Source organism: Dendrobates tinctorius, unplaced genomic scaffold (assembly GCF_039654945.1).
Source record: "Dendrobates tinctorius isolate UK_male_01 unplaced genomic scaffold, ASM3965494v1 ptg000111l, whole genome shotgun sequence".
Classification (NCBI taxonomy): domain Eukaryota; kingdom Metazoa; phylum Chordata; class Amphibia; order Anura; family Dendrobatidae; genus Dendrobates; species Dendrobates tinctorius.
Window position 1 is genome coordinate 11,243,214 of NW_027361779.1, and position 144,179 is coordinate 11,387,392.

The 144,179-nt window shown below is 42.9% G+C and overlaps 1 protein-coding gene across 1 annotated transcript; it reads left to right on the top strand.

Moving 5' to 3' along the window:
- Positions 1-7,959: 7,959 nt before the first annotated feature.
- FAXC (failed axon connections homolog, metaxin like GST domain containing) lies at positions 7,960-74,570 on the top strand. The gene is made up of 6 exons (XM_073589517.1): positions 7,960-8,382; positions 45,200-45,335; positions 63,662-63,858; positions 64,044-64,261; positions 67,479-67,595; positions 72,499-74,570. Exons 1-6 carry the CDS (start codon positions 8,120-8,122, stop codon positions 72,786-72,788), a joined length of 1,221 nt encoding a protein of 406 aa, XP_073445618.1. The 5' UTR covers positions 7,960-8,119; the 3' UTR covers positions 72,789-74,570.
- The last annotated feature ends 69,609 nt before the right edge of the window (positions 74,571-144,179 follow it).

A 144,179-nucleotide genomic window follows, 5' to 3' on the forward strand; every position in this document is an offset into this window, starting at 1 on the left:
CATTATGACATCATAATGAGGGGCGGGGCTTGACGCACACACAATTTTTCCCCATTATGTAGATTGGGGCAAAATTGTTTGGTGAATTGGAACGCACGGGGTTAAAATTTCGCCTCACAACATAGCTTAGGACGCTCTCGGGGTCCAGACGTGTGACTGTGCCAAATTTTGTGGCTGTAGCTGCGACGGTGCGGATGCCTATCCCGGACAAACAAACATACACACACACATACATACATACATACATACATACATACACACACACACACATACATACATACATACATACACACATACACACATACATACATACATACACACTTTGAGCTTTATATATTAGATATACACGTCATGGTCGGGAAGTACTTCCTGACCAATGCAGTATATATACGTCATGGCAATTACCTGCTCACAGCAGGCTATGCGTGGGCTGTTTCTGACAGCTGACACCTGGTACTCACTGCTGGGATTGGTGCCAACACCGCTCCCTGCAGTCTAACCAGCTGTGATTGATACCGATCGCAGCATTTAGTAGGCAGGCAAAGGGAGGGAGCCCTCTCTGCCCTCCGATCAGCACACCCTGAGATGTCATCGCGAGGAGCCAATCGTTGCTATGGTGACCCAATGTCATCATGCTATATGGGTCACCAGAGCTAGCAAGCTTGTTATACCATACTCAGAGCATGGTGTATCAAGCATGTGAGTTAGTGCATCACTGATGGTTTATAAAGCAAAGCAATGCTTGTGCATTGCTTCTGATTGATTATAAAGCAAAATCAATCACAGTAAAAAAAGTGAATGAACTATAGAAAGACTAAGTAAAGAAAAAAGTAAAAACGTAAAAAAAAATCCCAGTATAATAAAAAAATTGTACATATAAATATTGTTATGAAAAAAAAAAAGTACACATATTTGGTATTGCCGCGTCCGGAACGACCCAACCTATAAACTGTCACACGACATTAACCTCTTAAGTGAATACCGTAAAAAAAAAAAATGAGGCAAAAAAACGAATCTTTATCATCATACCGCCGAACAAAAAGGGGAATAAAACACGATCAAAAAGACAAATGTAAATAAAAATGGTATTGCTGAAAAAGTCATCTTGATGTGCAAAAAAATAAGCCGCCATACAGCTCCATCAGCAAAAATTAGTTAGGCTGTGTGCACACGATGCAGATTTGCAGCGGATCCGCAGCGGATTTTACCGCGCAGAAACGTTGCATATCCGCATTGTGAAGTACAGTAGCCTTAAAATCAATGGAAAAAAAAAACGCTGTGCAGACGCTGCGGATTTTTCCGCGCGGTTTTCCTGCGGTACAAAATCCACAGCATGTTACTTCTTTTGTGCGGTTTTCCATCTCCCCTGTCACCAAATCCGCAGGGGGTAAGCCGCGATGGAAAACCGCACAAAAACCGCATGAAAAATGGAAGAAATCCGCAGGAAAAATACAGGTCACTTGACCTGCGGATTTCTTCCATTCTGCGCGGAAAAATCCGCAGGGCTAAAATGTCCGTCTGCACTCAGCCTTAGAGCTCTCAGAATAAAGCGATACAAAAATTTTTTTTCTATAAAATTGTTTTTGTGGAAAAGCACCAAAACATCCACAAAAAAAATATCAATATGTTATTGCTGTAATTGTACTGACCCGAAGGAAGAATAAAGCTCCCTTATGAATTTTACCACACGGAACGGAATAAAAGAAAAACACAATTCCTGGTTATTGTTTTTTTTTCCTCACAAAAATTGGAATAGAAACAATCAAAAAATGTCATGTGCCCGAATATGGTACCAATAAAAACACCAATTCGCCCCCAAAAAACAAGCCCTCATATGACTGTGTTGGTCAAAATATGGAAAAATTATATCTCTCAAAATATGGTGATGCAAAAATGTCTTTAGTGTGTGACAGCAGCCAAACCTAAAAACTCGATGGTATCGCTGTAATCGCACTGACACGAAGAATAAAGTGGCCAAATCATTTATACCGCACAAGGATTTAGGAATGGAGGATTTGCTGAATTTCATTTGGAGCCACCAAATGAAATTCAGCAAATCCTCCATTCCTAAATCCAAACGCCCCCCACCTCCCTTCTGAACCCCAGTGTGCCTAAACAACATATAGCGCCCACATTTTTGGCATTTCATCACTACATCTGTAGATAAATTCCCAAAGGGTTATAATTTCCAAAATGGGGTCACTTGAGGGGGGATTCTGCTTTTCTAGTGCTTAGGGGCTCTTTATCTGGAAAATCTGCACTCCAGGAGGCAAATAGTGCTCTGTCCCCACCCGAGTAACTCCGTATGGTAAAGTTGTAATGTACCGCCACATATGGGGTATTTCTACTTTCAGCAGAAATTGTGGGACAAATTCTGGTGACATTTTTACCCATTTCCCAGTGTGAAAATGTAAAACTTGGGGCTAACACAATCTTGGTGGTAAAAATGTACTTTTTTTTCTTCACTGCCCAATGGTATGAAAAATTCTGACACACCTGTGGTGTCAATATAATCACTGCAGCCCTAGATGAATTTATTTAGAGGTTTAATTGGTGAAATGGGGTCACTTATGGGGTGTTGTGCTGTGTTGGCACCTCAAGGACTCTGCCAATGTAACATGACACCCTAAAACAAGTAATATGGTGCTACTTCCTTTCTGAGCCTTGCACTGTGCCTCAAAAGTAGCTTTCGACCACATACTGGGTATCTGTATACTCAGGAGAAATTGCACAACAAATTGCATGGTGCAATTTCTCCTTTTACCCTTATGTAAATGCAAAATTTGGAGCTAAAAAGATTTATTTGGGAAAAATGTGATTTTTTTTTATTTTCACAGCTCTATGTTATAAACTTCTGTGAAGCACCTCTGGGTTCAAGGTGCACAATACACATCAATATAAATTCCCTAAGGGGTCTAGTTTCCAAAATGGTGTCACTTGTTGGGAGTTTCCACTGTTTAGGCACATCAGGGGCTCGCCAAATGTGACATGGCAACCGCTAATTATGCCAGCATATTTTACATTCAAAAAGTCAATTAGCACTCCTTCCCTTCCAAGCCCTGCCATGCGCCCAAATAGTTTTCCTCCACATATCTGCGCACTCAGGAGAAATTGCACAACAAAATGCATGATTCATTTTCTCCTGTTACCCTTGCGAAAGTAAAAAAAAAATAGGTCTAAAGGAAAATTTTTGTGAAAGAAAAGTAAATGTTTATTTTTTCCTTCCACATTCCAAAAATTTCTGTGAAGTATCTGAAGGGTTAATAAACTTCTTGAATGTAGTTTTGAGTATCTTATGGGGTGCAATTTTTAGAATGGTGTCACTTTTGGGTTTTTTTCTTTCATATAGACCCCTTACAGTGATTTCAAATGTGATGTGGTCCCTAAAAAAAATGGTTTTGTAAAAACCCTTATAACTTCCGAACAAAAAAAGTTGTACTGATGGGAAATGTTATTTATTAACTATTTTGTGCAATATGACTCTCTGATTTAAGGGCATAAAAATTAAGTCTGAAAATTTTCTAAATTTTTGCCAAATTTCCGTTTTTTTTCACAAACAAACGCAAGTCATATCGAAAAAAAAAGTTACCACTATCATAAAGTACAATATTTCACTAAAAATGTTCTCAGAATCACCGGGATCTGTTGAAGCGTTCCAGAGTTATTACTTCACAAAGTGACAGTGGTCAGAATTGTAAAAAATGGCCTGGTCATTAAAGGGAATCTGTCACCCCATTTTTGGCCTATGAGATGCGGCCACAGCCATCAGGGGCTTATCTACAGCATTACAGAATGGCCCCGATGTAACCTGAAAGAGAAGTAAAACAAGTTAGATTATACTCACCGGGGGGGAGGTGGTGTTGCGCTGGACCTCTCTGACCTTTCCTATCGCCTGCGCACTGCAGTACTTTACTCTGCCCTCAACAGGGTATGCCTGCGCAGGAGCCGCGGCAGAAGTAAGAAGGAGGATGTCATCGCTAGAAGATGGGAGGCGTCAGACCGGACCGCAACAGCTACCGCCCCCGCCCCCCGGTGAGTATAATCTAACTTGTTTTTCTTCTCTTTCAGGTTACATTGGGGGATTCTGCAATGCTGTAGATAAGCCCCTGATGGCGGTGGCTGCAGCTTATAGGCCGAAAATGGGGTGACAGATTCCCTTTAAGGTGAAAACAGGCTAGGTCTCAAAGCGGTAAATGGAAAGTTGAGTGGAAGGAAAAAGTGTGGTATAAAAAGATGCACAAGCAACCAGGAAAACTGCAGCCTTGAAAGGATTGTTAAGAAAAGGTCATTCAAAAATTTGGGGAGATTTACAAAGAGTGGACTGCTGCTGGAGTCATTGCTTCAAGAGCCACCACACACAGAAGTGTCCAGGACATAGGCTACAAGTGTTGCATTCTTTGAGTTAAGCCTATCATAACCAATAACCAATAGACAACGCCAGAAGCATCTTACCTGGGACAAGGAGAAAAAGGACTGGACTGTTGCTCAGTGGTCCAAGGTGTTGTTTTCAGATGAAAGTAAATTTTGCATTTCATTTGGAAATCAAAGTCCCAGAGTCTGGAGGAAGAGTGGAGAGGCCACAATCCAAAACTGCTTGAGGTCTCGTGTGAAGTTTCCACAATCAGTGATGGTTTGGGGAGCCATATCATCTGCTGGTGTATGTCCACTGTGTTTTATCAAGACCAAAGTCAGCGCAGCCGTTTACCAGAAAATTTTAGAGCACTTAATGCTTCCCTCTGCCGAGAAGCTTTTTGGAGATGGAAATTTCATTCTCCATCAGGATTTGGCACCTGTCCACAATGCCAAAAGTACCAATACCTGGTTTAAAAACAATAGTATCTGTCATGACACAGCTGTCGCGTGACCCGGGCCCAGGAGATTCTTCCCTGTCCCAGGAGATTCTTCCCTGTCCCTAACACTAAGGGGCACCCTAGCTCACCCTGCTCCTTGGTATACATCAGATGGCGAAGATGCTGGGGCCTCCGCCCTTGCCTTATCTCCTAAGGTAGTCCTCCGTCTGTTCTCCTCCCCCACCCAGGGAAGAGGGGGCGCTATTGTGCACCATAGTACACCAACCTGACAAACAAGGCAACACGGACAAGGGTTAACAGAAAACTCCATGTATACAAAATATTCACTCACATGAAACAGAGGAATGCACTGGGGTGTGAAGGTAGGAGAATAAACTAAAACTGAGAAGGATATACATGGGTATACATGCTCCTGAGTTGTATATGCTCCCTATGCCACTTATTTCTAGCCTTAGCACTCTTTAACATCTAAGCTGTGTTTTGTGTGATTGGCAGAGGCTATACCACTGAATTGTTAGGTTATTAGCATGACATAGGTGAATCGTCTTCTGACTTGGTTGTTTATATCGTCATCATCATTTAATAGTAAAAAAATGAAGCTGAATGTGGCATAAATTATCTTTGTTCACTTATTCACACGCAGCTCTGCAGTGAGATCATAACCAATCCAGTACAGCAGAGCTGAACTTTGTCTCATTGCAAACTCATTTTAGTAGTGCTGCTGTACTTCTCCCCACACTGGCTGCCTGTGAAATGGAAGCTGAAACACTATGAGAGGACAACTGCAAATGTGTTTATGCTTGTAATGACACAAAGTTCAACGTGCCGTACTGTGATCCTTATAATCAGGCACAGCTCTGCAGCAGTTTGACAGCCTTCTAAGACGACAACTGTAAATGGAAATGTGCTGGAATAAGAAAAAATTCACTTCTGCTGTACTGAGTTCTGATGTCACTGCAGAGCTGTGTGTGATTATAAGAACAGACTGTCAGTAATTACATGTCTCACCCTACCAAACCCTCTTTTTATTTAAAATAAGCTCTTGAGGAAGATTCTCATGCAGATCAGTGTCTGGCCCATAGATCTCAATAGCTCATTTCCACATAAGTAGAATGTGGATTTCCCTGGAATCACATCAGATCCCAGATATCAAGATATCATTTTATTCAACTATCTAAGACGTGCCTTCCCATATACAGTAGATGGCTTAGAAGGGTAGCTCCTACTGACAGATGCTCTTGAAAAATGAGACACATTGCAGATGCACCCAGAGCCTTACTATTTTTTAATGAAGACTGCTGTTCAGCTGAATGTAATACATGTAACAGAAGACTACAGTGCAACTAAATGTAGTTTCCCTTGTAAAATTGGCATAATTTTATTTTTTAATTATGTGTAAAAGGATGAAAATTTACCATAAGGATACATTTTTCACAAATGACGGATCAACTGACCTCTTAAAGGGGTTGTCAACTACTAGAACAACCCCTTCTTGATCTAAATATTTGGCCTCACTAAAATCCGTTCTAGCGGTGTCGGCATTTGCGGTCCTGGGACTCAAGTGCGGTTATGACATGTGAACCTGCCATCCAATCAACGCTGGTGTCACTCTCGTGAAGAAGCAGTCTGGGCTGCAGCTGATCCCTGACTTCCACTTCATGTTCAATTCGACAGAAGGCAGGGAGAGCGACACCAGCGCTGATTGGGTGCCGGGCTCACGTGTCACAACAACAGCACAGGAGTCCTGGGGAGAGCGAGTGCCGACATTGTAGGAATGGCGCCGACACAGAAGATGAGTGTACACTTTTTTATTATATTTGGGGCCAAGCGTGGGCAATGACAAGGAGTTGTTCAAGTAGTGGACAACTTTTTTAAGGACCAAGCAATTTTTCATTTTCACGCTTTAATTTTTCACTCCCTTTCTTCCAATAGCCTTAACTTTTTTTTTTTTTTAAATTCCCTGCTGACAAAGTCCTATGAGGGATTGTTTGTGTGGGACTAGTTGTACTTTTGAATAGCACAATCGATATTATCATATGATTTACTGGAAGAAGGGAATAAAAAGTTTATTGGCGTTTGCTTTTTGAGTGGAGGCATGATATTTTTATTGATACTATTTTGGAGTCAATACGATGCTTTGATTGCTTTTTTAATGCATTTTTTTGTGGAGTTGCTGCAGCCAAAAACTTGCAGTTTCAAGCATTTTATTTTTTTCTCTTTACAGTTTTTACCTATTAGTTTAATGAATTTGATATTTTGATCAAACTTTTCCGGACATGTTGATAACAAATATGTATGTATTATTATTATTATTTTTTTTTACACTTTCTCATTAACTGTAGAAAATGTCATGATTTGAATTTTTATTTTTTATATATTTTTTTATTTTATTTTTTGCTGCATTTCCTAATGTCCTTAGTGAACTTGAAGCTGTCTAACCGCTTCCATATACAGCACTACCATAGCATTGCTGTATACAGTAAAAATCCCTGTCTTCTATCACGCCCAGCTAGGTGAGGGCAGGTGTTTAGCACCTTTACAAATGTATTTACTTCAAAAATGGATGCCGTGTTCAATACTTATTTCACCTGTTGAGTGTAGAAAAAAGACACGTGAGCTTATCCTTACCTATGTATTGATCTAAATCTGCCATTCGGGTGCCTGCGAAAGTTTGGTTTAGGCCATGTGCACACACTATATATTTGGTGAGTTTTTTACCCCAGTATTTGTAAGCCAAAACCAGGAGTGGAACAATCAGAGGAAAAGCATAATAGAAACATTTGCACCACTTCTGCGTTTTTCACCCACTCCTGGTTTTGGCTTACAAATACGGGGGTAAAAAACTCACCAAATACTGAATGTGTGCACATGGCCTAAGGTGTGTGTTCATGGCTGTTGGAAAGTAGAAAGTGAAGGAACAACTTTAAAAATAAGGTAAATATACAGAATTATAATATGATGGTAGAAGGGCACGTGAAGGACATATATTTCCTGGTGACTATGTCTCATAATAGAGGTCCTATGTGCGGTTTTCTTGTATCCCAGCATGTATACAAGCCTATATATCTGCAGTCACAGCCTCCAGCATTTCCCAGAAGTATCATCAGTGAGGATGGAGCATGACATCACCAGCACACAAAGAGGAAGCTAAAATCAGGCACCAGTGAGGAGGAGGAGGAGGAGGCACATCCCAGCCTACATGCTGCTGCCTCCTCCCTGCCCATCATCATCATCCTCACCCACTGCCTGCTATGTAGCCTCCTTAATGCATCTGTCAGGGTGCAGGGGCAGAGGACAGGCCGCACAGTATGCACTGGGGGGTTGGTCTGGTCTCCTCCAGATCTTGTGTGGTTGATCTGAGCAGGAATCAGAGCTTCTCCCTGTGCTGCTGTGTGGGAGCAGAGGACAACTACTCCTTTTATGGGGACATCGTCGCTTTCCCATTGCAGGATTACGGTGGCGTTATGTCAGGGCTGGGGTCCGACTCCTGGTGGAAGAAAACCCTTTACCTAACTGGAGGAGCCCTGCTGGCAGCTGCTGCTTACCTCCTCCATGAGCTGCTGGCCATCAGGTAAGGCTGCCCATGTACCTGGCATGCAGGAGGACCTGAGGATGCTCTGGCCCACCACTGGTGCTCTGTCCTCTAGTCCTTGGATCCAGCCCACCCTGATACTGCTTATCCCTGGATCCTACAAGGAGCAGCAATCCTCTCCAGAAACAATGAAGCACTTTCATTTCATAGGGTTAATCCCCCAGTCAGGCTCTGGGGACCATGAGCTGCTGGATCTGGACCAGTAAGGTTTGCTGGGGGGTCTAACATACTGGCTTTCTGTACTGGCACCAGGCTGGTGTTGTGCTGCGCCTGCTGTAATAGCATTAGCTGTGGACCCCAGTCATGGAGGAGCAGCTGGGGCTTCCCTGCCCCATTATGTTACATGGTATGTGCTGCCCCTGCTGTAATAGCATTAGCTGTGGACCCCAGTCATGGAGGAGCAGCTGGGGCTTCCCTGCCCCATTATGTTACATGGTATGTGCTGCCCCTGCTGTAATAGCAGTAGCTGTGGACCCCAGTTATGGAGGAGCAGCTGGGGCTTCCCTGCCCCATTATGTTACATGGTTTGTGCTGCCCCTGCTGTAATAGCATTAGCTGTGGACCCCAGTTATGGAGGAGCAGCTGGGGCTTCCCTGCCCCATTATGTTACATGGTATGTGCTGCCCCTGCTGTAATAGCATTAGCTGTGGACCCCAGTCATGGAGGAGCAGCTGGGGCTTCCCTGCCCCATTATGTTACATGGTATGTGCTGTCCCTTGCTGTAATAGCATTAGCTGTGGACCCCAGTCATGGAGGAGCAGCTGGGGCTTCCCTGCCCCATTATGTTACATGGTAGTAACCATAATGTCACTACTAGTGTGAGAAATACCTCGGATTGCAGTACACAGCTATGTATATAGCCAAGCACAAAGGTGCTGCCATGGATTAGTGTAAGACAGGAGAAATGACCATCCATAAATGTCATGTAGCTGCAGTGTCCTCTCCTGCTAAGCTAATGCTATAATTATTTGCTAAACCCATAATATTACATGGGAGGATTGCAGAATGACAATAATGTGTAGGAATTGGTGGCGAGGGCATTCTTATCACCTAGGCTTTGTGAGTCAGAGTTCAGATTACAGCAGTCTATACTCTGCTAATAGTCCACTACAGACGGTCAGAAGTCTGCAGACGCCCTGCTGGCGTATTATTGGAGTGGAATAAGAAGCAATGTTTATAAATGGCCTACATTAGATTGCTAGAAGCATGAGGTTTGTATGCAGCCCCCATACATTTTGGGATTTCCCCCAAGTACTATGTTTTTCTCAAATCTTTAAACCTACAGAGAGGTTGATGTGGCCTGCAGTGATTGTGTGTAAGTATGGGGAAATTAGATAGTAAGACTCAGTGGGAATAGTGCTTGGTGCTTGTATGGAAGGCTTGGAAGTAGCAATACATGCTATTTGTCAGGATAGAGAACATGGCCCAGAAGTAATTGTACTAGTCTCGCTGTCAGCTGTCAACACTGATTAGTTATGGACAGCAGGCAAATGGGATGAAAGTGATGACCAGACTGGCACACATTCTAGCTGCAAATAACTGATGCAGGTATTGGCAATGAATTGTTCTTCTGACTTCAGGCAATGTGACGCTATCTATCCATATCTATCTATCTTTCTATCTATCTATCTATCCATATCTATCTATCTATCTATCTATCCCATATCTATCTATCTCATATCTATCTATCTACCTATCTATCTATCCATCTATCTATCCCATATCTATCTATCCATATCTATCTATCTATCTATCCCATATCTATCTATGTATCTATCTATCTATCCCATATCTATCTATCTATCTATCTATCTATCCATCTATCCATCTATCTATCTATCCTATATCTATCTATCTATCTATCTATCTATCTATCTATCTATCTATCATCTATCTATCCCATATCTATCTATCTATCTATCTATCTATCCATCTATCCATCTATCTATCTATCCTATATCTATCTATCTATCTATCCGATATCTATCTATCCCATATCTATCTATCTATTATCTATCACATATCTATCTATCATCTATCTATTATCTATCTATCTATCTATCTATCTATCTATCCCATATCTATCTATCTATTATCTATCTACCTATCTCATATCTATCTATCTATCATCTATCTATCACATATCTATCTATCTATCCCATATCTATCTATCTATCTATCTATCTATCTATCCCATATGTATCTATCTATCTATCTATCATCTATCTATCTATCCCATATCTATCTATCTATCTATCTATCTATCCTATATCTATCTATTATCTAGCTATCCGATATCTATCTATCCCATATCTATCCTATATCTATCTATCCTATATCTATCTATCTATCCGATATCTACAGTATCTATCTATCTATCTATCTATCTATCCTATATCTATCTATTATCTATCTATCTATCCCATATCTATCTATTATCTATTTATTTATCTATCCCATATCTATCTATCTATCTATCTATCTATCTATCTATCTATCTATCTCTCCATATCTATCTATCTATCTATCTATCTATCCCATATCTATCTATTATCTATTTACTGTATCTATCTATCTATCTATCTATCCCATATCTATCTATTATCTATTTACTGTATCTATCTATCTATCTATCTATCTATCTATCTATCTATCTATCTATCTATCTATCTATCTATCTATCTATCTCCCATATCTATCTATCTATCTATCTATCCCATATCTATCTATTATCTATTTACTGTATCTATCTATCTATTCATTACCAATCCATCCACCATAACAAGTGATGTCAATAACAACAGTTGATGTAAATTATTTTGATTACCTCTTGAGGATGGAACCAGTCGTAGGGTGGGATATGTAAGGCAGCAAGTGGAAAGTCAGGTCTTGATGTTGATATGTTGGAAGCAGAAGAAAATGGAATAAGAATCTAAGCTGCTTTGACGAGGGGCACATTTTGATTACTGGGTCAGAACATCTCAAGCACAGCAGGCCTAGAGGGTTGTTCCCAGCTGTGGTCAGTACCTACAAAAAGGAAATACCCAAACTACAGGAATGGTTCAGCAATGGTATGAGGAATGTGACAAAGATCTGAGTCTGTTGACTTGACCTTCAATTTCTCCAGATGTCTATTGCCAAGCATCAGTAAGACATGCTAGGGAAATAAGTCATGAGGGCCCTAACTCACCAACTAGCAGGATAAAGTTTCTGCAGTAGGATTTTACTGCAAGATACCACAGGACAGAATCAGAAATCTTACAAAGTCCATGCCTAAACTTGATAGCGCTGTTTTTGTGGCATAAGAGGTGCCCCTGTCTGCAGTCGCCCAAGGATAGAAGGACTGAAGTTCTAAAATCGTCATGCATTGCCTATTACTCATCTGGGGGTAATGAAGCCATGACCAGTCACCATTGCAATTACAACTGCCCTCTGAAAAGGCGCTGGTGGCTTTAATTTAATAACGGAGATCATGTTGACGGTATCCAGTTCAGCTTTCTAGTATTTCCATTGTCAGTACAAGAAAACACAATATTTCTTCATTTTTTAATTATTGAACCATTGTTGAAAAATGATATTTAACAAGTGACCTGTGTTTTCCAATGCTTGATTTCTTCACTTCTTGAAGGAAACCTCTCGATGACTGATAGGCCGTGTGGACACGTAAGCGTTTTTTTTCACTTTTTTTAGGCGTTTTTGCCGGCAAAAAATGCTTAAATGCTTAGAAGAAGCATCCCATTCATTTTAATGAATTCTGCACTTTTTGTGCATATTGATGCGTTTTTTTCCGCGAGAAAACGCATCGCGGTAAAAAACGCAGCATGCTCATTAATTTCGCGGAAAAATCTGCATTTCTAACTATATTTATATTCTGTGAGACTGGGCATGCTCCGGAAAAAAACGCATAAAAAAACGCGCGTTTCCTGGGAAGGAGTCCGGTTTTTAGTCAGGAATTTTCTGCATACTTGGGTACATAGCCATAGACATTTACAAGAGTTTATATTACTAAACAGATTCTGAATAGTGATGAGATATGAAATAATAATAATAATAAAAATACCATTACCTTATGCCATTTTTCTTTCAGCCACATTTTATGATGTTTGTTACATTGCTGGTATTCTGTTGGTTCCAGGACCTTGGCAGAACTTGATTATCCCATTAATTATTCCCTATATAAAAACAGAATGAACGTTCTTGAAAAAGTGGTTTCCAGTGAAAACAGTTGAGGTCTCATTATCCTGGATCCACCAACATGGGTGATATTGGCAGGCAAAGGAAAGTTAGATTAGAAGCGATAGCTGTCATTAGCAGGAGGATAGGAGTCAGGATGAGAGGCCAGGATGGGTTAAAAAGCAAATGCATAGCAAGACTCAATCGGACAGTTGGAACTGAAGTTGGAAACCAACTTGGGTCACAACTAGTGATGAGTGAACCCATGGATGTTCGAGTTCAACAGGTTCTGTCAGACTTTTTAAAAAGCCCGGTTTGGGCCCCGAACTTGACCCCGGATACCGAACCCTATATGAGTCAATGGGGACCTGAACTTCAGGGCTGTAAAATGGTTGGAGTAAGCACTAGGGGTTGCCAAAGGAAGAAAAATGGGTGTAACAGCAGGACAAGTGCCCTGCAAACAAATATGGACAGGAAAATGACTTAAAGGGATTCTGTTACCATAGCAATCATGGTAAAATAGGAAGTAAATGAATAACATAAATATTTTAACAGTGCCCTCACAGAGACTGAGGCTAGCTACCGCTAGTCAGGTAAAAATTTCACCCACAGAGCATGGGGCACAGTACCCCCACAGAAGCAGCTTACAAATTTCACCCACACCGACAGCGTCAAAATGTGAGCTACAAGAGTGTACGTTACAAATGCCACCTATGAAAAGTTGGTAGTATGATCTTGGATTGAGCTAGCGGTCCACCGCAAGGCTTGCTACAGCAGTCCAGTTCAAAATTTCACCGACAGAGCATGTTTTCACATTTCCCCCACAGAAGCTGATAAGAAATTTCATCCACGGACAATGTTTCCACATTTTCCCCATAGAAGCTACTAACAGATATCACCCACAGAGGATTTTTCCACATTTTCCCCACAGAAGCTACTAACAAATATCACCCACAAAGCATGTTTCCACATTTTCCCCACAGAAGCTACTAACAAATATCACCCACAGAGGATTTTTCCACATTTACCCCACACAAGCTACTAACAAATATCACCCACAGAGGATGTTTCCACATTTACCCCACATAAGCTACTAACAAATATCACCCACAGAGCATGTTTCCACATTTACCCTACAGAAGCTACTAACAAATATCACCCACAGAGCATGTTTCCACATTTTCCCCACAGAAGCTACTAACAAATATCACCCACAGAGGATTTTTCCACATTTACCCCACACAAGCTACTAACAAATATCACCCACAGAGGATGTTTCCACATTTACCCCACATAAGCTACTAACAAATATCACCCACAGAGCATGTTTCCACATTTACCCCACAGAAGCTACTAACAAATATCACCCACAGAGGATTTTTCCATATTTCCCTCACACAAGCTACTAACAAATTTCACCCACAGAGCATATTTCCACATTTACCCCACAGAAGCTACTAACAAATATCACCCACAGAGCATGTTTCTACATTTACCCCACACAAGCTACTAACAAATATCACCCACAGAGGATGTTTCCACATTTTCCTCACAGAAGCTACTAACAAATATCACCCACAAAGCATGTTTCCACATTTTCCCCACAGAAGCTACTAACAAATATCACCCACAGAGGATTTTTCCACATTTATCCCACACAAGCTACTAACAAATATCACCCACAGAGGATGTTTCCACATTTACCCCACATAAGTTACTAACAAATATCACCCACAGAGCATGTTTCCACATTTACCCCACAGAAGCTACTAACAAATATCACCCACAGAGGATGTTTCCACATTTACCCCACATAAGTTACTAACAAATATCACCCACAGAGCATGTTTCCACATTTCCCTCACACAAGCTACTAACAAATTTCACCCACAGAGCATGTTTCCACATTTACCCCACAGAAGCTACTAACAAATATCACCCACAAAGCATGTTTCCACATTTACCCCACACAAGCTACTAACAAATATCACCCACAGAGGATGTTTCCACATTTACCCCACATAAGCTACTAACAAATATCACCCACAGAGCATGTTTCCACATTTCCCTCAGACAAGCTACTAACAAATTTCACCCACAGAGCATGTTTCCACATTTCCCTCACACAAGCTACCAACAAATTTCACCCACAGAGCATGTTTCCACATTTAATCCCACAGAAGCTACTAACAAATATCACCCACAGAGCATGTTTCTACATTTACCCCACACAAGCTACTAACAAATATCACCCACAGAGGATGTTTCCACATTTACGCCACATAAGCTACTAACAAATATCACCCACAGAGCATGTTTCCACATTTCCCCACAGAAGCTACTAACAAATATCACCCACAGAGCATGTTTCCACATTTCCCTCACACAAGCTACTAACAAATATCACCCACAGAGCATGTTTCCATATTTCCCTCACACAAGCTACTAACAAATTTCACCCACAGATCATGTTTCCACATTTACCCCACAGAAGCTACTAACAAATATCACCCACAGAGCATGTTTCTACATTTACCCCACACAAGCTACTAACAAATATCACCCACAGAGGATGTTTCCACATTTACCCCACACAAGCTACTAACAAATATCATCCACAGAGGATGGTTCCACATTTTCCCCACAGAAGCTACTAACAAATATCACCCACAGAGCATGTTTCCACATTTCCCTCACACAAGCTGTTAACAAATTTCACCCACAGAGCATGTTTCCACATTTACCCCACACAAGCTACTAACAAATATCACCCACAGAGGATGTTTCAACATTTACCCCACATAAGCTACTAACAGATATCACCCACAGAGCATGTTTCCACATTTCCCTCACACAAGCTACTAACAAATTTCACCCACAGAGCATGTTTCCACATTTTCCCCACAGAAGCTACTAACAAATATCACCCACAGAGCATGTTTCCACATTTATCCCACACAAGCTACTAAAAAATATCACCCACAGAGGATGTTTCCACATTTACCCCACATAAGCTACTAACAAATATCACCCACAGAGCATGTTTCCACATTTTCCCCACAGAAGCTACTAACAAATAAACAAATATCACCCACAGAGCATGTTTCCACATTTTCCTCACACAAGCTTCTAACAAATTTCACCCACAGAGCATGTTTCCACATTTTCTCCACAGAAGCTACTAACAAATATCACCCACAGAGCATGTTTCCACATTTCCCTCACACAAACTACTAACAAATTTCACCCACAGAGCATGTTTCCACATTTACCCCACACAAGCTACTAACAAATATCACCCACAGAGGATGTTTCCACATTTACCCCACATATGCTACTAACAAATATCACCCACAGAGCATGTTTCCACATGTCCTTCACACAAGCTACTAACAAATTTCACCCACAGAGCATGTTTCCACATTTACCCCACACAAGCTACTAACAAATATCACCCACAGAGGATGTCTCCACATTTACCTCACATAAGCTACTAACAAATATCACCCACAGAGCATGTTTCCACATTTCCCTTACACAAGCTACTAACAAATTTCACCCACAGAGGATGTTTCCACATTTACCCCACAAAAGCTACTAATATTACCCACAGAGCATGTTTCCACATTTACCCCACACAAGCTACTAACAAATATCACCCACACAGGATGTTTCCACATTTACCCCACACAAGCTGCTAACAAATATCACCCACAGAGGATGTTTCCACATTTACCGCACATAAGCTACTAACAAATATCACCCACAGAGCATGTTTTCATATTTTCACCAGAAAAGCGGATTAAAAATTTCACCCACAGAGCATGTTTAGACATTTTCCCAAAGAGAAGCTGATTAAAAAATTCACATGGGTGTCCTCTGAGTATTTTGGCGTGCTCGGAGATTTAGTTTTCGTCGCCGCAGCTGCAAGATTTGCAACTGCTAGACAGGCTGAATACATGTGGGGGTTGCCTGTTTGTTAGGAAATTCCCACATGTATTCAGCCTGTCTAGCAGCCACAAATCATGCAGCTGAGGCAACGAAAACTAAATCTCCGAGCACGCCTAAATACTCGGAGAACACCCATGCATGCTCGCTCATCACTACCTATGACTTGTAGGTACGTCATAAGTAGTAATGAGCGTGTATACTCGTTGCTCGGGTTTTCCCGAGCATGCTCAGGTGTCAGAGTATTTTGGCATGCTCGGAGATTTAGTTTGTGTCGACGCAGCAGCATGATTTGCAGCTGCTGAACAGCTAAATACATGAGAAATGCCTGTTTGTTAGGGAATCCCCACATGTATTCAGCCTGTCCAGCAGCCGCAAATCATGCAGCTGCTTTGATACAAACTAAATCTACGAGCTTGCCAAAATATTCGTAGGACACCCAAGCATGCTTGGAAAAACCCGAGCAACGAGTATACTCGCTCATCACTAGTCATAAGTTGTCTCCCTCTCTTTGATGCGTACTCTGGCTCTGAGCATCTTTTCAGACACATGCCAGCTAATTTGATTATCTGTCATGTGCTCCTAACAGCCGCATGTGTTAACATGTTAAATGCCGCTGTCAATTTCTGACAGTGGCATTTAACATGCACGCCCCAGAATCGCATCACTAACACCACACATTGGTGCTGCTGTCACCTAATTGTGGGGTGCTGTTTTCTCGATTTTTTTCAAAGGAGGAGTAATCAACACTGTTTTTTTTTTGCCTTTTATGGTATTTTTTGTATTTTTTTTTCATTGTTTTTTTCTTTTCTTTTTTTGTGGAACTGACTTAAAACAAGCTAGATTTAATAAAACTAACTATCTAGAACCATGAGAAATAGGTCCAAGTGGAGGAAGAGATGGATAATGGCAGTATAGGTGGAAGAGGAGGTAGCCAACACAGTTGTTTGGAGACACCCAAATAAAATAAATGGCAAATGGACTTGAATAATGGCTGGGGTGGCTATTTGTTTAGTCATCCAAAGGTATGGACAAGTCCTGTGGGATCCACGCTTGGTTCATTTTAAGGAATGTTAGATTACCCATGGGGGATGTAGACAGGTGGATGAGCGTGTGATCACACACCCTGCCTTGTAAAACACATGTTCCGACTTGATACTTGCCACAGGGCAGGCCAACACCTTCAAGGCATAAAGGGCAAGCTCAGGCCTTGTGTGCAATTTGAAGACCCAGAAGTTAAATGTGGCAGACTCATCTGGTAGTACGTGGAGACGTGTGGACAGGTACTCTTCCACCATGTTGTTGTATCTCTGCTTTCTGCTATTGCATACTGTATCAGAAGGTGGTGACAGATGTGGCGTGCGCATAAAGTTTTTCCACATTTCGGCCATGCTAATCCTGCCTTCTGAGATGCTGACGATACCCCAGCTGCGTTGGCGACTTCATCCTTTGCCTCTGCCTTATTCTTCCACTGAGCCCCGCTGTCAAATGGGAAAACCATTAGTAGTTTCTCTACCAGAGTCTGCTTGTATCACGCATTTGCGTCAGGCAAGAGATTTGTGTCAAACCAGCTAGGCTCAGAGCAGTTATGATATTGCTCCCGTTATCGCACACCACCAGGCTGGGCTTGAGGTTCACCGTCACCAACCACTCATCTGTCTCCTGTTTGATACCATGCCACAGCTCCTGCACATAATGGGATTTGTCATCCCCAGCAGATGAGTTTCAGTTCAACCTGCTGTCGTTTCCCCCTGGCTGTGCTGAAGTTGGTGGTGGAGTAGGAGGAAGAAGCAACCTGAATAGATAGACGTCCAGAAATCCTTGGTGGTTGTAGGACACGGGCTACCACCTTTGTGCCTCCGAGCTGCCACCACATTTACCCAATAGAAAAGGGAGATGTTATGTCCCTGGCCATGCTTACTGGTACACGTGTAGAGTCAGTAGGCCGGGCTGGGGGGGATGGTCCCTCTGTATACCACGCAGTGACGCAAAGACAAAAGATGGAGGCAGATTTCGGGTGCAACAGGTCCAGGTTTTTTTTCCCGCCGTCCGACTGATGGCCCTCACGATACACCGCAAATTCTCTTCACGGCCCTCCGTGTCCAGGCCCCGCTACACACACACCGTACTTATCACCAGGGACGTAAATACACGTACCGTCCCTTTTCGCTTAACGACGTTCCTGTCAGCTCGGTCACTGTGGCCGCCTTAGGCCCGTACACCAACAGTAATTTTTCTGGTCAGGTATCGTCTTCAACTCGGTATGTGTTTCCCCGGGGCCTCGTCCGTACTGCGGTACTTCATGTCAGGACCACCCCCCTGACTTCCTTTCTCCTCAGTCCCCTGGTTAGGTTTTTCCTCACAGTGCAGCAACTGACACAGTCTCCTTGTCACTTGAGCTCCCCCTGGGGACTGGAATCTTTTGGAACCCTCCTGTCAAATTCATAGCTTTCCCGGTTCCCTGTAACTCCGCTCCCCCATGACCAACGGTTTCTTAGCCCTAAGCTGATGTCAAGTCCTATGCTCACACTCCTCCCTGCCCTCTAATGTCAATTCCAGGTACTGCATGTCACCTGCACTCTCCTAGCTGTTTCCCTTCTGACATAACTGACATCCTGCCTGACAAGTGCAAACCCCTTTGAAACCTGACCAGTCAGTCCGTCCGTCAGGTCACCTTCCCTACACTCCCCCTTCCTTTGTCTATTGTCGTCCCCGACAATCATCTTCCCCTACCAGATCATTGCCAGCAACCTCCTTCCTCTTTCTGGGTGTCCGTGGTGTCGGGGACCTGACCTGGGACTACTGTCTGCTTCACATCTTCCATCTCTCTGTCTCTCTCTCTTGGTTACCAGTCATGGTCGGCATCCCGGCCTCCCAGACCTTCTCAACTCATAGACCCCTTCGGTCTCACATTTCCTTCGGTCACACAGACCTTCCCTTACCCGGACCTGTTGCATTTTCTCATGCCTAGTATACTTCAAAACAACTTTATACCAGCATGAGTACCCCTTTTTTTTATATATTTTTTTTCTTTCCTATTGCTTTAAAACCATTACACAACAAAAACAATAAAACATAACAGATTTTTTTCCCCCTTCCTTTGACATAGAATCATAGAATCGTAGAGTTGGAAGGGACCTCCTGGGCCATCTGGTCCAACCCCCTGCTCAAAGCAGGATTCGCTAAATCATCCCAGTCAGATGTCTGTCCAGCCTCTGTTTGAAGACTTCCATTGAAGGAGAACTCACCACTTCACGTGGCAGCCTGTTCCACTCATTGATCACTCTAACTGTCAAAAAGTTTTTTCTAATATCTAATCTGTGTCTCCTCCCATTCAGTTTCATCCCATTGCTTCTAGTCTTTCCTTGTGCAAATGAGAATAAAGTTGATCCTTCTACAATGTGACAGCCCTTTAGATATTTGTAGACAGCAATTAAGTCTCCTCTCAGTCTTCTCTTTTGCAAACTAAACATTCCCAAATCCTGCAACCTTTCCTCATAAGACAGGGTTTGCAGACCGGTCACCATTCTGGTCGCTCTTTTCTGAACTTGCTCCAGTTTGTTGATGTCTTTTTTAAAATGTGGTGCCCAAAACTGGACACAATATTCCAGATGAGGTCTGACCAAAGAGGAGTAGAGGGAAATAATGACTTCACGTGATCTAGACTGTATGCTTCTGTTAATACATCCTAGAACTGCATTTGCCTTTTTTGCTGCTGCATCACACTGTTGACTCATATTCAGTCTGTGATCTATTAGTATACCCAAGTCTTTTTCACATGTGCTGTCACTTAGCCCTATTCCTCCCATTCTATATATGCTCTTTTCATTTTTATTGCCCAGATGTAGTACTTTGCATTTCTCCCTGTTAAAAACCATTCTGTTAGTTACTGCCCACTTCTCCAGTTTATTTAAATCTTTTTGAATCCTCTCTCTCTCTTCTCTAGTATTAGCTATCCCTCCTAGCTTTGTGTCATCAGCAAATTTAATCAGTTTACCCTCAATTCCTTCATCTAAATCGTTGATAAAGATGTTGAACAATACAGGGCCCAGGACAGAGCCCTGTGGTACCCCACTTGAGACATTCTTCCAACTGGATGTGCAGCCATTTACGACCACTCTTTGGGTCCGATCACTAAGCCAGCTATGAATCCACCTAACAGTTGCCTTGTCCATTCCATACTTAGTCATTTTTTCAATAAGGATTGTATGAGAGACTTTGTCAAATGCTTTGCTGAAGTCAAGATATACTATATCTACAGCATTTCCTTGATCCACCCAATCAGTGATACCGTCATAGAAGGAAATTAAGTTAGTCTGACATGACTTATTAGTTACAAACCCATGCTGACTCTGTTTGATCACTTCATTCTTATCCAGGTATTGACTTAAATGTTGTTTAATAATTTGTTCAAAGATCTTTCCTGGTATAGAAGTCAGACTCACCGGCCTATAGTTGCCTGGGTCCACCTTCTTCCCCTTTTTGAAGATAGGAACAACATTTGCTCTTCTCCAGTCTTCTGGCACTTCTCCTGTTCTCCAAGAATTTTCAAAGATTATGGAGAGTGGTTCAGAAATTTCTTCTGCTATCTCCTTCAGTACTCTGGGGTGTAATTCATCTGGACCTGGAGACTTGAATTCATTTAGGTTAGCTAAGTGTTTCCTCACTATCTTTCTGTTTATAGATATCCTGGATTCTTCTATTCCCTTAATAGGACAGTGAATAACAGTTGGTGTTACATTTCCTTTCTGAGAGAAAACAGATGCAAAATAGGAATTTAAAAGTTCAGCCTTCTCAACATCCTGTCTTACCATTTCATCATTTTCATCCTGTAAAAATCCTATAGCATCTTTGACTTTTCTTTTACTTTTGACATATCCCCAAAATCCTTTATTATTGCTTTTGACATCTCTTGCAAGCCTCAATTCATTTTCAGCTTTAGCTAATCTGATTTGTGCCCTGCAGATTCTGCAGACAGCATTATATTCTTCTTTAGATATGCCTCCCTCTTTCCATTTTATAAACATTTTTTTCTTCCTTTTTAGCATGTGCTTAAGTTCTGTGTTCACCCATCCTGGTTTCCTTAAATGCTTCCTATTCTTCCCTCTTTTCGGAATTGTTAACAACTGTGCTTTGAGAATTTCATTTTTCAAGATTTCCCATCCTTCCTGGACATTTTTGTCTTTAAGGATATCCAGCCATTGGATCCCTCCAATTATCTTTCTGAATCCCTTAAAATCTGCCTTTCTGAAATCTAACCTTGACGTCTGAGTCTTCACAGGTCTTCCGCCTCTAGTTATCCAAAATTCTAAAATAGCATGGTCGCTACCTCCTAGGGTTCCAGCCACTTTTACCTCCTCAACTATTTCCTCCCTGTTTATAAGGATTAGATCCAAGGTAGCAGTTCCCCTTGTTTTCTCCCCTACCTTTTGGAAGATAAAGTTGTCAGCAAGAGAGGATAAGAATTTCCTTGACCTGTTAGTTTTGCCTGAGAGAGATTCCCAACAAATGTCTGGATAGTTGAAATCTCCCATGACAACTATGTCATATTTTTTGGAGAACTTGGCCATTTGATGCATAAAGAGTTCATCCATATCTTCAGCTTGCACAGGCGGCCTGTAGTAAATGCCTACAATGGTGTCCTTTCCATTGTTCTGTCCTTGTATTCTTACCCAAACAGTTTCCACAGAACTCCCAGTCTCTGAAGCTTCAATCTCTGTGCAGATATACGCGTTTCTAACATACAATGCAACACCCCCTCCTCGTTTATCAAGTCTGTTTCTTGCAAATAAGTTGTATCCTTCTAGTCTTGTATTCCAATCATGTGTATCGTCCCACCAAGTTTCAGTGATTCCAATGACATCATATTTCTTTTCCTGTGTTAGTAGTTCCAATTCTCCTTGTTTGTTGCCCATGCTTTGTGCATTAGTATAGAAGCATTTTAGTTTGTGATTGGTTTCTCTTTCTCCAATATTTTTATTAATTAGATTCTTTCGTCTTTGTTCTTCCTTTCCACTTCTATTAGCAGAGTTCTCAATAGCATTTGTCAGGTGTATGGCTTTTTCTGGTCTTTTGCTTCCCTTCCCATGTTGTTCTAGTTTAAAGCTCTCCTTACAAGTGTAGCAAGGTGACTTCCAAATACATGCTTTCCAGTCTTCGTAAGGTGCACCCCATCTCTAGCAAGTAGTCCATCGTATAAGTAGTTCACTCCGTGATCCAGAAATCCAAATCGTTGCTGACGGCACCATCGACGTAGCCAGTTGTTCACCTGCAGAATCTTATTCCACCTCCTTGGTCCATGGCCATCCACTGGGAGGATGGAAGAGAAGACCACCTGCGCTCCCAGTTCTTTTACTTTCTTGCCTAAGTCTTCAAAGTCTCTGCAGATGGTTTCCAGGTCGTTTCTTGCGGTGTCATTTGTCCCCACATGTAGTAGCAGGAATGGGTAGTCATCTGTAGGTCTGAAGAGTCCTGATATCCTGTCAGACACATCTTTAATTTTTGCACCTGGAAGACAGCACATTTCTCTTGAAGTTATATCCGGTCTGCAGATAGCGGCCTCTGTTCCTCTCAACAGGGAATCCCCCATGACCACCACTCTCCGTTTCTTCTTCACAACATTTTTCTTTCTCCATCCAGGAGGACTCTGAAGGCGTACAAGGTTGCTGTTTGTTGGCAAAGTCTTATCCTGATGTATTTCTTCATCATTTTCCTGCGTGAGAGCCTGGTACTGGTTTCTGAGCAGTATGGGTGCTGACTGCCTCCTGATCCTCCTGCTTCTCTGGGTCACATGTCTCCATTCCTCTGTTTCTTCAGGTGCACTTCGAATTTCTTCTCTTTCTGTAACATGAAGAGATAATTCTGCTCTGTCCAAGAACTCTTCACCTTCCTTAATGGAACACTTCGTTTCTTATTACATCCCCGCTTTGCCAGGCTTAATACAACAAAAACTTCAACTTTTATATTAAACTTTTTTCATTAACATGGACGCAAACTGTCCTTGTAATCTGCACAACGGTGCAACGAAGTCTCAAAAGTTCAAGCCACTTCCTGGTGGCCAGCAGCGAGGGGCCCCACAGCCATGGAGCTCCCAGGATGTAGGGAGTGTCCTATGAGTCTTTGCTACAGGGGCTCGCGGTCCTCTGGTTCGGCGAGCACGGCTACCGCATAATAGCCGCGGGGGCAGTACTCCTTATAGCAGGACACCAAGTCCCCCTCGTGTAGAGCCCGGCCATGGCGAATAGAGGCCACGTTGATATAAACTTTCTGGCCGGTAGTCAGATCACGTATGAACCCATATCCTTTTGGTATATTGGTGTACACGAGCCGTCCCAAGGATCGTGTAGCCGTCTTGCCAGCCTCTCCCTTTGCATGGAGTAGTGTTATGAATGAGTCACCGAGGAGGAAAAAACAAAAAGCAAGCTAAGCCCAGAAAACCGGAGAGGTTGGTAACTAGCGGATTGCTGACCCCTGATCCGAATTTTGGCTCATCTTTCATCGTTTTTAAGAAATCTCAATATGGAAGAGGCCAAGAGCCATTTGGTGAGCTGCACTTCTTGCTACATGTTCACAGACTTACCAGTGGAAAAACCAAACTTCACATGCCACAAATGCAAGCTTGTGTCCCTGTTGGAGGAAAAGTTGCAAAATCTCGAAGAGAGGTTAGCTACGTTGAAGATCATTAAGGAAGGTGAAGAGTTCTTAGACAGAGCAGAATTATCTCTTCATGTTACAGAAAGAGAAGAAATTCGAAGTGCACCTGAAGAAACAGAGGAATGGAGATATGTGACCCAGAGAAGCAGGAGGATCAGGAGGCAGTCAGCACCCATACTTCTCAGGAACCGCCACCAGGCTCTCACGCAGGAAAACGATGAAGAAATACATCAGGATAAGACTTTGCCCACAAACAGCAACCTTGTACGCCTTCAGAGTCCTCCTGGATGGAGAAAGAAAAATGTTGTGAAGAAGAAACGGAGAGTGGTGGTCATGGGGGATTCCCTGTTGAGAGGAACAGAGGCCGCTATCTGCAGACCGGATATAACTTCAAGAGAAATGTGCTGTCTTCCAGGTGCAAAAATTAAAGATGTGTCTGACAGGATATCAGGACTCTTTAGACCTACAGATGACTACCCATTCCTGCTACTACATGTGGGGACAAATGACACCGCAAGAAACGACCTGGAAACCATCTGCAGAGACTTTGAAGACTTAGGCAAGAAAGTGAAAGAACTGGGAGCGCAGGTGGTCTTCTCTTCCATCCTCCCAGTGGATGGCCATGGAACAAGGAGGTGGAATAAGATTCTGCAGGTGAACAACTGGCTACGTCGATGGTGCCGTCAGCAACGATTTGGATTTATGGATCACGGAGTGAATTACCTTTACGATGGACTACTTGCTAGAGATGGGGTGCACCTTACGAAGACTGGAAAGCATGTATTTGGAAGTCGCCTTGCTACACTTGTAAGGAGAGCTTTAAACTAGAACAACATGGGAAGGGAAGCAAAAGACCAGAAAAAGTCATACACCTGACAAATGCTATTGAGAACTAATGCTATTAGAAGTGGAAAGGAAGAACAAAGACAAAATAATCTAATTAAGAAAAATATTGGAGAAAGAGAAACCAATCACAAACTAAAATGTTTCTATACTAATGCACAAAGCATGGGCAACAAACAAGGAGAATTGGAACTACTAACACAGGAAAATAAATATGATTTAATTGGAATCACTGAAACTTGGTGGGACGATACACATGATTGGAATACAAGACTAGAAGGATACAACTTATTTGCAAGAAACAGACTTGATAAACGAGGAGAAGGTGTCGCATTGTATGTTAGAAACGCTTATATCTGCACAGAGATTGAAGCTTCAGAGACTGGGAGTTCTGTGGAAACTGTTTGGGTAAGAATACAAGGACAGAACAATGGAAAGGACACCATTGTAGGCATTTACTACAGGCCGCCTGTGCAAACTGAAGATAGGGATGAACTATTTATGCATCAAATGGCCAAGTTCTCCAAAAAATATGACATAGTTGTCATGGGAGATTTCAACTATCCAGACATTTGTTGGGAATCTCTCTCAGGCAAAACGAACAGGTCAAGGAAATTCTTATCCTCTCTTGCTGACAACTTTATCTTCCAAAAGGTAGGGGAGAAAACAAGGGGAACTGCTACCTTGGATCTAATCCTTATAAACAGGGAGGAAATGGTTGAGGAGGTAAAAGTGGCTGGGACCCTAGGAGGTAGCGACCATGCTATTTTAGAATTTGGATAACTAGAGGAGGAAGACCTGTGAAGACTCAGACGTCAAGGTTAGATTTCAGAAAGGCAGATTTTAATGGATTCAGAAAGAGAATTGGAGGGATCCAATGGCTGGATATCCTTAAAGACAAAAATGTCCAGGAAGGATGGGAAATCTTGAAAAATGAAATTCTCAAAGCACAATTGTTAACAATTCCGAAAAGAGGGAAGAATAGGAAGCATTTAAGGAAGCCAGGATGGATGAACACAGAACTTAAGCACATGCTAAAAAGGAAGAAAAAAATGTTTATAAAATGGAAAGAGGGAGGCATATCTAAAGAAGAATATAATGCTGTCTGCAGAACCTGCAGGGCACAAATCAGATTACTAAAGATGACAATGAATTGAGGCTTGCAAGAGATGTCAAAAGCAATAATAAAGGATTTTGGGGATCTCTCAAAAGTAAAAGAAAAGTCAAAGATGCTATAGGATTTTTACAGGATGAAAATGATGAAATGGTAAGACAGGATGTTGAGAAGGCCGAACTTTTAAATTCCTATTTTGCATCTGTTTTCTCTCAGAAAGGAAATGTAACATCAACTGTTCTTCACTGTCCTATTTAGGTAATAGAAGAATCCAGGATATCTATAAACAGAAAGATAGTGAGGAAACACTTAGCTAACCTAAATGAATTCAAGTCTCCAGGTCCAGATGAATTACACCCCAGAGTACTGAAGGAGATAGCAGAAGAAATTTTTGAGCCCCTCTCCATAATCTTTGAAAATTCTTGGAGAACAGGAGAAGTCCCAGAAGACTGGAGAAGAGCAAATGTTGTTCCTATCTTCAAAAAGGGGAAGAAGGTGGACCCAGGCAACTATAGGCCGGTGAGTCTGACTTCTATACCAGGAAAGATCTTTGAACAAATTATTAAACAACATGTATGTCAGTACCTGGATAAGAATGAAGTGATTAAACAGTCAGCATGGGTTTGTAACTAATAAGTCATGTCAGACTTCTATGACGGAATCACTGATTGGATGGATCAAGGAAATGCTGTAGATATAGTATATCTTGACTTCAGTAAAGCATTTGACAAAGTATCTCATACAATCCTTATTGAAAAAATGACTAAGTATGGAATGGACAAGGCAACTGTTAGGTGGATTCATAACTGGCTTAGTGATCGGACCCAAAGAGTGGTCGTAAATGGCTGCACATCCAGTTGGAAGAATGTCTCAAGTGGGGTACCACAGGGCTCTGTCCTGGGCCCTGTATTGTTCAACATCTTTATCAACGATTTAGATGAAGGAATTGAGGGTAAACTGATTAAATTTGCTGATGACACAAAGCTAGGAGGGATAGCTAATACTAGAGAAGAGAGAGAGAGGATTCAAAAAGATATAAATAAACTGGAGAAGTGGGCAGCAACTAACAGAATGGTTTTTAACAGGGAAAAATGCAAAGTACTACATCTGGGCAATAAAAATGATAAAAGCATATACAGAATGGGAGGAATAGGGCTAAGCAACAGCACATGTGAAAAAGACTTGGGTATACTAATAGATCACAGACTGAATATGAGTCAACAGTGTGATGCAGCAGCAAAAAAGGCAAATGCAATTCTAGGATGTATTAACAGAAGCATACAGTCTAGATCACGTGAAGTCATTATTTCCCTTTACTCCTCTTTGGTCAGACCTCATCTGGAATATTGTGTCCAGTTTTGGGCACCACAGACATCAACAAACTGGAGCAAGTTCAGAAAAGAGCGACCAGAATGGTGACCGGTCTGCAAACCCTGTCTTATGAGGAAAGGTTGCAGGATTTGGAAATGTTTAGTTTGCAAAAGAGAAGACTGAGAGGAGACTTAATAGCTGTCTACAAATATCTAAAGGACTGTCACATTGTAGAAGGATCAACTTTATTCTCATTTGCACAAGGAAAGACTAGAAGCAATGGGATGAAACTGAATGGGAGGAGACACAGATTAGATATTAGAAAAAACTTTTTGACAGTTAGAGTGATTAATGAGTGGAACAAGCTGCCACGAGAAGTGGTGAGTTCTCCTTCAATGGAAGTCTTCAAACAGAGGCTGGACAGACATCTGACTGGGATGATTTAGCGAATCCTGCTTTGAGCAGGGGGTTGGACCAGATGGCCCAGGAGGTCCCTTCCAACTCTACGATTCCGATTCTATACAACTAGCAGTATCCGTGGAGCGTGCCTACGGTGATCCTAGATGCCTCGTCACAGCCGGAGAACTAAATAAGCCTAAAGAAAGAAAGGGAAAATCTAAACTGCCCCAGAGCAGACCCCAAAGCAATAGACAGCCCCCAACATGTATTGTCGGTGAAACAAGATGAAAAGACAGACACAGGTAGAAATATAGGCTGAGCAAACGATGGGGCCCTCGCTAACTAGAAAGGACAGGAAAGCAAAGCTGCTGTCTGCAATCACGCAAAAAGCCCTGCCAAAAAGAATGTCCAACATGTCTGATAGAAAAAGGCCCTGAAGTCGCTAGACTTCAAATCAGTATATCAGCGCTCAGGTATATTCTGAAGACAGAGCAAAAGAGATCAACAGATCAGAGACAAAATGGGGATTCAGCCCAGTCCCAGCCAGGGCTGGCTGAACACAAAAACTAAGTAAACCAGACAAAAACTCATATGAACAATAGCAGAGAAAACTTAGCTTTAGGAAGGCAGGAACCCAACTGGAAACCAGGAGCCAGAGTCAGGAATAATCACCAGCAAGAAACTATGGAGTCGGCTGCCTTAAATCCAATCAGAAACTCCTGATGTCCAATCGCAGTCCTCCTCCTCAGGTGGCCGGTCTCTGCCATTTAGATCAGCTTCATTACCTCCCTTCACCAACAGAGGGAGTCCAGATAGAGAACTCACTACTCCTCTGTCAGCACAGCCAGCTCCATAACCCTCACCAGAAGCCAGAGGCAAACCCGAAAATGAGCTCACAACAGAGCAGGTTCCATACTTCCTGCTCACTGGCCTTCTTCTTCTTCGCAACTTCTGTGACCCAAACCGAGGGTCCGGTGTAAGCCCGGAAGTCCAGTGGGCGGGATTTAGCCGGGGGTGAAAACAGGGCAGAGGCGGCGGATGATGTCAGCAACCCAGCAGCCGCTGTGGCCGGGTGGCGGATAGGGGCAGTCAGGTTTTCCAAAGGTTGGGCCACAGGGCCTGACAAATAGGCCACAGCCAGTTCCAATACTGCCGCAGCCGCAGGGTGAACTGCATCCGGAGCTTCAGCCAAAGCCGGCATAACCGGAGTAATGGCCAGTTTCGGGGAGAATGTCACCACTTGCAGGGGGAACGCAACAGCGTCTTCTGGAGACAGGCTCCGCATCGGCGACATCGGGCATGGCGTCACCGGGTGGGGTGGCTCAGGGCTAGGAGTGGAGACCCCACTCAGCTCCGCATAGACAGTGGGGGTTTTCTTGGCCAGACTGTCGGGATCACAGGAGGCCGCGTGCTGCGGTTGAGTGGTGGGGGTCGCTTGCGGAGCCGCTGGTAGGGCTGGGGGAACTCTCACCTTCCCCGGCGCCGCAGTCTCCGTCACATCTTTCCGCGGCTGCTCCTGCAGTCTCCGCTCTTCACTCCACCGTCCGGTGGGGCTGGCCTCCATGCTCAGAGTTTCCCAGGAGAGGCTCTCTGCTGGTATCTTTGGCGGCCGCTCCCGTGGGATCCGCCATGGCTCCGCTCCTCCACCCGAGATCAGACTGGCTGCTCATGACTCCGAGGTATAGATTTTCTGGCGAAGCTCGACCTCCCGCCGCCATCGCCACTACAGGCGGCCGATGCCTCGACAACCGCAGCCAATGTTTTCCTCGGTGCCACTCCCTCTGCTGGGTGGGGCGACGGCAGGCCTTTCCACCCACCTGCCAGGGTCCAGTATGTGGGAGTGTTGGCCTCCTGGTACATATCGCTGTCCCCAGGGGTACATAGGAGGGGGTCCCAGTCCATTTAGAATGACTGCAAACATCCGGACCTCTCCTCTGCGCTGAAGCAGCACCTCCATCTTGCTCCAAACCTGGTACCGCCCTGGATCCTCTGCTGGCAACGCATACGCCACAGCGCTCCCAATTTGTAATCCACAGGTTGGTAATTTGTAATCCACAGGTGTTTATAATCCAAACAGTGCAGTCCAAGTCCGTTTCCATTCCTCAGAGGCAGGCCTGCCGCAGAAGATATTGTATTAGCGGCGTTGATCCTGACGACCACGCCAAATGTAGAGTCGGTAGGCCGGGCTGGGGGGGTGGTCCCTCTGTATACCACGCAGTGACGCACAGACAAAAGATGGAGGCAGATTTCGGGTGCAACAGGTCCAAGTTTATTTCCCGCCGTCCGACTGACGGCCCTCATGATACACCGCAAATTCTCTTCACGGCCCTCCGTGTCAAGGCCCCTCTACACACACACCGTACTTATCACCAGGGATGTAAATACACGCACCGTCCCTTTTCGCTTAGTGACGTTCCTGTCAGCTCCGTCACTGTGGCCGCCTTAGGCCCGTACACCAACAGTAATTTTTCTGGTCAGGTATCGTCTTCAACTCGGTATGTGTTTCCCCGGGGCCTCGTCTGTACTGCGGTACTTCATGTCAAGACCACCCCCCTGAATTCCTTTCTCCTCAGTCCCCTGGTTAGGTTTTTCCTCACAGTGCAGCAACTGTCACAGTCTCCTCGTCAGTTGAGCTACCCCTGGGGACTGGAATCTTCTGGAACCCTCCTGTCAAATTTATAGCTTTCCCGGTTCCCTGTAACTCCGCCCCCGTGACCAACGGTTTCTTAGCCCTAAGCTGATGTAAAGTCCTATGCTCATACTCCTCCCTGCCCTCTAATGTCAATTCCAGGTACTGCACGTCACCTACACTTTCCTAGCTGTTTTCCCTTCTGTCATAACTGACATCCTGCCTGACAAGTGCAAACCCCTTTGAAACCTGACCAGTCAGTCCGTCCGTTAGGTCACCTTCCCTACACATGTATCAGTGGTTATGTGTACCTTGTCACTGATTGCACTGTGCAGTACAAGCCTTATTTATTCTGCAGCATGTTGGTGCAGGGCAGGGATGGCCCACCTTTAAAATTACGGCTAGGAACAACGTACTGCAGGACAGCCACCGCCATGTGGGGTCTAGGGCCTCATCATCCCCTGTATCATATTCCACTGACTCCTCAACCCTGCCCTACTTGCCGGTCTGCACATGGCAGAAATATGCTGCAGTTGGCATCTGAGTTTCCTCATCATTTGACTTGTCCTGCAATGGTCCACTGACTGTGAACACTAATCCTCCCACGTACCCATCCTCCAACATAACAAGTGGTTGGGTATCAGCGTACTCAGTTTCTTTTACTTCTGGGACAGGTCCAGGGGGTGAAGTGGAAGCCGGATGACCATGGTCCTCTGGTGCCAACTGTTCACTTTCTGCAGTGGACCCGGTAGAAAATAATGCCACGGAACTGGAGCCACTCTCAGCCATCCAATCTAACATCTTTTCAAAACTTTGTGGCCTCACCATTCATGCAGAAGTATTCGGGCCTACGAAAGGATGCATAATGTTCTGTCGTCTCTGTGCCCCAGATGAAGGTGTTTTATATGGGCACGTAGCAGTTACAAAACGACAACGTTCTATCCATGCAACAGCCATCCCACCATCAGCAGTTACACCTGCATCACCACGTCCACATCCCCTATTTGATGTTCTCATTTTTGGAAGTTGGTTTTTCTAAATTTTTCTGGTAAAGAGATGGGGGAAGAGTAGATTTAATTATTTGCATCATTACTATAAAACACATAGCAGCCTTAAAAATTATTTATTTGGCCTACAATATGACTGATGCCAATTATTTATTTGCCACACTACAAGAAAAGAGCTGTACATAAAAATTATTTCCTTGGGATATAAATTGTAACAAGATGGATGATGCCAATTATTTACAGTCATATGTTAAAAAGTTTGGGCACCCCTATTAATGTTAACCTTTTTTCTTTATAACAATTTTGTTTTTTGCCACAGCTATTTCAGTTTCATATATCTAATAACTGATGGACTCAGTTATATTTCTGGATTCAAATGAGGTTTATTGTACTAACAGAAAATGTGCAATCTGCATTTAAACAAAATTTGACCGGTGCAAAAGTATGGGCACCCTTATCATTTTCTTGATTTGAACACTCCTAACTACTTTTTACTGACTTCCTGAAGCACTAAATTGGTTTTGTAGCCTCATTGAGCTTTGAACTTCATAGCCAGGTGTATGAAATCATGAGAAAAGGTATTTAAGGTGGCCACTTGCAAGTAGTTCTCCTATTTGATTCTCCTATGAAGAGTGGCATCATGGGCTCCTCAAAACAACTCTCAAATGATCTGAAAACAAAGATTATTCAACATAGCTTTTCAGGGGAAGGATACAAAAAGTTGTCTCAGAGATTTAACCTGTCAGTTTCCACTGTGAGGGACATAGTAAGGAAATGGAAGAACACAGGTACAGTTCTTGTTAAGCCCAGAAGTGGCAGGCCAAGAAAAATATCAGAAAGGCAGAGAAGAAGAATGGTGAGAACAGTCAAGGACAATCCACAGACCACCTCCAAAGACCTGCAGCATCATCTTGCTTCAGATGGTGTCACTGTGCATCGGTCAACAATACAGCGCACTTTGCACAAGGAGAAGCTGTATGGGAGAGTGATGTGAAAGAAGCCGTTTCTGCAAGCACGCCACAAACAGAGTCGCCTGAGGTATGCAAAAGCACATTTGGACAAGCCAGTTACATTTTGGAAGAAGGTCCTGTGGACTGATGAAACAAAGATTGAGTTGTTTGGTCATACAAAAAGGCGTTATGCATGGAGGCTAAAAAACACAGCATTCCAAGAAAAGCACTTGCTACCCACAGTAAAATTTGGTGAAGGTTCCATCATGCTTTGGGGCTGTGTGGCCAATGCCGGCACCGGGAATCTTGTTAAAGTTGAGGGTCGCATGGATTTAACTCAGTATAAGCAGATTCTTGACAATAATGTGCAAGAATCAGTGACGAAGTTGAAGTTACGCAGGGGATGGATATTTCAGAAAGACAATGATCCAAAACACCGCTCCAAATCTACTCAGGCATTCATGCAGAGGAACAATTACAATGTTCTGGAATGGCCATCCCAGTCCCCAGACCTGAATATCATTGAACATCTGTGGGATGATTTGAAGCGGGCTGTCCATGCTCGGCGACCATCAAACTTAACTGAACTGGAATTGTTTTGTAAACAGGAATGGTCACAAATACCTTCATCCAGGATCCAGGAACTCAGTAATAGCTACAGGAAGCGACTAGAGGCTGTTATTTTTGCAAAAGGAGGATCTATGAAATATTAATGTCACTTTTATGTTGAGGTGCCCATACTTTTGCACCGGTCAAATTTTGTTTAAATGCAGATTGCACATTTTCTGTTAGTACAATAAACCTCATTTGAATCCAGAAATATAACTGAGTCCATCAGTTATTAGATATATGAAACTGAAATAGCTGTTGCAAAAACCAAAATTGTTATAAAGACAAAAGGTTAACATTAATAGGGGTGCCCAAACTTTAACATATGACTGTATTTGCCACACTACTAGAAAAGACAGCAGTATAGAAAAAAATATTTGTTTGGCCTACAAATGGCAACAAGATGGCTGATTCCAATGATTTATTTGCAACACTACTAGAAAACACACAGCAGTCCAGAACAATTATTTATTTGGCCTATAAATGGCAATGATTATGGATGATGCCAATTTATCTCCCAGACTACTAGAAAACACACACCAATTTAGGAAAACTATTTCTTTGGCCTATAAATGACAATGAGATGGCTGATGCCCATTATTTATTTGCCACACTACTAGAAAAGACAGCAGTACAGAAAAAATATTTGTTTGGCCTGCAAGTGGCAAAGAGATGGCTGATGTCAATTATTTATTTGCAACACTACTAGAAAACACACACCAGTTTATAAAAATTATTTATTTGGCCTAGAAATGGCAATGAGATGATTGATGCCAATTATTTATTTCCCAGACTGCTATAAAGCACACACCTGTTCAGGAAAATTATTTCTTTGGCTTAGAAATGGCAACAAAATGGTTGCTGCCAATTATGTATATGCCACAGTACTAGAAAAGTCAGCGGTAAAGAAAATATATTTCTTTGGCCTATAAATTACAACGAGATGGTTGATGGCAATTATTTATTTCCCAGACCTCTATAAAACACACACCTGTTTAGGAAAATTATTTCTTTGGCTTAGAAATTTCAACAAGATGGTTGCTACCAGTTATATATTGGCCACACTACTTGAAAAAACAGTGGTACAGAAAAATTATTTGTTTGGACTGTAAATTGCAACGAGATGGCTGATACCAATTATTTATTTTCCACACTAATAGAAAACAGATAGCGTTCCTGAAAAATATTTAATTTGCCTATAAATGTCAATGAGTTGGCTGATGCCAATTATTTATTTCCCAGAGTACTAGAAAACACATATCAGTGTATAATATTTTTTATTTGGCCTAGAAATGGCAATGAGATGGCTGATGCCAATTATTTATTTCCCAGACTACTATAACGCACACACCGGCTTAGGAAAATTATTTTCTTTAGCCTAGAAATGGCAACAAGATGGCTGATGCCACTTATTTATTTGCAACACTACTATAAAACACAGCAGTCCTGGAAAATTATTTCTTTGGCTTAGAAATGACAAAAAGATGATGCCAATTATTTATTTCCAAGACTACTAGAAAACACACAGCAGCTTAAAGGCACAGTACTCCCACAGGCTAGAGGGGCAGAGTACACACAGCGGCTTAAAGGCATGGTACTCCCACAAGCAAGAGAGGGCAGAATACTCCCACAGACGGAGGATGTAGACTACACATAGCACCTTTTGGCACAGTACTCCCACTGGCGGGGTTGCAGAGTACACATAGTGGCTTAAACGAACAGTACTCCCACAGATGGTGGTGGTGCAAACTGCACATAGTGGCTTAAAGGAACAGTACGCCCACACAGGCAGTGGGGTGCAGAGTATGTGAGCAGGTTGCGTGATGCAGTGATGGCCAGGAGACAGAGCAAGGGTTAATGCTTTTAATTAACAAAGGTATAGTCCAGGCAGGAAGTTTAAAAGATTAACCCTCAACTGGTGAGGTGGGGTTTGCCACACCCCAGGGAATTTTTGTTCGGCTGCCATTCATTGAAAAATGCTGGCATGAGGATACGTGTTTCACTAGCTTCCATCCAGTTTCTTGTCAACAGGATGTCGTCAAGGCCTCTCTCTTCTGGCCACGCAAAACAGAGCTAGCTGTCGCTAAGTGCTGTCTTGGCCTTGCTGAACCCCACATCACCACTCATGTAATTCTTTTTTACACATTTTCAAATTTTTAAAACGTCTTTATTTTTAAACAAATTTATGGTGTTTTCAATTTTCATGTTAATACTTATATTCACTTGTTTTTGAAAAATTTTTGTGATTTTTATTTACATTATCCTAAAAGTCATGTTTCATAATGCCCTCGGATTGAATCATCAAAGTATTACATTTTCCGATACTTGTGGGTGTAAAAAATTTGTTATATTCATGTGTAATCAATCGGCAATAAGAAAACGATTAAAACAAACGTGATCTTTGCATTTTCTGTAAAAATAAGAGATTTCTAAACACTGGAGTATGGGAAACCCCACTTCACCCGTTGAGGGTTAATGGGAGAAAACAGATCGTTTGGAGGAGAGGATATACTGAGTTAAAGTAACAACGAACGTGGCAAAAGTATAGTTCAGTAAGGGGTAACTTATCCTGTCAGGTGGTCCTCAGGCATTAGGAACCACGTAGTAAACGATGGCGCCGGCAACAACTGGCGCGGGGTTGCCCAAGTGAAGTCCTGTAGATGATGAAACAGGTCCCAGCGGCAGCGGTTAGTCTCTGATATCTTCCACCGAATCCTCAGTCCATAGACTGATGTGACAGAAGGGGTACAGGCCACCGCATCATCTGAGCCCAACGTGGCTTGGTAAACATACACTGGGGGGGTCAAGACAGAGTTCACGGTCACTCACCCGGTCTCTATTAGGCGGCATGTACGCAGTACTAACGAGCCCAAAGCGTTTGGCAATTTGTTCTGCGGGGACCAATTGGCACATGTCTCGTATATGCTCACAGTCTCTGTGGATGCCAGCGGGGATGCTCGGGCTCGGTCCTGCACTGCTACGGCCCCCAAGGTACTGAGCATCCGCTTCTCCCTGCTGCGCGCTGTCTGTTCCTGCCAAGTCTGCCTGCTTCCACATGCTAAGTCTCCAGCCCCTTAGCCACACCCCCTACTTCCCGAGGCAAAGGTCGGTCCTGACCCCGTTTGCCTGTGCTTGCTTACTGAACCCGTGTCTATTTATCCCCTTTTCCCTTTTCCCTTCCCGACTCAGTGTTCCCCTTTCATGTATTGATGCCCTGATTTTGACTTGGCTTGGACCCTGACTTGATTTGTCTCTTGTCTTTGGCATATCTGCTCCTGACCGGTACTGACCCATTTGGCTTGTTTGTGACGCTGTGTTTGCTTATTCCTTTTGTACTGTGCTACAGTCTTATATCGACCCAGTTTGTTTGACTACTCTGCTACCACCTGGTAGTAGCCTCCCGCTGCATTGCAGGTCTGGCCTTGCTGTGTGCAGTCCTCCCTCCACTCTATTGCCATCTAGTGGAGCTTGCATTTACGTGCATTGCAGTGGCTTGACAGCGGGTCAGAGAATTCTTCCTCATCATAGTGGGAAGCTGCAGCAGGAACTGGTTCGGGAGTAACTTGAGCTATCTCTGGTTGATCAGGGTCTCGTGACCAGGAAGGATGTAGGAAGAACCCTCAGTTCCGATCCGAGGTTTCACCCGATACGGGGTCTTTTCCCACCTATACTCCAACTTGCCTCGAGGTCGTTTGTCTCGGACTAACATGCGGTCTCCAGCATCAAGAGCTGTCACTCGCAGAGGAGTTGTCTCTGGATGTTCAAGCTCTTGGAACTTGGTCTGTACAAGGTGGTGTAAAGTTTGCAACTGGTGTCTATGTTCACGGACCCAGGTAGACTCCCTACATCCGTGTGTAGTACTCCTTGGGATCCAATTCTAGCTCAGTGATCTCTCGTCCTGGTCGGCCAAACAGTAGGGTGTACGGGGTGTACCCCGTGGTGCGATATACTCGATTGTTGTACACCCAAATTAGTTCAGCCACAAACTCAGGCCGAAGAACTTTTCGGTCTTCCTCTAACAACCTCAGCATCTGGATTAAGGTTCGATTGAACCATTCACAGGCCCCATTCCCTTGAGGATGGTAAGGCGTCATCTGAGATTTCTCAATCTGATACATGTGATACAGTTCTTCCATCACTCATCCTTGGAATCTTGCTCCTTGATCTGAGTGGATTCTCTTCGGGCATCCATACACTTGAATGAAGTCCCTGCAAATGGCCTGTGCTTCTCAGCAGTCTGATCCTGAGTTGGAATCACCACAGCGGTGAAGTGGTCAGTCATCACCAGACAGTGTTCGTATCCAAGATGAGCAGGGCCTATGGTCAAGTAATCTATCATCAACACCTCTAGAGGAGCAGAAGTCATGATGGTTTGCGTAGGAGCTCTCTGTTCCAGAGGCTTAGCGAACTCACAGCTTCTAAACTGCTGACAGGCTTCTTCTACCGCTGCTCTTAGTCGAGGATGATAAACTAACTTCTGTAACCACTGGAATGTCTTCTCCGGGCCAAAGTGGAACCTCTTTCGTGAGCCTCCATGGCCACCTTGTGGAGCAATGTTTCGGGATGCACCTCTTGCCAGGTAATTCCCAGTTCTCGGTTCAACTGGAACTTCTGATACAATAAACCGTCTTTTTTGTAGCCTTTCCCACTGTCGAAGGATTTTCAGCATTCCCCAGGACAGAGCATCTCTCTCTCTTTGGTTGGGAAGTTGTTTTAGAGTCACCCACTGCCTCACCTGAGCAAGTTCCCCATCTTCCTGTTGAAGCCAGACTGTTGTGAACACTTTTGACCTGGCTTCAGAGTTTGGGCTCCCTCTGGTGGTTGCTGCTGGTAATGGAGATGGTCTGGCTGACAGAAGTCAATCACCTGAGGAGGATGATTGGAGGTCAGTTGTTACAGACTGGAGAGATCTAAGTAAGCAACCTTCCCTCAGTTGTTGCTGGTGATTTGGTTTTCTTCCTGAGCATTTTGGAAGTCTGCATGCCACCTGCTTTGTCCTGCATCTTTCCAGTAAGTTATTTGTCTGCTTGAATCTTTTTGCATTTGATCCATTTTTCGCTTTTCTCTGATTTCTGCTTTGCTGGTGTGAGTTCAGCCTTGTTCCCTGCTTGGACCTGTGCTGGACTCTGTTCCATATGCCACAGCTCATGTCAGTCTTTTCAGTATTTCTAATCCCCTGTTATATCAGTATCTTTTGTTTTGCGTCCTGTTCACACCAGATTTCTGATTTAGGGGGGGAGAGGTCGTATGGCCTCAGTATTTTTGCATATCAGACGTGTTGGATTTTTTCTTAGGGTTTTTTGTGTGATTGCAGACAGTATCCTTTCCTGTCCTGTTCTATCTAGACAGTTTGGGCCCCATCATTTGCTTACTCTATTTTCTGCCTGTGTTTTGTGCCTCCTCTTGTCTCACCAACAATATATGTTCGGGGGCTATCTATTCCTTTGGGGTTCTACTCTGGGGCAGTTTAGCTTACTCCTTTCTCTCTTTAGGCTTAGTTAATTCTTTGGCTGTACCAAGGCGTCTAGGGCATCGTAGGTACCTCCCACGGTTAATTCTAGTTGTGTTGTCAGTTTAGGGGTCTGCAATTCGCTAAGTTACCAACCTCTCTGGTTATCTGGTTGCCAAGCCTATTCCCCTGCTATCCTCCTTGGTTACCTAAACATAACACCAGACCCACTCGTCATGACGTTGCCCCAGGGTGCATTCTCTGGGCGCCTTCCTGATCTGTGTCTGCATGGCTTCCACTGTCCAGGGATCTCCTCAGCCTCCAACTCTTTTTCCTGGTTGGGTCCAGAATGCTCATGTGTTTCTCTGGATAGAGGGTAGGCATGTGTGTTTTCAGCTCCTCTCCAATAAACGACAGTTCCAAACCGGTGCAGGGCAGGCATCCACAGTCCGGTCCTTCCTCCTACAAGTGCACACAGAGGCTTAAAGGCACAGTACTCTCACAGGCAGGGTTGCATAGTACACACATTGGCTTTTGGCACAGTACTCCCACAGATACAGTGCCTTGCGCAAGTATTGCGCTCCCTGGAACTTTTCAACCTTTTCCCACATATGCTTCAAACATAAAGATACCAAATGTAAATTTTTGGTGAACAATCAACAACAAGTGGGACACAATTGTGAAGCTGAACGAAATTTACTGGTTATTTTAAATTTTTGTGGAAATTCAAAACTGAAAAGTGGGGCGTGCAATATTATTCAACCCCTTTAACTTAATACTTTGTTGCGCCACCTTTTGCTGTGATTGCAGCTGCAAGTCACTTGGGGTATGTCTCTGTCAGTTTTGTACATCGAGAGACTGAAATTCTTGCCCATTCTTCCTTGGCAAACAGCTCGAGCTCAGTGAGGTTTGATGGAGATCGTTTGTGAACAGCAGTTTTCAGCTCTTTCCACAGATTCACGATTGGATTCAGGTCTGGACTTTGACTTGGCCATTCTAACACCTGGATACATTCATTTGTGAACCATTCCATTGTAGATTTTGCTTATGTTTGAGATCATTGTCTTGTTGGAAGACAAATCTCCATCCCAGTCTCAGATCTTTTGCAGACTCCAACAGGTTTTCTTCAAGAATGGTCCTGTATTTGTCTCCATCCATCTTCCCATCAATTTTAACCATCTTCACTGTCCCTGCTGAAGAAAAGCAGGCCCAAACCATGATGTTGCCACCACCATGTTTGACAGTGGGGATGGTGTTTTCAGGGTGATGAGCTGTGTTGCCTTTACGCCAAACATATTGTTCGGCATTGTTGCCAAAAAGTTCAATTTTGCTTTCATCTGACCCGAGCACCTTCTTCCACATGTTTGGTGTGTCTCCCAGGTGGCTTGTTGCAAACTTTAAACAATACTCCTTCCATTTCAATATGATCGCTTGCACAGTGCTCCTTGGGATGTTTAAAGTTTTGGAAATCATTTTGATAACAAATCCAGCTTTAAACTTCTCCACAATGTTATCACGGACGTGCCTTTTGTGTTCCTTGGTCTTCATGATGCTCTCTGTGCTTCAAACAGAACCCTGAGACTATCACAGAGCAGGTACATTTATACGGAGACTTGATTACACAGAGGTGGATTATATTTATCATCATTAGTCATTTAGGACAACATTGGTTCATTCAGAGATCCACAATGAACTTCTGGAGTGAGTTTGCTGCACTGAAAGTAAAGGGGCTGAATAATATTGCACGCCCCACTTTTCAGTTTTTGAATTTCCACAAAAATTTAAAATAAGCAATAAATTTCATTCAGCTTCACATTTGTGTCCCACTTGTTGTTGATTCTTCACTAAAAATTTACATATGGTATCTTTATGTTTGAAGCATGATATGTGGGAAAAGGTTGAAAAGTTCCAGAGAACCTAATACTTTTGCAAGGCACTGTATAGGTTGCAGAGTACATACAGTGGCTTTTTGGCACAGTACTCCCACTGGTATGGGTTGCAGAGTGCACAGTCAGAATCTGTCCCTCACTCCAGCTGCATTCTCTCCTTACACTAATGAGAGCATACTGGCAGCGTCACTCGTGATCTGAATTTTATGACATGGCTGTGATGGTTCCGGAAGTGCCCACAGTCTAAAAGTATTTAAATTGGCTGCAGCCTTTCAACAAGTTTTAATAGACTGGCGAACCCAAACATGAAACCAGACGTACAGTAAAAAGTCCTCGTTCGGTACAAACCCCAAACTTTACCGTTTGTGTTCGCTGATCCCTAGTCACAACATATTTGAAGAATTCATAAAACATAATTACAAGCTAGAACTTGGGTGAAAATCATTGGAATCACTTATGGGGTTAAATGTGTTAATTTTACACAGCTAACTTTGAAGGAGATGAGGAGAGAAGTACTTTGCATCTATATGCTGTTTGATGTGACATTGGACATTTTTTGATACAAGGTCCACATTGCCACACTGAACTAATCCAAAGGGCCACACATTTTTTTGAAGGGATAGTGACATGAATAAATCATCAGAACCACCATCAGTACATTAATACATCACTGGAACCAAATTTTGAGTATTTGAGAAGGATTTGGAGAGTTTCTGCTCCAAAAAAATCAATGTGAACATGCTAACTTAAACTGAGTTCAAGCCTTGACAATTTTTAAGTTTTAGCATGGACATGAAACGCATTATGGATTGCTACAAGTGTACAAGATCAGAACCACTGTCAGCACATGAATGAAGCATCAGAACCACTCTTAGTAGATAAGTGCAGCACCAGAACTACCATCAGTACATGAATGGAACGCCAAAACTACTGTCAGTACATGAATTCAACACTAGAACCACCATTAGTACATGACTGCAGCAAAAGAAACACCATCAAAACATGAATGCAGTGCCAGAAATACTGTCAGTACATGACTGTAGTGAAAGAACCTCCATAAGTATATGAATGCAGCGCCAAGCTTAGTAAAGTGATCAATTGTAATGTCAGGTCAGCCCCATATACATTTGCATGAACATACACTACCGTTCAAAAAGTTTGGAGTCACCCAGACAATTTTGTGATTTTCCATGAAAACTCATACTTTTATTAATCAAATGAGTTGCAAAATAAATTTAAAATCTAGTCCAGACATTTACAATGTTCGAAAAAATTTTTTTTATGTGAAATAATAATTTTCTCCTTCAAACTTTGCTTTCATCAAAGAATGCTTCCTTTGCAGCAATTACAACTTTGCAGACCTTTGGCATTCTAGCAGTTAATTTGCTGAGGTAATCTGGATAAATTTCACCTCATGCTCCCAGAAGCCCCTCCCACAAGTTGGTTTGGCTTGATGGGACTTTTTGCATACCATAAGGTCAAGCTGCTTCCACAACAGCTCAATGCGGTTGAGATCTGGTGACTGCGCTGGCCACTGCATTACAGATAGAACACCTGCTGCCTGCTTCTTCCCTAAATAGTTCTTGCATAATTTGGAGGTGTGCATTGGGTCATTGTCCTGTTATATGATTGGCTCCAATCAAGCGCTGTCCACAGGGTATGGCATGGTGTTGCAAAATGGAGTGATAGCCTTCCTTATTGAAAATCCCTTTTACTTTGTACAAATGTCCCACTTTACTAGCACCAAAGCAAACCCAGACCATCACATTACCTCCACCATGCTTGACAGATGGCGTCAGGCACTCTTCCAGCATCTTTTCAGTTGTTCTGCGTTACACAAATGTTCTTCTGTGTGATCCAAACACCTCAAACTTGGATTCGTCTGTCCATTACACTTGTGAAAATAACAGTGTCTGTGTTTTTGTGCCCATATTAATCTTTTTCTTTTATTAGCTTGTCTCAGATAGGGCTTTTTCTTTGCCACTTTGCCCAGCATCCCGGAGTGACCTCTTCACTGTAGACGTTGACACTGGCATTTTGCGTGCACTATTTAATAAAGCTGCCAGTTGAAGACCTGTGAGGCGTCAATTTCTCAAACTACAGACTCTAGTGTACTTGTCTTGTTGTGCATTGGGGCCTCCCACTTCTCTTTCTATTCTGGTTAGAGTCTGTTTGTGCTCTCTTATGAAGGGAGTAGTACACACCGTTGTAGGAAATCTTCAGTTTATTGGCAATTTCTTGCATGGAATAGTCTTCATTTATAAGAATAAGAATAGACTGTCGAGTTTCACATGAAAGTTCTTTTTTTCTGGGCATTTTGAGAGTTTAATGGAACCAACAAATGTAATGCTCCAGATTCTTAACTAGCTCAAAGGAAGGTCAGGTTTATAGTGTCTCTAATCAGCCAAACTTTTCGGCTGTGCTAACATACTTGCATAAGGGTTTTCAAGGGTATTCTAACCATCCATTAGCCTTCTTATACAGTTAGCAAACACAAAGTAAGATAAGAACAATGGAGATTATAATGGTTGTTGGAAATGGGCTTCTATACACCTATGAAGATATTGCATTACAAACCAGACGTTTGCAGCTAGAATAGTCATTTACCACATTTACAATGTATAGAGTGTATTTCTGAATCATTTAATGTTAGCTTCATTGGACAAAAGTATGCTTTTCTTTCAAAAATAAGAAAATTTCTAAGTGACCCTAAACTTTTGAACGGTAGTGTACATTTCACAGTGCATCCTCACAGTATCGGACTGGGGTGCCAAGGGCCCACAAGTAACCAACTCCAGGGCTCCACTTTTCAACTACATGCAAGACTGACATTATCCTCAATCACAAAATTATATAACAATGAACTGCATAGATTGTTAAATGACTAAGATGCTACCTTTGGCTGTACATAATGATTAAAGTAAAATGTTCCAACAACAGCTTATATAAGAGGGTGGTGGTCCACTCTTGCCCAAGGGCCCACCGGAGGATTCTTCTGTCCTATGGACCAGTCCAAGCCTGCGTCTTCAGCAATGGTAAGGAGATGCTGGGAGTTGTTAACAGCCATGCTCAGACTGCGGACCATACAGGAACCACAGCACTGATGAGACGTAGTCAGTATCACAAAAAACATTTACATCCAGATACCTTATAAGTAACACCTTCTTTAATTGGGGTCGTTCCCATCTCTTTTGTCTCCATGTACCACAGATGCCATGATGAGATTTCATGCCCTGAGCTTCTCACTCTAGACTTGCCTCATTGCTGTCTTAAGCAGCACATCCCAACATGGCGCCCTTAAAAAAGCAACAATTTACGCCTCCATAAATAAAAATATGTCCCATGGTCTGGATCCCACCCACCATGCTCCCCTCTATAATACCCCCACACAATCTTCCCCTTTACAAAATACCCCCCCACACACTGCATCTGAAAGAAGAAAATACATTTGAATATGGGAAGAACGAGCCAACGCATCCCGGGCAGCAAAGATGGCCGCATGTTGTGCAGTCCTGACCTAAAAGATCAGCCCTCACAGTCATGCCTACAATAGTATGTTACTGTGCAAACATTTGAGCTTCTCTGCTCTTTTTCTTTTTAAAACAAAGCCATAACACCTATGCGGGATCCGAGTAGTGACAGACACCATTAACTTAAATAAGGATCCAATGGGTTCTGATTTTTTATTATAGCACTGTTGGAGCAGCAGGCATATAAAAATACTAGAAAGCCCAGCATACAGATAATCCCTTTTTAACAGGTGGCCCAATTTTGGCTTCTCCAACTCCAGTTGATACATTCTACCAATAGTTGTTATTTTGGAGAAAACCATGAGCCTGATTCATCATTTGTGTTTTTGTCTTATGCTTTTCATTGCCATGTTCGGGCCAAACTCTTCCAAATGGCACATGTGCTTCATGAATTTTGTGCAAAAAATATATATATTTTTTTCTTTAACTCGTTTTGCAAATTCTTAGCTAAAAAAACTCACATTTCATAAAAAAAGTTGCATTATGTAAATCAGTAAAAACATCAGGAAAAAGCTACATTGACCAAAAAATCTGAAAACTACATAACAAGTTAACTTTACAAAAAGGAACAAATCGTTTAATGTATTTGTTGCAAATCAAAACGTCACTGATGCAGAGGTAGGAGAAAAAAAAATGGAGTAAATGCAACAATATAGTAATGAGAAAGTATGGCATCTCACTGGCACGTCATTTCTTCCTTAGACGATTTTTATCAAGTTAAGAAGTATAACTTCCACACACTGGGGTCTGCTCAGCGGGGTGGGATGAGAGTGACACCACCGTTTGTCTAATTCATGATGACCTGTAGTGTACCTTACACTAGAAACCTTACTCCAGTACCTGACTAGAGTAAGATTTGTGGCGAGCCACACAAAGGCGCATGCCACGTTTTAGTCAAGCCAGATTCTTGAATCAAGCACCTCTGGCTCCAGCACGCCCACAGATGATAATTCAGTCCCACCTGCAGGCACCATGTTATAAAGCAGATTGAGATATAGTTTTGTGAGAACAGATGCACTATAACCTGTGTTACCATCATTTAAACTTCTGTTTGCCCAAGTGCATTGAGCACGGCAGAACATTCCTCAGAAAATCATTAGTAACCTCATTGATAGCATGCCATGGTGTGTAAGTGCGTGTATTTCTGCATGTGGTGCTCATACGCGATACTAAAAATTTTGTTTCCTTTTTAACATTCTTTGCATATCAATAACATGTCTATCGATCCTGTGACTTCCTTAAGTCCATATATTTTTCTTCTTTGTTTAATTTATATGTATGTATGTTTTCAGGAAAGAGCAAGAAATTGATTCCAAAGATGCTATTATATTACACCAGTTTTCACGGCCAAACAACGGTGTACCTAGTTTATCTCCATTCTGCCTGAAAATGGAAACTTACCTTAGAATGGCTGACTTACCATATCAGGTAAACCACATAATATTATACTCTATATTGCGTGCTAGTCAATTTTTGGAAATGAAAACCCTTTGTCCAATGGGTGCCTCGCAATGCAAATACTGGTTGTTTATTTGTTTCTAAGAATGTCAGGGGCCCTTATTGCCCAGACCTAATAGTGCCACCTGCCTATTAGGCCAGAGGCATGGCCTAAAAATCTGACAAGGATAGACAATAATGCTTTAGTAATAGTAAGGCACTCTTCACACATCCTGATGTTTTCGGGAATGGAAAAAGCAGTACCGGTGCTATCAGGGTCTGTTATTCCATGTGTATAATCCATGTGGCGTCCGTGTGCAGTCTGTGTGCACCATCCATGTGACACATACTGGAATAAAATGCTGAATAGAAATGACAAATGTTTAGGCGTTAGATGTGCAAAAATATAGATACAGATCGATATGATAGAGATAGATAGATAGATAAATAGATATGGGATAGATAGACAGATAGATAGATAGATAGATATGAGATAGATAGATAGATAGATAGATGGATAAATAGATAGATAGATAGATAAATAGATATGGGATAGATAGATAGACAGATAGATAGATAGATATGGTATAGATAGATATGGGATAGATAGATATGGTATAGATAGATGGATAAATGGATAGATAGATGATAGATAGAGATATATAGATAGATAGACAGATATCCGTTAGATATATAATTAGTGCCGTATGCATGTAGATTACTGTACTTGTAATTAGCTAATAAATGGAAAAATGAAGTGGGATCCTCCCCTATTATTCATAACAAGCCAAGGTATAGCAGACAGCTCTGGGCTCATATTATCTGGCTGGAAAGGGCCCTGGTTATTGAGCCCTTCCCACTGTTCCCAGCCTAAAAATACAAGCCTGCAGCTGATGCATCTATTAGATGGGCCAATTCTGGCGCTTTGTCCGGCTTTTCCTGATTTCCGTGGTGCAGTGGCAATCAGGGAAACGGTAGTTGACATTGATGACAGCTTCAATTTGTCAACAATGACAGCTGCCATCAACCCCTGGGGTTAGTAATAGAGAGGTGTCTATCAGGTGAAAAATAAAGAACAAAAAATATTACACAGATATATACACATTATTATGTAAAAACAAATGTAAACAAAAAAAGTACACATATTTGGTATTGCTGCATCTGGAACAACCCAGTCTATAAGACTGTCAAGCCAGTTAGCCACTACCGTGAACACTGTAAAACAAAAAAAAGGCAAAAAACTATAATTTTTCATCATACTGTTGGAAAAAAAGTGGAATAAATGGCAAAACAATTATTTTTCTATTAAATTGTTTTTATTGTGTGGAAGTGGCAAAACATAAAAAATACATAAATATTGCATTGCTGTAAATCAGGGGTAGGGAACCTCAGGCCCCAGGGCCATTTACGGCCCTCGATGACCTTTTATCAGGCCCCTGAGCAGATTCTCAGAGACCACATTCTTGGGCAGGGAGCTGTATTTTGATTGCCACAAGCTCATTAATTTTTTCTTGCTCTGTTAGCACACACACTCACTGAACATTGAAGGGCATGCAATGAAAGGTTAAGTCACGAAACCAGTGCCAGTGTCAGGATGTACTTTGTGGGCGGAGTTTGTACGGCACCCCCAAGGATGGTATAAATATCCAAATGGCCCTTGGCAGAAAAAAGATTCCCCACCCCTGCTGTAAATGTACTATCCCGAAGAATAAAGTTATCTTATCACTTTTACCACATGGTGAACGGCATAAAGAAAACCCACAAAAAATTCCTGAGTTGCTGGTTTTTGTTCAAAGCGATCAAAAAATGTCATGTACCCAAAAATGGTACCAATAAATACGCCAACTTGTTCCGCAAAAAAACAAGCCCTCACGTGAATGTCAACAGAAATATAAAAAAATTATAGTTCTGGGTTGCAGAGTGTGCATTAATGAGAAAAAAATGAGCTTTTGTGAATTTACCAAATGGCTGCAATGTAACAAAGAGTGAAATTTTTTTTAAAGGGATCTGAATACTTTCCATACCCACTGCATATATATATATATATATACTGTATATATATATATATATATATATATATATATATATATATACTTGAGGGAAATGAATATGTATGTAATAGGATGAATACTCATTTCTCTTTACGTATCGGCACACGTGACCACCGGCAGCAGCAGGAAGGCTTAGGCTGACACTGTGCTTGCTAGAGAGCAATGAATACTCAGTGCTTTGCGCGCACACAGTCCCGGCACGCAGAGCATTGAATATTCTGGAAGCTGCCCTTCGGCTTGCAAGCAGCGCATGACGTCTCTGCCATGCGCTGCTTACAAGCATTAAGCAGCTGCTGGCATCGGAGCAGGACGTTGCGAGGGAGCGCCGAGAGGGTAAGTGTAATGGTTTGTTTGTTTAATGTTTTCTGATGAGGCCATGCATACCAGAATGGGGGCTGGGGTCAGTCATACCAAGATAAAGAAAGGATGGGACCAATCATACCAGGACCGGGATGGGGGCCCATCACACCAAGATGCCATTAAAGAGAAATGAATATTCATTGCAGTGAATATTCATTTCTCTTTAGCAGCAGGCACAGGAGTTAGCCGCAGAAGCCGGCTCCTGCCTCTGTGACCCACTGCTACACCGAAACCACTCCCCCACCTCCCCACCACAGCCAGAGCTGGTGCATCCGGATTATAAGATAACAACTCACAGGCCCAGGCAATATGGCTCCACGTAGCCTCCTACATACAATATGAGCAACCACATAGCTGCCTACCTGGCGCTCGAGTGTGACACATCGCTGATCGGGTTGACAGATTACTGGGAGGGGCTGGTGAGGATCCAGCGGTCATGGTGTACATTGGCACAAATGACAAAGTTAGAGGTAGGTGGAAAGTCCTTAAAGATGATTTCAGGGAATTAGGCTGTAAGCTTAAAGCAAGGACCTCCAAGGTGGTATTTTCGGAAATTCTTCCTGAACCACGTGCCACGCCAGAGAGGCAACGGGACATTAGGGAGGTTAATAAGTGGCTCAGGAATTGGTGAAGGAAGGAGGGGTTTGGGTTCCTGGAGAACTGGGCCGACTTCTCAGTTGGCTACAGGTTCTACGCTAGGAACGGGCTGCACCTCAATGGGGAGGGTGCAGCTGTGCTGGGGGAGAAAATGGCTAGAAGGTTGGAGGAGTGTTTAAACTAGGGAATGGGGGGAGGGTATTCCTTTTATAGGAGGGGAAGACAGTGCAGATAGAGACCTGGGCACAAATAATGAAATTGGGGGTGGGGGTGGCATGGGGGGTGGGGTTAGAACAGTTAATAATTTAAGAAAGAATAGAGGTACAGAGAGATACATACAGTTGTGGCCAAAAGTATTGACACCCCTGCAATTCTGTCAGATAATACTCAGTTTCTTCCTGAAAATGATTGCAAACACAAATTCTTTGGTATTATTATCTTCATTTAATTTGTCTTAAATAAAAAACACAAAAGAGAATGAAGCAAAAAGAAAAACATTAATCATTTCACACAAAACTCCAAAAATGGGCCAGACAAAAGTATTGGCACCCTCAGCCTAATACTTGGTTGCACAACCTTTAGCCAAAATAACTGCGACCAACTGCTTCTGGTAACCATCAATGAGTTTCTTACAATGCTCTGCTGGAATTTTAGACCATTCTTCTTTGGCAAACTGCTCCAGGTCCCTGATATTTGAATGGTGCCTTCTCCAAACTGCCATTTTTAGATCTCTCCACAGGTGTTCTATGGGATGCAGGTCTGGACTCATTGCTGGCCACCTTAGAAGTCTCCAGTGCTTTCTCTCAAACCATTTTCTAGTGCTTTTTGAAGTGTGTTTTGGGTCATTGTCCTGCTGGAAGACCCATGACCTCTGAGGGAGACCCAGCTTTCTCACACTGGGCCCTACATTATGCTGCAAAATTTGTTGGTAGTCTTCAGACTTCATAATGCCATGCAAATGGTTAAGCAGTCCAGTGCCAGAGGCAGCAAAGCAACCCCAAAACATCAGGGAACCTCCGCCATGTTTGACTGTAGGGACCGTGTTCTTTTCTTTGATTGCCTCTTTTTTCTCCTGTAAACTCTATGTTGATGCCTTTGCCCAAAAAGCTCTACTTTTGTCTCATCTGACCAGAGAACATTCTTCCAAAACGTTTTTGGCTTTTTCAGTTAAATTTTGGCAAACTCCAGCCTGGCTTTTTTATGTCTCGGGGTAAGAAGTGGGGTCTTCCTGGGTCTCCTACCATACAGTCCCTTTTCATTCAGACGCCGACGGATAGTACGGGTTGACACTGTTGTATCCTCGGACTGCAGGGCAGCTTGAACTTGTTTGGATGTTAGTCGAGGTTCTTTATCCAACATCCGCACAATCTTGCGTTGAAATCTCTTGTCGATTTTTCTTTTCCGTCCACATCTAGGGAGGTTAGCCACAGTGCCATGGGCTTTAAACTTCTTGATGACACTGCGCACGGTAGACACAGACACATTCAGGTCTTTGGAGATGGAGTTGTAGCCTTGAGATTGCTCATGCTTCCTCACAATTTGGTTTCTCAAGTCCTCAGACAGTTCTTTGGTCTTCTTTCTTTTCTCCATGCTCAATGTGGTACACACAAGGACACAGGACAGAGGTTGAGTAAACTTTAATCCATGTCAACTGGCTGCAAGTGTGATTTATTTATTGCCAACACCTGTTAGGTGCCACAGGTAAGTTACAGGTGCTGTTAATTACACAAATTAGAGAAGCACCATATGATTTTTTGAACAGTGCCAATACTTTTGTCCACCCTCTTTTTTATGTTTGGTGTGGAATTATATCCAATTTGGCTTTAGGACAATTCTTTTTGTGTTTTTTGATTTAAGACAAATTAAATGAAGATAATAATACCAAAGAATTTGTGTTTGCAATCATTTTCAGGAAGAAACTGAGTTTTATCTGACAGAATTGCAGGGGTGTCAATACTTTTGGTCACAACTGTATACGCCACCATATGGCCTCCTATATACATTATGAGATGAGCCCCCATATGGCATCCTATATACAATATGAGCCCGCACATAGTCTCCTATACACACTATGAGCCTCCATGTACTTCCCTATATACAGTATGAGCCTGCACATAGCATTCTGTATACAATATGAGCCTGCACATATCCTCCTACTGATAGGTTCCCTTTAATTTCCACGGCACTTTACAGATGTTATCCTCACTGTCCCCATTGGGGCTAGCAGTATGTCTTTGAATTGTGACACGAAACCCATTCAAAAACAGGGAGAACATACACATTTTTTGCAGATGTTGTTCTTTGGTTGGCATTTGAACCCAGGACACAAGTGCTGTAAGGCTGCAGTGCTAACCACTGAGCCTCCATGCTGTCCTATTGTTGGTTTGTATATGTAAATACAATCACTTTTGAAATATACAGTTTGTTAAAAATTGCAGTTGTTCTTGAAAGTGTAACAATTTTCTTTTGCCTAGAGATCGTTGTGTAGTCGACCGATCACCGCTGTTGTCTAGCTTCTAAGCGCTCGGCTGAGGCTGACCGGGATTAAAAGCTACCAGTATGCTCCAGTAATCCCAGTCCGCTTCAAATCATTGATTACAAGCTCATTGGAAAAGAGTTTGTAAGCACTGTGCATGTTTGGCCTAGTAGTGGTAGTTGGTCTCTTAGGCAATGAACTGTAAAAATAAAAGTGTTAACGAAACACTCCAATCAAAGTTTTTATCCTCTTAATATATTGCAGTCATATTATGTAGCACTGTGTACTTACAATTGCTCATTTTGTCTTTCTGCCCAGTTAACTCTTCTCTTTTCTCTACTCTATGTAGAAACAGGAAGTCTCTTGTCCCTGCAGAAATCATTCCCTTAGGCTAGTTTCACACTAGCGTTTATGAGTGCAGCGACGGCCTGCGCACGGCCGCCACTAAGCCCCGCCCCTGCCGCGCCCCGCCGGTAGCTCCGCCCACCGGCGCATGACGCTGCATGCGCCCTGCGTCCAATATCTTTATCACAGGGGGCACAGGCCGTGCGCAGTATGCGTTTGGCGGCGCATGCGTCCTTTTGACGGTGCGCCGACCTGCGCCAAACGCAACCTGCTGCAGTTTGGTTGCGTCGGCGCACCGTCAAAAAGGCGCATGCGCCGCCAAACGCATACTGCGCCCGGCCTGCGCCCCCTGTGATAAAGATAGGGGACGCAGGGCGCATGCAGCGTCATGCGCCGGTGGGCGGAGCTACTGGCGGGGGCGTGGCAGGGGCGGGGCTTATCGGCAGCCGTGCGCAGGCCGTCGCTGCGCTCATAAACGCTAGTGTGAAACTAGCCTTATTCAGCTGCTCCGTCTCCACCCTGCCATAGACTTTTGCAGTGACTCATGACTCATACAGGGAAAATTGATCTCCTGTTTCTACAGTTTAGAAGGAATCAGCTAGTCAGTTTTTAATCACGTGATGTCATAGAACTAATGGAAAAGAAAAGAAATAACTGGGTAGAAGGGCAAAATAACTAATTGTAGGTGCACAGTTCTATATAATGATGACTGCAGTATATTAAGAGGGTGAACATTTTGATTGGAATGCTTCTTTATTATCTTGAAAGAGTTGAAAATATTTGCAAATTTTAATAAATAATAAATTGCACGAGTGATTATTTTTATAAGAACTATGCGACAATACCCATCTGTGAAGACTTCTGTACAGTTTATGGCTCTTTAACAGTCACTAGCCTTTTTCGTGGCTCCCAAATGGGAATAAGTCGTGTACAGTGCAGTATTTAATTAGACAAATGAATATTAAGTAGAAATGAAACAATGCTGAGTTCTATGAGGGAAGCCATAGATGGTGTCCCAATTTTGCATACTTATTAATAAACCCTCTACAGAACCAGGAAGACACTAAAGATAGCAGGGGAACACAGACATCTTTAAGTTAGCACTGGCATCCTGACTGCATAATGTCCTCAGATCAGATAAATCTCTGAAAACAGATCCAAAGGAGCAACTAATGGACTTTCCAAATTATCAGCGGCCATGAATAATAAATGAAGTAATGTTATAGAGCGTGAGATTACTGTGGTTATGTGGGAGTTAGGGAATCTATGAAAAACGTTATATCAATATGACTGAATGCCAAGCTTTTACAGCAGGGTTTTGCCTGCATATAATATACTGTATGGTGTAATGAAATTATAAATTCTCCTCATTTGATAGGGTCATCAATATAAATATTTGTCAACCTAAGGCCAGGTTCACATGACCATTAAAAATCATTCAGAGTTTCATCCAGAAAAGTGGGGCTTCTGCAGCTTTACTTTATATGGCATTCACATTTTTTTCTCTACATCCATAGACTTGAATGTCTGGAGTAAAATTATGCATGTTGCAATTTCTTTTTACACAGATTCGGTCAGTGAAAAATAACGTTCATCTGCACAGCCCCATTGAATAATATTGGTCCAAGTGTGATGCTTTTTTTTATGGATAGCATTGGGACCGAAAGTAAAGTTAGTGTGCTCGAGTCCTTAAATGGGTTGTCCAGTTTGGACAATCTACTTTGGCTTGTGTATTACGTATTATGTGTATTTATTTCATTTTTCCTTCTATTTTTCTATTCAATATTATGTGTCTTTCAAAGGTCATTGGGAGATTTTTTTTTCTATATTTATACACTGAACTTTTGTTTTGGCCCCTTTTCATGAGCCAAATCTCAAAGATCTATGACTTTTTCTATGTACACAAAAGGCCTCTTTTCCTCAAATATTGTTCACAAATTTGTCTAAAGGCCCCGTCACACGCTAGCGAGATCGCTGATTTTGTGACGCCACAGCGATCACCAATCAATTAAGATCGCTGTGTGTGACGGGGATCAGCGACCGGCCCCCCCGCCGGGTATCCCTGATCGTGCACTATTGTCCTGGGCTGTTTTTTGGTCGCTGGTCTCCTGCTGGCCAGTGCGCATCGCTGCGTGTAGCAGCGACAGACCAGCGATCAGCGACGCTGGACGCTGGTTTCCAATATAAACATCGGGTATCTAAGAGCCGCGCGGCTCTAAGATACCCGCTGTTTACATTGGAAACCAGCTTGTTCGCTGGTCCTGATCGCTGCAGGGGCTGTCTATGTGACAGATCACCAGCAATCAGACTAACGATGTCCCAGCGATCCCATCCATGTCAGATCGTTGGTGGGATCGCTGGGACATCGTTATGTGTAATGGGCCTTAAATCCGTGGTAGTGAACCCTTCTCCTTTGCCGAGATAATCCTTCCACCCCACAGGTGTGTCATTTCAATATGCTGATTAGACACCATGATTATTGCATGGGTGCCTTAGGGTGGCCACAATAGAAGGCTACTCTAAAATGCAATAATAATAAATAAACCTGATAGAAACTTGCGCTAATTAAATGTGTCTTGGTTAAATAAAGATATCTTATGGAGAAATCTATTACCTTTACTGAAGCTAAAAACTGGCGAGGCAGGGAAAAAGGTCTTCAGAATGCAGGGTGGATTTCCAGGTCCTTTCCCAATGATACTCCCCGACACAGGTATATAAAAAGTTACTGGAGCTAAAGGGTGCTACCTCCTAGCATGCCGCCGTCCCGGCCGGTGACTGGCGCGCAGCCATTGCTTTCTGGCCCCATCAGAGCCCCATAGGGCTTTCTTGCCTGTCATGTGATCTATCACGTGACTGTGACGTCACGCAAGGTCCTTCAGCTTTTTCGGACCTTGCAGGCCTGCTTTTGCAAGCGGCGGCTGGTACTCTTACAGCCTGCCGATATACACCTCCAGCTGCGCGCCAGTCACCGGCCGGGACGGCGGCATGCTAGGAGGTAGCACCCTTTAGCTCCAGTAACTTTTTATATACCTGTGTCGGGGAGTATCATTGGGAAAGGACCTGGAAATCCACCCTGCATTCTGAAGACCTTTTTCCCTGCCTCGCCAGTTTTTAGCTTCAGTAAAGGTAATAGATTTCTTCATAAGATATCTTTATTTAACCAAGACACATTTAATTAGCGCAAGTTTCTATCAGGTTTATTTATTATTATTATTTTATGGAGACAACTTGAGTGGTGTGTTGTCTTATTACTTGCTGCTTTGTGTTCTGTGGGTGTACGCTTTAGCGCCATTGGTATATACATATATTTATTACTCTAAAATGCAGTTTTATCACACAGCACAATGCCACAGATGTCACAGGTTTTAAGGGAACGTGCAATTGGCATGCTGACTGCAGTAGTGTCCACCAGAACTGTTGCCCATGCATTTAATGTTCATTTCTTAACCATAAGCCGTCTCCAAAGGTGTTTCAGAGAATTTGGCAGTACATCCAATTTGAACTTGAATATATCACTATTAATGTGCATTTACATATCCATTTTATTTGGACTGGCCGCTGTTCTTCTGAGCTTAGATGAAGAAGACCCACAGTTTGTTATAATGTCAGAGCATGGACAGTATAGCAGCATGGGTGTGCGAAGTGTGAATGAAACATGCAAAGCACATTTACACATGGCAGTTATCTGCAATAATCAGTAATCTTCATCAAGTAAGTCATGACATGGGGCTGTGTTCCCCAGGATTCCTGCACTTTATTGGTGCATTTGGTGGGCAAATTCCCCATCTGCCTTATGGGGTTTTTGCCTTCCTCTGGAACAACATTAAGCTGCTATGGGTTAAACTTGATGGTTTTATGCATAACTTAAACCCAAAGATCTATGAAATGTCAATGGAAATGCAATATTTTCATGCTATACCTTTAATCACCTGAAATCAACACCATCCACGATATATGTGTGATGGGGGTGCATATTAGCTTCTATGCGTTCAAACAGAGGTGTATCTCGGTTTCCTGGCACCTGGGGCAAGAATTCAGTTTGAACCCCCCACCCCAAGCCCACTGATTTGCACACTTACAGTAGGTAGGGAAAGTATTCAGACCCCTTTACATTTTTCACTCTTTGGTTCATTGCAGCCATTTGGTAAATTCAAAAAAGTTCATTTTTTTCTCACTAATGTACACTCTGCATCCCATATTGACTGAAAAAAACCAGAAATGTAGAAATTTTTGCAAATTTATTAAAAAAGAAAAACTGAAATATCACATGGACATAAGTATTCAGACCCTTTGCTCAGTATTGAGTAGAAGCACCATTTTGAGCTAGTACAGCCATGAGTCTTCTTGGGAATGATGCAACAAGTTTTTCACACCTGGATTTGGGGATCCTCTGCCATTCTTCCTTGCAGATCCTCTCTAGTTCCGTCAGGTTGGATGGTGAACGTTGGTGGACAGCCATTTTCAGGTCACTCCAGAGATGCTCAGTCGGGTTTAGGTTAGGGCACTGGCTGGGCCAGTCAAGAATGGTCACAGAGTTGCTCTGAAGCCACTCATTGTCTTGTCGGAAGGTGAATAGTGATGAGCGAGTATACTCGTTGCTCGAGTTTCCCAGAGCATGCTTGGGTATTCTCCGAGTATTTTGGCATGCTCAGAGATTTAGTTTTTATCGAAGCAGCTGCATGATTTACGGCTGCTAGATAGCCTGAATACATATGGAGATTCCCTAACAAACAGGCATTCCTCACATGTATTCAGCCTGTCCAGCAGCCACAAATCTTGTAGCTGCGTCGACACAAACTATATCTCCGAGCATGCCAGAATACTCAGAGGACACCCGAGCATGCTCGGGAAAACCCAAGCAACGAGTATACTCGCTCGTCACTAAAGGTGAACCTTCAGCCAAGTCTGACGTCCAGAGCACTCTGGAAGAGGTTTTCATTCAGGATATGTCTGTACTTGGCCGCATTCATGTTTTCTTCAATTGCAACCAGTCCTGTCCCGACAGCTGAAAAACAACCCCATAGCATGATGCTGCCACCACCATGTTTCACTGATGGGATTGTATTGGGCAGGGGATCCGTGCCTGGTTTTATCCACACATAACGCTTAGAATTATCACCAAATAGTTCTATCTTGGTCTCATCAGACGAGATAATCTTATTTCTCATAGTCTGGGAGTCCTTCATGTATTTTTTAGCAAACTCTATGCCAGCTTTCATATGTCTGGCACTGAGGAGAGGCTTCAGTCGAGCCATTCTGCCACAAAGGCCCGACTAGTAGAGGTCTGCAGTGATAGTTGACTTTGTGGAACTTTCTCCCATCTCCATACTGCATCTGTGGAGCTCAGCCACAGTGATCTTGGGGATCTATTTACCTCTCATAGCAAGGCTCTTCTCCCACGATTGCTCAGTTTGGCAGGACAGTCAGGTCTAGGAAGACTTCTGGTGGTCCCAAACTTCTTCCATTTAAGGATTATGGAGGCCACTGTGCCCTTGGGAACCTTGAGTACTGCAGAAATTCTTTTGTAACCTTGGCCAGATCTGTACCTTGCCACAATTCTATTTCTGAGCTCCTTGGCCAGTTCATTTGACCTCATGATTCTCATTTGGTCTGACATGCACTGTGAGCTGTGAGGTCTTGTATAGACAGGCGTGTGCCTTTACAAATCAAGTCCTATCAGTTTAATTGAACACAGCTGGACTCCAATGAATGAGTAGAACTATCTCAAGGAGGATCACAAGGAAATGGACAGCATGTGACTTAAAAATGAGTGTCTGAAATGTGATATTTCAGTTTTTCTTTTTTTAATAAATTTGCAAAAATTTCTACATTTCTGTTTTTTTCAGTCAAGATGGGGTGCAGAGTGTAGATTAATGAGAAAAATATGAACTTTTTTGAATTTACCAAATGGCTGCAATGAAACAAAAATTTAAAGGGGTCTGAATACTTTCCGCACCCACTGTAGTCACGTGCCTACGAGATGCTTTCCCTAATTCTCTCAATGTTCAAGGAAAGACTGAGAAATGCAGGAAGAGATGCTCGTTGTCAAGTGACCATAAGTGTGAAAATCGCATATGAGTGAATCGGCCATGTGAAGACTGCTGGAGCCAGCAAGCAGAGCTGAATCGTGACAGTGACAATATTACACGCTGTTAGGATTGGCTGCTGCAGGTATTCATTTTATAATTAAAGGGCTTGTCAAAGTTTGAGATGAAAGTCTGCAGTCACTCAATGTGACTGCAGGCTTCTGACTTATTACAGCGCACTGCATAACTTTAAGATTCTCCCTTGCTGGTAGCAAGAGTGAACCATCATGTGAGCACAAGTATGCCATTTGTATACTTCTGGCCACATTCCAACTAGATGTGTCCAGCCTCGCTCAATACATTATCGTTGAGTGAGGCCGTGCATGTCTAGTTGGTATGTGACCGCATGTATGCAAGTCACACACTTGCAGTTTCATGACCTCCCACTCTCACTGCCAGCACCAGAAAATCCTGACATCGTGCAGTGCGCACTGTAAGAATTCAGAAGTCTGCAGTCACATAGAATGACTGCAGCCTCATCACAGACTTGGACATCCCCTTTAACCCCTTCACTACCAAGCCTGTTTTCACCTTCATGGCCAGGCCAAATTTTACAATTTTGTTAAGTGTTCCAGTAATAACTATGGAACGCTTTAACGGATCCCACTGATTTTGAGACTTTTTATTGTGACATATTGTACTTCATGATAGTGGTAACATTTGTTCATTATGACTTGCATTTGTAAAAAAAACGAAATTTGGCAAAAATTTCACAATTTTCAAACTTTAAATCAGAGAGATATGTCACCCAACATAGATAATGAATAACTTTTCCCACATGTCTGCTTTACATCAGAACAATTTTTGAAACATAATTTTTTTGTTAGGAAGTTATTATGGTTGTAAGGGTCAGAAACCTATATGAGTTGACCAGTGATTCCTCATTTTTCCAGCGAAATCATTTTTTAGGGACCACATTAAATTTGGAGTGACTTTGAGATGCCTATATGACAGAAAATACCCAAAAGTTACACCATTTTAAAAACTGCACCCCTAAAGGTGGTCAAAACCACATTCAAGAAGTTTATTAACACTTCAAGTGCATCACAGGAATTAATGGAATGTGGAAGGAAAAAATGAACATTTAACTTTTTTCACATAAGTTGTACTTTAGACCCAATTTTTTTTTATTTTCACAAAGGTAACAGAAGAAAATGTACCCCAAAATTTGTTAAATTTCTCCTGAACACATGAGGATACCCCATGTGTGGGGGAAAATCAGTGTTTGGACACTCACTCGGAAGGTGAGGCACGACATTTGACTTTTTGAATGTAAAATTTGCTGGAATCATTAGCAGACGCCATGTCGCATTTGGAGAGCCCCTGATGTGCCTAAACAATGGAAACCCCCCCACAAGTGACCCCATTTTGGAATCTAGGTCCCTTAGGAAACTTATCTAGATGTGTGGTGAGCACCTTCGTGCTTCACAGAAGTTTATTACAGTGAGCCGTGAAAATAAATAAATCACATTGCTCCCCCATGAATATTTTTTATCACCAAATTTTGCATTTTCACAAGAATTACAGGAGAAATTGCACCATACAATTTGTTGTGCAATTTTTCCTGAGTACGTCAATACTCAGTACGTGCAAGAAAACTACTGTTTGGGGGCACGACAGGGCTTTGAAGGGAAGGAGCGCCATTTCACTTTTTTAATGTAAAATTTACACACTGATAAATGGGTAAAAATGGCAGAAAAATTTCTCCCACATTTTCTGCTCAATATAGAAATACCCCATAGGTATGTCTACATTGGGTCAAAGTGTTATTTGCCTCCTGGAGCTCAGATTTTCTTACAGTAGTAGGCAGACTCCATATACAGAGCCCCTAATTGCTAGAAGAGCAGAATCCCTTCTCAATTGACATATTTGAAAATTATACCCCTTTGGGAATTTATCAATTTGGCGGCACATGGTGGGATAATTTTTTACAACAATTTGTGCTTAGATTATTTTATTAACCTTTACAGTTAGAGGCCTTGCGAGGATCACTCCAGTCAACAAGGACAAACTCAGTGCCTAATTTTGTTTATTAAGACATACCTGGAAAACAGTCCGCCTCACCCCATTTTTTATCTTTCATATGACAAGTAAATGCTAAGATGATAACTACTTAGAAGTAGCAAAAGAAAGCTGTGCTGATCTGCCTTTGTGAAGAGGGAAGTATTATTGGGACAGATAAAAGCAAAGAGATGTTAATGCATACCTTGGTTGAGGATCGACAGGGAGCTAGGGACCAATGGCAGGATATGTAGTCATGGATCTCGTTTCAGAACTGTCCAACCTAGAGGGTACCAGCAGCAACCACAGCTTCCAGAGTGGAATGAACTTTTGTGTAACCCCAATTCTCCAGCAGATGGGAGAATGTGACCCCTAAATGCATTTGCAGCTTGTTTTACGAGAACTCCATGGACCTAACAACAGTTACTCTGATGTAGTGGACGGGCTGAAGAGGAAATCCAGGCTGCAGCTGATCCCTGGCTTCTTTTTCTTGTTCGATTTGTCTGAAGGCAGCGACAGTAACGCCAGCGCTGTTTGGGTGCCAGTGTCACGTGTCACACCATCACACGATAGTCCCAGGGAGCGCAAGTGCCTATGTGGCGCCCCTGAGGGTTCAGTCGCCACAGAGGTACTGCACCTCCTCCTGAGGTGTGGTACCCCACCATTCAGGTAAGGTGGAGACACCTGACCACACTCCAACACCTGCATCCCACACAACACAGTAGTGTAGCAAAGCAGCCTTTGGTGGCTCCCTGCTTGGAACACGAAGCGTGCTGGGAGGCAGGTGGAGTTTAATTGGCACCAAAAGAGCAGGAAGAGTTTAGGATTTAGTCAGTCTGACAGAGTCAGTGGAAGAGTGAAGATCCCCTGAGTGGGATGGATGAAGGAAGTGCTGCAGCCGACCTCAGTGACCTGGGTCCGCTGGCATAGAAGAGGAACATTGATGGAAAGCCTGACTCTCTCCATAAGAAGGAAGGATTAGTACAGAACGTAAGGAGAGGAGGACTAAGGATTAGGGTTAGAGCAGAACCCTTCCCAAGTTCACAGCGCATGGCCGGGGTCCGGTCCCCGAGGTTGTATGGATACTAATGGTCCTGCGACAGACACCGGAGGAGTAGAAGTTGTCACCACTTTATTCCCACAAAAGACTTGGGGGCACAACAGCAACGTGAGTGAGCCAGGACTAGGTAGTAAGGAGTCCCCGAAGCAGGCTACAGCTGTCTGCCGTACAAGTAGAGTTCTAGAAACATCTGAAAGGAGGAACTCCAGTGTAACTCAGTACTGTGAGTACTTCATTATAGGCGCAAGAAGGGAGACGTTCAGAAAAGGCACATATGTTGGCGGAGTGTTGGAACAGAGTTCTTCATCTTGCCTGAAGGTTGACTGAGCTCCTGGCCAGGAGGACATGGCACGGATGCGGGCACCTGTATGCACAACAGACTGTGAGTAAAGCTTTGGAACTGCATGCCCTGGTGTCCTCCGCTTATTCGTGTGCCAACCCACTCAGCACTGCTACACCTTTGTGCCTAATACTGCACCATCCACATCTCCCCTCACCGTCACTTCATCTACACTGCCCTGGGACTACAGCCCTGCCTGTGGAGGGCTACACCATCATTGCTGCACCACACCATCTGTCCCAGAGGATCTGTCTGCAGCATCGGCTTAACATCTTCATTGCCGAACAGCACAGGTGGCGTCACGAATCATTCACTAATAAACTTTAATCATCATCCGCACACTCAACATTCCCCTTTTACAATGGACGCCCAGGGCCACGGACCGGGTCACCGCTGCCGTGACATCTCCCATTGAAACCAATGGGCCCAGCTCCGAGTACCCCTCGGCCCTGCCACGGCACGGGGAGATCCACCAACACCACTGGATTGGCCCCGGTACGGAAGGTGAGAATAAGCTTTATTATTTTATTGGGGCCAAACATTTTGGCCAAGATCCTAGTATTGGACAATCCCTTTTAACTGACTTACACGTAGTGGGAAGGTATTTGTGTTGTTAGTCACATGATGGAGATTGGTCTTACAATACAATGTGACTGGTAACGGACAACAGTCATTACATCTAAGATTACACTGTTTTCTGTTAAGATAAGTGCTTTTACCTTAGAATGCAGAAACCCAAAAAAAATAGGACTTGGCCCCATGGAGACGTCCGAAGCAGCCAGATTGGGACCCTCCGGTCACTTGACCCCAAGGAGACATTCGTAGAAGGCAGGTTGTGACCATCCAGTCTCCTGGCCCCATGGAGGTCAGAGAAGCCAAGTATGATCAATCAGGTCACCTGACCATGTACCTCAATGGACTATCAGCTTGTCATTACCTCTCTTCTTCTCTGTGGATGCCCACCAAAAGCGGGGTGCCACTTTTGGGGGTAGTCGGCCCTGAAGCCCCGAAGTCACAGATGCTCTAATCCCGGCGAGCCAGCGGATGACTGAGACTCTGTCATTTGCACCATTTTATGTACTTGTTGAGATTGTTCTAAATATTATTGTCTGTTGGTGGTTCAATAAAGTATTGCCACACTGATTTACTCTCACCCTGTGTTGTCTGAGTAGTATTCTGCCCACGGGAAATGAGCGCAGGCTTTCAGTGGGCTGAGCCCTGGTCCATGCTGTGAAAGATAGCCTGGCCAGTGGACGAGAGCACCCACTGACCCTCGTGTTACCAAACATGGGTTGAAAAAATATATACAGTAGGTACATCAAAGATCAACCTTTTTCCACAGGTATATATTCTCTATTCTCTATCACCATTTGTTGTTAGTAAAGTTTCTAGTCTTTTTTTTAAATGGGAAGATAATAGTGAAAACAGCTTTTTTTAAACAATGCTTTTTCTCGATTATCTTGCAGTGTAAATTCCCCTTTTAAAGCTCCATTAACCCATACATGATGTATCTAAGGCTGTCCATACACATTAGATGGCTTTCGGACAAACGATGATGTTTGGCCGACAGTCATCTCAGTCGACACTACCATACATGTTCCGCATGGGAAAGCTGCCATCTGACACGTCGGCTGGTGGCTTATCTCCAGGAAAACAATGCGATCGGCAGTCTATACTTGGACATGCATGATCGACATGTCTCCTGACCATCTGTTGGCAGTTTAACCCTGTCCATACAAATTATACCGCCAATATCGATGGGTTCAGCTGACAGTCTACTGTCTATGGGGGCCTTTTACGAGATCTTTGGAGAAACCTCTGGACAATTCAACCTATTACCCCATTGTTTGTGAATGTTGCTAATGCATATCTTTTATGTACACTTTTTTTATTCTAAACAAATTGTCAAATTCAACCCATGAATCCCTTCTGTATAACAAAGAGGGGGTTACCTAACAATCAGTGCTTGGCTATGGTTTCCTGACATGATACACATTTTTTGCTACACCTATATGCTATGATGGAGTACCCTCAAAGTCACTATATACAGTAGCCCAGCACCCATACTTTGGATTCCAGTATGACACGAAAACCACAGATTCTATTGATTCAATTCTTCACCTCCTTCAATAAAAATCTCAGTCAGAAACATGACAATATGCTTCAATTCGGCTCGATCTTGACTACAATGAGGACACGTCATCTCCTCTCACCTTCATTTTAGGCATTAGCTGTGGAGTCCTGTATATCCCGTGGATTAAAAAAATTGTGATCTCCTCTGCACCACATTGGTATAGACCAATCCTAGAGCCTCCAGTATCTCACCCCAGTCTTTTGGGAAAATAGGGTCGCTCTTCTATACTTTACTAAAAATGAATATAAAAAGAGAATGGAGCATTACTTGGGTTTATGACAGATGTAATCCAAAAAAGTTTCCCTGACTCTTTCACTTGTGATCAGTAGCTCTCTCTCCCAACTTTATCAGCATGCAGGACTGATATATGGTTCCATTGTGAATGGTGCTATTAAGACATTAAGACATGATCATGCTCCAACACAGTCTGTAATGATAAATTCAGGCAAATGGCAGAATTACAAAAGCCTAATTGATGATGTGCTATCAAGAGATTTGTGTTTTTCACTTACAAATGCCTCTCACATGCCTGATCTTATGTTGTAAGTTTACATTGGCACATGTTTTTAGGACCAGGACTTAACTTATGAAAAGTTCAATTTTGGCTATATATTTCCAACTTAGAAATATATGTCATGAATGTCTTAAAATGTGTGAATTCTACCTCATAAGGAAGGTCTAGGAACCCCCCCGTTCTTCACATTGGTACAGATCCCATATTTCCAGATTGCGTATCTCCAGACCACTTTGTGAGGTGGGACAGATGTCTTTCACACATTGATATGCCATACATTTTCATATTGGGAATACCTTTATAATGTTATGAGTCTCTTGTTGAATAAATTAATGCATTTGTTTCCCTTTTAGAACTACTTTGATGGGAAGCTGTCACCTCAGGGGAAAATGCCATGGATAGAATACAACCATACAAGAGTTTCTGGGACTGAGTTTATTATTGACTTTTTAGAGGAAAAACTTGGAGTCAATTTGAACAAAAACCTCAATCCACATGAAAGAGCCGTTTCCAGAGCAGTGACAAAAATGGTTGAAGATCATTTCTATTGGTGAGTCTTTGAGATGCTGTCAGATGAGCATGACTATAAGAGCGGCAAAGGTGCAGTTGCAGTAAGGCATTGGCTCCTGATGGAGCCCAAGATCCGCTCGGCCACATAAGTCACCAGGTTTATAAATGGCACATAGGATGTGGGGGTCTTTTACAGTTTTGCATCAGTTTTTTCTTTTGTTGCAGGACATTAGCCTATTGCCAGTGGGTGGATAATCTACACGAGACTGAGAAAATGATCACCATTCCTGGACCACTTAGTGACTTGTTGAAGTGGATTTTGTGCCACCTGACTAAGGGCATTGTGAAACGTGAAATGTACGGACAGGGTATTGGACGCTTCTCAGAAGAAGAGATTTATAGGTTAATGGAGAAAGATATGAGATCGCTAGCTGGACTTCTGGGTAATATTCTCATAATCTTACATCTTTTTTCCTCCCATCTTGTCTATGTAAGGATTTCAGAATGTACAGTCATTAGTAATTGTATGAAAAGTCCTATAATCAGTTGTTTTTAGGGGCACAATGTACGATAACCGACTGCTATTGATTGCCTGTTCATTTTGATTTCCCTTGTCTCCTTATCTTTTGGGATCAGAGATAAATGGATTTTTTACTAAATCTGTCAGTGGGATTTCTCCCCACAAACTATTTATGTGAAGCTCTTTCACAGACAAATGATGAATTCATCCTCTAAATACATGGCACCTACCTGAACTTATTCAAAAGATTCCTTGTGATATGGACAGGGTAGTTAGAAATGGGATTCTTTCAGCTACAGGAAACCTAGCCTTATTAGATAGACAGCATATGAAAGAGTAGGATGAATCACACTATGACACCTCAGATCACTGCTGTCTATGTTGAATTGCACCTGGTCATTCATTTACTGCTCAGCACTGTGTAATATCACATTTCATTTCATCTTCCATTGAGATGAGCAGTGTTTAAGTGAACATTTAATCCACATATTTGGGCGATTGTGACAATGGTTTTCCCATAGTTTGCAGTTCAGGATATCTTGGCTCTCTGCCCAGGAACGAGTAGGCCTGAAAGACTATCATTAAATATTAAATGCCCTATTAACGTGTGTAGTAGAAGCAACTTTCAGCCATTAGTACTATTTTTTTTGCCATCAGATTTGGTCTATCATTTTACATAATTCTACAGGTTGGGCCATTTATATGGATACACCTAAATAAAATGCGGATGGTTGGTGATATCAACTTCCAGTTTATGGCACATTAGTATATGGGAGGGGGAAAACTTTTCAAGATGGGTGGTGACCATGGCGGCCATTTTGAAGTCGACCATTTTGGATCCAACTTTATAAATGGCCCACCCAGGTCTATCCATATTAATGGGCCATCCTGTATAATCATATCTCTCTATATCTACAAAAGTAGAAACCTTAAAGGGAACCTGTCTCGCAATTCATGCTGCCCACACCACCGGCAGCATGAGTCAGAGCCTGGCTGTGTGCGTACACTAGGAATGTTTTACTCTTCAAAGCATTTTTTTTCTGAAATGCCGACACGTTTAAGATTCTGCCAGGGACCATATGTAGAGAATAGACTAATGTGGTGCTGCTCTGGGTGATTGACAGGTCTCTCGTTGTGGGAGAGACTTGTGTGATTCACCTAGAGTGGTGCTTGGAGTGGTGTCAAACTAGACTTGACTCCATGTATGGTCCCCGGCCATATTTTCTAACAATATAAAACAAAAATAACTGGCTTCACTAGTGCATTGTAAAATGTTTAGTAATAGTTTGAAAAATTAGTAAACAAAAATACTAGTTAATTATTCATCGTTAATTATAATACATTACATGTATATTTTAGGTTAATTGGGCTGAAATTATGACATTGATTGGTGGGGGTTTAAAGAGAACGTGACAACTGATAAAACTGCCCTATCCACAAGAAGTTTGTATTTTCTATACTCACTCATATAGCGCCATTAATTCCACAGCGCTTTACAGGCATTTTCATCACTGTCCCCATTGGGGCTGACAATCTACATTCCTTAAGTTGTGAAACCAGAGGAAACCCACACAAACACGGGGAGAACACACAAACTCCTTGAAGATGTTGTCCTTGGTGGGATTTGAACTTAAGACGCAAGCGCTGCAAAGCAACCACTGAGCCACCCGTGCTGCCTCTATCAGACCCTAGCTGCATGATTACACGCATGTTGGTTTAAAGGGGTTATCAACCTTTGTGCACATTTATTTTTTACTTCCATGCATAGAATAGGGGCTTAAAAATAATTTTTGCAATTGGGTTTTATGAAATATCTTGTACCGTTTACATCCTATATCCTCTGTATTGCATTGTGTATCTCTGGCTGCAGAATGAGATAACAAGATTGGCCATATTATACTTACTTTAGCAGATGTGTTGGGGACATAATTTTGTGGCACTTACTACTATACAGGTATGACAGGTTCTCCTCCTGCTCTTGTTAGTGCATCTCTTCTCACAGACTTCATAGCTCTCCAGTCCGTAAAATGGCTGCTGGTGGAGGAGCAGTGACCAGACTTGTCTATCAATCTTGTCCAATTGAAAGCCTCACAAAAGAAAATAGCTTTTACATTGGAGGAGACTGACGGACAAGTCTGGTTACTGCTCTTCCACCAGCATCCTAATACATTCTATATACTGGCTTTGCTGTGAATAACCCTTTCCTGTATTGATCTCTGAATGACATGTTTAACACAGGAGAGAATTAAATGGTTAAAATGAATCTGAAAGCTGACTTATGCTGCCCGGACTATGTATGGATAAAAGTCTGTGTCATTTTAGCCAGTTATGTCTTACTCTGAAATGCAGCTTGTTTAATGGAAAACGTACTGTACAGCTCAGTTGTCCTATCTGGTGCAGAGGTGTGCACCCAGCTGTCCAATCTGACACTGGGAGGTGCTGAGCTTCCTTCAGGTGTCCCCTGTTGCAAGTGATTACCCAGCTACTTAGATGAGCTGTGAGTTCCAGATCTCTTGTCAACTGTAGCATTTGCCTGGTAGTTCATGTTTGCCTTCTATTCTTGTGCTCTCTTTGTTGATCTATTGCTTCCTAACCTCGGACTTTTCCTCTGATCATCCTTTTGCCTAGCCCTTTTGCTCTGATTCACTGTTTCCCTGGTATTCTGACCTCGGACCATGACCTGACTACACCTTTGTCTTTCCCCCTTTAGTTTGCAACGTGCTATCTTGGCATCTGACCCCGGAACACTTGACTGCCCTGCCTCATGGCGTGTCTAAGAGTAATGACTAGCGTCACACATATATTTAAGAGCCGACCATGGACCATGCTGCTCAGGTGGCTATTCCTAGGTGTCTTCATCCTGCCATGCTCCCCTTGAGTAACTGGTCTCCTTATGTGTGTGTATTGCAAGACATTTGTTACTTAAGGAGAGTGGCGAGGGGACCAGCCTCTTGGACTAGTCATCTGAGACTTGTGGTCCTCAGGAGGCTTTTCAGTGTTTTCTGCGATAAATCAGGAACATACCTTACCGAAATGATGGAGACTCTGATTCATGCTGCTCGTGGTTCAAGGCAGCATGAAATCAGCTATAAGGTTCCCATTAAAGACAAATTCTTAAAGAAATACTTAATTTTCTCTAGGTGATAAAAAGTACCTCATGGGACCAAAATTTTCAAGCTTAGATGCTACTGTTTTTGGACATTTGGCTCAGGCAATGTGGACGTTACCAGGAACAAGACCAGAAAGACTAATAAAAGGTAAATACAAGTGCGGAGAAAAATATGTCAACTGTAATGTTACATTCTGTGAATATGGACAAATGTTACCATGTGTAACCATTATCTCCCAAATATATAGACTATTTATTATCAATGATTAAAAAGGGATATCAAAAGACAAACGTATGCACACACATACTGTATGTATATATATACCTACTTGTAGAGGTTATTAACAGGAAACATGAATAATAGCATATATCTTAGAAGCATGTGTACATATGTGTGTTGGAAGAGATATAGCGAAAGAACCTTTAGTAAAAATGAAATGAGGAACACAGAGAACAAACCGATATGTCGTCAAATTAATATTACAAAATTACATTTCATTTAGACAATAAATATTGTCAGCAAAGGACATGTAAAGGAATTGCAAAGGCCACATATTCTGAAAATATTATCTAAAAAATTCTAGATAGTGCAAGAAAAAACAAATAGAATTGCAAATGCAAATAAGCAAAATGGTATATTGATTTCCATCTAGGGTAGATAATTGCAAAATTAACAATAAAGTCTCATATAGTAATTCCAAATGGATGTCAAAACATGTAAGTGGAGAGCAAAATACTAGCTCATGTCTCAGGAATATACTGTAATTGCCAATAAATGACAAGATCTCATATACCGATTATAAAATGCACTGGATTATAAGTCGCACCCTAAATTTTGAGGACAAAAATAGGGAAAATTTTTTTTTTTAATAAAATGGTGGTACTTCTTATAATCCATGCATCTTATTGCTTATCGGGGATGGTGGCTGCGGTAAAGCAGTGTCCCAGGGTCGCTACTGGAGGAGGCAAGAGTGGAGCGTCGCTGCAGGCTAGGATGAAGGGGTGTTCCCATATGCGTCGCTGCAGGTGTTCGGTTGTGCGGGGGCTCTGCTGACATTTCATGAAAGCCCAGGACTTACATGGTTTACTGTGCAATGGACTCCGGGAAAATGACAATCCCTCTGCCTTTGGATCGTCATGCAGCGGTGTCCCGATCGTTGCCATTGTGAACTGATGACCTAGGAAACTTGCTGATCTTGCCCAGTGCATGATGAGCAAGTTTTTCTGTCAGTGCAGAGTTGATAGTTTCTACAGCATGGGGATGCTTCTGCATGAGGATAGAAAGCGATCAAAAAATGCCCGAAAATGATAATCAAAAAAGTCAACTCGTCCTGCAAAGAAAAAAACATCTCACATTAATCTGTGGGCCAAAATATGTAAAAATGATAGCTCTCAAAATGTGGTGATGCAAAAACTATTTTTTTACAATAAAAAGCGTTATTTAGTGTGTGACCGCTGCCAAACATAAAAACTTGATATAAATCTGGTATCGCTGTAATCGCACTGACCCGAAGAATAAAGTCGCCTAATCACTTATACCGCACGAGGAATGGTGTAAAAAGTAAATAAAACCAATCCTTCACATGCTGTTTATTTTTTGCATTCTGCCTTTAAGGCTCGGCGCACATTTATCCTGCGCTCTGCGCTGAGCGCTTGCACCGCGGTTTCCGTTTAAATCTCTGAAATACATGATTCAGATGGAACCCTCGGCGGAAAATTCCCTATAATGAGGCAGATAGAGGCACTGTGGACGTCATCTGACCTGTGATCCAGTGGTGTCCGTCTTTTTCGCACTGCATAAAGTGCTGTCAGCCACAGTTTTGTGCACTTCTGAAAAGAAGGACACCGCTGAACAGAGGCCAAACAGAGTCCAGAGTAACTCTGCTGCCTCATTATACTGAATAGATCCCTCAGGGGTTTCATCTGAATCATGTCATTCTGAGATTTAGATGGAAAACCCAAATTATGTGTTCAGTGTAGAGCAGCAGATAAATGTGATCCCAAATGTTATGTAAAATGTTCCCAATAAAAGTTTCAACTCAATCCACAAAAAAAGCAAGCCCTAAATCAGGTTCGTCATCTGTTAACCGAAATATAGGGGGTTTCCACGTTACTGGTAGCACAAAGGCTCTGATAAAAGTGAAATGGCTCCTCACCCTCCAAAAGAAATTGAGCAAATTTTCCGCTCCCAAATCCAAATGCCCCTCTCCAATCTGAACCCCACAGTGTACCTAAACCACATATTACTTCCATGTTTGGCATTTCTGAAGCCATGAGAGCCCACCTAACTTACGGGTGCGTGTCTCCAGAAGCACAGGCTGGACATAACGTACTGGTAACTGCAACGTACTGGTTACTACAGCGTACTGGTCACTACAACGGCAGTTTAAAATTTCCACTCGACAACATTCATTTCTGCTTGTTTCTGGAAAATGCCCATGGAATCAAAATTGTCACTATCCCTGTAGATAAATTTCCATCTGAAGTAAATTTTTTGAAAAAAGTTAAATGTTAATTTTTTTCCCCACATAATAAAAATTCCTGTGAAGCACATGAAAGGGTTAATAAACTTTTTGAATGTGGTTTTGAGTACCTTGAGCGGTGCCGCAGCTTTTAGAATGGTGTCACTTTTGGGTATTTTCTATCATATAGACCCCTCAAAGTGACTTCAAATGTGAGGTGGTCCCTAAAAATAAAAAGGTTTTGTAAACTGAGAAATCACTGGTCAACTTTTCAGCTTTTAACCCTTATAACTTCCAAACAAAAAAAAAATTGGTTCCAAAATTGTGCTGATGTAAAGTAGACACATGGGAAATGTTATTTATTAAGTATTTTGTGTGACATATTTCTCTTTGATTTAAGGGCATGAAAATTCAAAGTTGGAAAATTGCGAAATTTTCCACATTTTTGTCAAATTTCCATTTTTTTTCACAAATAAATGCAAGTTATATCAAAGAAATTTTACTGCTAACATGAAGTACAATATGTCACGAGAAAACAATGTCAGAATCACCGGGATCCATGGAAGCATTTCAGAGTTATTACCTCATAAAGGGACAGTGGTCAGAATTGTAAAAATTGGCCCGGTCATTAACATGCAAACCACCCCTGGGGTAAAGGGGTTAAAAATAATTTTGGCCAGAATAAAAGCAGCTGGTTATATGTGTGATCTTGTGTTTGATGGGAACTGTTAATATCGGCATGTAGTGCACACCCTTGCCAGCCGGTCAGTCAAGTGAGACAGCTGCATAGGAATATTTGCAGCTGGGGTTTAAACTGAAAAGAAAAAAGTTTCTGTTTAGAAAAAGTTTCTTTGAAGCAGCACCATAATACTGGCAGGTGCAAGTCTCAGGGTCTCATGCATGTCCTCAATAAATATAGCTCTTCTTAACCATTTGCAATTTCAAAATGCTTGTGATGAACATTTGTCCTTATTTAAAAAAACAAAACAAAACTCACCAGTATATACAGTATAGTATATAGCTGCATCCTGCTAGCTGTCATAAGGTTTCTTGTCCTGAGGAAGGCGTAAGTTACTTAGAAACACACAGACTGAATAAAAACCGTTTTAATATCCCAATGTGAATTTGGATTTTCTTTTATGAACCAGCAGTGCAGATTTTACACTTTTTTTCCTTTATTTCATTGAATAAAGGCATATTTACTTTTTTTTTTTTCCCAGTATATAATGTATCGAACAAGGGGTTAACGCTGGTAAACTGCTTCTCATTGTGTTTTTTTCTTTTATGATGGTGTACTGCCATCTAGTGTCCAATTCTGAAAATACAACACTATTTGTGAAATGAGTATCTGCATAGTAAGGTACATTACAATACTCAGCAAAACATATATATTCATTTCATGGAAAAATAGTGAATGTATATTTTTTGTGTTCTGTCTGCTATCAATTAGAGTAATAAAATGCTCCTTCTCCTGGGCTCCTCTCTCCAGATAAATACTATATGCCTGTAGAAAATAAATCATGATCTGGGGTCATTGATTGGTCGGGGATGTGGGAGACAGATATTATTCTTCATCATAGACTATAACCTATACTTTTATGAAGCACGGCTTTTTTTAGTAAATTGAAAATAAAGCCATGCCAAGAAATTGAGTACAATGGTGACACCGTTATAGGGTGAAGTAACTAGTGTCTCCTTGTAGAAATCAATGCAATTATATAATGTGCAGTTTGTGACAGAGCAGCCAGAAAAGTATACAGTACAGATTGTCTGAGACTTATATATTGATGATCTAAGATCAGACATCAACTTATGTCTCTGACTGCAGGTGGATGTAGCAGTATGCAGAGCCAAAGCAGCAGAGCTCCGTACACTGCGTAGTGTCTATTTCCAGGTACTGCAGCTCAGTTCCTATTGAAGTGAATGAGATCTGAGCTGCAGTACCTGAGAACAACCACTAAACAATGTACGGCACTGTGCTGTTCACGGTCTGTACAATGCATACATCTGATCACAGCTGCAAGAAGCTGACTGGTGGGGTGCCGGGGCAGCAACTTTATCTGTATATAGTTTGTTACTCTGAAAGGCCAATTTTAGAGGAGGAGATATAATTGGTAATTACGACTGTATTCAGTATTCAGAGACAACAAAATTACGGCTTCTTGGCGATGCCGAAACAAGAACCATTGTCTGTAATGAGACTCCATTATTAATTGGTTATGCTAGTCTGGACGCGGCACTAGCTTCAAAATTAAGGATAGATGCCAGCCCATTGGTAGCAGCCTAAAAAAACAGGTCATATAAAAATAAGGCAGGCAGCAAACAAAAATGGGAATCTATCAAAAGTCCAGTGAAATTTTTAATAATCCATATGTGGAACAGGTAAAGTTTCTGCTCTACAGAGCCTCTCCTCTTTCAGCTTGAGAAGTGCTCCATAGAGCCAAAACATTACCTGTTCCACTTGTGGATTATTAAAACTTTCACTGGACTGTTACCTTCCTTCCTTCCCTCCCCTCCATATTATATACATCACAATTTTTCTGTTAAGGCGCTTCTTACATACTCTTATGGTATTATTCTCTCCTCTAGGGGAACTCATCAACCTGGCCATGTACTGTGAAAGAATAAGAAGGAAATTCTGGCCAGAGTGGCACGATGACAACGACAACTCACTATATGAAACCGAAGACAGCGGTGAAGACAGCAAGACACATACTCCCCTGCAAGACTTCAGCTTTTACTCAAGGACAGGGACCTTTGATGATGAGGGGACAGAAAACAGCATTTCTCAGACACCAGATACTGATTTTACAGGACATTCGCTCTTTGACTCGGATTTGGAGATGGATGACTTTACAGATCCTGAGCAATGCAAGTGAAGCACACAGCCTTTTCTGGGGGGTTACCTGGGAGACCCTTGTCCTAACATTAGAGTATCCGTACAGGTTTTGCACACATCATTGGTTTATAAAAGCCTTATATCTGTCAGACAATGCGACTAGAACATACAATTCGCTCGAGATGTTTAACATTAATATTATATGAATATGTGTGTTACTTGTCACAAGATGAAAATGATTCTCAATCTTTGCCTTTAAAACTTGATCATAACTATTCCAAATGTCTTGCTGCCATCGGTGCAGGCATTCAAGTGGATAATCGAGTAAGTGAACTGTTGTGTAGCCAAAAACGTTAATGCGATAGCGTCTAATGAATGTGCGTGCTGTCAGTATGGTGGACCATAGTCTATTGTAGCTTGCACTTTTGTTGCTATTGCCAGAAAGATGAGTTATATGAGTTGCAACAGATACCTTGAATCCAAATGCTGGTTTTATGCACATGTATATCAATGTCATTGTTAGAGGGGCTATCCAGTCATGTGATATTGTTTACCTAAGGATAGGTCAGATTGGTGAGGGTCCGACACCCAGCACCTTCACTGACCAACTGGTAATGACAACCAGATGTAAACTTTGAATGGAACTGAGCTGAACATGTGTAGCTGCTGCTGCAGAGCACTGCAGATCAGCTCTTATTAGAGAGAATAGGTCATCAATATCAGATAGAAACTGTACCTGGCAGCTGCTGCTACAGATTGAATGGAGCTTCGCATCACAGCTCCGTTGATGGATTGGTGGGAATGCCGGGTGTTAGACTACCACAGATCTAATATTGGTGACCTATAGGATAGGATAAGTCATCAGTATCATATGACTGGACAACCCCATTAATTACTAATAATTATTTTTTTAGAAAAACATTACAGAAGACACCTTCTCCCAGTAGTATGATATAAGCCTAGTTGATTCAATACAGATCTTTGTGGGTTCGGGCACCACCTAATGATTGGCATACCTACATTCTGTTCGAGCACCGCCATCCCTTTAAATAGTGCTCTTAGGTGTGGGAACAGAAGGATAGGTGTTGTGCAGAACGTATCTAATTCCCTGACGCTTTAGAACTGCCTCTTCCTAGAGAAATACACTATTCCTCTAGAATTTCTTTGATACGCATAACACATTTGTGTGTTGATGCTGTAATATCATTGTGCGGATGTGCTCCCTGAAACACGCTTTACTGTGCGAATGCATGAACCATGCAGGACCCCAAAAGTTGAAGACCTACACATCACTGCATCAAAAACCAGCAAGGACTGCAGACTACGTGGTTATTTCACAGAGACCTTTCTGATCTGGCTTGTTGGTAGTGGTCATCTTTGAGGAAGTCTGCCATTGTTTGCTAAGAAAAACCTTTCCTCCGTTCCGCCATAACATCAATTTCTTTGCCACCTCAAAATATATTTTGTTCTGCTTACCACTTTCCAATTGAGTCACATCTGTGTAAACCGAGGCACCATATGGGGAAAGAATAGATTTTGTGATGCTCTTGGGGCTTGCCATTGTATAACTGCAGGTCATTGTTGCTTAGAAGGACACACATTATGGAGGTTTAGAATAGTCTACCACGTAGATGGTGTGTGGTCACATATGCGCATTATCTACTGAGAAGAGAACCTTATAGACTTTATATACAACTCTTTATGCAATGGGAATAAGATTGATGAGATTTTTTTAATTTACAAATATTTATTATGCCTGTATCACTTTGTTGGTTTAAAGAAATCGATAGTCCTATATGAATAAAAGATTTATTATTGTTAATATTTACTCATTATTTTACTTAATTTTGGAATGGCGGACCAGCTGAAGTCCTTCTGGTCATCCAGAGGGCCCATCCTTCTCTGTGTGCAGAACATTACATAGTTACATAGGTTAAAAAAAGACCTGGGTCCATCAAGTTCAAACTTTCTCCATCAATTATACATTTTTTGTCACTACATTTTCTATAACCCACAATTATGTTGTCCTGAGGAAAGCATCCAGCCCTTTTTTAAAAGCTGTTAGTGTTGGCCATTACTACCTTATGTGGTCGGCATTCCACATTCTGACTGCTCTAACTGTAAAGAACACTTTCTTATTTAGCTGTCAGAATTGCCTTTCTTCCACATTAACACACCCTGTTAATTTTATTCTAACCTTTGTTTAATATTTCACACACAGGATATATTATATCATCAGTAATATGGTCATACAGTTTTTTTGTGAATCATCCAGTGAGAAATAGACATTAGTGTTAGTTGACTTGTAAGACAGCACAAAATAGGACTGTCATCTGTCAAATCTTTGGAGCCCAGAGTCCAAGCCAACCACCTCCTCTGGCACTGTGGTAGGCCAGTCCAAACCTGCTTTGGCCTTATTAAAGAGTTTATATGTGACAAATCCACCAAATCACAATGGACCACCTTGGTCAGACATGGTGATAGCCACTAAGCTTAGTGCATTATAGGAGATGTCTTTTTCTTCCATTAAGACATATGTTGACATTTGGACTAAATTTGTAGAATCCCTATCTGCTGAACAGATACTAGAGTGGGCGGGATTAAACCTAACAAGCTGGGTAAGAACCAGAAAGTTAGGGACAATGTCAAAATCAGATACAAATACATAAGGACAACGGTACAGAGTAGAAGGTCAATCAGAATCAATGGACAGAAAAGAGTCAGATAACTCAAGGGTCAAACCAGTGAGGAGCACTATCAGGAGGTTAAATAGGAGACAGGTACAAAAAGGATACATACTATCCACAAGTTTTTTAATTCAGCACACCAACAAGGCCCAAACAAGTCAAATAATGAAAATATCAATAGGGCCATAGGATCCCTTAAAACACTAGAACAACCCTTATTAAAAGAAATACGAGACCTATGGGTGGTGGCTACATTAGAGAGATATTTAGCATACAATTGTATGCCAAAAGGCCTTGTGATATATAAACCTCTATCTGTAGATATTGGGGATCCAAACACTATTGGTGAATGGAATGCAATGTTTAAAGATTTCTCTAGACGTACAGTTTCGTTTATTATTGAAAAAAGAAGGACGCAACTATTAGAGACAAAACAATGTATCTCCAGATTATTTGATGAAATCAAACCTTATCAATCACATCCAGATATTGTTCGCCCATTTGCAAATATACGGAAAAGAATACACACGAAAGAGAGAGAAATTATTGTTAAAAAATGGAGGAAGTTTGGCCAAGATGCAATACCTGATTGTGGAAATCATCATTCCCCTAACAGAGAAAGTCAATTTGAAGTATTGGATGAGACGGTGGGAAGTCCTATATCGGCCACAATCTCAGATGAGAGATTCTCTGTCTATCCCACATCTGACACGGAGAATCCCAATCCCACTGTTGAGGTCAGCGTTATTACCACAAATGTTGCCGACCCCACTGATATTCAGGATAATGTTAATACTCCACTACCCGACATATCTACTCCTCTATCTATCTTACCCATTTCAACCCACAATAGGTTTCAAGTATTAGAAGATATGAATATATCTGAACCCAGACAACACGAAAAAAACAAAGTAATCTTCGGTTTTTTCAACTCGGCCAAAAAGATACGGAGGAGGGGTTCTAGGGGGGGCAATTCGCCAAAAAAGCAGAGGAAACGTCAAAAGAAACTAGATATCCAAGAACAGAGGATTTTTAATTTAAGCAAACACAAAATAGATGATAATGAGATATCCCTGCTAAACAAAGGACTAAAATATGCCCCAAGTGTCAAATTTGATAAATTCCAGGCCTTCATTGGGATTAAACTTTTTATGAGACAATTGGCCATTAAGAAACCGTAGAAGCGCTGTTCAGCGCGAAACGGCCGTTGTCCCCACACCCCATTGCCCTCCCTCCAGGTGAAGATGTAATTTTACAAGTTGGACTAATAAAGCATGGATTTTAATCTGGTGAATGCCACCTCTTTCATCTTTTTGGACATTGTACTACTGTTTTTTCTCTGGTGAGCACCCAAAGATTGGGTAATTGCATCTAAGCGGTAACTTTTGATCAGCTGTGTGCATCTATTTCTGACGAGCTAGCAGTTGTTCTTGCTTTCTTGAACTTCATGAGGAAATTAAATAGGCCCCCAGGAGTGGCTATTGGCAGCTGAACTCGATGAGATCGATTTCTGCTCCTGTGATTGGTCAGATTCCACAACTTATAGAGTTGCATTATTTCAGAAACAGAGTGAATAGCAGGGGGCATGCTGGGGTCTTAAAAGATCAGGGGCCCAAGCCCTAAAGTACATGTCTCCCCTCCCACCACTTAAATGAAAATCTATATGTACATACTATAGTTATCGTATTTCACTGTTGTTGTTTAGTCTTATATGAGGACTAAATATTACCAAAATAACTACTGTATAAGGCCCAAATCATACCGATACGAAGTGACCACTACCATCACCACTACATAGTGAATAGATAATATTGCCATTACTACACAACAACACACTGAACTACAATTAACTGTTACGAAATTAGAAAAACACACTATTAAAAAGACCGATATCACCCTCATACAGCGACCATATAGTGGTAAATACCAGTCCTGCCAACCATATAAATGATTAGCGTACCGAGATACAGTATAGTGACTTACAGGTGATGTTCTCTCTGTTTGCGGTTGTTTATTTTTCCAGCTTTCCATCTGGTCCTGACCGACATGACAACTTCTCCAACCAGGACTCATCTGCAGAGTTTATATGAAAGTTATATACTGCTCAAAAAAATAAAGGGAACGTTATTCCATTTGCAACAGGCTGTTTGTGTTCCGACCTACACAAACTCCTCATTCTGCGGCACGGAACAGTGACCCCAATACTTCAAAAATTACAGTCATTGCAGAAAGTGTTGGCAACCTTGAAATTGTACCAGAAAATGAAATATTTCTCCCAGAAAATTATTGCAAATACACGTTTTGTCATATGTTGAAAAAAGAGAGACGGCGCCATCAAAAAATCATACATTGATCTAATGCCGCCAGGCAAAAATATATATAACTGATCATAAGGTTCTTAGTTTAACATTCTGATCAGACTGTATTAAGCCCTCTGCCACATCACGGCAAACCTCGTAGTGGGTCCTACCGCCCTAATGGAGCGGAGCCGTGCGCCAACCACTGCCACAGCAGCAATGCACCAGCAGGGCAGACGGCCTGGTTTCGCCAGACCGCGCCGTCCCACCAGCACAAAACCACAGTAACAATGGCCACCACACTGCACCAACGCCAAAAGAAAGGAGCATTGAAACTCACCTTCCTCAAGCTGGACCCCTTTGTAGTCTCCTGCTAATTAAAATCATCTGCACCAAATGGGAGGAGTGCAGGCCTGAAAAAAGGATCTTTGGAGGTTCTGTCCATTCTCATTTTTCAGCATATTGCATGATTTGTCCTTTTTTGGGGGGCCTCATACAGTCTGATCAGAATATTAAGCTAAGAACCTCATGTTCAGTTATTTATATTTTTGCCTAGCAGCGGCATTAGATCTATGCAGGGGCAGACACTGACAGCTTGGGGCCCCTGTGCAAGAAATGTGTCTGGGTCCCCTTCCTTTTATGGCAACAAAGCTATATTATATATATATATATATATTATAGTATATATAGCCACACACACATGTATAAATATTACATACGGTAGTCTCCTTTATTATGTATATTGCCGTCCCATATACAGTGCCCTCTCTTGTTATGTACAGCACCGCCCCTTATATATTGGATTATATGGAGCCTTGTTTTTTATTACATACCATCCTCTCTAGTTAGCTATATAATGCAATGATGGCTAATGGAGCATGGGAAAGCTTCTTTTCCAATGGAGGAGATGATGGACTGGTAATCTGGTCACCGGCTCCTCCATCAGCAATCATTTTATATCTAACAAGAGAGCGGACTATGTAATAAAAGAGGGCGCTGTGAATAATAAAAATAACAAGAATACACTATGTAAGGACCCGTTGAAGTGCAGGAGCACAAAACGGCCGTAGTCCATACCCAGCACATTGCTCCCGTGCCGATGATTTTTATTCCACAATAAAGTTGTCTATTTTGGAACGGTGAGTGCCATCCTCCATTTCTTCTTTATATACACTATGTAAGAGACAGCACTGTACATAACAGCAGAGGAAGCTATATAATAAGGGACAGCACCACATATAACTAGAGAGGATGGTATGTAATAAAAGGTGTTATACATAAAAGATGAAACAATGTAACTAAGGATGGTCTTATACATAATAAGTGACTACACTGTATACTAAGGGACTGTGTTAAACATAATAAGCGATAATAACATCTTCCTCCACCTCCCCTGTTCCTAAATCCATTATAAATCCCCCTTCCTCCCTTCTCAATCTCCCACACCCCTCATTATCCTCCTCCCTCGCATCCCATTATTGTCCTCTCCCCTACCCCCATCATTGCCTTCTACCATAGAACCCCCATCATTGCCATTTCCACCACCTCTATCATTGCCTTCTCCCCCACCACCATCATTGCCTTTTTCCCACCATCCCCATCATTGTCCATTCCACCACCTCCATCATTACTTTCCCCCCACCCCATCATTGTCCATTCCACCACCTCCATCATTTCCTCCACCACCATGCCATTATTGCCCTTTCCACCACGACCATCATTGTCCGTCCACCACCACCATCATTGCCTTTTCCCCACCTCCCCCATCATTATCCATTCCACCACCTCCATCATTTCCTCCTCCCCCACCACCCCCATTGTTGCCTTTCCACCATGACCATCATTGCCCATTCCACCACCTCCATCATTGTCCTTTCCACCACCTCCATCATTGCCCATTCCACCACCTCCATCATTGCTTTCTCCCCCACCACCCCCATCATTGTCCTTTCCACCAATTTCATCATTGCTTTCTCCCCCACCACCCCCATCATTGCCCATTCCACCACCATCATTTCCTCCTCCCCACCACCCCCATAATTGCCCTTTCTGCTTGACCATCATTGCCCATTCCTCCACCTCCATCATTGTCCTTTACACCACCTCCATCATTGCCCATTCCACCACCTCCATCATTGCTTTCTCCCCCACCACCTCCATCATTGTCCTTTCCACCACCTTCATCATTGCTTTCTCCCCCACCACCCCCATCATTGCCCTCTTCCCCACCACCCCATCATTGCCCTCTCCCCCACCAACCCCATCATTGCCTTCTTCCCCACCACCTCCATCATTGCCTCCTTCCCCACCATCCCCATCATTGTCCTTTCCACTGCCACCATCATTGCCTCCTCCCCCACCACCTCCATCATTACCTCTTCCTCCACCACCCCATTATTGCCCTTTCCACCATGACCATCACTGTCCTTTCCACCACCACCATTGCCTTTTTCCCACCTCCCCATCATTGCCCATTCCACCACCTCCATCATTGCTTTCTCCCCCCACCACCCTATCATTGTCCTTTCCACCACCTCCATCATTGCTTTCTCCCCCACCACCCTCATCATTGCCCATTCCACCACCTCCATCATTGTCCTTTCCACCACCTCCATCATTGTCCTTTCCACCACCTCCATCATTGCTTTCTCCCCCACCACCCTCATCATTGCCCATTTCACCACCTCCATCATTGTCCTTTCCACCACCTCCATCATTGTCCTTTCCACCACCTCCATCATTGCTCATTCCACCACCTCCATCATTGCTTTCTCCCCCACCACCCCCATCATTGCCCTCTCCCCCACCACCCACATCATTGCCCTCTCCTCCACCACCCCCATCATTGCCTTCTTGCCCACCACCTCCATCATTGCACCCTTCCCCACCACCCCCATCATTGTCCTTTCCACTGCCACCATCATTGCCTTCTCCCCCACCACCTCCATCATTTCATCTTCCTCCACCACCCCCATTATTGCCCTTTCCACCACCCCATCATTGTCCTTTTCACCACCTCCATCATTGATTTCTCCCTCACTACCCCCATCAATGCCCTCTCCATCACCCCCATCATTGCCTTTTCACCATCACCCCCATCATTGCCTACTTCCCCTTCATTGCCCTCTTCTACACCTACACACACACAGCACCTCTCACTCCCACAGCCGCAGCATTACCGTCAGCTTCCTCTCTCTGGTACAGCCGTGGCGCTGAATGATGATGTCATCCAGCTGCGGCTGACTGCTGTGAGACAGGAAGCGGGGGCAGGGTACAGGAAGGATCGCTGTATCTCCCCTGCCATTCTTTCTTGTAGGCAGCGGAGCTGCAGGGATCTCTCCCTGTCCACCGCACATGAGGGCAATCTGGCCAGGGGCCCACCGGTGCCTCGGGGCTGGATAAACAAGCCAGATTGCCCTCATTATTAGCCACCCCGCAGGCCCCCCCCGGAGCCTCTGGGCCGCGGTGCAGGCGCACCAGCTACACATATGGTATGTCCGCCCCTGGATCTATGTATGGTTTTTAGAGGTGCTGTCCATTCTCTTTTTTCAGCATATTGTATGTGTTGTTATACACATATTTATTTCCTTTGTGTACATTGGAACAACACAAAAACAGAGAAAAAAAAGGCAAATTGGACATAATTTCACACAAAATCCCAAAATGGGCAGAACAAAATTGTTGACACCCTCAGCTTAATATTTGGCTGCACACTCCTTGGACTACATAACTGCAATCAATCACTTCCAATAATCATCAACAAGCTTCTTACACCTCTCAACTGTCAGTCTGGATCACACTTATCTTGCAAACTGCTCCAAGTCTCTCATATTTGAAGGGTGCCTTCTCCCAACAGCAATTTTAAGATCTCTCCACAGGTGTTCAATGGGATTTAGATCCGGACTCATTCCTGGCCACTTTAAGAACTTTGTTTCCATCCATTTCTGGGTACTTCTGCCCAGTATCAGTGGTATGATCAGACCTAGTTCCTGTACGGTCATACACAGCCATTACACAGTACACAGTAGGGGCACATTTATAAGAATATCTCATCACAGTAACATTTTATTTAAACACATTCAACTGTGGAGCTTATTATTATTCCAAGATCTGTTGATTAAAATTAGCTTTTGCTCCTGTGGAAGCCCCTTTAACCCCTTTACCCCCAAGGGTGGTTTCCATGATAATGACCAGGCCAATTTTTACAATTCTGACCACTGTACATTTATGAGGTAATAACTCTGAAACGCTTCCATGGATCCCGGTGATTCTGACATTGTTTTCTTGTGACATATTGTACTTCATGATAGTGGTAAAATTTCTTTGATATGACTTGCGTTTATTTGTGAAAAAAAACGGAAATCTGGTGAAAATTTTGAAAATTTCGCAATTTTCCAACTTTGAATTTTCATGCCTTTAGATCACAGAGATATGTCACACAAAATACTTAATAAGTAACATTTCCCACATGTTTACTTTACATCAGCACAATTTTGGAACCAAATTTTTTTTTTGTTACTAAGTTATAAGGTTGATAAGTTGACCAGCGATTTCTCATTTTTAAAACACTATTTTTTTAGGGCCCATATCACATTTGAAGTCACTTTGAGGGGTCTATATGATAGAAAATACCAAAAAGTGACACCATTCTAAAAACTGCACCCTGAAGGTGCTCAAAACCACGTTCAAGAAGTTTATTAACCCTTCAGGTGCTTCACAGGAATTTTTGGAATGATTAAAAAAAAATAAAAAAAAATGAACGTTTAACCTTTTTTCACAAAAAATTTACATCAGGTCCAATTTGTTTTATTTTACTAGGGTAACAGGAGAAATTGGACCCCTAAACTTGTACAATTTGTACTGAGTACGCTGATACCCCATATATGCAGGTAAACCACAGTTTGGGCGCACGGCAGAGCTCAGAAGGGAAGGAGCGCCGTTTTACTTTTCAATACAAAATTGGCTGGAATTGTCAGTCAGTATTTCTTTTGCCCATCTATGTATTTCTGAGTCAATTTCATCATTGAGTTTTTAATAACGTCACCAGACATGTCATTTTTTTAAATTCTGCTGACCATCACCATCAGAAACACAAAGAGATCCAGAAAATATAAAATATTTGATTTTTATTAATAAAGAATTAAAATCTAACAATTTAAAAAAGCAGAAATGTCTCACAATGAGAGCCGCCACTAAATAAACATATATTGATTAATATAAATGTACTAGCTGAAGAGCCCGGCGCTGCCCGGGCATAGTAACTAACTACGGTTAGTTATAACAAATTATAATGATTATATCTAAAGCTGAGTGTAAAGCCCCACCCACTCCGCATAGCCACATTCACTATAATATCCCACATCATCCCGTCAGCCAGAGCCACCGGACTACTACCCCTAATATCCCACATCATCCCGTCAGCCAGAGCCACCAGACTACTTCCCCCTATTATCCCACATTGTCCTGTCAGCCAGAGCCACCGGACTACTACCCCTAATATTCCACATCATTCCGTCAGAGCCACCGGACTACTACCCCTAATATCCCACATCATCCCGTAAGCCAGGGCCACCAGCCAACTACCACTAATATCCCACATCATCCCGTCACAGACGCCGGACTATCCCCTCTAATATCCCACATCATCCCGTCAGCCAGAGCCACCGGACTACTACCACTAATATCCAACATCATCCCGTCAGCCAGAGCCACCGGACTACTACCACTAATATCCCACATCATCCCGACAGCCAAAGCTACTGGACTACTACCACTAATATCCCACATCATTCCGTCAGCCAGAGCCACTGGACTACTACCCCTAATATCCCACATATGACGTCTGCCTGCGGTCTGGGCTGCAGCCGGACAACACCCCGAGAAACACTGATACCCTTTACCCCTATACAGGGATCTGGATTTATAGCAGAGCCCAGGAGGTGTTGTCTGAATAGGAGCAATGACCAGAGCAGGACGGTCGCCAGAAAGGTGTTCCAACACAGGACACAAAGGCAATGATATCTGAGACTAAACCAGTCAGGCAGAAATGGTATAACAACGGTAGACAGCAGCAAAGACAGATACCAGGTCAAAGCCAGAGTCATAAACCAGGAGAGTCGCAGAGGTACCGAATCGCTAGACAGAAGCAGAGTCAGAATCCAGGCCGAAGTCAGTGTCATAAACCAGGAGAGTCGCAGAGGTACAGAATCGTTAGGCAGAAGCAGAGTCAGAATCCAGGCCGAAGTCAGTGTCATAAACCAGGAGAGTCGCAGAGGTACAGAATCGTTAGGCAGAAGAAGGGTCAGAAGTCCAGGCAAAAGTCAGAGTCAGTCAACAGTAATTCACACAGTAACACGCAGGGGAACCAAGAATATATCCGGCGGCCTGCAAGAGCAGTCCCAAGGTATTTGAGGGATCAGGTCATCCCTTACAGGCCCGTGGGCTGATGATGTCATCCGGACTGCCCCCAGGACCAGGCTGGATGGTAATGCACCAGCCCCTTCATGACTGACCAAGGAGCGAAGCCTGCGTCCAGCGGACGCCTGCGCAGGAGCCTCATGACTATCGCCGCCATCACTCGGGGTTGAAGCACAACGCCTCCCAGAGACCAAGGCCGAGACTGCAGGCCACGGGTCAGACGGTGATAGGACAGTCCGGCGCCTCCTAGTGGTCGAGGCCGGGACAGCAGGCCCTGAGTCTGACGGTGATGTGATAGTCCGGCGCCTCCTACTGGCCGAGGCCGGGACAGCAGGCCCTGAGTCTGGCGGTGCCGTGACAGTACCCCCCCTCTAAGAGGGGCCTCCGGACCCTCAAAACCCGGTTTGTCAGGGTGGAGGAGGTGAAACCTCCTAATCAACCGCTTTGCACGAATGTCACTAGCGGGGACCCAGGACCTCTCCTCTGGGCCGTAGCCCTTCCAATGCACCAAATATTGTACCGAGTTTCTCACTAGACGGGAATCAAATATGCCCTGGACCTCGTACTCCAAGGAGCCCTTGACCAAAGCTGGAGGAGGAGGGGACCGGACGGGACGAATTGGGGAGCGGTATACCTTGAGGAGGGACTTATGAAAAATGTTAGGAATTTTAAAAGACTGCGGGAGCTTTAACCGAAACGCTACCGGGTTAATTACCTCTAATATTTCATATGGGCCGATGAACCTGGGACCCAGTTTGGCCGACGGTACCTTAAGTTTGATGTTTCTTGTAGAGAGCCAAACCTTGTCACCAACTCCCAGGTGCGGCCCCTGGGATCGTCGTCTATTAGCTGCCGAAGTCTGTCTAATTTGAGCCCCTTTTAAATTAGAGTTTACTTCGGACCAAATAGTCTTTAGACGATGTATATTTTGCTCAACCCCTGGGATTTCCGACATCTTGGCCGAAAATGATCCAAAGCGCGGATGTAGTCCAAGGTTACAGAAGAAGGGGGTGGTTTTGATGGAGTCTTGGTATCTATTATTGAGAGCGAACTCTGCCAATGGCAAATGTTCCACCCAATCTGACTGATGTGCTGAGACATAGCAGCGGAGGTATTGCTCCAGCGTTTGGTTGGCACACTCAGTTTGACCATTCATCTCGGGATGGTATGCCGAGGAAAAGGACAACTCAACACCAATACGTCTACAGAACGCCCTCCAGAACTTCGAGACGAACTGGGTACCCCTGTCGGATACGATATTTGCCGGAACGCCGTGCAAACGTACAACGTGAAGAACAAACAACTTACTTAAGGTTTCAGAGTTGGGTAAGCCGGACAGGGGAACAAAGTGAGACTGTTTACTGAACCTGTCCACCACCACCCAAATACAAGTTTTCCCCTCGGAGGGTGGCAGGTCTGTAATGAAGTCCATGGAGATGTGGGTCCATGGACTTTCAGGGGTGGGCAAGGGCTGAAGCCAGCCGGCAGGACGGTTATGGGGGGACTTGGCGCGGGCACAGACTTCACAAGCTGAGACGTACTCCTTACAGTCCTTGGCCACCGTTGGCCACCAAAAGTTCCTGGTTACCAGCCTAGTGGTATTATTGAGACCAGGGTGGCCTGCCAGGACGGAGTCGTGAGATTCTTTTAACACTCGTAAGCGAAAGGTAGCTGGAACGAATAATTTTTTGGGTGGCGTAGTGTCAGGAGCTTGTTCTGATGACCTACGGATCTCCTCCAGAAGGTCCAGAGATACTGCCGACACGACAATGCCATTAGCCAATATGGGAGCTGGTTCATAGTCCTCGGTGTGTGTGTGACAAAAGCTGCGGGAGAGGGCATCTGCCCTCACATTTTTGGTTCCGGGGCGAAAGGTGATTAAAAAATTGAACCTGGAGAAAAACAAGGCCCACCTGGCCTGCCTAGGGTTTAGTCTTTTAGCCGACTCTAGGTAGGTTAGGTTTTTGTGATCGGTAATAACAGTAACTTTGTGTTTGGCGCCTTCGAGGAAGTGGCGCCATTCCTCGAAGGCCCACTTGATTGCCAATAATTCTCGGTTGCCGATGTCATAGTTTCTCTCCGTGGCAGAGAATTTGCGAGAGAAAAAGGCACATGGACGAAGCTGAGTGAGGGATGCAGTGCCTTGTGAGAGCACTGCTCCCACTCCGACTTCGGAGGCATCTACTTCCACAATAAACGGGTGGTCCAAGTTTGGTTGAATCAACACCGGGTTGGCCACGAAGCACTCTTTTAGTGTAGAAAAAGCCCTGGCTGCCTCAGGATTCCAATTAGTCACGTCCGCCCCTTTCCGGGTAAGGTCCGTGAGTGGCTTGGCAATCTCTGAGAATCCCCTGATGAATTTGCGATAATAATTCGCAAATCCCAAAAATCGCTGTAGTGCTTTCAGCGATTTGGGTTGTACCCAATCCTTAATGGGTTGAATCTTGGCGGGATCCATGCGGAACCCCTTGCCTGAGACCATGTATCCTAAGAACTGCACCTCTTCGGCAAAAAAACCACATTTTTCAAATTTCGCGAACAAAGAGTTTTCGCGGTCTTTGCAGTACTGAACGGACGTGTTGAGCATGTGTCACAGGGTCAGCAGAATAAATCAAAATGTCGTCCAGATATACGACGACATACACCCCACAAATATCTCTGAAAATATAATTGATGAAGTGCTGAAATACTGCAGGAGCGTTACTGAGTCCGAAGAGCATTACCAGGTACTCAAAATGGCCAAGGGGTGTATTAAAGGCCGTTTTCCATTCGTCCCCATCTCTTATGCGGACCAGGTTATATGCCCCCCGGAGGTCAAGCTTAGTAAACCAGCGAGCTCCCAGTAACTGATTAAACAGATCAGGAATGAGTGGCAGCGGGTATTGATTTTTTACGGTTACGGCGTTCAGCTCACGGTAGTCAATGCATGGTCTGAGTCCACCATCTTTTTTCTCTACAAAGAAAAACCCAGCTCCTACAGGTGAGGTGGAAGGTCTAATGAAGCCTTTTCGAAGGCTGTCTGCGATGTATTCCTTCATGGCTACACGCTCAGGACCAGAGAGGTTGAATATTCTCCCCTTAGGGAGACGGGCACCAGGGACCAATTCAATAGGACAATCGTATTCTCTGTGAGGAGGTAGTTTCTCCGACTCCACTATAGAGAAAACATCTTCATAATCCCTAAACGCATAGGGAATAGAAGGTGTTTTAATTTTAATCTGGTTTACTGAAAAAGACATACAGTTACTCTGACACCGTGGACTCCAGCGCACAACGTCACCTATGCGCCAGTCAATAACCGGATTATGTTGGTGCAACCATGGCATGCCTAACACAACTGGATCTGATAAATTGTATATAACAAAAAATGACATTTGTTCGTTATGTAATGTCCCCACTGACATAGAAATTTCGGCAGTAACGAATTCCACGCCTCCTTGGAATATAGATGTACCATTAATCGCAGTAGTCTGAATAGGCGCTTTAAGCCTTGACAGAGGTACACCAAGGCTCTTAGCAAATAAAAAATCCATAAGGTTGCCAGCAGCACCACAATCCACAAAAGCCTTCACACACAGACGTTTCTTAGCAAAAGAAAGGGAAACTGGTAACAACAGTTTGGCCGCATTTGCGGGCAATACCTGACCCCCAGAGCTGTCCAGGGGGTGATGATCCAGGAATGTGGATTTCCAACAGCCAGCATTTTCCTTGAAGCTTCCAGGCTGCAGCATGCTTGAGCCTGAGAGTGACCTTCCAGGCTGTGCAATGTAACAGGTGTTTGGGCCAAGAATCAGCTCAGTCAGGAGGAAGGAAAAAAAAAAGGTGAGGAAAACTGCTTTTATATGTGTTAAGTATAGACACAAAAAGCCATTTTATTTTTTGGGCCGGATATAATATGACGTCTGCCTGTGGTCTGGGCTGCAGCTGGACAACACCCCGAGAAACACTGATACCCTTTACCCCTATACAGGGATCTGGATTTATAGCAGAGCCCAGGAGGTGCTGTCTGAATAGGAGCAATGACCAGAGCAGGACGATCGCCAGAAAGGTGTTCCAACACAGGACACAAAGGCAATGATATCTGAGACTAAACCAGTCAGGCAGAAATGGTATAACAACGGTAGACAGCAGCAAAGACAGATACCAGGTCGAAGCCAGAGTCATAAACCAGGAGAGTCGCAGAGGTAACGAATCGTTAGACAGAAGCAGAGTCAGAATCCAGGCCGAAGTCAGTGTCATAAACCAGGAGAGTCGCAGAGGTACAGAATCGTTAGGCAGAAGCAGAGTCAGAATCCAGGCCGAAGTCAGTGTCATAAACCAGGAGAGTCGCAGAGGTACAGAATCGTTAGGCAGAAGAAGGGTCAGAAGTCCAGGCAAAAGTCAGAGTCAGTCAACAGTAATTCACACAGTAACACGCAGGGGAACCAAGAATATATCCGGCGGCCTGCAAGAGCAGTCCCAAGGTATTTGAGGGATCAGGTCATCCCTTACAGGCCCGTGGGCTGATGATGTCATCCGGACCGCCCCCAGGACCAGGCTGGATGGTAATGCACCAGCCCCTTCATGACTGACCGAGGAGCGAAGCCTGCATCCAGCGGACGCCTGCGCAGGAGCCTCATGACTATCGCCGCCATCACTCGGGGTTGAAGCACAACGCCTCCCAGAGACCAAGGCCGAGACTGCAGGCCACGGGTCAGACGGTGATAGGACAGTCCGGCGCCTCCTAGTGGTCGAGGCCGGGACAGCAGGCCCTGAGTCTGACGGTGATGTGATAGTCCGGCGCCTCCTACTGGCCGAGGCCGGGACAGCAGGCCCTGAGTCTGGCGGTGCCGTGACACCACATCATACAATCAGCCTGGGGTCAGAACAAGAGCACTGAGTGTAACTGTCCTAACTTCCATAACGGAGATCCCTTTAAGAGAGGCCTGGGGTCAGTACCAAAGCGCAGAGTGGATTTGCCTTCACTTCCATACTGGGGATCCGTTTAAGAGAGACTGGGATCAGAACCAGAGTGCTGAGTGGATTTCCCGTGACTTGCATACCAATGATCCCTTTAATAGGACCCTGGAGTCAGAATCAGAGCATTGAGGGATTTGCCCTAAGTTACATACCGGAGATCCCTTTAAGAAAGGCCTGGGGTCAGTACCAAAGCGCATAGTGGATTTGCCCTAACTTCCATACCAATGATCCCTTTAAGAGAGGCCTGGGGTCAGAACCAAAGCGCTGGATGGATTTTCCCTGACTTCCATACCAATGATCCCTTTAAGATGGAAGATGTGCCTACGGGATGGAGGATGTGTGATGGGGATATGGGCAGGGAGGGGGGATTCATTTCTGTCATGTGCTCTCTGCTCCTTTCAGGGGGCAGACAATGGCTGGTAGCTTACGTTCCTGGGGATGCTAGATTTCTCCCACCATGTCAGTGTCAGCTGAGGTGTTGTCAAGAGGGAAAACTTGCTCATAGCAACCAATCACAGCTCAGCTCTGGTGAAATGAGAGATGCTTTGTGATTGGTTGCAAGGAAAACTGTTGCTCATAAGCAACCAATCACAGCTCAGCTTCTTTTGAACAGCTCTGGTAAAATGAAAGATGCTTCGTGATTTTTGGTGATACACACATACATACATTCAGTTTTATATATATAAATAGGTGTAACCAGGTTTATCTATTAATAAACAGGAGTAAAACACATATGCAAGCAATAAATCCCAAATGGCATAAGCAGTCCTCAAATTCTGGATGAGCAAAAAAGACCTAACAGTAAGGGGAGAAAGACATTGCAGCCAAAATATAGGGTATATATGGTATAGACACTTGGAAATCAACAGAGTGGCGACTCCCCACCCCGACGCGAGTTTCACCGCTGGCATCTTCAGGGGGAGTGGCTAGGTGAGGGGCGACGTTCATTATATATGTGTCCGCAAACAATAAACATGAAGGACCAATGACTCATATGGCTCCAATGTCACGTGCGTGACATCTCCGCCGAGTCACGGATGTAAATTTACTTCCTGGACAGCGCCAAGATAAATCCCAAGTGTGGAACGCAAGCGGACATTGGAGCGGCGCTTCCGGAAGCAAGATGGAGACCGGAAGGAGGTGTATGCGCGCTGCTATGGTGAGTATAACGCTGTAATGAACAGCAGAAGTGGATTGCAAACAAGGCAAGTCACTTCCAGGACTGAAGGTAAATTTGAAGTGAATATATACACGTGTCTATGAAGATGATGAGCCCAATATGCCCAAGAAGAGCGAACAGGCTAATAAAATACCGGAAAAGAGCACAGATAAGATCATTTTATTAGATGATCATATGTGCACAAGAAGTGAATTGGGATGCAATATGAAGATTCCTCCAAAGAGAGTGCAGTATTAAAGTGACAGTGCATGAGTAAAAGATTAAAGGGGTTGTAAGAAAAAAATAATAAAAATATATAACAATTTATAAAGTATCCAAAGTGCTAAGGGGGGAGGAATAATATACTGTACCCACCCTAAGAGCCCACCCTAAGAGTAATATGAATACATAAATATTGTGGAAAAGTGCATACAATTCCAAATTAATGTGAAATGACATCTTTGAAATTTTATGAAACGCATAGTATAATTAAATGAGATAAAATCTAAATATATATCCGGCAAAAATTATCTACTTTTAGAAATGGATACATATAAAAAGTCCATAGAAAAATATAACAGCAGTCCATCATTTTGTAAAACAAAATTGATATCCTTTTACTATTTCTAATGAATATGCTTTTTTCCGTAGGTCCTCCCGAAAAGGAGTCAGCCCAATCATCTGGACACCAACGTAAGTGCAGAATAACACTGGGGTTTATCATCTTAGATAAACATAAAGTCCTCCATAATGAAGTCAAAGCAATGAATCACTAATTTAAAGATAAAAACATAACATTAATGCATTAGTATATAGTAAAAACAAATAAAACCCGACAAGTACATGACACTAAAAGAAAAAACATAGAAAAGGGAAAAAAACACCCACCAACCCAAAAAACATGATACCTAATTATAAATATGCTGAAAACCCGAAGTTTTCATTGAGGCTTGAGGGACTAAGAGTACCTAATCGGTATATCCACTTGCTTTCCAGATATGCCAACACCTTCCCCAAATCACCACCACGTGGTCTTAAATCCACTTGGTCGATGCCCTTAATTCTGAGTCCTCCAGGGTTGCAGTTGTGGAACTGCTTAAAATGTCTTGGCGGGGTATTAAGGAGAGTATTATCCTGTATAGAGCTAACTTTCTCAATGTCCCTGATGTGCTCTCTCACCCTGATTTTGAGCTCTCTAGTTGTAAGTCCCACATAGATTTCATTACACAGGCATTCCGCGTGATATATGACACCCTTGGAGGAACATGTTAGGTGTTTCCTAAACTCAAAAATTCTGGATCCATCATAATATTTAAATTGGGTAGTTTTGAACAAGTTCAAACTAGCCTTACACATACAGCAAGGAAAAAAACCTCACCACCTATATTTTTTCTAGAAAAACTTTTTTAGGGTCATAGAGAATATGTACCAGGTAGTCCTTCAGATTGGGTGATCTTCTGGCAACACAGGATGGAGATGCTGGTAAAATCTGTTTTAAAATGGGGTCTACATGTAAAATATGCCACTGTTTTTGTAAGATAGCAATCAATAGGTTCCATTCAGTACAGTATGTAGATATGAAGCGTACTTGTCCTCCTTCATTCCTAGCGGACTTATTAATGCTGCCATATAGAAGTTAATTTCTAGTTGTTTGAAGTGCTCTTCTATAACCTCATCTGATGGTTCTGTTACTGTACCCACGTTGCTGGAATCGGCGTGCTAGATCCACAGATTGATTTTGAAAGTTTGCATTGTCCAAACAGATTCTCCTTATCCTTAAAAACTAACCTATAGGAATGCCCTTTATCATGGATCTAGGAGGAGAAGAGTAAGCTCCTAGGAAGGAGTTGGTTGCTGTTGGAGCGCCCGCCAGGGCTGTGGGGATACTAGGTACCGGGCCGCTTCTTAAAGGGACAGTGTCACAGTGGCGGTGACCCGGTCCGTGGCCCTGGGCGTCTGATAAAAAGGGAAATATTTACAAGGGATGAGAAATAAAGAGGTTTTGTAATGAGTGTTTGTGACGCCACCTGTGGTATCTGATCAGAAGGAACCAGCGCTGCAGTGCAGATCCTCTGGGACTGATGGTGAAGCAGCAGAGTTGGTATAGCTCTCCACAGGCAGAGCTTAGTCCCAGGGCAGATAAAAGATGTTGAGGAAGATGGTGATGTAGTATTTAGCAAAGGATGTAGCAGTGCTGAGAAGGTGTTGCAGAAAGAATTCAAAGGACACAACAGAGTGAAGTTTCCTTTACCTTTTATGGTGCTTTGAAGGTACATTCCAGGGATCAAGTTACAGTAGGTACAGGAGTCGGTCAGCCTGGAAGCACTTTGGGAATCTCTCTATACAGGTGGGTTGTGAGGTCTCCTTTCTAGCGCTATTCTGAAGTACTTGCGGTTGTGAACTCCACTCAAGTTCCTCTTTCTGTCTGTTACATATGTAGAACTCCACTCGCATGACAGGCAGCTGTAGCCTCCATCATGAACCGCTTCCAATGGAGTCTCTGGCTCACACGTGCTGCTGTGTCGTCGAGTATTAGTTGGGAACAGAGAGTTTGCAGCATCTTGTCCTCCAGTTTCTGCTGTGGGACCTTGAGCATCCACATAGCCTCGGACTCCGGTGTCCGGTTGCTGGTGCATAAGCTTGAAGATGAGATCTGCAATAGCTCCGGTCTCCAGCTTCTTTTCCCATGTCCTCTCTTCCCTGTCCACACTCTAACTCTCTTCCTCCCTCCTCCTGACCAGGGAGAGCAGCTCCCCTAAAGTCAGGTTTAGAGCGCCCTCTGCTGGCCTGGAGCAGGAACTGTGTTGTATGTTATACCTGATAAAGAGATCCCTTCACTGCCTCCAGGCATGACATCACTCTACCTTAGGTCACTGTGGCAACCGTACTCCTGGGGGCGCCACACTGTTGACTTATGGAACCCATCTGTATGTATAACACCTGTAGATGAAGCTGAAATCTTGAAGTCCAAAAATTCCAATGTTCTTCCACATTTATATGACAACTTAATATTTTGATCATTAGAATTCACTTTTTTGCATAAGTGTCTCTAATTCGTGTTCTGTACCCTGCCAGATGAAGAAAACATTGTCTATATAACGTATCCAGTTATGTACCTTTTCCATTTCGGGTATAATGTCACCCTAAAAATCTTCCATTCCCAGGCCCCCATGAACAAATTTGCATACAAAGGTGCACTTGATGCCCCCATTGCTGTGCCTTGTTATTTAAAAAAAATCTAGGAATTGAACATGACAACATTATGATTCAAAAGAAACTCCAGTAAAAGCACAATCAGATCACCCAAGGGCTTGTTAATATTATTGGATTTCAAATACCAAATCACTGCCCTTAAGCCATCACAATGTCGATTAGAGGTGTATAAGGAATCGACGTCGGCAGTGACAATGAACATGTCTTTTTCTAAGTGCAATTGGTCTATCTTCTGCAAAGCCATGATGTAAGGCGGGAGATTATTAACTATCAGTTTCAAAAAATAGTCAACTATATCAGCTATGACTTCACATAACCCTCCATTTCGACCAACTCTAGGATGGCCAGGTGGGTCCATCGGATCTTTATGTAGTTTTGGGATGAGATAGAATGTTGGACATTTTTGTGTTAATCTACCTCTTTCAATAGTTCCATAAAAGCATTTGAGCATTTGTTGGAGAGTTCCTGCCACTTTTTTTTTAAACACATCATCTATCGTGAAGGATGGGAACACTTATAATGTAAGTCTTCTAAGAATAAGCCCTTTCTGGAAGTATCGCTTCAAAAATTCATGGTTCCACCATATGCGTGTCCTTTTCCTAAGCAATTCTTTATATTTGTTAATGGTTTCTTGCAATTCCTTAATATTCCCATCTATGCAACCATCACTCCTGTCTTTAAACACATTGTTGAGCTGTGCAAGCCACGTGCAGTCACATGCTCTGAAGTCCTTTAGGAACCTGAGTAGAACTGTGAAAAACCAGGGGTAACTGCGAGAAGCAGAAAACCTAGTTGCATGCTAGATGGAAAAACGATTGCACACAGTAGGTGCAGCCACTTTTAGAGCAAAGAACCAACTCCAAGATAAACGTGAACATACAAGAATACAGAGTATAAAAGTTAAAATAGTAAATTTTTATTAGACAAATATCACAGTGACCACTGACGTAAAAAGTGTGAAAAAGACAAACTATAACCAGCCTGACGCAAATAAGAAGAAACACACCATATCCAGTGACATGTGTGAGTTGTCCTGGGGGCACAGCACCATCCCATAAATTGGAATCTAAATTAAACCAAATGAGCATAAATATAGGGTTGGAGGAGGCTCAAAGCTGGCCAAAAATGCAAGACCCCGACATGCGTTTTGCTTATAGAATACTGTTTTCTTAAGGGTATAATAGTTATGGTGGAAGACAGGACCTTTTTATCTCCATAGAGACCTGTCACTTGGGCCATGATGGACAAATGGAAGAGCTCCTCTGATGCAAGCATGCCGCACCCACCGTGTTCCGTGAATGCGCCCCTGGCCATCAAGCATCACTGCGCATGCGCGAGGGCAAATGAAAGTTCACAGCCCTCAGTCATGTGCTGGAGGCGTGTAGATGCTGGATCACGTGTGGAACAGATGGCAGCGTGATGCACACGCACACTGCAATTCCATCTGGAGGCAGTATAGGTAATTGGTGATCTGGTGGCAGTATAAGTAATTGGTGATATTATTTAAATGACACATCACAGTGTCGGCCTTCAGTTAAATTAAAAGGGGAGTCCTGAGCTGTTTCTCACCTGATCACTTGATTTTAACCATTGATATATCCCAAATACACATGAATACGAGCCTTCTTCTGTTTTGGTCTTTAGAGAAATCATATTTTCTGTCATTTTTCCTTAGTTCATAAGTTTTCCACACAGTGAATAAATAAAGGGCTTACTTCAAATACATCTGCGGTATATCCTACAAAACTCCTTGTGATATATTGCATGTTCATAGAAGAAAACCCTGAACATGAATTGTCTCTTTGAGATCTATGTCTATGATGTCCTTTATATGGGGGTATTTTCTCCTGAAATATATTTTGCATGAGCTTTTAGAATTGCAAAATCCTTGTCCGGCTCAATTCCTGTAGATATGAATGATACATGTGAGTTTATTTTCATCTGCTTATTTATTGAATTTTCAAAGACCAGAGGGGAATATACACTGATCATTAAGCATAAAGATAACTTTCTTCTATATGAAAAAAACATACAGTACATGCTCTGAATTTACAAAAAAAAAAAAATCAGATATAATTTACGAAGGACCGAAACAGACTGTAGATAGGCATACAATGTGGAATATGGACAAGAAAAAAGGAAAATACAATAGTATACTGCCATCTTCTGGAATGTGGTGGAATGACATGTCACATAGCCAAGTATTGTTTAAAGGATTGTCCCATTGACAGCTTGCCCTGCAAAATATCTATTATTCCTTAACCTCTTTTCTCATTTGTTTAATTAGGAAATTCCCTACTGTAATCCTCATACAACTAATCACTATATAGTATTTGTACAGCATTTAGGTGCCTTAGATTCTCTGGGAAATTTCTTGTTGCTTATACACTGACAATCGTGTGCTTTTTAAGCAATGCTATATGCTGCTGTTTTTTCCTTGATACCATGGGATATCTGACCACTTATGACATTCATCTTTAGTGTATTTGAGCAGCGTGTGGTGTGTATCTGTTGAGCACTGCAACATTTTCTAAATTTGCACATAGCATTACACAGAGGATTATTTTCCTTCAGGTGTGCTGATATATATATATATATATATGTATATATGTATATATATATGTCCTGTATTGAGAGTGAATATTATGTTAATAACTTCAGCTTTGTGTCATCTGATTGAGGGCTGTAGCTCTATTGTGGGCTATTGTTTACCTTGTATGTCATTTTATGATTTTTAAAATGTTTTTAATGTTTTTTGTTTTTTTTGTAGTAGTGTAAGATAACAAGCAGGAACGCGGGATGCAGTGACGGGTCGCAGGCAGAGCAGGGGTTAATAGGTTTATATACAGGGGAAATTACTCCACGCCGGGAGATAAAAAAATTAAACGGTATTAAAGGAACAGTACAATAATAACGGTACAAATATATGACAATTTGCGTAAGAGGTATATCAGGAAGTCCTGACTCTGCAACTTCTGCTGCGTACTCAATAGCGCCGACAACGACGGTGCGCTGCGCCTCCTCCTGGAAGTCGCTGTAAATGTTGGTCCGTCTTCTGGTGGCAGTGGTCAGTCTCCGGCACCTTCCAATGCCCCTTGTCCATATATTAAAGTGGCTAATTAAAGGCACGGGCCACAGTCCTGTATGGGCCCAATGTGGCTCCTCAACTATTTCCACTAGTAACGTATGGTCAAAAATGTCAAGGCAACTATCTACTGACCCAGTCAGGGCGCAAGTTATTACATAGTTATTACATAGTTATTAAGGTTGGAGGAAGACTTTAAGTCCATCTAGTTCGACCCATATCCTATCCTAACTTGCCCTAACATGTTGATCCAGAGGAAGGCAAAAAAAACCCATGTGGCAAACAGTAAGCTTCACATTGGCGAAAAAAATTCCTTCCCGACTCCACATACGGCAATCAGACTAGCTTTCTGGATCAACGCAATATCAAGGAAACTAGTGTATATGTGGCGCCCCTGAGGCTCAGTCGCCTCAGAGGTACTGCACCTCCTCCTGAGGTGTGGTGCCCCACCATCCAGGTAAGGTGGAAACTCCTGACCACGCTCCAATGCCTGCACCCCACACCACAAAGTAGTGTAGCAAAGCACCTTCGGCGGCTCCCTGCTTGGAGTATAGCAAAGCACCCATTGGTGGCTCCCTGCTTGGAACACGAAACGTGCTGGGAGGTGGGTGGAGTTAGTTTACATTACAAGGAGCGGGAAGAGTTTGAGTTAGTTGATCAGTAGGTGATTGAGGAGCTAGAGAGATGAAGATCCCTAGAGAGAGGGATAGATGGATGGAAGTGCTGCAGCAGATCCCAGTGATCTGGGTCTGCTGGCACGGGAAAGAGAGAACAAGAGAGCAACATAGACTGAAAGCTTGACTCTCCATAGAAGGAAAGGATTAGTACGGAACGTGAAGAGTAAAAGAGAACAGAGGACGTGGGTGAGAAGAGAACCCTTCCTAGAAGTTCTAAGAGCAAGGCCGGGGCCCGGTCCCCGAGGTTGTACGGATACTAATGGTCCTGCAGCTGACACCGGAGGAATAGAAGTAGTGACCACTTTATTCCCACACAAGACTTGGGGGCACAACAGCAACTGGATAGTGAGCCGGGACTTAGTAGCAAGGAGTCTCCGAAGCAGGCTACAGCTGTCTGCCGTACAAGTAGAGTTCCAGTGTAACTCAGTACTAGGAGTACTTCATCTAAAGGCGCTATAAGAGGAGACGTTCAGAAAGGCACAAGTTGGCGGAGTGTTGGAAAGGAGTATTCCATCTAGCCTGGGGGGTTGACTGAGTCCCAGACCCGGAGGACACGGCACAGAAGCAGGAACCTGTTTGTGCAACAGACTGTGAGTAAAGCTTTGGAACTACATGCCCTGGTGTCCTCCACTTATTCCAGTGTCAACCTGCCCGGCACCGTTACATCACCTGCGCCTGACACTACACCACCTAAGTGTCACCATATCTACTCTGCCCTAGGACAGCAGCCCTACCTGTGGAGGGCTATACCATCCCTGCTGCACCACACCATCTGTCCCAGAGGATCTGTCTGCATCGTCGGCCTAACATCTACATTGCCGAACACCACAGGTGGCGTCACGACTTATTCATTCACACTGAACATTTACCATGGGCGCCCAGGGCCACGGGCTGGGTCACAGCTACCGTGACAACTCCCATTGAGATCCACCGGGCCCGGTACCGAGTACCCCACAGCCCTGGGTGTGAGGGTGTCCCATATATACCATGTAATATTATACTTTCCAAGAAAGGCATCCAGTCCCTTCTTAAATTTTAGTAGGGAATCACTCATTACAACATCACATGGCAGAGAGTTCCATAGTCTCACTGCTCTTACAGTAAAGAATCCGTGTCTGTGATTATGCTTAAACCTTCTTTCCTCCAGACGTAGAGGATGCCCCCTTGTCCCCGTCATAGGTCTAAAGGTACTGTCACACTTAGCGATGTACCAGCGATCCCGACCAGCGATATGACGCGGTCAGGATCGCTGGTACATCGCTAAGTGGTCGCTAGTGAGCTGCCACACAGGCAGATCTCACCAGCGACATCGCTGGGGTCGGGGGTCGCTACTTACCTGTCACACTAGGCAATCCTGCGTCCTCCCGCCCGGCTCCACGCGTCGCTCGCCTTCACAGCAGGAAGCGCCGCAGGAAGCTGACGACGAGAAACAGTCCAGCCTGTTCTTGCGCGATCAGCGATAACCAGCGGGAGAGCGGGTTGTAGGTAAGTATCAGACACAGCGATATCGCTAGCAATATCGCTATAACGTCACTAGTTATAGCGATATTGCTAGCGATATCTTAGTGTGATATGCCCTTAAGAGTAAAAAGATCATTAGAAAGGTCTCTGTATTGTCCCCGCATATATTTATACATTGTAATAAGATCACCCCTAAGCCTTCGATTTTCCAAACTAAATAACCCCAAGTGTAATAACCTGTCTTGTATTGCAGACCCCCCAATTCCCTAATAAGTGTCAGTCTGATACAGTCATATGTTAAAGTTTGGGCACCCCTATTAATGTTAACCTTTTTTCTTTATAACAATTTTGGTTTTTGCAACAGCTATTTTAGTTTCATATATCTAATAACTGATGGACTCAGTTATATTTCTGGATTCAAATGAGGTTTATTGTACTAACAGAAAATGTGCAATCTGCATTTAAACAAAATTTGACCGGTGCAAAAGTATGGGCACCTCAACATAAAAGTGACATTAATATTTTGTAGATCCTCCTTTTGCAAAAATAACAGCCTCTAGTCGCTTCCTGTAGCTATTAATGAGTTCCTGGATCCTGGATGAAGGTATTCGTGACCATTCCTGTTTACAAAACAATTCCAGTTCAGTTAAGTTTGATGGTCGCCGAGCATGGACAGGCCGCTTCAAAGCATCCCACAGATGTTCAATGATATTCAGGTCTGGGGACTGGGATGGCCATTCCAGAACATTGTAATTGTTCCCATGCATGAATGCCTGAGTAGATTTGGAGCGGTGTTTTGGATCATTGTCTTGCTGAAATATCCATCCCCTGCGTAACTTCAACTTCATCACTGATTATTGCACATAATTGTCAAGAATCTGCTGATACTGAGTTGAATCCATGCGACCCTCAACTTTAACAAGATTCCCGGTGCCGGCATTGGCCACACAGCCCCAAAGCATGATGGAACCTCCACCAAATTTTACTGTGGGTAGCAAGTGTTTTTCTTGGAATGCTGTGTTTTTTTAGCCTCCATGCATAACGCCTTTTTGCATGACCAAACAACTCAATCTTTGTTTCATCAGTCCACAGGACCTTCTTCCAAAATGTAACTGGCTTGTCCAAATGTGCTTTTGCATACCTCAGGCGACTCTGTTTGTGGCGTGCTTGCAGAAACGGCTTCTTTCGCATCACTCTCCCATACAGCTTCTCCTTGTGCAAAGTGCGCTGTATTGTTGACCGATGCACAGTGACACCATCTGCAGCAAGATGATGCTGCAGGTCTTTGGAGGTGGTCTGTGGATTGTCCTTGACTGTTCTCACCATTCTTCTTCTCTGCCTTTCTGATATTTTTCTTGGCCTGCCACTTCTGGGCTTAACAAGAACTGTACCTGTGTTCTTCCATTTCCTTACTATGTTCCTCACAGTGGAAACTGACCGGTTAAATCTCTGAGACAACTTTTTCTATCCTTCCCCTGAAAAGCTATGTTGAATAATCTTTGTTTTCAGATCATTTGAGAGCTGTTTTGAGGAGCCCATGATACCACTCTTCATAGGAGAATCAAATAGGAGAACTACTTGCAAGTGGCCACCTTAAATACCTTTTCTCATGATTTGATACACCTGGCTATGAAGTTCAAAGCTCAATGAGGTTACACAACCAATTTAGTGCTTCAGGAAGTCAGTAAAAAGTAGTTAGGAGTGTTCAAATCAAGAAAATGATAAGGGTGCCCATACTTTTGCACCGGTCAAATTTTGTTTAAGTGCAGATTGCACATTTTCTGTTAGTACAATAAACCTCATTTGAATCCAGAAATATAACGGAGTCCATCAGTTATTAGATATATGAAACTGAAATAGCTGTTGCAAAAAACAAAATTGTTATAGAGAAAAAAGGTTAACATTAATAGGGGTGCCCAAACTTTAACATATGACTGTATATAGTCTCTTGCGCAACACGTGTGCGGTACTCACGGTCACATAGGGCACAGCACCTGGTTCTCTGGCAGTCACTGGTCACACACTGTACATCCCGCTCTCCCTGGTCCCCGCTGTTGGTGGCGGGTGATGGCGGACTGCTCCATGTGCACTGCTCTGCACGGCTCCGCACTCTCTGGCTCAGCTTCACACAGCTCTGAACTCTCTGGCTCTGCTTCACACGGCTCGGCACTCTGGCTCGGCCTCATACAGCTTTGCACTCTCTGGCTCGGCTTCACATGGCTCTGCACTCTCTGCACAGCGGTCCCTGTCTCTGTTTCTCTCATCAGGTGCAGCACTTCTTGTCACTGCCCCAAAACTCTCTTGGGAAAAAGGCAGGGCGTGCCGCTCACCTTTCTCCCGGCTGCTCTCAGCGCAGCCCTCTTGCACTCCAGTCTGCTGGCGCCAGGCCCTGCAGCTTTGCGCGTTTTTCCCTTTTATCCTGCTGAAGTTGCACGCTCTTTTCACCTTGCCCCCACCCTCCTGTCACTCCAGGAAGCTCCATATCCCCAAGCTTCCCCCAGACTGCAGGGGAAGCTATGCCTCCCTAATCCTTCCTCCCGGGGACAGAGGATGCAGCCTCTCAAGTTCCGGACCCAGCATGCAGATACCTGTGGTCCAGTCCATCCCCTTACAGTACCAATAAAATATCAGTGTATATCAAGGTGATCCCTGTGTACATGGCATGTTTCTTTTTTCTTTTTTGGTTCATGGTTACTATTAACATGCAACAGGTGGATCCCATTCATTTGGTGGTGCCCTCCTTTCCTCTTGTGTCCCACCACTGAAACAGGACATCATCATGGGGTGGCGTTCCAGTCACTTACTACATTTTCTGTGCCCGCCATTCCATGATGATGACCAGAATCAGTGACAGGGATGGAGGCAGAGAGAACTGACTGCAGCAACACTGCCACACAGCTTCTGTCCTTGCCATCACCACTTTCACTTAAACGAGATGTCATCAAGGGAGCAGCGGTGATAGAAGCAGGGTGAGTGACAGCAGCAACCTCCCCACAGCTTCTGTCACCGCCATGATACAAATCACCATCAGTGGGTGGCACTGCTGTCACTCACCCCACTTCTAGGTGGCTAGGAGAAGATGTGATGGTGGGCAAAGAAAATACTTGGTGACAGTGACAGAAGAAGTGTGGCGGCAGTGATAGAATCTGTGGCGCTGTGGTCACTTTCCTCGACCTCTTTCGCCACAATTGATTTTGGATGCAATCAAGGGACGGAAGGTCACAGAAGCTTTGGTAAGTGACCGTAACGCCAACCCTTCATGATGTCCTGTTTCAGTATGGGTGATAGAAGCTGAAGGAAAGTATCTCTTTTGAAATTCCCTTAGCTGTATGCCGATTACAGAAGGGAATTTTCGAATAAAACAAATGACAAAAGAGGTTAGGGGATAGTAATAAATATTTTGCAGGGCAAGTAGTGTATGGGACAACCCTTTAAACAATACTTGGTTATGTGACATGTCATTCCACCACATTCCAGAAGATGGCAGTATACTATTGTATTTTCCTTTTTTCTTGTCCATATTCCACATTGTATGCCTATCTACAGTCTGTTTCGGTCCTTCGTAAATTTTATCTGATTTTTTTTTTTTTTTTAATTCAGAGCATGTACTGCATGTTTTTTTTCATATAGAAGAAAGTTATCTTTATGCTTAATGATCGGTGTATAGTCCCCTTTGGTCTTTGAAAATTCAATAAATAAGCAGATGAAAATAAACTCACATGTATCATTCATATCTACAGGAATTGAGCCGGACAAGGATTTTGCAATTCTAAAAGCTCATGCAAAATATATTTCAGGAGAAAATACCCCCATATAAAGGACATCATAGACATAGATCTCAAAGAGACAATTCATGTTCAGGGGATTCTTTTATGAACATGCAATATATCACTTTGTTGGATATACCGCAGATGTATTTGAAGTAAGGAAAAATTACAGCAAACATGATTTCTCTGAAGACCAAAACAGAAGAAGGCTCGAATTCATGTGTGTATTTGGGATATATCAATGGTTAAAATCAAGTGATCAGGTGAGAAACAGCTCAGGACTAAGGCACAGAAAGGAGAATAGTTAGGGAAGGCCGGTGCCAGATATGTAAAAACAAAATGGATTACCAAATGAGAAGCAGTAAGAGCTGGAAGCCCTACAAAGGGTTCCCATACATATCTGATGAAAGGCAGAAAGAACGGTGACAGCACATCATCCTCACCCCACTGAAATAAACATACTTGGTCAGACTGGGCATGGATCCCGGGTCTGTATGGGCAGTTTAAAGGGAACCTGTCATCAGGATTTTCCTGCTTAATCCACCATCAGCGCTTCTTCTGCCTCCTCAGCAGTATACTTAGCATGCCTTTTTCCTAGAAACCAGTAAATGAATTTATGTCAGAGTTGTGCGGCATCTCTAGCTCTTCTTCACTAGTCATTGGGGCAGAGCCTGATCATAGAACGCAGAATGATTGACTTGTCACAAACTATTAGACCCCCTCGTGCTCTGCAAATCTTGTTAGTGGCGTTGTAAGGGGCTGCGATGTAATGTCTTTTATGCTTCCCTTCCCTCTGATTGTCTTCCGGTTCTTAATGTTTACAAATGTGTCTTATGATAATTGCCTGCAGTACTGCTACATGTATAACTACTGTATGTATTACCGTGCATTGTTTATGGTATTGCCACATGACTGTGTTACCATATTATAGAAAACTGTAATATATTGTCTTGCATTCCTGTATTATAGTATTGCATATGTTATATGCTTTTTGTACATGTACAGTTAGGGAAAGTTAGTGCATCCTTTCTAGGGACATTAGAGGAGGGCACTCTTAGAACATAGTCACTCCCATAGACCGGGTAGATGTAATTATGTTGTGGACCACTAGATGGGGGTATACTAGTGGGGCCCGATAGGATGTTCATATAGGGTTAAATGTAGGGCATCACGGTGGCTCAGTGGATAGTACTGGAGTCCTGGGTTTGAATCCCACCAAGGACAACATCTGCAAGGAGTTTGTATGTTCTCCCTGTGTTTGTGTGGGTTTCCTCTGGGTCCTCCCACATTCCAAAGACATACTGATAGGGAATTTAGATTGTGAGCCCCATCAGGGACAGTGATGAAAATGTGTGCAAACTGTAAAGAGCTGCGGAATATGTTAGCGCTATATAAAAATAAATATTATTATTAATTGTAGGTTAGTACGGAAGAGCAGTTTAGTCAGACGGGGCTAGGGCGCCTAAGTGTCCACATGGGCTATATGCCCAGGATAGCTCGGCAGCCATGTAACGTTAAGTCGTTATAGCCCACGTTACCCACTTAGTAGTATAGAAAGTATAGAAGGAGGAAGATGTGGCCTCTGATTGCCTGGGCCAATGCTTTAAGGGCAGAAGTTGGCTGGATTAAGTAGATGAAGGGAGTTGGAGCTTCGACGAGATTGGTACTGACGGGCTGGATGCTTTACCAAGGGCCACCAAGCGTAGTGACTGATGAATTTATGAAGGAAGTGAGGTTAGGCCAGGAAAGAATTGGGAAGCAGTCTAGGAAGTGACAGAAAGCAAGGGAAAGATGAGGAAGCAAGCAAATGTAATGATGTACTACTTCAGTCCTGTCCCTCCCTTACAGCTGGTCAATTACATCTCTTAGGACATGATTATAAAAGGCCTGATAGCAGATTTGGTGTGACTTTTCCATGGTGTGATGCCAGTGTGATGGTTGGTGAGCTACAGATGCCACTAAACTATTTCAAAGTAATTTTTGGTAAAAATGATTGACCGGTTTCATTGATAAGGACATACTGTAGTGTCAGGTTGTGGATTATGTTAGAGTTATATGTAGTTATATCACACATCATTATGATCGTGTCGCCCTATGATATCGTATCTAATGAAGTCCTACGGCATCACATTGTGGTCACTGGGCATGATGGTAGGTAGAGTTTATGACACATGCAACCAGCCTCAGCCTGTGTGGTGTCACACTAAACACGTCTGTATTATGTAATTACCCATGGATAGAGGTGAGAGTCCTTGTAGAATCCAAGACAAACATGCCAAATGTACCCCTTCAGTAGTATCCCTTCCCATTTCTTCATAATCTCTGCTACAGTCCTCAAAACACTGACAACAGTTCTCCGAAATCAGTTACAGTGGTGTTGTTACTTTAACGAGGTCCTTTGATTTAGATCAGGGGTCTCAAACTCGGCAAAGTAAATGGGCCGCACATAAAAAAAATGTAAGCTGGCGGGCCACATTTCTTTTAAACTTAATACAGTACAAAATTATTGTAACTTGTACACACGTGGCTCCGCACACGTCGTACATGCACATCTCCACTCCGCACACCTCGTACACGCGCGGCTCCGCTCCGTACACCTCGTACACACGCGGCTCCACTCCGTACACCTCGCACACACACGGCTCCTCTCCGTACACCTTGTACACACACGGCTCCGCTCCATACACCGCATATACACGGCTCCTCTCCGTACACCTCGTACACATGTGGCTCCGCTCCGTACACACACGGCTCCTCTCCATACACTTCATACACATGGCTTCGCTCCGTACACCTCGCACACACACGGCAGCACTCCATACACTTCGTACACACTCAACTCTGCTCCGTCCACCTCGTATACGCACAGCTCTGCTACATCCACCCTGAAAACCCCTCTTGACCCCACACATAAACTTACCCTCATCCAGCACCATGACAACCAGCACAGACAGCAGCGTCATGCATACACTGAGGCCCCTGGTCATGTGACCCCTGACTCCTCCCCCTCCTGTGACCTCATCCCAGGTCTTGTGCACACAGAACAGCCATCGCGGGCTCCTGAATGCACGCCTACCACCTTCTACCTGCCTCAGGGAGTGAGACATATAGTGCACCGTGGGCCACAGATGCCTGCCTCAGGGGCCGCATGCGGCCTGCGGGCTGCGTGTTTGAGACCTCTTATTTAGGGTATCCTCACACTAGCGTATATGCTTTTATGTGAAAGAATCAGGCCAATTATGCTAATGACACTCGGTTTGAATTCTGTCAGAGTCTGATCCAAGGGTCATCTTAATGTCCTGCGATTCTCTCGCATTATGGAATCCCAGCACAGGTGCATAGAAGATGGAGAACTTAATTTCTCCATCTTTTCCATTGTCTCTTTGCACATACATTGGACTGCAAGCGGATGTCATCCGAGTGCAGTCCGATGTTTCACTCGCACCCATAGACTTGTATGGGTGCCCATGGTCTATTTATTAGATGTACCCACAGCATGCTGTGATTTTTTCCACAGACCAAATCAGCATGAGAAAATAACCGCAGATCTGCACTGCCCCATAGTATAACATTGGACTGAGTGCTATCCAATAAATCTTCACATAGCACTCGTCCATGTTATACGCTAGTGTGAGAGTACCCTTAATCCGAGTACCTCCTTTAACTTCCACTACTTTGCTGATTGATGAGTAACTTCTCTTTTCTAATATGTGTCCTTCTGTTCTATTATGCCCCGGCAATAAAAATGCAAAGTTTCCCTTTAGCCAACTGGGCGTATACCACAGAACTTCTGTCAAAGCAGAGAGAAAGCAAATGCCTACAGAGTAGTTCTGTGGTACGTGCCCTGGTGGTTGAAGGGAAAAATTATCATCATGACTCCTGGGGACATAATTTTGGCACAGTAAAAAAGAAAGACTGCTCCACAATCAACAGAACAATTGCAGGAGGTATTCAGTATAAATGGGAAAAATCCAGTGAATGGTACTCGTTACAATGAAGACCAGCCCTCCTCATACGTGACAACCAACAGAGACAACCCATGGGTTCTCCCGGGAGCATAACTAGAAGGTGCAGGACGGACCCCATAGCAAACGTTCTCCTTCTGGCTAGCCTGGCACAAGAAGATTCACGTGAGAATCTTCTACAAGACTACTTATGGTCAGGAGTTGTTGAGCTGCTGATTTGAGGGGAACCTAGGACATACTTGGAGTGAGCAGGATGTTCCTTGCTTGAACCCCTGCAGTGAGCATGGCACCATATCCTTAGTAGAGAGGCATGATACTCTGGTCTCATCTCCAGAAGATTGGTGCTGAGCACTGCACCTCTCCTGTAAGGGTACTTACTCTGCCTGTAGGGACCCTTACCGAGCAGTCTCAGGTTGTTGTACCTTCCATCCCACATCCTTGGGTAGATAGTGCTCTGCTGATCTGAAGTTGAGATGATCGATGAGGAGCACTATGTCTCTCTTGTCAGGGGGCCTGCTATGTCTCTACTTTTTGTGTACCCCTGTACTCCCAGGTCCTATAGCAGTTACTATGACTGATATAGGTATTGTTGTGTCTTTGTATCCTCCAAAACAAGGACAACTACAGTGCTGCTATAACAATGTCATACTTCTATAGGATCAGCAATGGCACGGTGTGAACCCTAGTTAGGGAAAGCAGGTGCACACTTCACAGCTGCCGATACTGCCTAGCGGAGGAGCGGCTCGTTTTGTGTAACGCTGGCCCATGGGTCAAGGTCATGTCTATGCTTGGCTTATGATTAGCTGGGCTGGCAAGACTTTACCTGTGCACCTCATGTTAGCATGGCGAGCCGAATGCTGGGCCGGGGAACTTGGAAGCTCAAGAAATTTGGACGGCTCCTGTCCATGGCCAGACAGCACTGATCTGAACTGTGGACAGGGGTTGTGCTAAGCGATCTGCTCATCTCCACTGCCTATCCTACGCATGAACACAATCCAGCCCATGGCTTCCTGGAAGCCCATTAACAATCACAAGATGTTTTTTGCAAAAGTTTGAGAATATTGTTAATAGACCCAAAATGTAATGGGGGATAATGTCACTAATATATCACAATGTCACTGATATCACTGCAGCCAGGCTTTTCATAGGAAAACTTCCACTGACATAGATATTGTTTTTAATGCTGCGTATCATTATAAAACAATGTGATTGTAAGCAGCACAAAGGGCTGTTATCAATATGGGGATTGTACTTTCTATGTAAGACCTCTGCTGAACACAAGAGGGAGACAACGCTCTGCACAGAGGACTACAAGCGCTCATTAGATCAAAAGCAATTAATATGTCACATCTATAAACCACAGCATAGAAACAAGTATATACCAGCTTATAATTGTTCAAAGCCTTTCCCTGATCAACATATATTGCAAGTCATGTAATAAAATAGAAAAGAGATAATGGTATACATTTCCTTTGAGGAAAACAGTATACAGCATGTAAGGGGGAAATAAAATGTACTACTATAAAGTGTACTACAATAAAATATATTAATAGCAAATTGATAATAAATACTGAAAAAATGACAGGAAAAAATATATGAAATTAACAAGGCATCATGATCACATCTGCATTTTTATATTGCTCCCAGAACTACACTGTGTGCACCAGCTTAGCTTCTGTTCACACAGCAATGATGGTCCTACCATGGAGGCAGCACTTACATGTGGTATGTGGATCCTCATGGGAGCGCAATGATGCTGCAATACTGTACTGCATCTATGGGTACCGTCTGTGTCGGACTGGGGTGCCAAGGGCCCACCAGTAACAATGACTTTGGGGGCCCACTTTTCACCTGTATACAAATATTACTCCACCCTGGTTCACAAATTTACCTATATCTCTAAATAATAATAAACTGGGTAGTTTGCATAATGAATGATGAGATGCTGCTTTTTTCTGAACAGAGTGAATCAAGTGAATTATGACAAGTACTGCCCATACAATAAGGTTGGGGGCCCTTACTTGCACAGGGGCCCACCGGGGGATTCCCCTGTTCCCCTATGGGCCAGTCCGAGCCTGGGTACCCTTACACTTAGTGACGCACCAGCGATCCCGACAACGATGCGACCTGGTAAGGATCGCTGGTACATCGCTACACGGTCGCTAGTAAGCTGCCAAACAGGCAGATCTCTTCAGCGACGCAGCAACGATACGGCGATCCTTATAACGACCTTGGCGATCGTTGAGACCTTGTCACACAGCAGCTATTCTGACGACTCCCACCTGCGTCCCTGAGTTCTGTGTCGCCAATGAGGTCAGTCGTCGGCGTCAAACACAGCGATGCATGCTGGCCAGCTGGATGACAACGATCAAAAAATGGCCCAGGACATTCGAGCACAATGAGCGATATCCAGCGGGGGGGCGGTCGCCACTATGTGTCAGATGTAGCGAGATCGCTGGCGAGGTCGCTGTTGCGTCACAAAATCTGTGACTTTTCAGCAATCTCGCTAACGATCTCGTTATGTGAGACGGGGCCCTATCACTGCATTGCAGGACCTTAGGTATCCATGGTTACGACCACTAGCAACTAGCTAATTGTCACTTTCTCAGTAATCATGGATACCTAAGGTCCTGCAGTGCCCTGCACATGAGGAAAGAGTATATATCAACGAAGAGCCATATCTCAACTATTAAGTGAAAATTAGGGACCAAAAGAGTTTTAGCATAAAAAAGTATAAATTTTATTGCATAATAATTAAAAACAACAGCAGAGCAACAATGCTAAAACAGGCAGTGGTAGACATAAATGGTAGATGATATCTAGAAAAGAATCCAAGTGGAAAGGGCATTACTCCCTCAAAGTACTCAATGATAAATCACATCCATGTAGTGTAAATATAATCTAGAGTGCCTTATTCATGAATCTGCCATATTTTATATAGTAGAGGTAATAGAGAGTATATCTTTTGCCAAAGAATTTATTTTAATAAATTCACTAGAATATTAATTCTCAGCTGAGAAAAAAATAGGACCAATATAGTGTAATGTACATGACGCCGTGAGCAGTAACCACCACACGGAGAATAGATTAAATAGGTTACAAAAAGCTGCACCAAACATATGAGCTCACATAAAGTGGCAAAAGTTACAAATAAATACAAGTAATTGCCACAATGTGAGCCGGCATATTCACGAAGAGCAACATAAACAAACAGTTAGTTGCTCAGCAGAATAAACCACATATTAATGTGAATAAAACTGGGCGCAAATTGAAAAGAAAATGCAAATAATAACCTCAGCAAATATTGGCGCAGATAAGCCCATACAAATGACCAAACTAAGGCCAAAGCAAAGTATTCTCTACTAGGCAGAGAAAAAGACCTATTAATGGCGCGTTGCGCCTTGGCTTCTAAAAGAAGAATATAATGCTGTCTGCAGAACCTGCAGGGCACAAATCAGATTAGCTAAAGCTGAAAATGAATTGAGGCTTGCAAGAGATGTCAAAAGCAATAATAAAGGATTTTGGGGATATGTCAAAAGTAAAAGAAAAGTCAAAGATGCTATAGGATTTTTACAGGATGAAAATGATGAAATGGTAAGACAGGATGTTGAGAAGGCTGAACTTTTAAATTCCTATTTTGCATCTGTTTTCTCTCAGAAAGGAAATGTAACATCAACTGTTATTCACTGTCCTATTAAGGGAATAGAAGAATCCAGGATATCTATAAACAGAAAGATAGTGAGGAAACACTTAGCTAGCCTAAATGAATTCAAGTCTCCAGGTCCAGATGAATTACACCCCAGAGTACTGAAGGAGATAGCAGAAGAAATTTTTGAACCCCTCTCTATAATCTTTGAAAATTCTTGGAGAACAGGAGAAGTGCCAGAAGACTGGAGAAGAGCAAATGTTGTTCCTATCTTCAAAAAGGGGAAGAAGGTGGACCCAGGTAACTATAGGCCGGTGAGTCTGACTTCTATACCAGGAAAGATCTTTGAACAAATTATTAAACAACATGTATGTCAATACCTGGATAAGAATGAAGTGATTAAACAGAGTCAGCATGGGTTTGTAACTATTAAGTCATGTCAGACTAACTTAATTTCCTTCTATGACGGTATCACTGATTGGGTGGATCAAGGAAATGCTGTAGATATAGTATATCTTGACTTCAGCAAAGCATTTGACAAAGTCTCTCATACAATCCTTATTGAAAAAATGATTAAGTATGGAATGGACAAGGCAACTGTTAGGTGGATTCATAACTGGCTTAGTGATCGGACCCAAAGAGTGGTCGTAAATGGCTGCACATCCAGTTGGAAGAATGTCTCAAGTGGGGTACCACAGGGCTCTGTCCTGGGCCCTGTATTGTTCAACATCTTTATCAACGATTTAGATGAAGGAATTGAGGGTAAACTGATTAAATTTGCTGATGACACAAAGCTAGGAGGGATAGCTAATACTAGAGAAGAGAGAGAGAGGATTCAAAAAGATTTAAATAAACTGGAGAAGTGGGCAGCAACTAACAGAATGGTTTTTAACAGGGAGAAATGCAAAGTACTACATCTGGGCAATAAAAATGGAAAAAGCATATATAGAATGGGAGGAATAGGGCTAAGTGACAGCACATGTGAAAAAGACTTGGGTATACTAATAGATCACAGACTGAATATGAGTCAACAGTGTGATGCAGCAGCAAAAAAGGCAAATGCAATTCTAGGATGTATTAACAGAAGCATACAGTCTAGATCACGTGAAGTCATTATTTCCCTCTACTCCTCTTTGGTCAGACCTCATCTGGAATATTGTGTCCAATTTTGGGCACCACATTTTAAAAAAGACATCAACAAACTGGAGCAAGTTCAGAAAAGAGCGACCAGAATGGTGACCGGTCTGCAAACCCTGTCTTATGAGGAAAGGTTGCAGGATTTGGGAATGTTTAGTTTGCAAAAGAGAAGACTGAGAGGAGACTTAATAGCTGTCTACAAATATCTAAAGGGCTGTCACATTGTAGAAGGATCAACTTTATTCTCATTTGCACAAGGAAAGACTAGAAGCAATGGGATGAAACTGAATGGGAGGAGACACAGATTAGATATTAGAAAAAACTTTTTGACAGTTAGAGTGATCAATGAGTGGAACAGGCTGCCACGAGAAGTGGTGAGTTCTCCTTCAATGGAAGTCTTCAAACAGAGGCTGGACAGACATCTGACTGGGATGATTTAGCGAATCCTGCTTTGAGCAGGGGGTTGGACCAGATGGCCCAGGAGGTCCCTTCCAACTCTACAATTCTATGATTCTATGATTCCTCAGGAGGCGTAACTCACACTAGACTTCTGAATGGGGAGTCTTGTGGTCTGGCATTGCGCATGTGCTCAATCGGGATGACACCTGTTGCGCGATGTGGTTTATTGCCTATTGACCCTATATATATCAATTCCGGGGCTAGTGTGAGTTACGCCTCCTGAGGAAGCCAAGGCGCAACGCGCGTAGAGGCGGCAGGCAGTGGCAGCACATAGTCACTTCATGTAAGTGTTACGTTACTCTATTTCTTAATTGTTATCCGGTTCAACTTGCATTAATAGGTCTTTTTCTCTGCCTAGTAGAGAATACTTTGCTTTGGCCTTAGTTTGGTCATTTGTATGGGCTTATCTGCGCCAATATTTGCTGAGGTTATTATTTGCATTTTCTTTTCAATTTGCGCCCAGTTTTATTCACATTAATATGTGGTTTATTCTGCTGAGCAACTAACTGTTTGTTTATGTTGCTCTTCGTGAATATGCCGGCTCACATTGTGGCAATTACTTGTATTTATTTGTAACTTTTGCCACTTTATGTGAGCTCATATGTTTGGTGCAGCTTTTTGTAACCTATTTAATCTATTCTCCGTGTGGTGGTTACTGCTCACGGCGTCATGTACATTACACTATATTGGTCCTATTTTTTTCTCAGCTGAGAATTAATATTCTAGTGAATTTATTAAAATAAATTCTTTGGCAAAAGATATACTCTCTATTACCTCTACTATATAAAATATGGCAGATTCATGAATAAGGCACTCTAGATTATATTTACACTACATGGATGTGATTTATCATTGAGTACTTTGAGGGAGTAATGCCCTTTCCACTTGGATTCTTTTCTAGATATCATCTACCATTTATGTCTACCACTGCCTGTTTTAGCATTGTTGCTCTGCTGTTGTTTTTAATTATTATGCAATAAAATTTATACTTTTTTATGCTAAAACTCTTTTGGTCCCTAATTTTCACTTAATAGTTGAGATATGGCTCTTCGTTGATATATACTGTTTTCTGAGTTATGCTATTACTTATTTCCCATTAACAGGGGATTTTTTTGGTACATGAGGAAAGAGACCTAGTGAAAAACTATACTACATTTTTAATTAGAGGTATTTGGTAATATTATTATTATTACTACACGTACTACATATTGGGATAGGATCTTGGAGATGGGAATACCCCTTTAATGGTAAAAACCTGAGCCACTCATGACAAATTCAATGTATCTGAGAACTTATAGAAATAAACTTCATTCTGAATATCTGATATATAACATCACATCACATCATCATCATCAACATCATCATTCAATTGCAATGTTATGTACTTGTATGGAGCACCTATTACTAGTATTGTTAGCATTGTCTCAATGCTATGATTCTAGAGACATTCTAGAGATAAATGTTAGGTACCTGTTGTTCTACATTGAACAGGATTTGCGTATTTCAGCGATACTATATTTCATGGACATTTAAGACCCAAGGGAATCAGCGTGTTGTACAAACCCAATAATACTAAAATAAGGATTACCGAGTCCATAAACTAAATGGATCTAGTGTCTCTAAACAATATTGGCATTACAGCAAATGGAGACTAACCACAGCCAGGGGAATTAAGCATCTTTTAATGTGCAAGGCAATAGCTAGATAATTAGGCCTATAAATAAAAATAAACAGATCCTCAATGATTAGAGAGGTGTCCTCCAATAATGAAATCTGCATACACTTAGCCACATAAATAGCTTTATTGAAGAATGGATAACACAAGTCCATGTGTTTCGGCATTATCCCAAACATAGCAATGTTGGGCCGAACATAGCTATGGCTGCATGAAATATCAACACCACAAAGTTCATCCCCTCGAATATCCTATTTCGAATATGTATAATTATGATAATTAAAATTTGTGTTTGAATAGCTAGAAACTTGATAACCAACATAAAAACAAAGGAATATTATCTCTGCATCACACCCATGATGAACTGTACCTGTGTTCTTCCATTTCCTTACTATGTTCCTCACAGTGGAAACTGACAGGTTAAATCTCTGAGACAACTTTTTGTATCCTTCCCCTGAAAAGCTATGTTGAATAATCTTTGTTTTCAGATCATTTGAGAGTTGTTTTGAGGAGCCCATGATGCCACTCTTCATAGGAGAATCAAATAGGAGAACTACTTGCACGTGGCCACCTTAATTACCTTTTCTCATGATTTGATACACCTGGCTATGAAGTTCAAAGCTCAATGAGGATACAAAACCAATTTAGTGCTTCAGGAAGTCAGTAAAAAGTAGTTAGGAGTGTTCAAATCAAGAAAATGATAAGGGTGCCCATACTTTTGCACCGGTCAAATTTTGTTTAAATGCAGATTGCACATTTTCTGTTAGTACAATAAACCTCATTTGAATCCAGAAATATAACTGAGTCCATCAGTTATTAGATATATGAAACTGAAATAGCTGTTGCAAAAACCAAAATTGTTATAAAGAAAAAAGGTTAACATTAATAGGGGTGCCCAAACTTTTACATATGACTGTATCTTATTAGCATGATGAAATAGATCCCAAACTGACACCAGGTTCCACAGTACAAACTGTATACATTATTAAGTAGATCTCTTAGGACTGATGAGGCTGGTATACATATTTTGAGCCATATGAGGATGGATGCATATTTTTTTTTAAATTAAAAATGAATATTTAAGGAGTCCAGATAATGACTGTGTGCTCATGAGTTAAAATGTATTCAATTTCCAGGCACCCACTCTGTCTGACAGCTGCAGCTTATACTGAGCAGTGTGAGATCTCAACAGGGAGGAGGGACACTGAGGAGCTGTTAATCAGGCTGGGTGGGAGAAAGTTAAATGTAATCTTTCATAAAGAATTACTCGTGAATTTTCAGTATAAGTACGCCAACCTCATCTGCTATTTAATAGTGAGTATATTATTTATATTGTTATATCTAGAGCCAGATGAGTTTTAAATAAATCCTAAACATAAAATAAATGTTAAGCATAATTTAATCCAAAATATTAATTTCAATCTCCTTTAATAAATTATACCTCATAAAAGGCCATTATGAGAAAATGTTTGGTTACGATAACAGCATAAGTACTTTTACTTAAAGGGGTTTTCCCAAGATCAAACTGTATTTTAATTAATAGACCTTGGAATAAGGTTCCACAATTGGTGCTGAGATTATCTTATAAATGTGTCCCGGTTCTGTACTGTCTAATGGCCGTGCAGGACCATGGTCTCATCATACCACAGGAGAAGCAAAAGAGAGTATACAGATATTACAGCATGTGATACCAGCTCCCGGTGCGAGCACACAGGTATCTAAGGTACACAGCGGGTAACTAAGTGACGCGCGTGCTTAGTTACCCGATATTTACCTTAGATACCAGATACCAGTGTCTGCTTACAGCGCTGGGAGCTCACTGATCGTCGGTCTCCCGCTGCCACACGCAGCGATGTGCGCTGGCCAGCGGGAGACCAACAATCAAAAAATGGCCCAGGATATTGCTGCACGATCAGCGATACCCGGTGGGGGGGCCGGTCGCTGATGTGTGTCACACACAGCGAGATCGCTGTTGAGTCACAAAATCAGCGATCTCGCTGTGTGTGATGGGGCCTTTACTGACAGAGCCAATTTGGTACTTAATGATCAGGCCAATTTTTACAATTCTGACCACTGTCAATTTATGGGGTTATAGCTTTGGAACACTTCAACGGATCCCACTGATTCTGAGAAAGTTTTTTCGTGACATATTGTACTTCATGTTAGTGGTAAAATTTCTTCGATATGACTTGCGTTTATTTATGAAAAAATGGAAATTAGGCAAAAATTTAGAAAATGTAGCAATTTTCGAACTTTCAATTTGTGTACACTTAAATCAGAGAGTGGTGTCATAGAAAATAGTTAATAAATAACATTTCCCACATGTCAGCTTTACATCAACACAATTCTAGAAACATCATTTTTTTGTTAGGATGTTATAAGGGTTAAAAGTTGACCAGCGATTTCTTATTTTTCCAATAAAATTTACAAAACCATTTTTTTAGGGACCACCTCACTTTTGAAGTGAGTTTGGGGGGGTGAATATAACAGAAAATACCTAAAAGGGACACCATTCTAAGGTGTGCAAAACCACATCCAAAAAGTTTATTTACCCTTCAGGTGCTTCACAAAATCTAAAGCAATGTGGACGGAAAAAAATCAGCATTTTACTTTTTTTAACAAAACATTTAATTTGGAACCATTTTTTTTTATTTTCACAAGGGTATCAGGAGAAAATACACCACAAAATTTGTTGTGCAATTTCTCCTGAGCACGCCAATAGCCCGTATGTTGGGGTAAACCACTATTTGGCACAAGGCAGGGCTCAGAAGGGAGGGAGCCCCGTTTGACTTTTTGAACACAAAATTGGCTGGAACCAATGGTGGCGCCATGTCGCGTTTGGAGACTCCCTGATGTACCTAATCAGTGGAAATTCCCAATTCTAACTCCAACCCTAACCCCAACACACTCCTAACCCTAATACCAGCCCTAACCATAACCCAAACCACAACCCTAACCCCAAAACACCCCTAACCCTAATCCCAACTCTAACCATAACCCTAACCACAAACCTAACCCTAACACACCCCTAACCCTAATTCCAACCCTAACTGTAATCCCAACCATAACAACCCTAGCCCAACCCTAACTTTATCCCAATTCTAACTTTAGCCCAACCCTACCCCCAACCCTAACCCTAGCCCCAACTCTAACTTTAGCTCAATCCTAACTTTAGCCCAACACTAACCCTAGCCCCAACCCTAACCCTAGCCCAGCCTTAATCCTAAGTTTAGCCCAACCCTAAGTTTAGCCCAACCCTAACTTTAGCCCATCTTTAACTTTAACCCAACTCTATCACTAATGGAAAAATGGAAATGAATACTTCTTTTATTTTATTATTTTTACCTAACTAAGGGGGTCTGGGGTCTTTTACAGTGATCAAAATGAACAAATAGGGAAAATTTCCTACTGTTGCCGGGTGCATGCGCCCGCCATTTTCTTCCCGTAAGAAGAAGCCGGTGGCCCAGGGGACTTCACGGGGGGTTTAGGGACACTGGAGGTAACAGGGGTGGGATCGGGGGATCCCATTTCTCTCTCCTCTGATGTGCGATCACATCAGAGGAGAGAGAAATTAAATGGGAAATCAGACTTTTTTTGCGGCCGTCGTTATTCCATTAATAACGGCGATCACATCACTTTGGTTGTTAAAAACGATCCGGATCATGTTCTCTGGGGATCTTTGCCCCCTGGAGAAATTCTGACTCTGGGGGGCGCTATATAGTTATTTCTCAGCACCGTTAAAACGTGGCGCTGAGGCATAAGTAAAGAAAAAATCAGCTGCGATTCCATGTTGTCCTGTCTGTATACTCTTTTTTACTTCCACCCCTGCTCCCTGCTCAGGAGATGTGGTATGATCAGAATAGTTTAAACACATAAAATTGTGGAACTTATTATTATTCCAAGATCTAGTGAATAAAATAAACATTGTTTGAGGGACTGTGCCTTTAAAGGGTTGTTCTTAAAAGGGAACTTTACTTTCAACAAACATTGCATAAATCAATAGTACACTGCAATACAATGCATTTTGTAATATATCTGTATCAGACAATTCTGCTTCTTTTTCCACTTATGGGCCAATTCTTCCCCTGCCTCCTAAACTTGTCATAAACTCTGAATAAAATAAATAGCTTAAAACCATATTGCCCAAGCGTATGTGGGCTGCTAGCACAGTGATGTGCTGGATTACACAGCTTATTATACTCTATGGATAGGGGTGGGTAGGGGGAGGCATGAGGAGCAGAGTGAGAAAACAGGCAGAGGGAGACATAGGAAGGTCATGCTGAAAGTCTTTTCCCTCTCTTCAGAGCTGTATTCACACCTATAATGATCAGTTGATCTGTATAATTTCCTGCTGCTGCTTCTTTTTATGTGCAAATGAATGAAGGTATTGTTATTTCTCATGTATACACACATGACAGTTTATTTTGGAAAGCTACCTGAAAGTTCAGATACCCTGTAACTATTGTTTTTAGGATTGCACTAGATGCTGTTTCTTAAGTGATAGTTCAGACAAGCAAAATAGTTGTACTGCTGGCCTAAACTGTGCATACTCTAGTTGATATTATAAAAATTAGCTTTGCCTCTGTAGCATTGGAAGAGCAGTGGGGTTGGCGAGAGGTGGACAAAATTAGGAGCTGTGTGATCCAGAGACCCTGGCTGGCCTCAGTGCCAGTAGCCACCACTCCTATATGACTCATTAGTTCTCCCCAATGGCATTACGTGGAAAGTATATTACAAGCACTGCGGTTTTAGACAGGTGCATATGTACTTTCCCCAAAATAAGTCTTCTATAACTTAACGTCTGACCACTGTAGCAATTTTTTGTTTTTGCTCTTTGTTTTTTTCCTACCCTTCTTCCATTCTTCCAAGAGTCATAACTTTATATTACTTCATTAAAATAGCCATAAGGGGGGTGTTTTCTTGCAGGACGAGAGGACGAGTTGTAGCGTAGAATGGCACCGTTCACATTACCACAAGATGTACTGAAAACAGCAAAATACAAGAGCAGTGAAATGGTGAAAACATCCCACAATTCTATTCTTTTTGTTTTTTTTGTTTTAATGGGAATCAGTGTGCAATAAAAATGACCTGGCAAAGTAATTCCCCACCTGAGTGTATGATTACGATAATGCTGAAATTGGATTTTTATTATATCTTAGCTATTTCAAAAATTCAGAACTTTGTAAAAAAAATATTTGTGTTGCTATTTTATGAAACATAACTTTTTTTATTTTTAGATATGTGAGGGCTTCTTTTTAGCGTGGCAAGCTGTTGTTAAATGCACCACCTGCCATGCATGGTGCAAGCTCAGCTACTGAGCCTTCACGATACACCTGCAAGCTATATATGCCACACAAGTATGGCGGTTATCGGGAGTTATTCAGCTGTGCTAATGTTTGCTTGTTTAACATGTTTTTCTGTAGCTTTTTAGTTTAGATCAATAGCAAAAACTACAGTTAAAAGATACAATAAAATACAAATATAATCAAAATCTAGGCAGATCATTTATACCAGGGTGAGTAAAAAAATGTCTGCCCTCCAGTTCTCTGTGTAAGCTGAAACGTTTTACGTCAATTCATTTGTAACTATGGTGCGAGAAACAATGGCTGCCCCAATTGTGATTTGCACAAAATAAGAGCAGCGTGCAGAGATATGTTTTTTGTGGTCTGAGTCCGATATTTATCGAAGACTTGGTGCACGGTATGGATAAAATGTTTTTGTCATGAAGAAGTGCATATGAATGGATAGAGAAGTTCTAGAAAGGTCACCCAAGTGTCAGCCATGAAGAAGGAACCGGACGCCTGTCCACGTCAAGGCTGATGATGACATGGAGCGTTCAGCCATGAAGAAGGAACTGGACACTTGTCCACGTCAAGGCTGATGATGACATTGAGCGTGCATGTGAGCTGGTTCTGTTGGATATGTGAGGGACACAGGATTAGGTCCCCTGAAAGAAGCCTAAGGCCAGGTTCACACATGCAAGGAATACGGCCGAGTCTTGCATGTTAATACCCGGCGCTGCCGCCGGCACTCGGGAGCGAAGTGTGCGGCTCCACGTATTGCTATGCAGCCACACACTCCGGTTATTAACATGCGAGACTCGGCCGTATTCCTTGCATATGTGAACCCGGCCTTACGAAGATGATGATTCACGTCTATTGAGGAGGTGAAGACAACAGTGCATTGGTGGCTCTCAGCTCAGCCTCAATATTTTATAATAAGGCAATAAGAAAGCTTGTTGAGAAATGGACAAAGTGTATAGAAAAGCGGAGAGATTATGTAGAAAAATGACTTATTTGTCTTTTCTGAAAGTTGATTCAAATATATTCTACTGCCAGAGAACGGATAATTTGTCTCACCCTCGCAGTTCACAATCAATTATTCAGATCTGAAATATTATCTCGTGTTCAAAACTTGGTAACAATGTCACTTTAAAGTGACACCCACAGGTGAAGCAACAAGAATTGCCAACTTGTCTATGTATCCAGAAGGCGAGCTAAAACGGTAGGATTTTAGATCCCACCAGCAGCAGAAGGCTTAAGTAGTGCTAAAGCAAAAGAAAGCAGGGGGAAACAAACACATGTTCTGCCAAGCTTTACCAACACATCCTGCTGCTTCTGCGGCAATGATACAGCAATACAAAATGAGAGCAGGGCTTCAGGATGCAAACTGGGGGGATAATGGATGGTTAGAAGTAGATTACAGTGCTAATGCAGTACCAGGGGGCTGTGCTGCTGTCAGTTAACCATGAATGCAAAGCCTGAATGGTTTACCAAATGCACAAATGCTGTGCTAGGTATTTAATCCCCTTATAACAATTCATTGTTTTCAGCACTAAGAGCAAACTGCAAGTGGTCACAACATCCATCTGCTGCTTAACATGGGTGGGAGGAGAGTACAAAGGTGATCTAACGGAGTGTGACTGGATGAAAAACCTGGGTATGTATACAAACATATAGGCTGTGTGTATGAAGAGCCTACTGGGAAAAGTAATTACTGGCCTACTGCTGGGAAAGAATAACATGAAACCTGCTGCAGCTCTTTCCTCTGATATTGACAAAGTTTAGTATTGAAGGATTAATGTGAAAATTTAGGGAAAAGAATAGGAAGTTTTAGCTTAGATAATATTTCATGTCTTATTAGTTTTAGTTGTAATGTCATATAATTACTCATATCTTCCTGAAGATATTGGTAGATGAAAAAATGGTAGGTAAGAAAATGAAACTGCTCTAGGATTTCATTTATGTTAAAGCTCCTTGTCATTAAAGATGTCATGTAACCAGATTTCACTATACAGTTGTAATTACATTATTACAAAGATTTCTTGGAGCTGGTGAGGTTGGACTACTTACTTTTATTATCCATGTTAGAATGACTGTAAAATTATTTTTTACAGTTTAAACTCAGTCCCTGCACACCTAGCCTGACCAATAGTTCCTCAGTGCACCTCCTCCTTGCTGCTGAATCTTTGCCCACCTAAATTGATTGACAGCTCCTCAGTGAACCTCCTCCTTGCTTCTGAATCTCTGGCCACCTAACCTTATTGACACTTCTTCAATGCACCTCTTCCCTGCTGCTAAATCTCCACTAACCTAACGTGATCGATAGTTCCTCAGTGTGCCTCTTCCCTGCTCCTAAATCTCTGCCCACTTTTCTGGATTAACAGCTGCTCAGTACGCTGCACCTCCTCCTTGTTGGCTAAATCTCTATCCACCTAATCTGATTGACAGTTCCTCAGTGTACCTCCTGCCTGTTGCTAAATCTTTGCCCACCTAACCTGATTGGCAGCCCTTCAGTGCCCCACCTCTCTGCTGCTAAATCTCCACTCACCTAACCTGATTGACATTTCCTCAATGCACCTCTTCCCTGCTGCAAAATGTCTGCCCACATTTCTGGATTGACAGCTGCTCAGTGCACCGCACCTTCTCCTTGCTGGCTAAATCTCCATCCACCTAATCTGATTGACAGTTCCACAGTGTGCCTCCTGCCTGTTGCTAAATCTTTGCCCACCTAAACTTGATTGACAGATCCTCAGTGTGCCTCCACCCTGCTGCTAAATCTTTGCCCACTTAACCTGATTGACAGCTCCTCAGAGCCCCACCTCTCTTCCTAAATCTCCACCCATCTAACCAGATTGACAGCTCCTCAGTGCACCTCTTCCCTGTTGCTAAATCTCCACCCACCAAACCTGATTGACAGCTCCTTGTGCTGCTTCTGAAATTCCACACTTCTTGCAATGCCGTCCTCCTTCTTGCTTTGCATGGAAGATATGTCCCTATGTAAGGGGGTGAAGAGGCGGAAGAACCTAAATGGGGTAACCTCTCTTGCTCCCTGTCAGGAACCACCTGGCCAGGCAGCAGCGTTTCCTGGGGGAAGGTCATCAAACCTGGACCGAACCTTCCATGTGACTGCGGGGGGCGGGGACCTGTTAGAACGGGTTTCGCACTGGAAGCAGAGGAGAGTCAGGGCAGGAAAGTACAGCGTGGCAGAGAGAGAGCTGCACCACTTCCCCAGAGCGAGAGAACCCTCCGGCTGAGGACTGAGACAGACCGACAGCATACGGTGAGTGCCCTTTATGTGAACGCGGACCCGCTAGCCTCCATGACTGGAGAAGACTCCTCTGACAAGTCTGAGACAGACGCTAGTGCCTGCAGACCCAGTGTGCACAGTGACAGACCAGGGCCCCTGAGAGAAGTAGCTGGACTGACCAAGGAGCATGGTATCATTCCTGCTGGAGACACATACTGAGTGTGGACTTGTGACTAAGAGTGGTGAGAGCAGGACCCCCTCTCACCACCCAGCATCCTGCTGTTTACCCCAGAGGCCATTTCTTCTTCCTGGACAGAGACTTGAGAGACTGCATGTACCGCTGTTGACGATGCCAACGTTGGAGAATCAGACCCTTCACTCAAGCCTTCTTCAGATTGATAAGTTTATTCTGCTTCCATTTATTACCTTAAATACCGTATTACCATTTATCTGTTGCAATTTCCCCCCCTGTTGCTTTTCCCTGCGTGGAGTGAATATCCTTGCAAATAAACCCTTTAACTCTTGGTCTGTCTTAGATTCGTGGCGACATCCTCCATACCTGTAGGTCATTACACCTACATCATCCACATGTTCTCCCCGTCATCGTGCTCCTGCACAGGCATACGTCTCTGCTCTGACTAGGTCAGAGTAAAGTACTGTAGTGCGCATGTACCGGTGCTCTTTGACCTTTCCCAGAGCCTGTGCTCTGCAGTTCTTTGCTCTGCATATATATATATATATATATATATATATGTCTTGACCTAAAGAATTCTGAAACAAAATGCCTCTCCATGTATTTGCATTATCAGCAAAATTTTTCCCTGCAAACTGGAGTCTTACATTGAGACCCATTCATAAACACATTCCATAATCTTATATTCAAGGACATACTGTATATGATCAAGAGTAGTGGAACTGGTAAGGAAATGTATTCTTAGAAAAAATGTGTAACTAACAGAATAAAATGAAAATTGCTATAAGCAGGGGTGTACATAGAAATCATGGGGCCTTGTAGTGGAAGCTCTAATTGCCCCCCCCAAAAAAAAATTGTTGGGGTCACAAAACAGCAGATCTCCCAACTTTGTAGCCTTTACAAAATAATTTTTTTTCCTATTGTAGCCCTAGAATTCCATTTCATTGTACCCATAAAGTATGATGACAACAAAAGTGCCACGCAAACACTGTATGAAACCCAACAGTGAATTCTTCCATAGTACCCTCCACACGAACAGTATGATGACCCTACTGTTCCCCACTTCAACTCCCCCAGCAAAGTGACCACAACAAAGTATGATCCCCCAACTGTGACCCCCCCGAAGCCCTCCATGCAATATAATGGGCTTACATACAGTATATTGGCCCCACACCTCACCGCACTGCATAATGGCCCCAACACACACCCCTCCACACAGCGTGATGGACTCCACACAAACCTTCATACTGTATAATTTCTTGCATACAGTATAATGGCTCCCACATAGCCCTCCACAAAGTATAAAGGCTCACATATCGCCCACTAAATATTATAATGACCCACACATAGACGTCCAAATATTATGATGGCCCCCACATAGCCCTCCATAAAGTATAAAGGCTCCCACATAGCCCACCAAATATTATAATGACCCACAGATAGCCCTCCAAATATTATGATGGCCCCCACATAGCCCTCCAAATACTATAATGCACTCCCCATGGTTTTCCATATACCATAATGCACCCCATAGTCCTCAATATAGTTTAATGCACCCCATAATCCTCCATATAGTATAATGTACTCCCCATAGTCCTCCATATAGTATAATGCACTCTCCATACTCCTCTATATAATATAATGCACTCCCCATAGTCCTTCATATACTATAATGCACTTCCCATAGTCCTCCAAATAGTATAATGCACTCCCCATAGTCCTTCATGCAGTATAATGCATTCACCATAGTTCTCCATATACCATAATGCACCCATTAGTCCTCCATATAGCATGATGCACTTCTCATAGTCCTCCATATAGTATAAAGCACCCCACAGTTCTACATATAGTATAAAGCACCCCATCGTCCTCCATATAGTATAATGAACTCCCCATAGTCCAACATACAGTATTATGGCAAAAATAATAAATAATAAATAACAATACTTACCTATCTTCATCGTTTCCCCGTTACTCCGGTCTCTCCAGCCAATGGCCTGAAGTGCCGCACACCTCAGCGCAGCGGGTACCATGTAATGACGTAGTCGCACCTGCTGCGCTGAAACATCAGAAGCTGATGAAGAATGATGGAGGAGGAAGCATATTCTGACGCTCCTTCTTTCATCAATACTTTCAACTGTATCAGCATCCAGGATGCTAGTACAGTTGAATGTGCAATGATGGGCTCCTTAGCAGCCGCGTTGCCTGCCACCATTGGCGGTACTCCACTGACTATTAGCAAGTCTATGGGAGAGAAGAGCTCAAATGTTCACAAGGAAAGTTAAACTCATTTGTATGATCTACTAAAAAAGTTAAAACAATGAATGTAACACAATCCATATATTGCTCTCTTAAATTGCATGTTGGGGTGCCAATGACATTAGCCCATGCTCTTCAAAACTTTTTTCTTAAAGAAGCACTCCCATGATTTTTATTTATCTTAAATCTGTGTATATATGTCTTCAGTGTAATGTGAGTGTGTTAATATACTTACTCACCTACCACTGTTTTCTCCAATATCCAGCGACATTCTGCTCTTCTCAGTGACATCACCCCTCTAAAACTATTCGGGTCACGTTGTGCTCTGTGTGACATGGAAGTAGCTTTTACAATGTAAGACTATGGAGGGTGAGAACGAGGCTCCATAGACTTACATTGTAAAAGAGACTTCCTGCTCACATATACAGCATAGAGTGACCCAGAGATTCTGAAGAGCCATGATGTCACTGAGAAGAACGGAACAGCGCTGGAGAAGGAGGCAGTAGGTGAGTATATTAACTCATTGACAGTACAGTACATACACATATACACAGATTTAGAGAACTAAAAGTCCACAGGAGTGCTTAGTTAAGAGGAGGAGCATCTGTAAACTATAGCTTTAAAACACTCACTAAATGTACACCATCTACTACTGCAGTAATCAACGCATTGAGAGGGATTTAAATTACAGAGCACTCCATATGTGCGCCATATTTTGCGACTTTTTAATGCACAGATTTTTTTTCTGTTTCAGATATGTAATGATGCACAGTTGGCATTTACTATGATTAGAAGCAGAGTATGGGAGTAGAGCAGAATTATGTATCATTACAAAAACTTCTTGAAGTTCTCTTTTCTGCATCTGGGGAGGGAGAGTAGAGCTGACAGTGCCATGAGAGAAGAGCTGCAAAAGGTGTGATCTGCTCTACTCCCCTCCCCTGCTTGTAATCTCAGTAGATGCTAATAGTGAGATCAATGATGAGAGCAGGGCTGTGTGTTATACTTGTCTCACACAGAGAAAGCCTGTTCTAAGCTTTTCTGGGGTTGTGTTCTTTTTTTCTTAATGCTGCCTCCTGCTTTTAATTGGGTAATGTTACACAGGTGAAAAAGTACGTGCCTCCTGCAAAGAATCTTTGCTAACACCTACTTGGTTAAAGGGGAAATTGGCATAGAAACTTAAAAAGCTAATATCTTTGCAATGAGGACGAGAAATTAAAAAATAAAAATTATGTTTTATTCAGCTCTGCAACCACTGTTCCATGGCGTGACCACTTGGACATACTCAAACTGGAGCAAGGTCTTTTTTTTAGATATACTACAGATTGCATTAAGAATTAATGGAAAATAAAAAACTATTTTTATATATTAGTGGAAACTTCACTTGCCGATATCTTTTTTGTAGTGACGCTTTATAGAGATATCCTACTTCTGCAAAACATGTTTTGTTCTAAATTAATTCATGCAGATATTGCTACTGTTTTATACATTAATTAGGGGAAATACAAACATGGCTGTGGTGGAAATCCTCGGAGTGCCTGAACAAAGAGCGCAGAAGCCTTTTGTTATAGCATGAAACAAACTTTGCAAACACGATACTGAAGAAAAGCAACGCTCCCAGCGGGAGGCATATATTTGTACAGCTACTGATTAATATGTTTGTAAGCAACACATTACATACTGTATGGCCGACGCTACTGGGCTTTTTAGCTGAATTGTGGCATCACTAGAAACATTATTAACCTGCTGTTTATCTGCCTTAGTTTGGGATTAAGGGTTAATTGAACATACCAATGAAGAGACTGTCAGTATATAATCTTGCTATCAGACTAGGAATCTTCTAGCTTGATACCCTAGGTCCATTAGCAAGTACAATCAAAAGACCTCTTTTACACGTCCTTATATTTCTGGTACTGGAAAAACCGGTATTGGAGATATCCGTGTCCGTGTGTCTGTGTGTGTACTACGTGGGGCACACGTGTGGCAACCATGTGCCACCCGTGTGCCGCATCAGTACCACACGGACAGCCACCGGGGAAGAAGCGCTACTGTAAGTGCAGGCCCGGCGACTGGTGCTGAAGCCAACTGTATTCATTCTCCCCCTGCTCTGCCGGCGAGCAGAGGAGAATGATGAGCGTTATATTAAATTCTGAACGACAGCAGGTGGGGGCTGTGGAATACCCCGATCATCCGCACCTACTGTCACTGTTATTAGCGGCACCAGGTGTTGGATGATGGGAGTAAATGTCCCAAAAGCCCCCCCTGCTGTCGTTTGGACTTTAATATAGCACTCATCATTCTCCTCTGCTCGCTGGCAGAGCAGGTTTGAATGACAGCCGACTTCAGCACCTGCCGCCAGGGAACAGTCCTTACTGTAGCGCTTCTTCCTCGGCGGCAGTCCGTGCACACGGAGGACATCAATGTGTATTCTCTGTGTGCATGTGTGCAGGATGTTTTGCCGTCCATAATGATGGCAAAAAACAGTCATGTCCATGTGTTTTGCCCACGAACACACGGTCCGTGGAAACACACTGACATGTGCATAGACCTATTCATTTGAATGGGCCAACGTGTGAACGTGTCTCTGGTACGTACATGTGAAAGGGGCCAAAAGTAGAGTGGGACCTAGAATGATTTAACAATTGCCACCATCCAATGGATAGGTGGTAATTACTGTAGACTGAAATACTGTACCCCTATTGGCTCTTCTGCTGAAAACTGCCTATCTAGCGCCACCTATAGGTACTTACCATATAAGTCAATGTCTATCCCTTTAGGGAGCCTTAAAATATAACTGGAGATGTCAGCCAAATCAGAGACCCATAAGTAGACAGCAGTTTCAGAGTTCTTGTGCCTTATTAGCACAGGGTACTTGTTGGCTGGGCGAGATGCATTTGATACTGCTCTTAGGGTTACTGGTTTTTCTTGAGAACATACAGCTGACATTCAGGCTATGCACTCCTTGGAAAAAGATTGCAAATTATCTCTCCTTTAGAAGTATGGAAAAGGCTTCTATTCATTGCATGCACTGGCTGGATTCCTGCAAGTAAAAACTGTGCTGAGTTTTATGCTTAAAAACCAATCTTTCTTTTCACTGCTCAAAAAGTTTATCACCCAAGATATGAGAAGGAAATCTCTTCACTAATTGCATCACATTTCTATATAACCAAGTTTTCACGCATAGGGTTCTTGACTGTTTGGGGCATTTTTCATTGCATCTCAGCCCCAACATCATGCTGCTGTCAGATTACATAGCAAAACCTGCAGACAGATTCCCTTTAAGTGCAATAGTAAATAGACTGCATAGAAAGTCTTTCATTTTAGGCATTTTGTATTGAGTTTTAGCTTTGTGGAATTCTTTTCAAAATAAATCATCTTTTGGATACGGTGTTTTAATTCAGGTACTTTTCCTACAGCATTGTCTACAGGACACAAAAGAAACTCTAGAAAAAAATACATCTTTTAAAAGGGAAACTGTCATCCCCAAAATATAAATTAAACGAAGCACATTGTCACATAGGGGATTTAGCCATATAATAATTTGTACCTTTAGTGTAGTACTTGTTGCTTTTACCACCAAAAATACATTTTTACTGTTCCACCTCCTGAAAGAGCATGCCTCGCTGCCTCATTGATTGACAGCTGTCCCTCACCTTCATATGCAGCGATTACTACACTAAAGGTATGTGTTTTATAGGGGCTAAGTACCCTATGGTATATGACCTTGTGCTTATTTTAATTTGTGTTTTGGGGGTGACAATGACGACTGAGCAGAGAGTCACATGTGCTAGTATTTTTTTGTGATACCATCTCAATAGACAACACTGTCAAATTGATATGAGATCTAATCTAGCCTGTTACCCTGAGTAAAATCACTATATGTCTTAAGCTAGTTTCACACTAGCGTATGGAGCAGCTGCGGAGGGATGTGGACTTCCTTCCGTGAAGCTCTGCTCCCTGCCTCGCCTTCTCCTTGAAGCTTCGCCTACGTTGGCATGCGGCCTGCATACCCCATCTTTAGCATTGGGTACACAGGCCATGCTGCTGTATGCGGATGCCTCCGCATGCGTCGTTTTGATGGTGCAGCGACCTGCTCAGAATGCAAAGTGTAGCAGGAATTTTTCATTTTTTCAAGGAAATTTACAAATTTATTTTTTTGAGGAACTTATCCAGGTTTGAAGTGACTTTGAGGATAATATATATTAGAAAACCCCAAAAGTGATACCATTTTAAAAACAGCACCCGCTTACATATTGAAAACTGCAGTCAGGTAGTTTATTAACCCTTCAGGTGATTTTCAGGAATTAATAAAAAGTGGCACGACAGAAATGAAAATGTGTATTTTTACCACGTAAATGCCGCTACCTTCTGAATAGGTTGCAACAGCCGTCAGACTCTAAGGCCACTATTTGGTCGTGAACTGCCATGGCAAACATCAGGACCACACAATCATGATCTCAGGGTGCCGATGGGGATAAAGAAGAAGCCCCCACACTCTGTTAACATTTTATATCATCTAGTCACTATTGACAGCAGCATCTAAGGGGTTAAACAGATTTGGACGGTGCAAACACTGATCGAGGCTGATGCAGCAAGTTGTCAGCTATAGTGTACAACCGACAGCTGCTGGATAGTCCCCTGTATGAGGAGGCTATTCTCTTTTATCACAGGTCAGTTAAAAGACGTATTGGCTTTAAGGGGTTAATTATTCTGCACATTTTAACAGTCTCTTTTTCGGTCATTCATAATACAGTATAATCTCTGCACTCAATTCCCCTAGCATATCAATGCATGTCATTAACTTCATATGACATTTTAACATGGGACAGTTGCATTAATTAACCCCTATTGCAAAATAGGTTTATTAGCAAAGTGGACAAACTTTCTACTATTTGCCATAGCTGAATGAGACAAAAACAATTTAAATAGTTCAACATAGCTAATATAACAAGTGATAATGTGGATACATACCATTCTCGAAAAATCAGGGTGCTCAAGTAGGGTACCAACCCATAATCCAATGTAAAAAGGACTTAGTACTCCAAATAGTAATAAAGAAAAAGTATTAATAGTAGCAATCCTAAATGATGCATTGTGACATTTTAGACTTATAGCATAGACCTTCATCAGATATACTAGAATAAAGACAAAAATGACATAATGAACTTTTATGTGAACAGTAATAAAATAATATCACCCTCAAAAAGTGGTTTCTCAAAATTCAACAAAAGTAAATGAAACTTTTAATGACTGCTGCATTTTCAGAATTCTAACCCTTAGTAAATCACCCTTTATGACGTGCTGCAAAATAGTACATGGTCACATACCAGCTTCTGGCAGAGTTCCTGAGGTATCTTCGACAATTCTTTGTGGCCCATATCCTCCAGTTATAATATCCTTGGGTTGTTAAGAATGGTCCAAAAAGTTAAGAGAAGAGATTCTTGCCTTGCACACACATGGAAAAAGATATAAAAAGAAATCAAAGGTGCTGAATGTCTCTAGAGTTACAATGGGAAGCATAGTTCACAAGTTAAAAATTATAGATAAACTGGCAAAAAAACTACCTGTACATTGGCAGAAAGAGTAATCTATCATGGGCTTCCACTAGAACACGGGAAGAACGTACAAACTCCTTGCAGATATTTCCCTTGGTCGGATTTGAACCCAGGACCACTATGCTGAAAATCTACAGTGCTAACTACTGAGCCACCATGCGCTCCCTACCCTTTTGTCTGAAAAACAAATTATATTTTTGTAGGTGGCCCAGTGGGTCCATACCAATAATCAGCAAGCACTGAGTGCCATCATATAGTGCTTAGGTGAGAATATCTGCATAATACAGCCTTCTGATCATAAGAGAAAAACCTTTTGCATACAGTTGTTGTCCCATGGCATAGGCTCATTATGAGTACTATATTGCAGATTGGTGCAAAGCAGGTCTATAATATGGCCATGCGAGTGAGCGCTAAGGTTACATGTAGACGCACATAACATGGCTCACTGTGAGAATTGCATAGTTAATGCCCAAAACAGAAGTGTAACCTAGAAAATTCCCCTATTCATCATTCTGTATGTGGCAAGGCAGATGAGGCGCCTTCTATGAACAATGTCCATTGTAAAGACGAATGAGGAGAGGAAAGTGGTAACTGTTCTGTCACATTTTTGACTCAGAAACTGTCACTTAATAAATAAACCCTAAATACAGTAATACAACCCCCGCTTGATATGGATCTAGATTGCTGCCACCGACTTGCTGGTTAATTTGCTGCTGAAGAGTAGATTCTTTACTTTCTTCAGTTTCAGAAATCCCTAATACCTTGGCCAAAGTGTGACAGACCTAATGTGATAACTCATACATAACACTGAATCTCTGCTCTCTCTTGTAATTGTACTTGATGGATCAGGTGCATTAACCTGGTGGAAAGGTGACAGCTGGTATTCTGGAGCTCCTGGAAGTTACTTCCAGAAATAGCCATGATGTTATTCATTAAAGTCATTTCACTATGAACTGCAGCAATTTAGGTATAATACGTGCCAGTGGCACATATGGCATGGCTCAGTGATAAACGCTAATTAAATGCTGTGCCACATGTGCGGCATCAATTGTTTTAAATCTCTCCATATAACAATGGATAAATAGAAAAGCAATACACTGACGTGTTATACTTGTCCTGCACATATCTCCATTCCTGACAACTGTAAGGGCTCATGCCCACTTGCGATGAAATTGGACAAATTCAAACCAATAAAAATCGGACCAATGTTAATCTATGATTGTGTGCTCATCTGCGTTTTTTTTTCCAGCTGAGATCGGATCACGATCGGGCTGGAAAAAAATCGTGCCATGCTGCGATTGTAATCAGAAAACGGATCGCATCCCGCAATAGAAGTCAATGCGTGCAATAAAAAATCGCACAGCACTCGCACCATGGGAGTGCTGTGTGATTTTTACGCACCGGTGTCCTTTGAAAAGCGGCAATTCATATGCGGCTACTATAAAAACACACTGACAGGTTACAATAGAAAAGATGTGTTACATATAGAATAGGTGTGTATATATATATATATATATATGTAAGTGATACACATATATATATGTCTTTATATCTCATAGACAGATAGATAGATTAGCCGTTAATTCATTTGTCGGCTTCTGTAAAATCAGTGCAGGAGCCGACAGGATAGAAGACATGGTTTGCATACAGTAAATCCATGCAGAATAGTTATATATATATATATATATATATATATATATATATCAGTGAGCAATATAATTAGTATAGTGTGTGCGCACATTATGGGACATGTGTATATTTAATAAAATAATCTTTTCGGAGAAAAAAATGACGTGGGCTCCCGCGCAATTTTCCAAGCCAGATAGGGAAAGCCAATAACTGGGGGTGGATATTCATAGCCTAGGAAGGGACCATGGTTATTGACCCTCCCCTGGCTACAAATGTCTGCCCCCCAGCCACCCCAGAAATGGCGCATCTCTAAGATGCGCCAATTCCGTCACTTATCCTCTCTCTTTCCACTGCCCTGTAGCGGTGGCATATGGGGTAATAGTTGGGGGTTGATGCCACCTTTGTATTGTAAGGTGACATCAAGCCCTGCTTAGTAATGGATAGGTATCAATAAGACACCTATCCATTACTAATCCTATAGTTAGTAAAGGGAATAAATAAACACACAGCCAGAATAAAGTATTTTAATGAAATCGAACACAACACAGTTTCCCATCTTTATTGTTCTGCTAATCCATGCAATGCACTCATTTTCCTGTAATAAATAAAAAATAACAAACCAACAATATACCATACCTGTCCAGCATTCAGTCCCACGTTGTAATCCATATCTGGGCCATATACAGTTTACAACCAGGACGGTGCCATGATGCGACCACCCCGGCTGTAAACAATTGGTGAATGAATGAGATGCTGCTGGCGCAGCATCAGTGACTAATGGTGATATCACTGATGCTGCGCTGCCTCACAGCCTGACCCGCGCTGAGCTCTTGAGCGTGGAAAAATGCCAGTTCATTCTTCCATGCTCCAGAGTTCAGCGCGGGTCAGGCCGGCAGGGAGGGTAGACTCATTGACTACAGCGCATCTATCTATCTATCTATCTATCTATCTATCTGTCTATCTGTCTGTCTATCTGATATACACTCACTGGCCACTTTATTAGGTACACCTGTCCAACTGTGTGTTAAGACTTAATTTCTAATCAGCCAATCACATGGCGGCAACTCAGTGCATTTAGGCATGTAGACATGGTCAAGACAATCTCCTGCAGTTCAAACCGAGCATCAGTATGGGGAAGAAAGGTGATTTGAGTGCCTTTGAATGTGGCATGATTGTTGGTGCCAGAAGGGCTGGTCTGAGTATTTCAGAAACTGCTGATCTACTGGGATTTTCACGCACAACCATCTCTAGGGTTTACAGAGAATGGTCCGAAAAAGAAAAAAAATCCAGTGAGCGGCAGTTCTGTGGCCGGAAATGCCTTGTTGATGCCAGAGGTCAGAGGAGAATGGGCAGACTGGTTCGAGCTGATAGAAAGGCAACAGTGACTCAAATTGCCACCCGTTACAACCAAGGTAGGCAGAAGAGCATCTCTGAACGCACAGTGCGTCGAACTTTGAGGCAGATGGGCTACAGCAGCAGAAGACCACACTGGGTACCACTCCTCTCAGCTAAGAACAGGAAACTGAGGCTACAATTTGCACAAGCTCATCGAAATTGGACAGTAGAAGATTGGAAAAACGTTGCCTGGTCTGATGAGTCTCGATTTCTGCTGCGACATTCGGATGGTAGGGTCAGAATTTGGCGTAAACAACATGAAAGCATGGATCCATCCTGCCTTGTATCAACGGTTCAGGCTGGTGGTGGTGGTGTCATGGTGTGGGGAATTTTTTCTTGGCACTCTTTGGGCCCCTTGGTACCAATTGAGCATCGTTGCAACGCCACAGCCTACCTGAGTATTGTTGCTGACCATGTCCATCCCTTTATGACCACAATGTACCCAACATCTGATGGCTACTTTCAGCAGGATAATGCGCCATGTCATAAAGCTCGAATCATCTCAGATTGGTTTCTTGAACATGACAATGAGTTCACTGTACTCAAATGGCCTCCTCAGTCACCAGATCTCAATCCTATAGAGCATCTTTGGGATGTGGTGGAACGGGAGATTCGCATCAGGGATGTGCAGCCGACAAATCTGCGCCAACTGTGTGATGCCATCATGTCAATATGGTCCAAAATCTCTGAGGAATGCTTCCAGCACCTTGTTGAATCTCTGCCACGAAGAATTGAGGCAGTTCTGAAGGCAAAAGGGGGTCCAACCCCTTACTAGCATGGTGTACCTAATAAAGTGGCCAGTGAGTGTATATGTATATGTTTTGTTGAATATTTTGTTTTAAAACGATGTGTAAATGACAGAGAACTGCTGTATGTAAAAGCTAATGTTAAAATCACATTACAGTCTGATAGCAATCGCACTGCATTCTGATGTTGATTGGATGCTAGGTGTGAAAAGTCGGATTGTACTCTCAAAAAAACACACGTGAAACTCGCATGACAATTGCATTACACTCATCAACTCTCCTGCATCAAAATTGGACCGATTTTTAAATTGCTAGTGTGTCTCCAGCCTAAGGCCATGTGCACACATCGAGTATTTGGTGAGTTTTTTACCCCAGTATTTGTAAGCCAAAACCAGGAGTGGAACAATCAGAGGAAAAGCATAATAGAAACATTTTCTCCACTTCTGCATTTTTCACCCACTCCTGGTTTTGGCTTACAATTACTGGGTGTGTGCTTGTGGCCTAAGACTACTTTTCTCTGGACAAGCCTCCCTATTTCTTTTCACAAAAACATTTTCCATACTTTTTAAAAAAAAATCTACATAATTTGAAAAACTCACTTGAACTAAGATATATCTATGTATATAATTGCCTTAAATTGTCTGTCATCCACTTCCATCTGGATGTCCCCGAATCCCACAATCCACCGCGCCGACCGGAAGTACGCCGACCACCATATTGAAATACCCCAGTGATGGGTATTCCAATATGGCACCCGCTGGTGGTTCCAGGACCACCAGCGGGACACTGCCGGGACCCCCCCACCGCCGTCGGACCCCCCGCCGCTGCCGGACCCCCCGCCGCTGCCTGCCCACCCACCTCCGTCACGCCGGCAGCAAAGACCGTGGCTTGCGGCCTGTGCACAGTGTGACTTCGGAAATCAGAGTCTCATCATCTGGAAAATGCTTGCCCTTCAAAAATAACTTAATTGTTGGAAAGAGGTGGAAGTCAGATGGTGAAAGGTCGGGTGAATAATGGGGATTCGGTAGAATTTCACAGGACTATGCTTCCATTTGGGCAACATGTAAGTTGTGAACTGGTGCATTGTCTTGGAGAAGGCGGATACCTTTGGTGAGGATGTCACGTCTCTTGGTTTTGATAGCCTCCTGCAATTTCCGCAGTACTGATACATAGAATGCACCAATGATCATGGTGCCTTTTGCTAGAAAATCCATCAATACTACTCCGTGCTGGTCTCAAAATACTGTGAGCATGACCTTGCCTGCCGAGTGTTGGGCATGTGCCTTTTTTGGAGGTGGTGAGTCATGATGCTTCCATTGTATCTACTGGACTTTAGTCTCAGGATCTTAATGATGGACCCAGCTTTCATCCTGTGTGATCAATCTATTGAAAAAGTCCTCCTGGTCTCCATGGCACATCGTCAATAGAGTCTGAGAGCATTCGACTCATTTCTGCTTCTGGAAAGGTGTGAGCAGCCAGGGAACCCAGCAAGCGGATACGTTATGCTTGTGAAGATGGTCTTGGATGATTTTTTCCACGGACCCCACACTAATCTTGACATTTTGGGCTAGGTAGCGATTTTTCAAAATGACGACATCCACTTGCAGGATGGCGTGTTCATCAATAGCAGAGTGGGGTCGCCCTGGAATTGGAGCTGTTTGCACCAAAGTCTGACCACATTTGAACTGACGATGCAGTTCTTGACTACGTCATATGATGGGGAATCATCACCATAAACCTCTTTCATCTCATCGAACGTCTCCTTTGGTGTGCAGCCTTTCAAGTAAATTAACTTAATGACTGCTCTTTATTCAACTGGGTCCATTATCAAACCTCACACCACTTCAGCACCTGTAAAGTCAGGACTGTTATCAGTTCTGAGTTGCAAATTGGCACGTAACCTAAAGAGACATATCATTACATGTGCAGTTTCAGCATCCTGTGATAAATAGAAGTGGGTTAGAGGAAATCTTTAATGCACGCCCCTCGTACATTGTTTTCATGGCCTCTGATAGCATTTTATTGCAATGTTGCAGTGGCCAAGAAAACCTAATTTGACATTTTGATTTTTTTTGTTGCGCTGTTTACTGATAGGATTATTTTATTTTATATTTTGATAGATTGGACTTTTGCAAACCCAGAGATACCAAATATGTGTACTTTTTATTTTTTTACTTGTTTTACGTTAAATGGGGCGAACATGAGGTGATTTGAACTTGTGTTTTTTATTTTATTCATATGTTTTAAAACTTTTATTTCTTACTTTTTCTTGTATTTGTTAGTCCCTTTAGCAGACTTGAAGCTGCTATTTTCTGATCGCTTGTACTATACATAGCAGTGCACCAACACTACTATGTACGGCTAAAACTACAATCTCCTATGAGCTCCAACTAAATTCTGGCTTTCACAGGATGATTGTATCATCATAACAAGCACAGAGGTCTTCAGCAGACCTCCGGCTATCATGGCAATCCATCAGCGCCCCACGATTTCGCCAATGGAAGCGTGGAATGACATGCTCCCTTCAGGTGCATGTTAAATGCCACGGTCAGAGATTGACAGCAGCCACATTAAGCTGAGATATGGTCTCGAGCCACATCCAGCACCTCATCAATAGTGCCACACAGAGTCCCCTATTACCATTATAACAGCCGAAGACGCACTGAAAGCTTATACTGCCCTCTCTTATAGGCAGCATACTTACATCGAGGGGTTTCAACTTTTCTCAGCATTCTCACATCAACAATATGTACAATTGCAACCAGTTTTAAGCACCCACTCTATCAGGCAGTATCATCCCATCTCCAGCTTACCATATCTCTACCTCTTCCCTTGCCATGGGCCAATATATACACATTCAGATCTGCTCTGCTGTTTCAGGGCTACTCACAAAAGTCACTATCTGCAGAACTTTTCTTTATAGCTGTCTGCTAGATCTGGTGATAATCCACCAAGCTGGCAGACAGCGGTGAACCACACATCATGGACCCATGAGGCACATATGGCTCTCAAGCCACAAGTTAGCGAGCTCTGGTGAAGTGGCTGTTCTTTAGCCCAGATCAAATTTTCTTCAGCTGTAGTTGCAGCACCCAACAACAGTGACTATACAGTGAGAACAGCTTTAGAGTTAGAGCTGAGACCCCAATGAATTGCTAGAACTAAGGGACAGAAGCATTCAGCTGAGTGATGTTCTACTCCATCTATGATTGGGTCAACTTGGCTCACTTTGTTAGCTGAAGACTGGCATGGTTGATCACCTCTGCCCCTTTCACCTGGATGGTCAAAACTCACCATGACATATCATAAGTTTTGGGAAAAAAAATATTTTTAAAACTCATTATTTTTTTATTATTATTATACATTTTTATAGCGCCATTTATTCCATGGCGCTTTACATGTGAAAAGTGGCGACTATAGACAAGTACAATAAACATGAGCAAAACAAGGCACACACAAGTACAGAAGGAGAGAGGACCCTGCCCGCAAGGGCTCACAGTCTGCAGAGGATGGGCGAGGATACACAAGGAGAGGGTAGAGCTGGCCGTGGGGCGGTTCAGTAGACTGAAGATCACTGCAGGTTGTAGGCTTGTCGGAAGAAGTGGGTCTTCAGGTTCTTTTTGAAGGTTTCCATGGTAGCCAAGAGTCTGATGTGTTGGGGTAGAGAGTTCCAGAGTATGGGGGAAGCACAGGAGAAGTCTTGTATGCGGTTGTGGGAAGAAGAGATAAGAGGGGAGTAGAGGAGGAGATCTTGAAAGGATCGAAGATTGCATGTAGTTAAGTAGTGGGAGACCATATCATAGATGTATGGAGGAGACAGGTTGTGGATGGCTTTGTTTGTCATAGTTATGGTTTTGAACTGGAGCCTCTGGATTATAGGAAGCCAATAAAGGGCTTGGCATAGGGGAGAGGCTGGGGAATAACAGGGAGACATGTGGATTAGTCAGGCAGCAGAGTGTAGGATGGATTGGAGTGGTGCCAGAGTGCTAGAGGGGAGGCCAGAGAGTAGGAGGTTGCAGTAGTCGAGGCAGGAGATTATAAGGGTATGCACCAGTGTTTTTGTGGTTTCATGGTCAAGGAATGCACAGATCCAGGAAATATTTTTGAGTTTCAGACGGCAGAAGGAGGCAAGGGCTTGGATATGTGGCTTGAATGAGAGGGCAGAGTCGAGGATCACCCCAAGGCACCGAGCATGCGGGAATGGGGAAAGTGAGCAGCCATTGACATTGATGGATAGGTCTGGTGGAGGGGTAGAGTGAGATGGGGGAAAAATGATGAATTCTGTTTTGTCCATGTTCAGTTTTAGAAAGTGAGCAGAGAAGAAAGCTGAAATAGTAGACAGACATTGTGGGATTTTGGTCAGTAAGGAGGTGAGGTCAGGTCCAGATAGGTAGATCTGCGTGTCATCAGCGTAGAGATGATACTGCAAACCGTGGGATGCTATGAGCTGTCCTAGGCTGAAGGTGTAGATGGAGAAGAGTAGGGGTTCTAGAACAGAACCTTGAGGAACACCGATAGACAGGGGGCGAGGTGAGGCGGTGGTGTGGGAGAGGGAGACACTGAATGTTTGGTCTGTTAGATAAGACGAGATCCAGGATAGGGCCAAGTCTGTGATGCCAAGAGATGAGAGAATCTGTAGCAGGAGGGAGTGGTCCACAGTGTCAACGGCAGAAGACAGGTCCAGGATAAGGAAGACAGAGTAGTGTCGCTTGCTCTTGGCAGTTAGTAGGTCATTGGTGACTTTAGTTAGGGCAGTTTCAGTTGAGTGATGCAGTCGGAAGCCAGATTGTAACCGGTCAAAGAGGGATCAGGAGGAGAGGTGGGAGGACAGTTTAAAATGGACATGCTGTTACAGTAGTTTTGAGGTATAAGGAAGAAGGGATATCGGACAATAGCTAGACACAGAGGATGGGTCGAGAGAGGTCTTTTTGAGGATGGGTGTGATCGAGGCATGTTTGAAGGATGAGGGGAAGTCACCATTTTTAAGTGAGAGGTTGAAGAGGTGTGTTAGAGTTGAGATGAAGGCTGTGGTGAGGTTAGGGATGAAGTGGAACGGGAGCGGGTCAAGCATGCAAGTGGTGAGGTGTCATCTGGACAGGAGGGTGGAGAGCTGATCTTCTGTCATGGTGGAGAAGTTGGTTTTGGAGGAACAAGGCTGAGCAGCTAAGAGGGGCATAGGGGGCTGTGGGCCAAAGCTTTCTCTGATCGCATCAATCTTCTGCTTAAAGAAAGAGGCAAAGTCTTCTGTTATGATTGAGTCACCGTAGGAGGCAAAAACAGAAATGCTAGCTAAGTCCAGAAAACCAGAGAGGTTGGCAGCTATCGGATTGCAGACCCCTGAACCTATCAACACAACTAGCAGTAGCAATGGGGGGTTCCTACGATGCCCTAGACCCCTTGATCACAGCCGGAGGACTAAATAGCCTAAAGACAGAAAGGGAAATCTAAACTGCCCCAGAGCAGACCCCAAAGCAAAAGGCAGCCCCCCACATATAATGACGGTGAAACAAGAAGAAAGAACACAACACAGACAGAAAGATAGACTGAGCAAAGACGGGGCCCAAGCTAACTAGATAGGAAAGGACAGGAAGGCTGCTGTCTGCAATCTGTGAAAAACCCTATGAAAATAAGAGCCAACAGACTGACAGTGAAAAAGGCCCTGAAGACGCTAGGCTTCAAAAAGACTATGTCAGTACTCAGGAATATTCTGAAGACAGAGCAACCAGCAAAAGGAGATTCAGCTCACCCCAGCAGGGAATGGCAGAATCCAGAAAAGCAAGGCAAACAAAAACAAAACACAAATGCTAAAAGGCAAAGCAGAAAACTTAGCTTTAAAGGAGCAGGAATCAGACTGGTCTCCTAGAAGTCCACAGAGAAAAACCCGCAGGGCAGAAGGGCGTCGGCAGCCTTATATCCAGTCCGTGACTCCACTCAGCCAGTCATCATCATTAGGCTCAGGTGCCTGATAATCAGGCTCATAACCTTCCTTTACCAGAATAGGGAGTTCACCAGACCTCAGTGACGAAGGGGAAAATGAACTCACAACAGTCTTCAGCAGTGATGAGAGGAGAGGGAGGAGGTGCTGGGGGACGGAGTAGAGAATTGAAAGTGTTGAAAAGCTGTTTAGGGTTGTGAGATAGGGTGGATATGAGAGATGAGAAGTAGGTTTGTTTTGTGGCAGTGAGCATGGACTTGAAGCTGGTGAGGGACTGCTTGTACGCGATAAAGTGCTCAGCAGAATGGGATCTCTTCCATCTCCGCTCAGCAACCCAGGAAGCCCATCTCAGTTCTTAGGTCAGGCTGGCCAGCCAGTGCTGCCTGTTGATTGTACGAGTTTTGCTATGCGTGAGGGAGGCGGCCAAATCAAGTGCTGCTGTTATTGTGGTGTTATAAAAGGTGGCAGCAGCATCAGTGTCATGAAGGGAAGCTACTGTATGTCTGTAAGAGGGAGAAGGGACTCAGAGAGTGATTGTAAATTGAGGTGTTTGAGATTTCTGTGAGGGTGAGTGAGTTTGTGGAGTGGGAGTTGCGCACTAGGAGAGGAGAGAGAAGAGAATGTCAGTAGGTTGTTCTCAGACAGGGGGAGGGATGAGTTAGTGAGATTAGTAAGGGAACAGAGGCGGGTGAAGATAAGGTCCAGCGTGTGACCATCTTTGTGAGTGGCCTCGGAGGACCATTGAGTGAGGCCAAAAGAGGCAGTGAGCGATAAAAGTTTAGAGGCAGCTGGGGTGGAAGCGTCAATGGGGATGTTGAAGTAACCCAGGATGATAGTGGGGATGTCAGCAGAGAGGAAATTAAGTATCCAGGTGGTGCAGTGGTCGAGAAAGGTGAAGATGGCTAGTTCTGGGGGGCGGTAGATGACAGCCAGCTAAAGGTTGGAAGGGGAATAGATGTAGACAGAGTGCACCTCAAACAAGGGAAGAGTAGCAGAGGATGGTACGGAATTGGGGTAAAGGAGCAGATATCGGAGAGGAGCAAGTGAACTCCTCCACCACATTTGTTGCTGGAGCGAGGGGTGTGAGAGAGATGGAATCGGCTGTAAGAAAGTGCAGCTGGAGAGGCTGAGTCAGAGGGGGTGAGCCAGGTTTCAGGGATGCCAAGGAAGGAGAGTTTGTTGGTGATAAAGAGGTCATGGATAAATGACAGTTTATTGCAGACAGAGTGTGCATTCCATAGTGCTCCAGGTAGGGGGATCAGAGAAGTGGGGGCTGGATTAATGGGTATGAGGTAATCATGATTGTGAAAACGTGTAGAGGATCGTGGCAGGGTGTTAGAAGTGAGTGTTGGGATGTGTTGAGGAGGGCCAGGGTTTGGGAATACGTCACTAGCAATGAGGAGTAGCAGACAGAACATTAGAAAATGGGAGAAGGATAGGACATGATGGGGCCGCGTGTGTCTGGAGCAAAAGGATTGTATGTGGAGGAACAGTTCTGAGGAGGAAGTAAGATAGCTGGGGAGGATGGAGGGAGATATGACTAATTCCTTACTAGGTGGGTGGATTACAGGAGTTTGGAAAACACAGAGTAGAATGGGGGTGAAAGTGAAAAGAAAGTGAAACATTGTAGTGGGTTTTTATTTTGCTACCTTATAGTGAAATTCCAGTACAATTCTACTCTAATTCAGAGTAGTGTACAATGCTTTGCAAAAGTATTCGGCCCCCTGGAACTTTTCAACCTTTTCCCACATATCATGCTTCAAAGATGCCTAATGTAAATTTTTGGTGAAGAATCAACAAATGGGACACAATTGTGATGTTGAATGAAATTTATTGGTTATTTTAAATTTTTGTGGAAATTGAAAAGCTGAAAAGTGGGGCGTGCAATATTATTCGGCCCCTTTAACTTATCACTTTGTTGCGCCACGTTTTGCTGCGATTACAGCTGCAAGTCGCTTGGGGTATGTCTCTATTAGTTTTGTACATCGAGAGACTGAAATTCTTGCCCATTCTTCCTTGGCAAACAGCTCGAGCTCAGTGATGTTTGATGGAGATCGTGTGTGAACAGCAGTTTTCAGCTCTTTCCACAGATTCTTGATTGAATTCAGGTCTGGACTTTGACTTGGCCATTCTAACACCTGTATACGTTTATTTGTGAACCATTCCATTGTAGATTTTGCTTTATGTTTGGGATCATTGTCTAGTTGGAAGACAAATCTCCACCCCAGTCTCAGGTCTTTTGCAGACTTCAACAGGTTTTCTTCAAGAATGGTCCTGTATTTGGCTCCATCCATCTTCCCATCAATTTTATCCATCTTCCCTGTCCCTGCTGAAGAAAAGCAGGCCCAAACCATGATGCTGCCACCACCATGTTTGACAGTGGGGATGGTGTGTTCAGGGTGATGAGCTGTGTTGCCTTTACGCCAAACATATCGTTTGGCATTGTTGCCAAAAAGTTCGATTTTGGTTTCATCTGACCAGAGCACCTTCTTCCACATGTTTGGTGTGTGTCCCAGGTGACTTGTTGCAAACTTTAAACAACACTTTTTATGAATATCCTTGAGAAATGGCTTTCTTCTTGCCACTCTTCCATAAAGGCCAGATTTGTGCAGTGTATGACTGAGTGTTGTCCTATGGACAGACTGTCCCATCTCAGCTGTAGATCTTTGCAGTTCATCCAGAGTGATCATGGGCCTCTTGGCTGCATCTCTGATCAGTTTTCTCCTTGTTTGAGATGAAAGTTTAGAGGGCGGCCGGGTCTTGGTAGATTTGCAGTGGTATGATACTCCTTCCATTTCAATATGATTGCTTGTACAGTGGTCCTTGGGATGTTTAAAGTTTTGGAAATCATTTTGTATCCAAATCCAGCTTTAAACTTCTCCACAACAGTATCACGGACCTGCCTGTTGTGTTACTTGGTCTTCATGAAGCTCTGTGCATCAAACAGAACCCTGAGACTATCACAGAGCAGGTGCATTTATACGGAGAATTGATTACACACAGGTGGATTATATTTATCGTCATTAGTCATTTAGGACAACATTGGATCATTCAGAGATCCGCAATGAACTTTTTGAGTGAGTTTGCTGCACTGAAAGTAAAGGGGCCGAATAATATTGCACACCCCACTTTTCAGTTTTTGAATTTCCACAAAAATTCAAAATAACCAATAAATTTCATTCAACTTCCCCATTGTGTCCCACTTGTTGTTGATTCTTCACCAAAAATTTACATTAGGTATCTTTATGTTTGAAGCATGAAATGTGGGAAAAGGTTGAAAAGTTCCAGGGGGCCGAATACTTTCGCAAGGCACTGTAATTAGAAATCTGTAATTTGAAATACGGAATTTGAAAGATGCCTGGTCAGACTACGCCTGGTCAGACGTATGGCCCTGAGTATATCTGAAACTGAGAGGGATCAGCTGTGAGAGAGGATTTGGGCTAGTGTTGCCAGACCACATGTTCAGAGTAAATGCCCCGTCACACACAGCGAGATCGCTAGCGAGATCGCTGATTTTGTGATGCAACAGCGATCTCGCTGTGTGTGACACGCATCAGCGACCGCCCCCCCGCCGGGTATCGCTGATCGTCCAGGAATGTCCTGAGCCATTTTTTGATCGCTGGTCTCCCGCTGGCCAGCACGCATCGCGTGTGGCAGTGGGAGACCAACGATCAGCGAGCTCCCAGCGATGTAAGCAGATGCTGGAAGCTGGTATCCAAGGTAAATATTGCGTAACTAAACGCGTGCGTCACTTAGTTATCCACTGTGTACCTTGGATACCTGCGTGCTCGCGCTGGGAGCTGGTATCCAAGGTACACAGCGGGTAACTAAGTGACGCGCACGCTTAGCTACCCGATATTTACCTTGGATACCAGCATCCTCGCTGGTCCTGATCGCTGGTGAAATCTGGCTGTTTGACAGCTCACCAGCGATCATGTAGCGATGCACCAGTGATCCTGACAAGGTCGTATCTTTGTTGGGATCGCTGGTGCATTGTTTAGTGTGACGGGACTTTTATACAAAGGTGATAAAAAGGGGGGGAGGGACTGACCACTCAGAGGTATGCAAGGAAGACATGAGAGGAATGAAATACATTATGGATACAAACAGATGGGTAAGCAAAACATACCAGGATTAGTAAATGCAAATTCACAAACACAGTCAGGAGCTTGGAAAAGCATTAATAGTAAGGCTTCACTTTTGCTTGTCTAAAGTAAAATTCTACACCATGAACAGTACCTTGCATTTTGTTGTCTTGATTACTGGTCGATGCCATTGGATTTTTATTATCTTTTGTCAAATATTAAAAATTACTTTTTTGAATGTACATATATTTTTATGACAAGAGTGAAATTTCATTTCTTCTGAGAGAGGAGAGTGTGGCACAGTCAATCAACTTTTTATGATGCAGAAGATATTGTATCCTGAAAATCTAGAGTAACTAAATTGTCATGAGATAAGCCTGGAGATGACGCTTTAAAATCCTTGTGTCTCAGCATTAACCCTTAATGACCGCTAATATGCCTTTTTTTTAAACCGACTTTTTATTGATTTTCTTACATAAAATTTACAAATTATAGAATAAATTAGCA

Coding starts and splice junctions, on each gene's coding strand:
- FAXC (XM_073589517.1), top strand. CDS start 8,120: ATGCACTGGGGGGTTGGTCTGGTCTCCTCCAGATCTTGTGTGGTTGAT. Junction 8,383..45,199: donor CATGAGCTGCTGGCCATCAG/GTAAGGCTGCCC, acceptor GTATGTTTTCAG/GAAAGAGCAAGAAATTGATT. Junction 45,336..63,661: donor TGGCTGACTTACCATATCAG/GTAAACCACATA, acceptor TTTCCCTTTTAG/AACTACTTTGATGGGAAGCT.